This window comes from Felis catus, chromosome A1 (assembly GCF_018350175.1).
Source record: "Felis catus isolate Fca126 chromosome A1, F.catus_Fca126_mat1.0, whole genome shotgun sequence".
In the NCBI taxonomy this organism is placed as follows: domain Eukaryota; kingdom Metazoa; phylum Chordata; class Mammalia; order Carnivora; family Felidae; genus Felis; species Felis catus.
Window position 1 is genome coordinate 212,907,996 of NC_058368.1, and position 144,179 is coordinate 213,052,174.

Below are 144,179 nucleotides of genomic sequence, written 5' to 3' on the forward strand. Positions count from 1 at the left end.
ATTTGTATTCCCCCTAAAATTCATATGTTGAAGTTCAAATCCCCCAGTGTGGCTCTATTTGGAAATGAGGTCACAAGGGTGGGGGTCTGATCTAATAGGATTAGTGTCCTTATAAGAAGAGACACCAGAGAGGCGCCTGGGTGGCTCGGTCGGTTAAGCACCTGACTTCGGCTCAGGTTGTGATCTCATGGTTCGTGGGTTCGAGCCCCACATTGGGTTCTGTGCTAACAGCTCAGAGCCTGGAGCCTGTTTCAGATTCTGTGTCTCCCTCTCTCTCTGCCCCTCCCTCGCTCACACTCTGTCTCTGTCTCAAAAATAAATAAACATTAAAAAATAATTTAAAAAAGAAGAGACATGAGAGAGTCCCTCTCCCTCTCTACTTGTCTACCTCTCTCTCTATTTCTATTTCTATCATTGCATTACCTGCCCCACACACACCCATTTCTGGGATTGGTAAGTAATAAATGTGACTTTACTTCCTCTCTGTGAGTGTATTGAAACTGTGCCTTCAATCAAAATAACCCCAGGGTTCTTACTTCCCCAAAGTGCGAGCTCTGATGCTAAGGGAGCTAGCTGCCAACCCTGTGTAGGTGCCTTGTGCCTCCTCATTCATCAGATCAGATTCTGCATGTTGTCAATTCAGTACACTAGCTCCAGCTTCCCAACATTTCTATCTGCCTATCTCCCTGTGCACACATGCACCCAGGAAAGGACACGTGAGGATACGGCAAGAAGACGGCCATCTATAAGCCGAGAAGCCCTCGCCAGAAACCAAATTGGGAGACATCTTGATCTTGGCCTTGCAGCCTCCATAACTGTAATAAATTTGTTGGTTCAGACCCCCAGTCTTTGGTATTTTTGGTATGACAGCCTGAGTGGACTAAGACAGCCTGTGTTTCCTGGAGGTTTCCTGGCCCCACCCTTCATTTCTGGCTTGCCCTTCCACACCCTTCCCCCAGCCCCCACTCCAACCTCCAGCCCAGAATCAGCATCCGGCTCAGAATCCTCTCAAACACAAGCCCCCAGTATGAGTGGCATTCGTGGTTCTGTCAGGGGACTCCATGGCAGTGGTAGGAGCAGGAAGACCAGGGAAATCGCTATGTGGTGCTCTGGCTTAAAACAAACCATAAGTAATTTTCCAGGTAATGAAGCAGCTTTTTACAACCTTGAGGAAACTAGAGATGCTTAAATCTCATCAGTCTAATGAGTACACCAGAACCTGAAGAACTCTCTAGTGACAAAACTGACTTGGGACCTCTTCAAACTGGGCAATAGGAGTCAGTGAGGCCAACTGTGTAGCTGTGCAGTGTTCTCAAGCTGTAGAGATGCAGGTAATAGGATTTCTGAAGGGTTCTTCCCTTACCCTCCAATTCAAGGTTCACCACTCATTATAATATATTGTTTTCTTAGGGCACCTGGGTGGCTTAGTTGGTTGAGCATCCAACTCTTGATTTTGGCTTGGGTCATGATCCCTGTGTTGTGGGATCAAGCCCTGTGTCAGGCTGCACGCTGAGCATGGAGACTTCTTGGGACACTCTCTCCCTCTGCCCCTCTCCCCAACTCATGCTATCTCTCTTTCTATATATAATAAAATATAAAAAAGTAAAATAATAGTAATTTTTTTTTATTTCTATAAACTTCCCTTTGCTGGGCAGAAATTATTGAGTTCTTTCATGGGTACCACTCAAGCAGTACAATTCATCACATCTACTAATTGATCTTTACTTAAACTCCCCCTAGGAAAACAAAGTCCCCAGAGAATATGGATATGTGCAGTGTATGTTGGTTGAATTATAAGCAGGAAAAAGTTTCTGTGGGATGTATTTTTAATGAGAACACCATTGTTATAGTGTGAGCATGTGGCATTCTTGCTTAATAGAAACATTTACAAGAACATACATATTTATATCCAAACACCAAATGAAGTAGATACTTTAAATGACCAGTCTGCACCAGAAATAAAAATATATTATACAAAACAGGGGTTATATCCACAGTCATTAACTTTCATTTTCCACACAAAACAATAAATTAAATCACATTATATGCAGATAGTTCTACTTACATTAGAATAATAAATTGTATGTAGCTTGTGCAGCTCTTATTTTACTTTTCTACCATCCTCATGGTAGATTTATATTGGTTGGTAGTCCTATATTTAAGATAACAATGAGTAATAAATGGCCCAGAAGACAAAGGCTACAAAAGCAATCCTCCACAGTGTCTGTTCCATGTCCTCTTGGTTTCAACCATTCACCACACACAGGACACAATGCTCAGGTCCCAGGACCCAGCAAAAAGGTATGCAAACTCACAGCATCTGCATGTTATTGGGAGCGCCTTATCACTGTCTTATAAGTAAGACACACCACACTGAACTTTGTCAGATGTCGGCATTAAATAATAGAGTATCTGGTTTTGAAATCCAAATTTTCCTCTTTCTCAACATTTTCTGCCCAGTTATTGTATGACAGCTTTGTTCCCCTAGCAAACAAAATTTGGTAGTCTATGTTATTATTTACACCCTTGGTGGAAGGGCCCTTTATTCCTGTGCATAAAATTTAGATCTTTAAACACGTGAATCAAAGCAACAGCATCTCTGCTAACTCTTAATTTTGCTTGTTCAAATCTTTCCCCTAGAAATCATTCCACACCTGATACATCAAAGAGCTATTATAACATACAGATTTTTACTTCCGAGACTCAGCTCCCATTGAAACCCTTTCACCGTGTTTGAAGTAGTTTACAACATGAACATTAACAGCATCAGCTGGTTTAGAATTGCTTTCCCTTTGGTATGAATTAACGTTAGTGGTTAATGAAAAATTTGAACAAACTCCAATCCAGCACCCTTTGAAAGTCATTTTAATCCTAGAGTCTAGCTGTGGGATATGCCTGCAAGAGACATTTGTGAGATCTACATGCTGAAAACCAAAGCCAGGCTTGTTGGAATATACGCACATCACAGGCTTGAACTGCCCCGAGAGCATGTGTGGTCAAGTCAGCATAGGGTTCTGATCCAAAGCCAGCTACATTCTTATAGGCAGCACTGTTTTCTCTTCTTTCCCTCTGAGGAAGTGCAGAGGTCCTACTCAAGTCTCTACCTGCATGGGCAAGATGCCGATGCATCTTTGGAGCCATGATGGATGGTGGAGGGGTGGGCAGAGGGAGTAGGGGAGAAAGGGGTGGTAAAGACAGTGGCAGCTTGCAATGCCACCCTCTTCTGTTTCTTTCGGAGGATCAAACTCTTGACTTTTCTTGCTGGGTGTGTCCCAAGCTTCTTGCTGAGTCTGGCTATTGAAGATGAGCTAAACTACTGGGTATTCTGTAGTTTAAAGATCAACTGAAAAGGAAACAGATCCTTCTGAACAGCACCTTCTCATTTTCTATGCTTCTGCACTGCCCCCAAAACATATTCCATGTTTTCAGACAGTTTCAGTTTGTTCCAGTGAAGAAGAAATTCAGCCCATTTTCAGCTTCTCCATGAAGCACTAACCAACAGGGCATAACTAAACAAAACCCATGAAATACAGATCAAGAGGCCTGATTTTGGTTGGTGTTTGGCTTTATCCTGTATCCACTCAGGATCTGGGTTCTTTGTGTCCCAAGAAACATAGGTCCGCATTCCTTTCAATTTATAAACACCCCCTTAATACTGGTGGTATAATATTTTACTTGGCGTCCTAAACAGACTTCTACAAATAGCCCAGTATACTCACTCACAAGAAGGTGGTGATGCCACGGAAACGACTTTCTGAATTGTCACTGTATGAGGTCTATACAATAGCTTTAATTTCCCTGCCAATGGCATATCTTACACTTCCAAAATCAGTACCAACCAGAAGGAAAGTGGTAAATTAGGGAAAAAGGGGACACAGGTACCTGGAATAAGCTAACTCTAGAAGCCTGTGAGTAAAGTAAAAATCTGAATTTTAGAGAAGAGGAGAAAAGGGCATTATCTTTCCATGCCTTTCTCTTCTCTCTCCACTAAATATAGCATCTGAAATGTAAAAAATAATAATAATAATAATAACCAAACTATTTTAAAGCCTATGGAACCACGTATGTAGTTCAGGAAAGGGACAAGCTGACAGTTTGGAGAAATGTAATGCTGTAAGGGCTTCCTCATGGAATCTGTGATCAGCCTGGGGGAAAATATGCACTCTATACAGAAATTTCTTTCTGGATAGAAATGATCATCTGGAGAAGGCTTTTATTTTTGAGTCCAGGGGGGGAAAAATCCCTAAGAAGGTGACAATGATGACCATAAAACCTATACTTATTTCCAACACCATAAGTATATACAGAAAGTATATACTCATTCTGACCTATATAAACATCAGCTTGTTTGTCCAGATGAAAAATACTGATGAAGTTTCCCTTTTGAAATCTGAACACCCTAGATTTCAGGGTAAAAATTTATAGGGTGATTTAAGAACTAAAGCCTTACTCATTTTACTGTATGATATGTGGCTTCTGGTGGAGTATGAATGACTAGTTGTCAAAGGTGCTGTTTAGCACTTAGGAACTTAAATCCCAAATTATAATTTCCAGAGGTCTTAACCCAGGGTAAGTTTGGGCCAAACATCTATACTTTTAGCAAAGTTTTCCAACGTAATAGAGTTTTCAAAACTTAACAGAGTTTTGGTAACACATGGATGATTTCAAGGAGGAAAGAAGTGAAACCAGACATGTAAAGAAGCAATCAGAACTGCTTTAAGATTGGAAGAGAATGGCATGCACATACGAGAAACCTCAAGATTTGTTCCGCCACATTTAAAAGACTCAAAATCTCAATTCTACCAGTTTATCTGGGTGTAAAATATTAAGTTTAGAACTATTCTACTACTTGAAGTAGAAATAAAAGATATTTGCTTTAAAAATGTTAGAGTTAATGGGCCCCTATATAAATTCCAGAAAGGTTAGAAACATTTATACCCAAAGACTACAACCAGGTAGAGTGATTTTTCCCCTGTAATAAGCACATAGGCTTGAAATTTAATTTTTTTTATGAACACGAGATGGTATAAAATGAATATCTCTAAAATACATTGAAAATATCATTGAAAAATAAAAATTAGAGAGAAATAAGCTCTCAATTCACGAAAATAAGATAGACGCAAACCTTCCATTATGTTTTCACTTTAAGGAGTCCTGAGCTGTTAAATGTTTTGCTTTTCTAGATTATACCTCCCAAACTCTCTTCCTACATTGGAATTTCTGGAGCTTGCATTTCTTGCCTTCTTTTTCCATCTTTTTTTGAAGTCAGCACTTTTTCCTTCACATCCACTATGGAGAACTACAGTATAGTCATTTTGGTTGATCATAGCTCATTCTGTTATGTGCTCTCCAGCTGCCTGAATCCTATTTTTTAAACGTGGAGGGAAAATATGCCTTATACAGAAATAACTCATTCACTGAAATAATCCATTGGCCAGTTGAAGTAGGAGTGACAGAGGCAGACTCCTCCTGGGAAGCAACCTCAGGCCAGCTTCCAAGACACACAGCTTTCACTCTCTCCACCTCCACTATTACCTGTGTCAACTACGACCTCCATCACTACCAAGGAATTATTCTAACTCCTCTATTTTCCTCTCTATACATGGTCTTTTATAGTCATTAAGATAATTTTTAAAACTATTTTCCAGATGTTCAAAATGTTATTGAGGAAAGCCCCTAGTGACATAATTACAAGATGGTACACTAATCTGGCAACTTCCTATTCTTCTCTCACTGTTTTCTCCATAAATTATAAGCAAAAATGGCAACCTGAGTTTAAACCTCTGTGCAGAGTATTGGGTGCAAAGTAGGTATTCGGCAAATACCTATTCAACTCTGTTCAAATCCCTTACATATACACCCATAACCCACCATTACACGGGTTATTAGCGGATGACTATTAAGCTTTGTGGAATCAACTAAAAAGGAATATAAAAGCTATCTAGATTCCCTCTTTTAACCAAAACATCACTGAATTTTAGTAAAACGTCATGTGTGCATTTTTTAAATTTATCATCTTTGTGCTTACTGTTAAATTCTAATACTCTTTATAAAGTTGTTCTTGAGGGAAAAGGCTGCCTAAAACCATACTTAATTCCAATAAATTCCACCCTTTATCTTGAAACTCATCATTTGACCAGAACTGGAAGAGGTCCATCCTGAAAATAATTTGCATTTAAAACAGGTAAATTGTTGTTGTATGGAAACCAATTTGACAATAAATTTCATATTAAAAAAATAATAATAATAAAAAAATAAAACAGGTAAATTGTTATACTCCTGTAGAGTCTGTGATCTGAATACAATTCTAGGTCTCTGTAATTAAAGCAGCAATTGGCATTTGGCTATAACCAAGGGCAAGAGGGAAACAGAGAAAAAGAGAAGCATCTTTCATCATCGTTGTTTTGTGGTACACTTTACCCATGCTTTTAAAATATAAGTGAAATTCAATCTTCAAAATGAAAAAATAGACACATTTTCTAATAGCAAAATATAAGATTAAAAATACCTAAAAATAAAATGTTAGTGTGAAATAGGGTTTTTTTACATTAAAAAATGAAACATTTTAGATTTGCCTTTCTTATATAAATCCTCTTATCTTATTAATAGTTACAACTTTCCAGAATAGCTTTTATGAGACACTGAAGGAGACAGGCAGGAAATCCTTTTTCAAGATATGACATCAGGACCTGAATATATACATTGGACAGAGCATTCCTCAACCTCAAATCCATCCAGCAGCACTAGAAAAAGGAATGCTGTATTTCCAACTTTGAGATTTTTCATTACATTTTCTTCTTTTTGGATGTTAAATTCTTTCCAAGAATATTCTACTTTAAAAATGATTTTATTCTAGCTATAAAACATTTCATTTAAGAAAACCACACGTTGTAGCCTTATGTGAAATGTCCCCAAAAGCCATCAAGATATGGAGACATCGCATTTTCAAAACATAAATCTAATCATAGGCCCTGAAACAGTATGACTATTTAAACAGAGTGATGTTATATTCTCATATTTGCTTGTCATGAGATGAAAGGCCAGGAGGCATATGGTGATTAATAATAGTTCCTGAGCTTCTAAAGAAATTATACAACAAAATGACTAACTGCTTAAAAGAATGAGTTCTTCAAGAGCGCCCCTTCTGTTCCGTTGATGTCTTTCATCCCATCTATCTCCTTAAAGAATCTCAGGGCAAAAGAAAAGGCTTTCTTTTAAGCCACTGAAAAATGGGATCTGATGGAATCTTCCCGTAACTCTCGATGTTTTCCAACATTACTTTCTTCTTGCTGGCTTCTCCTCTCAATGGTTATTCTGTATTTCTTCCTGGGTAAAGGGAAAGTGAATGCAGTAATAAAACCTCAGTTGGCTACAAAATACTATGGTTTCTCTTACAAAGAATGCCCTCAAGGGACATCTGGGTTTGGGCTGATAAATGAGAAGTGACAGAATATGAAACCCTGGTCAGAGATTAAAGCTGTGTGCCCCAAGGCATTATGCACTTCTTCAAGGAGGAAAATTGGCATGCTTTCTGAAATGCCATAGAACAAACCTCCCCCTTTTTCCCTGGGTGCCTTGTGGGTTAAGTCTTGTCTGTTCTGCCACAGAAGCTCTCCCTAACTCCCAGGATGTGCCCTAGATAAAGATCAGACTAAGTATACTGTGACCAAAGGAACAGGAATACAATTGTTCCCACAAAGAATCACATACACCCGGAGTTAAATTTCCATACAGAAATGAAGAAATCTTGGTCTAATGACATGAGAATAAGCCACAAACTCAATCACCAAAGATTACAAAGGAATGAATCGCCCTCATCATTTGGGACTATCAGTATCTTGAACACACATAAATATTACAAGTTTACAAGCTTTGGGACTTAACCACAGTGATAATTGAGCACATGGATTCTCCAAACTGAGCACACACCAGCCCGAGAGTGTAGATTAAAGGCCACCTCCTCCTCTTCAGAAGGTGAACTCAGACACCTATTTCTGAATTGGAGGAAGCTTAAGAATAGGTAAGTTGTTTCTCCTTTGTCTACATTCCCTCTCTACTTACACATTTGGTGGGTAGTAGGAATTTGTGCCAGAATATTTGTGATCAAAGGATAGCAGTGGCTGTGGCTGACAGGGGGAATGCAACAGAAAGCCTGACCCGCTACCCAGTATGCTAACCCACTGGCCACCAAACCACCAGGGTCACAAAGACCATCACAGAACAACAGCTTAGTTCTTTTAACCACCATGCTTTGGGGGTAAGAGCAAGATATAGACAAGTCATAGGGAGGACTGTGCAAAGGCAAGTGACAAGGGCAATAAAGGAGAGTGAATTTTAAAACTTGATAAAAACAGTTCTCACCTGAAAAAGTAGAAGGCCATTAACAAACCAGCTCCTAGTAAGGCCCCCACAACAATTCCTGTCACTGCCGATTCTTCTAGACCACCTGCTTAAAAAATAAACATAGATAATCAGAGTTCATTTTGAGAAACAGAAATGTCTCAAGTTTCATTCACTGGAAGGTGTATCTCAATTTCCCACTTGAGGCAAATTTTCCCTTTTTTTAAGAAAGATTTTCTAGGGGATCCTGCACCTTCATTTGTTTGCTAAGCGCAAAGCTTCAGAAGCATTTAAGAAAGGACCAGATGGACGAACATACCACTCGAAGAGAGTGAGAACAATGAGAAAAAGCAGGTTCCAAAAGTATCTGAGGAGAACAAGGACTGAAGTTTTAGACACATCCACACTGAGTTCATAGTCAGAGAAGACAACTGGACAGACCATGGGACTGACCCAGCACATCTTACTTTCACAGATGGATGATGACACTTCAAAGTGCTAGAAGATTTGGTGAAAAATGCACTGGGTTAATATTCTGTTTTTAGATGTTCTCTCACCAGAGCCAGAGTTTCATGTCAAAATGTCCTATATAGCTTTGCAAAGATGGGAATAACAACTTGAAACAATCAAATTCAGTAGTGTCCCAGTTATTATATAAACATGACAAAAAGCTAGCTTTATATAAACAGTATAGTGTCAGCCTTTAATGCATTATCTCATTTAATCCTCAGAACAGCTCTAAGAGTTGGGTGCATTTTTTTCATTTTACATATGGGAACACTGAGGTTTAAAGAGGTAAAGGAATATTCCTAGGGTCACAAAACCAGTAAGTGACAAGGGTGGGATTTCAAACCCATGTCCAGTAACTCCAGAGAATGTTCTTAACACACTTCTGCCCTACTCCTCCCCATAATTATTGCATATACATAAATAACATGGTTTGAAGGCTGGACCCAAAATAATAAGCATAAATACATTAGCCTAAAGTGACCAACTGGCCTGAAAGATCAATATTCACTTGGTTCTCCCTCACTAGCTTATCAAAGGGTCTCTCTAAAGCAATGATTTCCAACAGTCTCCTATTTGTAAGCTCCTTATAAGAATGTCCACTTGTGGGGCGCCTGGGTGGCTCAGTCCATTAAGTGTCCGACTTCAGCTCAGGTCATGATCTCGCATTTCATGAGTTTAAGCCCTGCATCGGGCTCTGTGCTGACAGCTCAGAGCCGGGAGCCTGCTTTGGATTCTGTGTCTCCCCCTCTCTCTGCCCCTCCCCTGCTTGTGCTCTCTGTCTCTCAAAAAATGAATAAATGTTAAAAAATTAAAAAAAAAAAAAGAATGTCCATTTGCTGGGGCACCTGGGTGGCTCAGTCAGTTAAGCATCTGACTTTGGTTCAGGTCATGATCTCATGATTCATGGGTTCAAGCTCCACATCAGGCTCTGTGCTCTGTGTCTCCTCTCTCTGCCCTTCACCCACTCGTGCTCTCTCTCTCTCTCTCAAAAATAAATAAACACTAAAAATTTTTAATTAAAAATAAAAGAATGTCCACTTGCTTCTATATTTATGACAAGGCTTCTCATGAATAATATATTTTACACGTATTTGCTAATTTGCAAATTTGGGAGTGTTTAAGTCTGAGGGGTAGGAAGGTACCAACAAACTCTGAAGATCAGACTGAGACTTGCTACACATTTACTATTTGATCTTTTTATTTTCCCCAACTAGCAAGGCCAGATGCTAAGAGATGATACATAGTAAGAGATGGAGTAATAGGGAGAAGTCATCTAGCATTTTGGGAAAAGATGAAAGAGAAGAAAAACCTAGAAACCTCTGGTGAAGGTGGGGTGCCAGTTCGTGAACTGTTCCCCTGGGTTTTACCACATCGGAAAAAGAAAGCTGAACGTTCAGAACATGAGCTCCTAGAGAACATCTGTCTTTTAAACTTGCATAACACTGACATTAAAGATGGTGAAACACAGCACAAGTTAAGTCTCTAAACTTACATGATTTGCAAGGAGAGCTGTTTGTGTGCTCCACGATTCTGGTTTCGTCTATTCTCAGTTTTAAAGGTCCCCAAGGATATTTGACATTCGGCCGCATTTCAAAACGACCTTCTTTTCCAAAGTAATCACCGATAACCTACGTAAAAGCAGAAAACATGCAAACTGAAAGGTCGAAGTTATCTGTTTCCAAAGGAGGCATAGGGTGGGCTCCCCTGTGACACTGACTATAGTGATGTGTTTTTGAGGACTTTGTAAGTCAGGATTTGTGGTCACTGATGGTGCTTTCAAAGGAGGCATAATTGAGGGAGAACTGTGGCTCCCCATGGCAGGAAAGTGGTTACACAGAAAACAATAATCTTGGAACTCATGGCTCTTCCCTCACTCATCCGAGGAGGTGCTGCTTGACCCATCTGCCGTCTGCCACAGAGCAGCCCACACACAGGCAGCCCTTTGTAAGGCCCCAGTTACTTTTAGGGATGTGGGAGAGAGTCAGGCATCTCATACCCAGATTAAGCCAGTCCAGGTACATGGCCTCATACCACTCAATTAGCTGGGCACATAAAGGGTCAAAAGTATCTTTTAGGAACATCCTGTTTCACCCTCCTCTGTTTGGAAGATTATTCCCTGATTTCGAGAGTTACATTCTCCTCTCTGCTGAATTTATCCCATTTGCACCCCATTTCCAGACAACTTTTTTTTCACTTGGTTCAGTTTTCTTTGATGCTCACTTCAAGGTTCACCCACGGTTCCTGGTTCAAACAGATGTTCCATCAGCTACCTGGGCCCTGATCTAGCAGTACCTTCCCACCCAGGTTCTCAGGATCTGTTTCTCTTTTTTTCCTGGGCACCAGCACACTGCTCCTGAGTGGCCTGTGACATCTCCCCCTCTGTCTTCTGAAGGAGGGCCAGCAAGCTCTCCCAGGCTAGCTCATGTCATAGTAAAAAGAATTCTAGATAATCACGAAAATACAACAATCACTGGCATGTACGGAGCATGTCCCAAGTACTTTAACCTCACAGCGAGCCCATAATAGACTATTACTATCCTCCCTTTACAGAGGGAGAGACTAGAATGCACATGAGACTCAGGCCACTCCAAGGGTGAAAAATCATTCAGTACATGCAGCAAGTGTCAGGTCCAGCTGGCTCTGCTCCTCCCACAAAGGCCACATATATGTGTACTAAGAGAAAAGCAGCAAGCCCTTTAGGCCAGGGTCACATCAAGTGCTATGGAAACATCAACCCTGGATGAGAGCCATCAAAGAAGCACATTTGGCCACTGGAAACAGGATTTCCCCACTCAGGATAAACATGGAACCGTTTCTTGAAATCTTCCAGGATCCCCTCAACCAGAAGGGAGCCCTCTCTACTTGGAAACTCCTAGATTTCCAGCTCATTTTTATTTGGAGGCTGCTCTGGGGACAGCTATTTGGACACCAGAACAAATGCATTCCTTGGAACCTCAACAAGCAGAAGGAGCAGCCGAGGCAGAGTCTCATTCGCTCACCTCCTGGGTGCCCGCCTCTGGGTCTGTCATTGCAATCACAGAGAAGTCCCCGTACCGGTCTCCATTGGCATCTATGGACACCTGCCCGGCAATACCTAGAGGATGAGACGGGAAGAACTCCAAGTTAGTGACTTCAAAGGCCTCTGTCTGCCAACAAAAACAAGAAAATGAATTGACAGGATTTTTTAAACAAACTCATGCCACAGGGAAGCTCATCAGACTCTGAGCATTTTTGTTGGCATTTGGAAAGACATTGTAATTTCATCTGTGTCTGCATTCCTAAATTCTTAACATTTCTCCATTTAAAAATGAAAAGAAAAAGAAATAAATGACCCTCTTTGGGGAATATGTTTAGAAAAAAAAAAAAAAGATTAAGGCTAATCCTGAAAGCAGCATGCTTATCCCAGAGTCTTGTATGAATTAAAAACAAACAAAAACTGCAAAGAGAGAGAGGCTGGAGGTGTGGTGCACTCCTAGACCTGTTATGAGTTCGTGTTATCACTGGCCAAACATTATAGAAGTCATTCCAGGCCCAGGACTCAGTGAATGTGCATCACTATAGGCACACTCAATGTACAGGAGAGCAGAGGGCCATGGGAGCCAAGAGCTAAAGAAGAGCTAGTCTTCACCCTACTTGTGCTCATTAATTCATTTTTATTGTGTTTTGTTTTGGGGGTGTTTTCCCAGTTTTATTGAGCTATAATTGACATACCTCACTGTATGAGTTTCAAGCATCCAGCATAAAGGTCTGACTTGGGTATATTGTGAAATGATCACTACAGTAAGTTTAGTTGACATCTGTCATCTCATATAGATACATGAAGTCACTCGTTGTTTATCCACATGAGTTCTGGGTCGTTACTAGGTGCCGAACTGGACACATTCCCCACTCAAGACAGGGGCAGCCTGGACTAAGGATTTCACTTGTTCGCACTGGAATCTGACTGCATGTATTTTAATCCTAGCTTTCACATTTACTAGCTCTGTGACCCTGGGCAAGGACTTAGCCCTCTGGGTCTCCACCTTCAGGACTGTAAAAGAGGTATACTAGTACTTCTCAGCCAAGAGACTGTTGAGAAAATTAAATGAGCTACAACAGGTAAAACACTTCCACCACAAGTATAAAAGAAGTTAGTTGTTTTCTTCTACTGTTAGTGTGCCTGGAATACCACCACTACTGTGCCCGGAATCTGGGAGAGGGCATCTGACCATGCCCACACCACTCAGAAAAGGAGCTGGCACATCCAGTTGGAGACTCAAGGAGGATTCAGTAAAAGAGCAGATCTTTCACAGGAATACTAGTAAAATCCATAATTTAGACAAGCAGCCATCAGGAAGTAGCAGTATTCTAAGCAGAAAGGCCAGCCTTGTTCATATTTACAAAGTCATGGAAGCTGAAAGGAACCAGAGGGACCATGACGTTCTGGGGTAGGTGGCCCATGCGTGTGGAAGGAAGCAGTGAGACGTAAGGCTGGCATAGGATGGCCAGAGCATGGAAAGCCTGAGTGCCCACACAAAGGATTTCAATTTGCTTTGGCTAGCAACAGTGGCTTAGACAGCTAATCAGTAAAAGAGAATATGTATCATTAGTTGATATTAAATGTCTATACTGTAATTTTCATTAACTAAGCAAGAGAATGCATAGGTCAGCCACATTCTAATTAACTAAGGCAATTTGTTTTCTTTCATTTTAAACTGTGTTAAAGTTCAGTGTAATTCTTAGTGTTTCTATTGATTTGATTCTCTCTGGAAGTAAAATGAATGTCTGGGAAAAGGGATCCCAAGGGAAAGTTCCATCCTCTAGTGTGGTTTGGAGAGGGCAAGTATTTGGGTTTACTGTCCTTTTGGTTATGGTTTGAGGGCCCACTGATTTTTCCAGACTTCGGTCTACTTTGCCGCAAACAGAATGGAGCTACCATTCATCTTGATTTTTTTGTCTTTCTAATATATGCCGGTTACAGAGGATACACCTATCTTAAACTTGTTTATTCTTGACAGCCTATACAACGTTTAAGTCACATATGTCATTTTTAAACATCATATTTATCTTGGGGCACCTGGGTGGCTCACTCACTCAAGCATCCGACTTCGGCTCGGTCATGATCCCGCAGTTCATGGGCTCAAGCCCGAAATCAGGCTCTGTGCTGACAGCTTGGAGCCTGGAGCCTGCTTCAGATTCTGTGTCTCCCTCTCTCTCTGCCCCTCTCCTGCTCGTGCTCAGTCTCTCTCTCTCTCTCAAATGTAAATAAACATTTTTTAAAATCTTTTGAAAACATCATATTTATCTCCAAACATATTGTCTATCCAAAACCATTTGTTATCCTGTTCAGAGGTGTTTATAAAGAAAGATGTGTTCTGCTAAGGGTTTTGTAGAGTATTTTATAAGACAAGGTGGCCCTAGTAATCCAAGACCTCATTACACTTTAAGCTATTACAATTCTGCCAAGAAATGGGGTGAGAACCCTCAGGGTGGCCAATTAGCAAGTGAGACTTCACCTGAGAGTATTGTGTATAAGGTGAGATTGTCAAGGTGACAGCAGAATTTTCCTGTACATAAGTAATGAGACTTTCCACCCTCATTTCCATTGGCGTGTAGTGGACTTCAAGGTTTGAGCCACAGTCCTATTTACCTTGTCACTCTGACCTCTCCCACAGAGAGGAAATTCAGCTTCTTCCCAGGCCATTTATTGAGAGCCTTGAAAGACGGTCATTGGTTTCACAGTAATAAAATCCAAATTTGTCAAATAACATCCAGAGTATTTTTCCCTTAACAATTTAATGGTCACTTACAGAATGACCATTTCTCAGAGTTCTTTTGGGAGCTACCCTCAGACTGATCATTGTTTAGCAAATAAAATGGGTTTTCCAAATAATTCAAGCCCAAAACTTACATTGGCTTCAATTATCTTTATATCTGGACAAATAAGAGTCTAAGTTTAGACTCGACTATATAGTTGATTGTTTTAGGGCTCATTTCATATTGTCTGTGTAGACCTGGCCCTAGAATGGAAGCATCAGGATGACCTATGGGAAAATTTAGTCCATGCCCTCTATACAATGCTGAATTCCAACCCTTGTGGGCACCTGCCCTTCCCTTAACAACCTCCTTCAGAAGACCAAGAACAAATGACCACACCATGTAGTAAGGAACAGCTAAAAATGGGATGTGGCCTACCAAGGTTGTGTCCACACACACACTAGTTTCTCAGTGTATTGGGCACAACTTCTGGGAAATCTGACTCTGTCCTAACATGCCCCCTGAATTATCTGATTGGATTCCAGCTCCTCAACTGAAGCAGTCACAAGTTGAGCAAGACAATCCTGGAGGCTTATTTGTTTGTCATGTCCTACAATCTGTCTAAACGTAACGTAGATGCTACTCTAGTGTCAAGTAAGACGTGACATTCACTAAAACCACCACAGAGAAACTAAAGCCAATTGTCATCATATTTGCTGCCCAGACAACTGGAACTTGACCTCTCAGCACTGTCCTACCATTCCTAATAAACGAGGGCAGGATGAGGCAATGGAGTGCATTGAAGTCCCAAATGAATATGTGTGTGTGTGTGTGTGTGTGTGTGTGACCGTGCGCGCTCCAAATCTAGACTTGGCAGTACTTGTTCCCATCACTGAAAAATTTCATTAATTGAATTGCAAATAGATGTAAGCATAGCCCAGTGCATGAAAGGGCTCACAGGAAGAGTTAGTGCGATGTAGGACTGAAAGGGCTCTTGTCAGTCATCAGCTAGTCCAACTCCTTCATACAGGTGATAACAGAGAAGCCCAAAATACTGTGACAGTGGCTAGGATGCAGGTTCCCTGAACTCCTGGTCCAGCAATCTGTACTCCATATCAGTGGTTTTTAAATGATACCCATCAGTATACTATACTTTATTTTCCACATAGTCCCCATAAGGACTCCTTTTAAAGACTTCAGAAAGATCATGTCCCTCAAAACTTTCTGGTGGCTTTCTATCTCACTCTGGGTGGAAACTAAAGTCACCAGCACAGCTTCCAGATGCATGTGATTTGTCCCCCACTCCCTCTCTGACTGTGGCTCCTATCACACTGCCCTTCACGTGCTGTGCTTGAGCCCAACAGGCCTCTTTGCTCTTCAGGGGGGCCACTCAGCACTCTCTCGCCAGATACACTCAAGGTCTCTGTGTTCGCTGCTCTGTCTGGAATGTTCCCTCCTAAACATCTACATAATTTCTTTCACTTTACTCAGGTCTCTACTCAACTTCAACGTACCAGAGACCTTTCCCAGCCACTCTTTAAATTAGCAGTCCTCCCACCACCCCCTCCTGTCACTGTCTATCTCCCTACCCTGCTTTATTTTATTGCCCCTGAAATGGTGTATTTGTTTGTTTATCACCAGTTCCCTCCACTACCTGGAAAGCTCAACTGATTGCAGGGAGGGTCTTTAGCTCACTGCTGAATCCTCAACACTTTGAACAGTGCCTAGCATATAGCAGGTGCTCAAGAATATTTGATGAATGAATGGATGCAAGAATATAAAATTGACATCTGCAAGGCTCCAGCAGCTGGGTCATTCTCATTGAGTCCCATGTTAATCTTCTTTGAGACTATCAGTGAAGTGAAAAGAAACCAGAATTCTATACACTATTAGCATGAATTCAGACCAGGAGACCTTTGGGGAAGATATTTGGCAATATTTAATGCACCTTAAAAGGCACTAACATACTTTTGGACCCAGATATCTCATGACTAGAAATATTGAGTACATTGGATGTACTCACAAAAATTCATCAAGATGTGTAAGATACTTGAGATAGCATTTTGCATAACAGCAAAAACTGTAAACAACTGAAGTATCCGTCAATAGGAAACTGATTAAAGAAATCCTTGTACAACCATATAGTAGAAAAATATAGAACCATCATTTTAAACTGTGCTGAATCTATGAGTGCTCATATGGAAAAATTTTTTACTTGACATATAAGTTTTAAAAAAAGATGAGATGGAAGAGTGACATTCATTGTATGGTTCCTTTTGTATACATTTTTTTGATAAGATATATAAATGCATATGTGCTGGCAGAAGGCACAAAATATTTTTAGACTAAATCATAGGAAATTGTTAATAGTGGTTACATTAGGGAGAGGAGACTAGGGTGGGAAGGAAAACTTTCACTTTTCATTTTGTACATTTTTGTACTGTTTAAATTTTCCAGCCAAGAATAGTCTCATTCTTGTACAATTTTTAAATGTCAACAGAGGTTGCTTGAGTGATGAGATTATGGGCCATTTTTTTGCTGTGGTTCATATACTTCTCTGTTCTAAAGAAAGCCACAGCTGATATTCACCATTTTAGAAATAAAATAAAAACAGAGGGCTTGATTAGACTTGCTTATAATCTCAAACTATCCATGATTAAATTGATGAATGTGTATCTGGGATTATTTCATTTAAAACTGATCACAGAACTCTTCACAAACTAATTATTTGTTGTGAATAAGGCTTGTGACAAATTTAATTTGAAGAAGCATAGAGTTGTTATCTAACAATCAAAAGGAGACAAGGTACTTCCTGTTTCAGTGGGATTCTTTCAAAGCACTTTCACAAGCTTTATCTCATTTAACTTTCACAACAAGCCTGTGAGGTAGTTTGAACTCGACATATTATCCTTATTTTACAGCTGAGGAAAACAGGAAACTGACAAAGTCCCATAGGTGTAAGAAAGAAAAACAGAACCAGGGAAGAAGCAGCTTGATCATCTACAGAGTGTTATCATCTTATAGACTAAATCCTCACCTTCAAATGTTCTGTTCCAAGTCTGTTGGATAATTTTCCCTCCATCCTTCTTGCTATAACCAGCTCTGAGTACTTCATGTAAAGCCAGAACATAGAGGAGGATGGCATCGTGGAATCCTTCAACAAACATGTTAACCTGAAAAGGAAACCCCAGTTGGGTGAGCCCAAACACCAATGACTCAACGTTCATGAATAATGTAAGCAAATCAAATGGTTAACAAGTTAGACTCAAGGTTCACAAGCAATGGCAGAGATGGGCAAAGTGTAGCCAACAAGAATCATGCCATGATTTTCCTGGTACTGGCTTAGTGAGGAAAATCCTTCCCAGGTTTAGGAATTTGGAGAGCAGACAAGATATTACACAAGTCAAGGAAATTGTACCTGTTGACGAGGTTAAGTATTCCAGGTGCATCACACTTGCCCATAGTTCCCTCTATACGGGTGCCTTCTTTCTTCCTCGTGTCTACTCTCTACCTCAAGCCAACCTAAGTCCAACCTCCCCCTTTAGGTTTTCATCTCCATCAGTCACCATGATCTCTCCATGCTCTGAATATAAAACTGACTAAAAGAGCAGTAGGGATCCACTCATTCATGTTTGGATACTATTGAAAGCCTACTCTAGTGCTGGTGTTAAGGATTCAAAGAGGAGTGCTATTCCTACCTGCCTGGCATCTGTGGGCACTGCCATTCCTACCTGCCTGGCATCTGTGTCCTCTCTTCCATCAGCAATGGCATCTCAGTTTCTCTTTCCAGTTTGTGTTTGTACTGGTTCCTGTGGATCTGACCATCTCTACCCACCCTCTGGACTACCCCTCCCCACCCCAAGTTCTAAGGACAGGAATGGAAATATGCTGGGCCATTGGTTTATCCCAGCCAGGTCCTGGCTTAAGTAAGATAGCCCTTCCCCTCAAGAAACTTAAGCTCCATGTGAATTTGGGGAAGTCATTTAATTTCTTTGAGCATTGTTTCATTCAATAAGCATCATTTGAAAGTTCAGATACCATATTTAAACCCATTGAACATGAAATGAGAAAATACAATCTTGAAATTTAGTAGCTTACAAATTCTGTATAAAAGTACAAAAAAAAAAAAAAAAACACCACACGCACAAAAGCAAGTCTTTTTATTTCAGGAGAAATTGTCAAGAATGGAATGCCGTGGAGCAGAATGAATTCGGCATTCCACAGATGACCACCATAAGTCTTTGTGAGGAGGCATTCTATGCCTCATTCCTAGAAAAGGTTCCCATAGGAAGAGAGCCACAACTGACCTGCATCACCTAGTTCAAATACACAAACATCCATAGAAAACACAGCTCAATGTCCAGTGCTACTTGGCCTCATCTCATCCTTAAGGATGGTGAGTCCTGTTTTTTGTCATAGAAGCAAATGTTTTGCATTTGCCAAAGTCCAGTGCTGAGAGGCTGTTTAGAATAATGGCTAGAGCCTGGGCTCACTACCCAGAGCTGCCACTTCCTGGATGTGTTTCTCCACAACTCTGGGCCTCAGTTTTCCCTATCTGGAAAATGAGGAAAATAGTAGTACTTATCTCGTGGGGTTGCTCTTAGGTTTAAATGAACTAATAGATGTAAAAGACTTCCAACAGTGCCTAACAGAGTTGGCACTCACTGTTGGGTTTTATTGTTGTTATTGTCTACATATAGAGAATTATAAACCTAGGGATCCTGCTTAGCCTTTAATTCCTAACAGCAGTATTCAGAAAATAAGCATTCTACTTAAGGTATAACATATCTTATGGACCCATTTTACACTTAATGGAAACTAAGACTCCTTGTTCATGCTTTAACATGCCAAGCAGTGTTCTTACTTCCAGAATGTCACATCCTTAATTCTGCCCAAGCATAAGGTGTGCAGCCCGCACTGGTCAGTTCCACAGACCATCTGGGAGAAGAGAGGTGTCTGATCGCAGAAAAGCTCAGAATTAGTTGCAGGGCCCAAAGTCTAATCCTAGCCCTGACACATTACTTAATCTCCCTAATCTTAAATTTCCTCACTGGCTGAATGGGGGTTTAGTGCCTGCTCATCCCACAGAGCTCTTCAGGGGACTGAATTAGTGATTGCATATAAAACATCAGAAACAGTTTCTGGGACTAAGAAAGCAAATGGTAGACATTGGCTTTCACTCTTAACCATCAGCTTAAGTCTCAGAGAGTCATTATTTTCTTAGGCAAAGAAGAATGATGTACAAATAACATCTAGTCAAAGATGATTTTCTGCTGATTTGGCTATGCTAATTCAATTTTCCAAAGGAATATGAAATTTTCACTTAAGCCATGAAGTCATCATGGCTTAAGAAAGTGTGCATGCTGATGAGTTAATGAATTTTAATAAGTGGAATTTATTTTTTTTTAATTTTTTTTTCAACGTTTATTTATTTTTGGGACAGAGAGAGACAGAGCATGAACGGGGGAGGGGCAGAGAGAGAGGGAGACACAGAATCGGAAACAGGCTCCAGGCTCTGAGCCATCAGCCCAGAGCCTGACGCGGGCTCGAACTCATGGACCGCGAGATCATGACCTGGCTGAAGTCGGACGCTTAACCGACTGCGCCACCCAGGCGCCCCTAATAAGTGGACTTTAGGGGCACCTGGGTGACTCAATCAGTTAAGCGTCCTACTCTGGATTTTGGCTCCATTCTCACAGTTCATGAGATTGAGTCCTGAATTGGGCTCTGCACTGACAGCATGGAGCCTGCTTGGGATTTTCTCTCCCTCTCTCTCTGCCTCTCCCCTGCTTGCACTCTCTCTCTCATAATAAATAAATAAACTTAAAAAAAAAATAACATAGTGGTCTTTAGCATAATTTCTTAGGCCACGGTAAAAACATTTTTCAAAAAAATCTATCTTCCCTAGGATAATTATATAAAACTCATCCTGCTACACAGGGAAGTCATACAGCCCTGGACTATGGGAAATATAAAGTGGCTCAGAAAAACTCTGGTCTAATCCTCTCAGTACTCTGAGAACCAGAAGAGCATCACTCCCCATTAGTCTTTCTGCACTCTCTAATTGAAGGTTTTCCCTCTCCTTGTTCCTGGGGAGCCTAGTCTGAGCCCTGTTAAATTGTAAATTACCAGCCACTGGGTATCAGCTCTCCACTTATCTTCCTCCCCCTCCTGATTCCTGCTCAAAACCTAAGGCCACCATGCTGACATTGGGCACCCAAAGCACTGGACATGCGCCCCAGCATCAACCACCTTCTGGCCCCTCCTCTTCCTTCCTTCTTGCTGTGCCCTCTAAATTGCCCCTTCTACAATTGCAGATTATCTGGCTGAGAAACATGAATGTGGATTACCCTTTTCCTAACAGGTTTGATGGTAGAAGAGAATAGATAGGTTCTGAACACATGGCCAGGTCTGAAAACTCATTCTATCTTGATTTGCAAATGGATCGCAAAATTTACCTTCTTTCCTCTCAAAGTGGCTGAGTGTTTCCCTCTCCTGCCAAAATTAGCAGGAGAGCTGCTGACCTGCGCCGAGGCTCACTGGCACCCTGGGCTGCTGCGGAGGAGGTTTCATAACACCTACCTCATAGGACTTCAAGCCAGAAGCAAAACCCCAGAGACCGTCTTTTCTCGAGGAGAACATTCTCACATCCACATGTGTTTTTTAATGGGAGGAAAGCCCATCAGCACATTATAGACACTAAAAATCACAAGTGCAAACATTTTTTTTAATGAGGAAGAAAAAGAGCCAGAGTATTAAGTTGGCTTTGAAACATTTTTCACTCGACCTCCAGGCTGAAAGGAACAAGATCATCTGCTCTGTCCCCCTGCCTGTGGTCATAACAAAATTTGAACCTCGAAATCCATGATCCATGACAGATCATGCTATAGTTACTAATCAAAGAAAATAGGATACCCTTACCTGAGTATTCCAGTATTTAGCATCATTTCTAGCCAAAAAGCTCTTCCGTACCGTCATTAAGCATAAGTCTTAATTAAATTCCTAAATGCAGCCATTCCCCTGCTAGATACCGAACAGAGTTAAGAGAACAATGTAGTTCTTGAGGCGCCTGGGTGGCTCAGTTGGTTAGGTGACCGACTTTGGCTCAGGTCATGATCTTGCAGTTTGTGAGTTTGAGCCCCGCATCGGGCTCCGTGCTGACAGCTCAGAGCCTGGGGCCTGCTTCAGATTCTGTGTCTCCCCCTCTCTCTACCCCTCCCCTGCTCATGCTCTGTGTCTCTTTCTCAATAATAAGTGTTAAAAAAAATTTTTTTTAAAGAGAGAACAATGTAGTTCTTGAGCCCTGGGAGTTTACAATCTCAACCAAATAGCCCCACAGTTCCACAAAACACATAGATGAACTCCATACTAGAAAGTTATGAAGCAGCAAGTTATGAAGCAATGAGGGACAAGAGTCAGAGTAATAATTATTTGTGCTGGGTATCATCAAATAAAGTATCTATCATTTAAACAAGATGGAAGTCGTTCATCATCTTCCACTCACTCTGGGAAGTTTTCCAGAACAAGGTAGCATGCTGGCACTAACTCTCTCATCATTTCATCTCCATCCTCCTGATCTTGCCCTTTTAGTTGGCCAGCATCAGATATTCCAAGTGAAAGAAAGCCATTTTGCCACTGGCCTTCCTCTCTGATAGTGCCTGTCAGCCATGTCCATTAGTGTTTTTTAATTTTTTTTTAATCCTCTGTCATGGGGAAAGCTGAATAGAAATCTTGTTATATTTTAACTGAGCATATAGAGTTGCCATTCATAACATGGCTCTTATCTGTGACAGTGAGCAAAGTCTTTCTTATTTCTCTTTGGAGGGGCAAGTTGATAGACTGATAGATGAACTCTTCAATGCCTGAGTTCCAAACAAGTAAGCAAAGTATGCTGCATGCCTCAGCTGTTCTGTAAAGTGAGAATGAGTAACACAGCAGTAATCTAGCTCCTGGGATGTCTGGATATCTGAGAAAGACTCTAAAGCTCTCAGACCAAGGCTACTGGGAGAAAGCTACCAAAGTTAAATGCTAAGGCTAGGCTGCCCTGGGATTTTGCTTGTGGTATCCACATAACTCAAGCATATCACACAGTGGTTCTATCTTCCTTGCCACAAACCAATGGCTCGTAATGCAAATGAGGAAAGCTGAGGGTGTTGGGCAACATTTCTCAAAAGTCTTTTGAAAAAGACATGACCCTTAACCTCTCACTCAGTTGAAGGGGAGATGGAGGAAAGGGAAATTTTGATGGCTTTCTGAAAAGGTAAGAAGAGAGACGGGTCCAGGACACCCAGAGACGGGTCCATCATAGCAGGAACAATGGCAACTTGTCTAATTAGTAATAAGACCCTCAAATGAAACTTATCTAGCTGGGCCCCTGTTGATCATGGACGGGGGAAAGAAATTGCCTGGGCATGCTACATGGGTAGGCCAAAGGTTAGAGAACACTATACATTTGATGAACACTTTACAAGTGATCTACATGCAATAAAAACAGAGATACTATTTGTTTTAATTCAACTTTCTGTTGAATTAAAAAATTAAAAATCTATAATTTAGGGGGCACCTGGGTGGCCCAGTCAGTTAAGTCTCTGACTTCGGCTCAGGTCATGATCTCATGGTTCGGGAGTTCGATCTTCACATCGGGCTCTGTGCTGACAGCTCAGAGCCTGGAGCCTGCTTTGGATTCTGTGTCTCCTCTCTCTCTGCCCCTCCCTCACCTCTCAAATATAAACATAAAAATTTTTTTTTTACTCTATAATTTAGGATAACAGCAAGAACTTCCATAATCCAATGGACATCACAACCTCTTCAACACCAAAAGGCAGAGTTCTCATTCTTACTGGCAGACACTCCCAATGTCTGCTCTTCTGTACTGGGCCTGCCTTCATGGAATTCACACTTGGTCACTTGCTTATTTTAGCCTTGAGGAAAGTTAAGTTGAAAATCTAAATCCTTATCCTAGTTGAAATCTGAGGAAATGCAAAGGTCAAGTGGCTTATTAACAACAGTGAGGCAGCACATCAGGGAGAGAGCCAGAACCCAGTTATGTGCTAGGCCGAAGCATTGCCATAATATCTGACATATTTCTTTCTCCCTATGCTGGGGTTTGCCCTAAGTTTTTCAAATAACTATCTCTATCCTGGGCTCAGCTCCACCCCTATAGCAATACCTACTAGGATTAACTCAGATCTTATAGCCTAGAGTGTGGCTGCCGACAAACAGAGGTAGATTTTTTTCTCTCTCTCATCACCTAACACATAATGCATCATTAAACAAAAGCAGTCCTGAGAAGATTGTTAAGTCAACTTATGACCCCTCATTTGTCTTCCATACCACAGCAACTGACTGCCCTTTTAATGACTGCAGCAGCAGTGGAGGCTAAATGCAGGCACCACAGTGCTGATACATGGCACTCATTTATTTACACAAGCAAACCTCAGCAAGGAAGGCCATGTGGGGTCTGCTGGTGGGGAGCAACAAGGTAGAGGAGGACTCCATGGAATTGGCCTGTTGGAATTGGTGGCTATGGAGCACAAGCAAATGATAATGACTTAAAAACTCTCCCCTTGCTCATGCAGAGAATTCAGTCATCTGATATATCTACCCTCTGAATGTGTCACACACACGTCATATCCAGATGCTTCTCATCATCCTTACCCTTGATGGCTTAGTTGAGAAATACACATACATAATGACATAATTGTCCCTGGCTTTCAGATGATCAAGTGAGCAATGTCTGCCCTTGGCCTTGATTTCCACCAGTACCTGACCAGATGTACCTCTGGAAGGCTTGGTGACCAAACCCCCAAGACTACTCTGGACACTCTCTGGCCTCTCTTCCCAGGGGTCTGTGGTCCTGTCAGGCTCAATGTTGAAGTGGGTAAATGTGTATACCAAAATCCAATGAGAGAAGGGCTGGGGCATGCAGCAGATAGTGAGGTAGGCCCAAGCCAGTACAAGGGGTGACCAAGTCAAAGGGAGATGGAGACAAGGAAACATGAGAGGACAATTTCTGGCTTCATTATTTCCAAAAGGCCAAAATCAGAAAGCACATGTAAACTCTAATTTCTCCAACTTGATGACATCCTTTTAGACAACTGAGAACTTCAGATCACTTCTCCTGAATTTCTTGAGTCATCTATAGATACGATGGCAAGGAAGAGATGAGCAAAAATCCAAGCTTAGGTGGGTTTTTTTGGGGGGGGAGGGGTGGTAGTTACTTCTTTTCATTTCTGTCTTGTATCTTAAAATAAAACCAGTACCTTTTTCTTTAAACAATTTCAAGATATGGTAAGGACTGAGCTAAGATCCAGAACCCTAATTCCTAGTTCTAGCATTTTTGATTTATTCAATCACTGTGAACAGTCAGCAGCTTAATTTTGTTCAATTTTTAATTCAGAGTTTCCCAAGCTGTATTCCACAGAGGAAGAATTCTCTAAAATGTAATGTATGACTCTAGAAATAGCAGTAATGTGTCTAATAAGTTTACAAAATGATAGGTTGAATAAAGTCAAGCAGTTCTCTTTACTGCCAGATAATTATCATAACAGCTAACTTTTACTGAACATCTCCTACATGCTAAGAGATATGTAAACACTTAAGTTCTACTGCATTTAGTCCTGACAAAACTTTCATAGATAAGTCCTGTTATTATCCCCTGAAAGAGACTCTGACTAACCCTTTAACAGAATGGAGATATCTTGGTCAATTGATTAGGTCAAAATTCCAGAAAATGTTGGGGCGGACAAGCTCTTAGTAGGGGTCCAAACCAGAACTGCCTAGTTATGACATTTATCTTCTTGATATGTTCAGCCAACTAATCCTGGAAAAAAAGCTTTGTGCTCTACTTTGTGTTTTTAATTGACTTGGTAGCTCTACAATTTGAGTACATAGATTGCAAAGAGCAATGAGAGACTATGAATGAGAAGACTAAGACAATGTTCTTCAAGGTGATGGAGGAATAGAACCCACACCTAGAGAGGGAATGAGATGGCAGAAGATGAAAGAAGAAAGGAGGAGAAGGTACATGAGGCAACAAGCTAACTGTCCCTCGTTTCTTAATCCAGTCTTTAAGCCAGAGCTAATACAACATGACTCAGATCAAGTGGATCAGGAGTTCTGATAAGTCATTGACTCAGATAAAGTTAACTGTGTTCCAGCAATTAATAAAAAGGCCTGTTATGCCAAAGGAGCATCTAAACAAGCTGGATGTTAAGGATGAGGGTCCTACTTCAGAGACCAGTCCGTTCCAAGCACATCAGCAGCCAAACCATGTAATAAAAGATCTAATGTAATTTTTTTTAACTAGCACACAACATAAAATATGATGACTTTGATAAATAATAGTAGTAAATGTAGCAAAGCTTCATCTACCCAGTTTCATCAAATAAAAAAAAAGATGTCTCATATCAGCAAAGTTTCCAGGTTCTTAAACATTATTTCTCTAAGTATCAAAGTTTTTGAATAATATAAACACTTTTGATGAAAGTGCTTGTAAAATTAGCCACATACATTCCTGCCTTGGTAACATAAGTAAGCTGAATGTGATATTAACTTATTACGATTCTCCATATGTAAGGCTATGACAATAGCCAGTCCAGTAGGCTTCATTGGTATTGAAAAGTGTACTGGGGGGCACCTGGGTGGCTCAGTCGCTTAAGTGTCCAGCTCTTGATTTCAGCTCAGGTCATGATCTCATGGTCATGAGATCAAGTCCCTGAAGCAGGCTCTGCACAGAGTGTGAATCCTGCTTGGGATTCTCCCTCTCCCTCTGCCCTGTCCCCATGTGCACATGTGCACTCTCTCTCTCTAAAGGGAAGAGAAGAGAAGAGAAGAGAAGAGAAGAGAAGAGAAGAGAAGAGAAGAGAAGAGAAGAGAAGAGAAGAGAAGAGAAGAGAAGAGAAGAGGAAAAGAAAAGAAAAGAAAAGAAAAGAAAAGAAAAGAAAAGAAAAGAAAAGAAAAGAAAAGAAAAGAAAAGAAAAAAGAAAAGGAAAGTGTATTGGGCTCTTTACACAATGCTGACACCAGACTTCTATGTTTCTAGATATTCTCACTTCTTCCATTCTGATAGAACATGAGCTGGGACCCACTTCCTTTTCTGAAATGCTTCCTTCCCTTGGCTACTGATTGTTCTGCATCTCCTTATCTAGCCATTCCTGTTGGTGACTCCAGGGTTCTCAACAGCTAAAGAACTAAGTCTAAATGTTCCAGGGTGGTGAAAAACACTCCTTATTATTAGCCACACTCCCAAAAGAACTTTATGCCTTACTCTTTACAAAATCTCTTAGATTCTCTGAGCATGCCATGAAGTACCTTTATGCATTAGCCCCTGGGCTTGGAATGCCCTCCACATGAGTCTCGTCTCATCCAAAGCAAACTCCTACTCAACTTTACTTGACATTCTCAGATTACCCTCTCCAGATCCACCTTCTACCCTTCTTCAACCAGCTCTGTGCCCTGTGAGGCTGGCATATATGGACAACATCAACTGGGTCCCCTTGCCCTCTGGTTTCTGGTTGGTTCAGCAGATGAGAGGGTAGAAGGAGATAATGGTCAGGATGTGAGAGGCTGCACTCCTCCACCAGATGCCACAGGTGGTTCTCCCCAACAGCCACAGACCTCATGGGTGCTAGAAACCTCTCCCTCCTCTTGCCTCTTCTAGTCTAGGGGCTGTAACAGCTTCCCACATTTGCAGGCCATGAGGTTCTTTGCCATTGTTTGTTGATTTTCCTTAATTCCACACTTACCTTTGTAATAGTCCCTTTACTGAGTTCTCTTTCATTTCCTTTCAGTGTGTCTTTTATTTCCTCCCAGGATCCTAATGGACACATTAACTTTCTGTGAGCCACTCAAACTTGTTCTTGCTGCATCCTTCCCTGAACCACCCAACTCCTCCTTTCTTCCACAAGTACACTTAGTGCACATATTATCTCACTCACCAGTCTATTTTACTCTTTTTCATGCCTCCATACCCTGACATTCCACAAGCCCCTTAATGCACAAACCATATGTTAGGTACCTTAGTTTTCCTAGAATCTAGCCCTGCATCTAACACAGAGACTGTACTCACTTGAGTTGACTCCACTGTCACCTGTCACTACCTGTTACTTTCACTGTGCCTACTTCTAGATGCCATCTTCTTCTCTCAGACTTACTACTATTAATGTTCTGTAAGCTGGAGAAAGAAATCACAAAGCTCATTATAACTGTACTTAAAATGGGGGTAAACAGTTTCTGAGTGAGGATTTGAGAGATTCTCCTATAATAAAATTAATAAATTAGATGTTTGCTTTAGCTGCTCAAAAGCCTTTTTCACATACTCTTTGCTTTTGACTGGGTCTAATGTAGTTGAGATTGCCATAAAATTGATTCAGCAGGTACTTCTAAGAGAAAGACTTCCAGATTTTGACACCCAATACAGGATTCTCATGCTGAAACTAACAAATAATTCTCAGCTAGTAAATGAATGAACCTTTTTTTTCTTTTTTTTATGTTTATCTATTTTTCAGAGAGAGAGCATGAGCAGGAGGGGCAGAAAGAGAGTGAAACAGAGAATCCAAAGCAGGCTCCACACTGTCAGAACAGAGCCTGACGCAGGGCTTGAACTCATGAACTGTGAGATCATGATGTAAGCCAAAATCAAGAGTTGGACACTGCCGAACATTTTTTCTTTTAATAAATTTTTTGCCATCAAGTTTGCTAAACACACACACAGACACACACACACACAATAAAACTAAATATTATCTCCCCTACAAGAAGCTTAATTCCCTACACATTTTGAACACTGTTTATTAAAGGAAATTAAGGAATTATTGGAAGATTTCAGGTGTGGTAATAGTATTATAGCTGTGTTTTTAAAAAGAGTTCCAGTACTGGCAGAGTAATTTGTATTAGATTAATTTTTCAAAAAGAAATTAAACTCTCTAAACAAAACGTTTTAAAAAGAACTAATTGAAGACAATGGGAAGTGACTAAAAAAAAGGCCAAAAATAGAGGAAATTTGATCCTTGAAAAAATGGACCACATTTCATAAAAACTAAATGTATATGGTTTTCTTCTAAGGGTACTCCTTGTCTTGGGGTATCTAGGACTCAAGCAGAAAGTCACAGCCTTCTTGGCTTTAGAGGTCAGAGGGTGTAGTTCAGAGCTGATATTGAGGACATACAATGAGGGAGTAAATCCTGGGCAGAAGAGAGCCACAGAGAAGGGAGCATTCCAACCTGTTTCATAAACTTCTGTCCTTAGTTGATTTTTTTAATGTTTATTTATTTTGAAATTGGAAGAGAGAGAGAGAAAGCAAGCCGAGGAGGGAGAGAGAGAGATGGAGGGAGAGAATCCCAAGCAGGACCTATGCAGTTAGCACAGAGCCTGACGTGGGGCTCGAACTCACAAACTGTGAGATCATGACCTGAGCCAAAATCAAGAGTCAGATGCTCAACTGACTGAGCCACCCAGGCCCCCCGAGTCCTTAATTGATTTCTAAACTGCACATATACAAGAAAGACACCAAGGTATCCAGTAGAAAGCAACAGCTGGAAAGCTGAAGAAGCTAAGGAACATTTAAATTGCTGCCTTCTAGAGTTTGTAACTTGAGAAATATCTCAGGCTTTCTGGTAAAACCCCATATGGGCCACACCTTAGAAGTAAAGTCTATACCAAGAGACTAAGGATTCATCCTAAAACTGAAAGTAACCCAAAACAGAATCACTTTAATAAAAAATAAAACCAAGCTTCCAAAAGTTCAAAGTGGGTGGTCAGTAATTTAACTGCCTGCTGGAACAAAAATCACTCTTCAGGGGAACATAACTGAATACACTCTCTATAATATCATCCACAACATCTATTACAAACTCAAAAAAAGTAGACATTCAGGGGCAGGAGAGATCATCTATAGTCAAGAAAATAGTGAGTAAAAAGTGACCCTGAAATGATCCAAATGTTGAAATCAGCAGATAAGAACTTTAAAGCAGATTTATATATGTTCAAAGACTTAAAGAAAAAGATGACCAAAAAGAAGGACCAAATGAGAAATCAGCGGAGAAATGTAAGGTTTAAAAAAGAACAAGTGGATATTCTAGAACTAAAAAGTACAATATTGAAAAAAGAAATATTCACTGGATAAGTTTAAAAGCAAATTGAGTTCATGATCTTAAAGATATCAATAGTGGGGCTCCTGGGTGACTCAGTCAGTTAAGCGGCCAACTTTGGCTCAGGTCATGATCTCATAGTTTGTGAGTTTAAGCCCTGCTTCAGGCTCTGTGCTGACAGCTCAGAGCCTGGAGCTTGCTTCGGGTCCTGTGTCTCCCTCTCTCTCTGTACCCCTCTCCTTGTGCTCTCTCTCTGTCTCTCAAAAATGAATAAATGTTAAAAAAATTAAAAATTAAAATAAGCAAATAAATAAAAATTAATTAATTTTTAAAAAGATATATCAATAGTAAATATCTCAATCTAAAGAACAGAAACTATACAAAGTGAACATACAAACCCCAACTGTACTTTCTGTATATTCTACTGTATATTCTACCAACAAAAAACTGAAGATGAATTTTTTTATTCTACTTACAACAGTATCAGAAGACATAAAATTATTAGCAATAAATTTAACCAAAGACATGCAAAACCGCCACACAGAAAACTACAAACATTATTGAGAGAAATTAAAGATGACTCAAATAAATGGAAAGATATATGTTCACAGATTGGAAGATTTAGTGTTTTTAAGATGTCAGTTTTTCCCCAAATTGGTCTACAGATCAATACAATCCAAATCAAAAATCCCAGCAAGTTTTTTTTTTTAGAAATTGACAAGTTGATTCTAAAATTTATACAGAAAAAAGAAAGAACTTAGGACATGCAAAACTTCCCTGAAAAAGAAAAGCAAATTAGAGGACTTGTGCTATCAGATTTCAAGATTTACTGTAAAGCCACAGTATTCAAGACAGTATAGAATTGGTATATATACAAATAAATAGATTAAAGGAACAGAATAGAATCCAAAATCCACACTAATATCGTTATCTGAGTTTTGACCAAGGCATTTAATTCACAGTGGGAAAAACAGAATTTTTTTAACACACGGTAATGGGACAAATTTATTTTTAAAATATGGGAAAAAACTAAAACTTGATTCCTATCTCTCAGCATATACAAAAATTCATTTGATAAGGATCACAGACCTAAACATAAAAGCTAAAACTATAGGGGTGCCTGGGTGGCTCAGTCAGTTAAGTGTCCGACTTCAGCTCAGGTCATGATCTCACAATTCGTGAGTTTCAGCCCCACATCAGGCTCTGTGCTGACAGCTCAGAGCCTGGATCCTGCTTTGGATTCTGTGTCTCCCTCTATCTCTGCCCCTCCCATGCTCACGCTCTGTCTTTCTTTGTCTCAAAAATAAATAAACATTAAAAAAAATTTTTTAAGCTATATAAAGCTGTGAAAGAAAACAGGATATCTTTTTATCTTTGGGATTAGCAAGTTTTATTAAAGAGAATACAAAAAAGCAACACACATTAAAAAAGACTTCATCAATATAAAAAAAAAAACTCTGCCATCAAAAAGTATCATTAAAAATACCAAGAAGTGAAAAGTTGAAAGAAAATGTTCATTATACATATTTCTGATTTACATTCAGAATATTTAAAAAGGAACTTTTAAATTCAATAACAAAAGTAATAAATAACCCAATTTAAACTGGGCAAAACACTTCATCAAACAAGTTACAAAAGTAAAGTAAGCCAACAAGCACATGTAAAGAGGCTCAAAATCACTAGTCACCACGGGAATACAGTTTAAAAACCACAATGAGGTACCATCCTACACCCATCAGAATAGCTAAAAGTAAAAAGTTGACAACCCCAAACGTAGATGAGATTTTAAAACAACTGTAATTCTCATACATTGCTAGTGGGGATTTAAAACAATATTACTTTGGCAGATTTTTAGAAAGTTAAACATAGACCTATGCTGTGACCCAGCAATTTCTTTCTTACATATTTACCCGATGAAAATGAAAGCATATGTCCATAAAAAGACTTGTACAAGAATGCTCACTGCAGCCTTAGTCATAATAGTCCCAACCTGAAAAAAAGGGTCCATCAACAGGAGAATAGGTTGTAAAATTATGGCATATTTATATAATAAAATATTACTCAGCACTTTTAAAAAGAGAAAAGTGAATGCATAAAACATGAAAAATCTCCAAAGTGGCATATTAGTGAAAGAAGCCAGGCACAGAGTATACACTGTATGATTCCATTCATATAGTATGTGCTATATGAGTTTAAGAGCAGGTAAAACAAATTTATGATAATAGAAATAAGAGTATTTGCATCAAAAACAATAAACTACTTAGGAATGAATAAATTTAACCAAGGAACTGAAATATCTGTGCACTGAACACTTTAAAAGATTGATAAAAAGAAGCTGAAGAAGACACAAATAAATGGAAAATATCCTGTCCATTCATGGTTAGGAAGAAAGAATATTGTTAAAATGCCCATACTGCCCAAAGCAAGCTATGGATTCAATGCAATGTCTACTAAAATTCCAATGGCAATGTTCATAGAAATAAAAAAAATATCCTAAAATTTGTATAGAACCAGAAAAGATCACAAACAGCAAAAGCAGTCTTCAGAAAAAGGAACAAAGCAAGAAGCATCATACTTCCTGATTTCAAACCATATTACAAAAATATAGCAATCAAAACAGTATGGTATTAGCATAAAAATAGACACAGAAGTCAATACAATAGAATCAAGAGCCTAAAAATAAACCCACACATATATGATCAACTAATCTTTGGCAAAGGAACCAAGAATACACAATGGAGAAAGGATAGTCTCTTTAATAAATGGTGTTGGGAAAACCAGATATCCACATGTAAAAAAATGAAATTGGTTTCTATCTTACAACACTCACAAAAATTAACTCAAAATAGATTAACTCAAAATGTGAGGCTGAAACCATAAAACTACCAGATGAAAACATAGGAGAAAGGTTTGTAGACATTAGTCCTGGCAATGTTTTTTTGGATATGACAATAATATCAAAAGCCCAAGCAGCAAAAGCAAAAACAAACAAGTGAGACTATATCACATCAAAAAGCTTCCGCACAGCAAAGGAAACAGCGACAAAATGAAAAGGCAACATATGGAATTGGAGAAAATATTTGCAAACCATTTTTCTGTTAAGGGGTTAATATTCAAAATACATAAGGAACTCATACAAGTCAACAGAGAATAATAATAATAATCTAATTTAGAAACGAGCAAAGGACCCAAATAGACATTTTTCCCAAACAGTTCATACAGATGGCCAACAGGTACAATGAAAAGGTACTCAACATCACTAATCATCAGGGAAATGTAAATCAAAACCACAATGAGATATTACTTCACAATTCTTAGAATGGTTATTATTTAAAAAACAAGGGGTGTCTCCATGGCTCAGTGGATTAAGCATCTGACTCTTGATTTTGGCTCAGGTCATGATCTCATGGTTCATGAGATCAAGCCCCACTTCAGGCTCTGTGCTGACAGCATGGGGTCTGCTTGGGATTCTCTGCCCCTCCCCTGCTTGAGCTCTCTCTCTCTCCCTCTCTCTCTCTCTCTCTCTCAAAATAAATAAACATTTAAAAAATAAAAACTAAATGGGGCACCTGGGTGGCTCAGTCAGTTGAGTGTCCGACTTCAGCTCAGGTCATGATCTCACCGCTTGTGGATTTGGGCCCTGCATCGGGCTCTGTGCTGACAGCTTGGAGCCTGGAGCCTGCTTTGGATTCTGTGTCCCTCTCTCACTCTGCCCCTCTTCTGCTCTCTGTCTCTCTCTCTCTCTCTCTCAAGAATAAATTTAAAATTTTTTTTTAATTTTTTAATAAAAAGTAAAAAAATGAAACAAAAATCAAGAGATAACAAATATTGTCAAGGATGTGGAGAAAAGGGAACACTTGTGCACTGTATGTGGGATTGTAGATTAGTACAGTCATTATGGGAAACAGTATGGAAATTCCTCAAAAATTAAAACTATGACTACCATATGATCCAGAAATCTCACTTCTTGGGTATATGTCTGAAGGAATATCTTGAAGAGACATCTGCCAACCCATGTTCATTGCAGCATTATTCACAATAGCCAAGACACAAAAAACACCTAAGTATCCATTGATGAATGAATAAAGAAACTGGTAGATATACAATGAAATATTATCCAATCATAAAGAAGAAGGAAATCCTGCCATTTGTGACAATATAGGTGAACCTAGAGGGCATTATGCTAGCAAAATAAGTCAGAGAAAGACAAATGCTCTGTGATCTCACCTCTAAGTGGAATCTAAGAAAGTCAAATTCATCGAAACTGAGTTGAATGGTGATTGCCAGGGGCTGAGTATGGGAGAAATGGATGGGGAGATGTTGGTCAAAAGGTACAAACTTTCAGTTATAAGATGAATATGTTCTGGGGATCTAATATATAGCATGGTGACTACAGTTACCAATACTATATTGTATACTTGTATAAAATAACAAAGAGTCTTATATTTAGATACAAACTAAAATATTTACAGATGAAATAGAGGACACCTTGGATTTGCTTCAAAATTATCAGGAGTTGGGGATGAAGGTGGAGGAAAGTTTATAGATTAAATTACACTGAGTTGTTGAAGCTGAGTGATGGGGGCATGGAGCTTCACTACATCGTGCTCCCTCTTTTTATATATATTTTAAATTTCCCACATAAAAAGTTTTCTTTATTGGGGTGCCTGGGTGTCTCAGCTGGTTGAGCATCTGACTCTTAATTTTGACTCAGGTCATGATCCCAGCATCACGGGGTTGAGCCCTGTGTCAGGCTCCACACTGATGGGGCTTGCTTAAGATCCTCTCTCCCTCCCTCCCTCTCTCTCTCTTAAAAAAAAGTTTTCTTTACTAATCAGTTCCCTAAATGAACAACTCCAGCCTGGAAAATAATGGAAATTTTCCACAGTTGGTGCGATTAGAACGTATGAAAATACTAACAACCAGGTCAACATTCATGTTTTGTTCAGTCTAGTTCTTTGTCTTCTATCATCAATCAAAATTTTTTTTAATTTTAAATCAATAATTTTTTTAAAGACATTTATAGATCTTAAATATCATGCTAAAAGAATAGGGCAACATACCAAATGATCACCACACTCTCAGTCCCATTTGGAATCCATCATAATGAACTTATCTGAATCATTCTGGAACATATTTTAATACAGCCTTTGAAAACTATGCAAATAATGAGTTTCATATGCTTACTAACTACCAGGAAAAATAGTCATTCCTTGTAATTATCCTGAAAGTATGCCTTCAGGTCTACAGTTTGAGAATTCAGTTAAGTCTTCAAATTTCAAGAAATGCCCATAGTTTTCACAAGGTTGGATCATGCTACATATTATTATACATTTTGAAGAGACTGGTCTTTTTAAGTCTATCTCATTAAGAAAATTTTTTTATCCCCTTGAGCAATTAAAAGATACTCCATTTCTTTCTTAAAATCTGTAGAGCTAACATACACTCTGCTAATGTGAGGAGACTCATTACTCTTAAGAAAGTTACCAAAACAGTGACAGTATTCTAGATGCAGATGTGTCATGATTTTGAATCATGGCGGTAGTTCCAATATTTTAAAAGGTAGAATAAGACTGAGCTCAATAAACATATTGGCCACAAAAGAAGAAATTCCTGGTATAGCCCAAAAGAATTACAGAATTACAAAATTCCACAACATGAGGGAATTTAGAGCTCCTTCAGTCCAACCAGCGTATTATGTAAATGAGAAACTGAAGCCCACAACTGTTGCCTGATTCACTTGAAGTCACGCAGATATCAGGAGCTACAACCAGAACTAAAGACTCCAGACTCCAAACCAGCACCATCATCAGTGTTAACTTGCTTATCAAGCAAGGCACCTCCCTAAGGACCGAATTCACACGCAGGGATAGAACACCAAGGATATCAGCCTCTTTCAAAGACTAACATGACTTCTCTAACATAAGATTTCCAAGACCTTATCTGCATATCAGGAGGAAGAAAAAAAAGAACGCAAAAGTTTATCCTAGCAAACACGTTTTTAATTGTCAGGGAAATAGGATCAAGGCGGGGGGGGGGGGGGGGCAATAATATTGGATACCAGATTCTTCAATTGTTAAAGAGAGCTCTAGGGCTGCTAAAAAAATAAAAATAAATTTTAAAATTTTTAAAAAAGAAGAAGAAAAAGAAAAGACAAATTGTAAATTGAAATAAGCTAGAAAAAAAAGGGCTTAGCCTCATTAAGTCCACTGCTCATAAAGCCAATTCATCATCATTTAAGAACCTGCTATGTTATTTTAAGAGCTGAGACAGGGAACTTAAAGGGGGAAAGTCCTAATTAGAGACTGTGTTCTCAAAGAACTGAGATGTCAAAAATTCTCTGTCAAATATCACTGTCATCTGATGCAAGGACCCTCCCCCACTCCCCGGGCATAATGAATGCATTAAGGAGGTTGGCAGTCAGCTCACATTCTTCCTCTCCACCCACGTTCTTGCATTCATACTGGGAGATTTCAATGTCCCTGTGCATTATTCATTCATCCAACACCATAGCCTCTTGGTTCCCTGACTGCCATTATCTGACAAATTTCATCTGCACTCAATTTCAACTCACTCTCATGCACATGCCCTAGACCAATGCTTCTCAGACTTTAATGTGCATACAATTCACCTAGGAATCTTGTTCAAATGCAGATTCTGATTCAGTAGGTTTGAGGAATGGGGCACCAACATTCCTCATTTCTACAATCTCCTAGTTGATACTAATGCAGCTACTCCATGACCACTGTTTGAGGAGTAAGACCCTAGACCTTGTCATCACCTGGAGCTGCTCTACTTTCAAAATCCTTGAAAATCTCTTATTGACTATAGTCTCCTACTTCCTACTTCCTTCTGGGGGTAGAACAAGTTCATTGAATTCAAATTTCCATCCTCACTCACCCCCTTTATGCTTATTCCAGTGAAGTGCTGAAATGGAGCAATTCCCAAAAAAAGGATGAGGCAGGCAGATACCGTGTTATCCAGGTGGAGGAGCCAGTGGGAAACTGGAAGCGGGGCCTGCCACTCAGGAGAGAGGTTGCAATTGGAGATACAAATTTAGGTGCTATCCACAGAGATGAACATCTCACCCAGACAAGTGGATGTGCTGCCCAGAAGTGGTGTTTAGAGAGAAAAGGGCCAAGGGAAGAACCCTGGGAAACATCAGTATTTGTGGAGCAAGTGGAAAAGAGGATTCATGAAAGGACACTAGGGGGGACCCCAGTGGGCAGAGAACTTGGAGACGGTGGTGTCTTGGAAGCCAAGGGAGGGGCAAATTTCAAAACAGAAGGAGACCTTTCCAAACTACTCCCCTGTGAAATCCTTCCGGTCAAGCCAGGTTATTTTGCTCACTATTCCCTAAATGTGTCTAATGGCATTCCAACTTCTAAGCTTGGAGTCACTTAGCTTCACTTAGGAGGCTCATCTGTCCCCATCTCTTCTTAACTATCCTTCCAGAGACACCCACACAGACACTAAATTGTCCTCATTGGACCCAGCACAATGCCTTGACCAAAGGAAGGCCTCGATAAATGCTTGAAGGTATCCACACAGATTCAAACAATAACCATCTTCAGGCTTAACTATACACATGGTGATAAACTGGGTCAAGTGGTCAATAAAAATACATGTGCACCTAGACAGCATATGAACTACACCTGAAATCTGTTCTACCCAAGAAATTCTTGGACATAGGGTTGACATAAATACATGTCACTGCTGAGCAGAGAGAAGAAAAACTGTCCTAAAATTGAAATGCATGTAACTTGTATGGCAACACTGGGCAAATCTGACACAGGGCCATTTGCTAATGAAATCAAATCTTCAAGATCTTTATGACAGGATAGAAACACAGCCATCTGACTTCGGTGAGTGGGTAATTATCTCACCCAGAGATAACAGGAAAAGGATAGAATAAAGGAAATAATTAATAAAGATCTCCAAATTTAGACCAATTGTCAAATTGTTTATTATACCAAAAAAAAAAAAAAAAAAGATATCCCCTGTTCATCTCCTCCCTGCCTCCAATCACAGCCCGTGGGAGCAAGATTTTTTTTTAGAAATTTACGAAATGAAGCAAATTCACTCCAGGGGGGAAAGAATCAGAAAATAAATACTAATCCAAAATAATTTCTTACAGCTTGAGCTACTTACAAATTTCACAACTGGGAAGAGGACTGAGTCCCTAGCAATATATTATTCTAGTTCCTCTCTTTTAACAATTGGCTGGGCCCCAGGAAGGGTGTCATTTAAAACTGCTACTGCCTGCTGCTTGCAGGGCTATGGGATCTTCTGCTCTCAGCTACTGGGGCTATTTTCTTTGGACACTATCACTCAAAGCGCTTAAGCTTATAAAACCCCTTTACAATCATTTTTCATAACTCCCAAGAGCAACTCAGTGCGGTTTTCTCCATTTCACAGATTAAAGTCTCTGGCACAGAAGGTGGCATGCCCCAAGGTCACCAATTGTTTTAATGCCCATTAATTAATATTTATTGAACCACTACCTTGGGCTCCTCCACCACATCCACCCACACGGGCAGCAGCATCAATGGCCAGGCCTCATGAACCAGAAATCTACCCTTGGACTTTAAAAACCTGTGGCTGCTGTCAGCATCGAACACCAGAGTCCTGTGTTAGCGCAGTGGCCAACAAAGCTGGCCAGGCCCTGTCTGCCTCCCTTCTCCCAAGCTGGAAGGCGGAACACACGGGCATTCTCTTCTGGCTCCTGTCAAATTATGTGAGATGCAGAGTCCTTTCGCTGCTTGCTCTACTCATGAAATAGAGCAAGGTTTCGTGTAAGGGAGTTGAAGTTTCTGAAATCACTGTGTTGCTCTAGCCGTGGGGTGATCTGACTAAAGCAATGTCTCCTGAGCAGAGCTCTCCGAGAAAGAATGAATCCTGACATATGGGAGGTTCTTTCACCTGAGGCTCTTTCATATGTCAGGCTCCTCCTGACAGCAAAATACCACCTTTAGGTTCATTTATGTGAGTCTTCCTTTTCTAGATCCTTCCTTTAAATGTGATATCCTGGTAAGGCCCATCTGCTGAACCCCAGTATCTTTGTGTAAATGAGTTCTTCACCAAGTAGAAAAAGACAGATGTTGAGACCCTGAGCGCCCAGGAGAACCAGGGGAGAAAGCAAAAAAAAAAAAGAAAAATCAGAGCTTTCATCCTCTACAATTTTGCCATGTGCTCCTTCACTTATGCTAAGGAGTATAATTGTAGGAGCTAATGCATGTTCTTTCTGCAAGCTAGACTGGTCATGTATCCACAGTCCATATTTTATGTGATCTGATAATTCTAAAAAGAAGTTAAGGGGCGCCTGGGTGGCTCAGTCTGGTAAGCATCCAACTTCAGCTCAGGTCATGATCTCACAGTTCGCGGGTTCGAGCCCCGCGTCAGGCTCTGTGCTAACAGCTCAGAGTCTGGAGTCTGCTTCAGATTCTGTGTCTCCCTCTTCTCTCTGCCCTCCTCTGCTTGTTCTCTCTCTCTCTCTCTCTCTCTCTCTCTCTCTCTCTCTCTCTCTCAAAAATAAATAAACACCAAAAAAAAAAAAGAAGTTAAGTTGTGTTTTCATTGTGAAGAATTTGGCCAAATGTACTAAAATGCCCTCTACTCCATTAAGTGACAATAGATGTGAAAAAAAGTAAAACAGCTTAGCCTTTCAATTGTGAAATACATTTCCACACTGCATTGCTATTTTAGTCATGCATATTTGAGTATATTGTCACCCTTACTGCAAAATATCTTTCTAACTGAAATTACATCACTGTACACAATGGAAATGGAAAAAACAATAATTGTCTTTCAAAAGGTCAAAATGAAACCTACTGCCTGGAAAAGTCCTTTCTCATAGGTACTGTGGCTCTTCTTTAAACATTTTCAGATTGCACCTATTCTGCAAAAAAATAGTATTTTTTGCAATTAAGCAATCCACACCTGCCAACATGTGAAAATCACAAGCAAATGGACAATTATTTACAATCAAACAAAAAAGTACTTTAACCGGGAGATTCCCAATTTTTTAAAACATTCTAATTTGGCACAACTAATTGAGTTAAAAGTTGTAAGAATAATCTATTTCAAAGGATTCTTCCTCTGTATTTCAAGAAAAGGGAAGTAACTATATTTTAGATTTCAGTACATCTTCATTTAAATGTGTTCTGAAAGCCAATTGGTATTTCTTTAGCTGGAAAAAAGAATGGCTTTTAATAAGCCATTCCTCTTGCAGTGCCACTGTCTGCTGATTACATTTTCCTAATAAAACTAATCTTATTAATATGTTGGCATGTGAACTCATTATTTTTCTGCTGTTAAAAGCCAACTTGTGGTTTGCTTTTACTCTTTCAAATACAATTAGCAAAGCTCTCCAGTGCCTGAAAGGGTCTTTTCATTCGGACAAATTATTCCCGGGCTGGCTTTAAAGAAAGGGGGTGAGGACAAAAAGGGGTGATGGCTGGTGCACGGGGCAGAGTCTCCTCCATTCTGACGTATCTCTGGAAGACACGAAAACTTGCCTGTGCACAGTCTCACCAGAAGAGGGGCCAACAGGGCTTGCACCCATCAGCTGCGGGTTTTTTCTTACATTACTTTCACCGAAGAGCTAATTTTTAAAAATCTCAATCAGAGTGCACAGAGTCAATTAAATGATACTATTTTAAGACAAGAGGGGGTGAAATGTCTGGCAAAGATTTTATTGATGATCTGATAACTTTTCAACTGATGTCACTTCCCACACTGTTCCTGTGCAAAACCAGTGTCAAAATACAAGCTGGTTTAGACAGCTTTACTGCTAGGCCGTCCCCTCATTGAAGGAATTGAGAGTTGTTTTTCAACATTTCGGACTTTCCAAAATGTAATGTCTGCCTATCTAAACAATGATTTATTAAACTTGTCTCTGTTCAAATACCTTGGCTAGATACATCAGCTGCTCTCCGGCTTCCCTTTTCATTTTTGAGTGTCAGAGGGAAACCTGGAAGAGAGGAAATGCCCAAATACATATCCCACCTCCCTAACAATACCGTTGTGCACCAAACACTGCCGGAATATTTGTTTAATTAGTTAAATTTTCAACTTTTAAATAAGGAGAAAAAACAAGCTATGGGTGGCCCGTAACCTCAAACGAGCAAATATTCAAGGTTATAAAATCACCCCCTGCTCAGAATACCTGGTTAGAAATAAAAACAGCAGTTACCAAATTCTACCCCAAGTCAAGAACAGAGGTGGCATTAAGAAGCATGAAACTGAATTTGAAAGCCAAAACACTAAGGATGAAGCATTATTTCATAGAAAAAAGACTCTACATATTCTTTATAACTAGAACACCTTTCTTTAACAACAACAAAAAGCCATTTCTGAAATTAACTGGAGAAATACTAAAAAACAGTTCTGATCCATTCTTAAAAACTACGCTGTAATTTTGTGCTTGCAAAAGTACACTTGCAGCTGTATCTTTGCTAATGCAAACTGAAGACAGAACACTACAATTACTGAATTCATGTATACAAAGGTGAATTATGCATATATAAACAGTTACACATCATAGAATAGTGACCAGTTCAAAGCTGAAGAAAAGTTGGTCCTTTGTTTTTTTAAAGCTGGAGTAATGAAAATTTCCAAGAGACTTTCCTGATGTAATATTACAAGCAGCAGAATAGTACATTGTCATAAAAGTCTCCTAAAAATGGGGGTGGGGGGTTGGGGAGCACTTGTGATGATTGTTACACTGTGATTTTTCAGTAAGGGATATGTACATTCCATACCCAGAGAAGGACAGTTCTAAATTAGAAAAACACTTTCCACATGTTAATAACAGAAACCCGGAAATGGGAAAGCCTCTCGAGGTGGTGGCCCAAATATCTGGTTTTACAACAGAGGAAGCCCCAAGAGGTAAAGGGACCTGGCCAAAGGCTTTCTCGGCCCAAGTTCACTGCCCTAGTTCACAGTCAGGAACTCTGCCTTCTCTTCTATAGCTCTTTCCCAGCTGGGCTGCCTTTGGCTCTAGAGTAATGCTGTCTGCAACCCCAGAGATAACTAAGGGTTGGATCACATTCAGAGGAGACAGTCCCTGCATAGGAAGGTAACTGAGCCCCACATTGGGGCCCTCTTAACATGTTTTACATCTTCAAATGTCTTTTAACTTTTTTTCTGAAATATTTTGTTTTACAATAAAAGAGTCCTAGCAGATTCTAGAAAGGGTTTTAAATTGCTACCACTGCACTGTGATAAATTACAAATAACCTATCAAGACACAAATAGCTCCCATTATTTTTATTTAAATAACCCATCTTCAAACTTTTAACTGAGTCGACTTGGCTTTTTAAAAAATCTACTTTAAAACCTAAACTTCTACTTATACTGGCAACAGGATCCCTAGATGATGTTCCTGTATATATACAAAGGAATCACTTACAAGTGAAGCTGGTCCATAAGCTGTATTAGAGGAGTTTAGCCCTAGACATAAAATAGAAAAAGGTCTTCATACACCAGTATGACAAACCTGTAAAAGACAACCGTTTTCTTAGTATTACTGTCAATGTATGTCACTTGTATATAATTGCTTTTAAAGAATCACAGAAGGCAGGTATGTCTGTGAGGGGGAGAGAGTGAGCACTAAGTTGGTAAATCAAGAAAAAGTAGCCACTAGAAGGGAAACTATAACTGAATAGGAATTTCTAAAGGAGCTACAGCATTTGAGGCCAAAAGAAACATGATAGATCCCTCTCTCCAACACACACACTCTCTTTCTTCCTTGCTTTGAATGTAAGATTACCCTCCTACCCCTGCACTAACAAACAAACAAACAAACAAACAACAACAAAAAAAAAACCAAGATGCCATCACCATCTCTGAACATTTACACGGTACTGAGAGTCAACAATCCAGGGTGACTTCTGGTAAACCACTCTGGTAAAACGCACATTCCCTCCAAAATCCCTACCAAAACAACAATAAAAATATCTTTTAAGGTATAAACTTGTAAGTGGAAAGAGTACAGGAAGGAAATAGATGAGAAATATCAACAAAATTTTGGAAGCTGGAAAGGGGTAACCAATTCAACAGACCTGAAAAACTAAAACCAGAGTGTGCACAGGAACAGGGCAGGCAGCTCCAGTAAGAAACAAAGAATTCCTGTACAGAGGTTCTAGAATTGGAAACACTAGTTACCTCTGGAGGTAGGGATGCCCTGCAGATGAAAATGGCGGGATTCACTGAAAGTCTAATAATGGATCACTTCAACTCAAGTGCACCCCACCTTCCAGCCATCACCAAACCTTACCCAGAAAAAAAATTGCCCCTTCCCAACCAGGCAGAAAAAAAGGAGGTTTATTGGCTGAAGGTGTTGACACAAAAAAAGATCTGAACAGGAAGGTACCAGGCACATCTAGAGCTCAGGTGAAGCATAAAACTGAAAATCAGGTTTAAGTGGAAAGTCTGCAATCCTAAAGGTGAAGCTTCCCCACCATGGGCTCCCAGAATGTAGGAAAGGCTTATGATTCTCAAGAAGAGATTTGGAGAATTCTTTTTTCTTATATACAAAAAAATTTTAAGTTTATTTATTTATTTATTTTGAGAGAGAGAGAGAGAGAGAGAGAGTATGTGTGCAAGTGGGAGAGGGGCAGAGAGGGAGAAAGAGAGAGAGAGAGAGAGAGAGAGAGAGAGAGAGAGAGAGAGAATCCCAGGCAGGTTCCACACTGTAAGTGCAGAGCTGGGCTCTGCAGGGCTCAAACAAACAAACCACGAGATCATGTCCTGAGCCGAAGTCAGATCCTTAACCGAATGAGCCACCCAGGTGCCCCGTTGGAGGAGAATTCTTTAATGAAACTGATAAGCCTAGGAGATACAACCTCCAGCTAATCATATTTGGGATAACCCTTTGAAAAAGCTAGCTCAACATGTTATTACCCTACAATAAATTCTACTTCTAGACACATTCCCATGCACACAGAGCTTCTAGATAGCCTCTTTCATGGCTCACCCTTAAATATAAACAGACAGCTAAGGATTACCAACAGTTTAAGAAAACCTTGTAATATGAAAGAAATCACAATATTTTTATAAGGAATCTGATGTAAGTAAAATGCAATGTAAGTTAAAGAAAACTTACAAAAAACACCTTGTGTCAGCAAAAGTAAGATACCAGAATTATAAAAAGCACCTTTGTTTTATGTTCCCTTAGAAAAAAATTCTACTTACTAAATTATGACAGTCTACCAGTTATGAAATGGATCCCAACTTCAGGTAAGTTAAATGTGTTCTAGAACTGATGAAAGGATATATGCAGAAAGATAAGACATTGAATCCAGGAAACAATGTCAGGGTACTATTTTTTAGAAAGAGAGGCACTCAGAGAACAAAAGAGAACTCTTAGAAATTTAACATATGATAGCAGAAATTAAAAACTCCAAATATCTTTGGAAGATAAAGGTGAGGCAATCTCTCAGAAAGGAAAAGAAAAATGCAGAGTTGGAAAATGGGAGAAAAAATTAGAGAATTGACTGACAAGAGCCGACATCCAACTTTAAAATTTCTGGAAAGAGCAAGCAAAGTGACCAGCACAAAAATTTTAAAAGACACACACCAAGGTGAAATCATTGTGAAACATCAGAGCACCAGTGAGCCACTTGTCTGCCTTATGGTCTCCAATTCATTTCCCTCCCTACACCTGCTTTGCTTTGCTCTAAATCATAGGAAGACGATTCTTCCAGGCTGCATTTCCCTGTCAGTTGACTTCTGGTTGGTTCAGCCAAAAGAAGCACTGGTGGAAGAGTCAGGAAGTAAGAGGAAAGCCAGGATATGTCTTCCTCTCTCTCACCTCGCCTTAGGTACCATCTCTGGGAGAGGTTGTATTTCTTCCATGCTGCTAGCTCCTACGAGCAGCTCTAAGTCTTTGGTCCCGTAAAACTCTTTCTTCCCTGGTCTTTCTAGCTCTGGAGGTGGTAATGGCTTTTTGCTGTTGCTAATTTCTGGCTTGCCTTACTATTCTATTTGGTGTTTTGGCTCTTTCTACACTTTAAAGTTAGTTTCTCCAATTAAATTCCTTCTGTTGAAGTATTTAATTTTTCCAGACTAGACTCTGATTAAGCAATCACCATTATGTAAAGAAAATATTAAAGTCTTTGGGATAGAGAAAAAGAAAATAACATGAAAAAGATAAATAATCAGAATGGTAACACCAAAAGCTGCAAAACAATAAAGCAATGTCATCAAAATTTGAGGGAAAATTAATCTTCAAACTAAAATTTTATACCCAGCTAAATAACTGACTATATATAAAAATAAAACAAAATGTTTTCTGATATTCAAAGTCTCAAAAGATTTTCTACTCATATCATCTTGTTCTTCAAAACTAAGGTGAAATTCAACTAAGAAGGAGATTTAATATCCACTAAAAAGGGAAACTGATATAGGAGAAAACTGAAGGCATTTCCAGGTTTATACTAAAGGAAGTAATTACTCTAAACAGGAGCAGGAAAACAAAGGGCTGAAAAAAATCACTAACATCATTCTAGGGAATGAGAATGAAACAGAACTACATGGAAGCAATTTTTAAAAAGGAAGGAAATTATTAACTTCAGAGAAAAAAAGCTACACAGGAAAGGAAATGTAATCATAGAACACTACACGGTTCTGCTACATGGTTCAATATATATGGTCATAATAATAATAGCTCTTAATAAGGGGGGATAGCTATTATTCAAATTTTATTTTATGAATGTACCTGTAAGTAAAAACTATGCTACAAAATATTAGGAGGATGGGAGGAAAAGTACAGATTTGTAGAGGAAGTGTGCAAAGGAGCTAAATCTTTTTCCATTTTAGGAAATGATGAGCTATATCAAATTTCTCATATCAAAAACAGCAATATCAAGAAGCTATTTTAGAAATACAGAGGGCAACACTAGAAAAAGCCAATAGAAACATTAAGGATTATTGCCTCTAAGGAATGGAAGTCAGGAATAGAGAGGAACAGGACACTCCTGTTTGTCTACAACTCATACAGTACCATAAATTTATTTTTAATTCATTCTGTTTCTTTTTTTCACTTGTTATAGTCAATCTAGAATGGCATATATTATTTTGATTTAAACAACAACAACATCAGGGAAAGAAGGTGAGCTTCACCCAAAGGCAGAGCCAACAGCTCGTGAAGCCAGCCAGTGAATGGGCTTCAGAAGTGCCAAACACAATAGGGAGAAAGGGGCAAGGCCAAGAGTGGGATTTACACGACTGAGAAGTCAGACAGGCTGCCAGAGGGGAAGAGATGTCTCCAACACTGGCTCAGCCTAAACTGAGAAATAGTAGCAAGGACAAATTTGAGTCTACCTCTTAAAGACAGTGTGAAAACACTAGGAATTGGAAAGACTAGACTGACTCCCTAGCCCAGAATGAAGGAAGGAAGGAATGACTTGGCATCTCTTTCATCTCACCAATAAAACTAATGTTTTTCAAATTTAAGATTAGTAAATATTCAAGCATTTAAGTGTTTCTTCATTTTCTTCCAGGGGAGTGATTTCTCAGTGCAGCAGTGCATACACCATGTTGTGCCCTATCCATGAGAATAAAAGGGGCTTCAGACAATAATTGGGCAAATGGCATGCTGACTAGCCATCATCTAGTTCAATGATTCTTGCTTTTTTGTGACACTGACCCCATTAAGAATCAAGTGGGGGGTACTGGCCCCTCTCTCTAGAAATACGCACATGTTCACTTACACACAAAAGTTTGTACATAAGTATAGAGTTAATGCACACTAAGTCAAGAGATCATTATCCACTTAAAGAGGTCATGGAAACTTGGATGAATTTGGAAGGAACTTCTCACTAAAGAACTAAATGAACCCACTCCACTGTGTTTAATGTCATTTCTCTAGAAACATGGATATTTTCACATATGCACCACATATGGTCTGCTACACGATAAATGGTCCACATCTCTGTGAGTACCGTCAGTGTATGAGAATGCTTTACACTGAGGCGCGTAATGTTTAATATCCATCCTGGCATAGAAATGCAGATCTTGGGGGCTTCCAGAGCTCGTGGCCATGGATATTTATATACCTGCTTAAGAATTTGTAGGTGATGAGGATCTCACCCCAGATGGGACCACCGCATGGTCACAGATCAAGCTCACAGCCATGTTCTCTGGAGCACTCAGTAAACAACATCTCATGATCTAAGAAATAATGATTTACACTCCAGAAGAAAACAGGAAATACAGGTTGCTGCTGATGAAGAAGAGACAGAGTCCCAGCAGATTTTGTGAAGTGTGTGAAAGAGTAAGGAGAAATTGGTATTTTAAAAGTGTATATTTGGGGAGGCAGTGTGCAAGAAAAGAAGAGAAGTCCTTCAGCCTGTGTTGCCTGCCAGACTCACTTGTCGGGCTTGAGACACTTAATCTTCAAGTCACGGGTTCACTCCCCATAGTGGGCATGTTGTTAATAAAAGGGTCAGACTGATGTAGTGGAAAAAGAAAGTCACTGAACCAGGATTCAGGGGATGCAACTAATCTTGGCTTGGCCACCACACAGTGCATTCTAAAACCAAATACCAGTGCCCTAGAATTGGAACCACTCACATGGCAAAGGCCAAACACCCATTAAGATATCCTTGAGTCAGAGCCACTGCCCATGTGGGCAACACAATAAAACCACTAGAGAAAGCCAGGCAGGCACTCTGCAAACACTTGTCTGAGCCATGCTGGGAGCCCCTTTGCTACTTGAGGGCCTCTCCAGCAGAGCTTTACTTCTAACTTTAGATTTCTAATGACTGCTAGAGGGTCTTCAGAATCCCCATTGTGAAAACCCATTACTGTCTCCCAATACCATCTCCCACAGGACAAGTGAAACTGAACTCCTGGTTTTGTGGACCTAACAAGGTCTAGGCATAGGATTTATTCAACACTCACCATTGCTATATTGATTGCAGCATACAGGTTACATTTGGAAAGGCCACCTCACCTGACTGGACCTCAGTTTCTACCTTTCCGTCACCATGCAAGGAGTAGGTTGAATTTGATGTCCTTCTGGTTTAATAATAACTAAACTAATAAGCATAATAATAAAAGCTTAAGTGTATTGGCTGCTTCCTTTGTGCCAAGCATACAGCAAAAGGATGCAAGAATAAACAGAAACAGACATAGTTTCTGCTCTCACAGAGGTGACAGTCTGGTAGAAGAGGCAAGATTTAATTATAAAATCCCACACATAGCTGATGGGGCGCCTGGGTGGCTCAGTCGGTTGGTTAGGTGTCCGACTTCGGTTCAGGTCATGATCTCACGGTTTGTGGGTCCGAGCCCCACACTGGGCTCTGTGCTGACAGCTCAGAGCCTGGAGCCCGCTTTCTGTGTCTCCCTTTCTCTCTGCTCCTCCTCTGCTTACGCTCTGTCTCTCTCTCTCCTTCAAAAATAAATAAACATTCCAAAAAATTTTTAAAAAGAAAATTCCCCACCTAGCTGAGAGGCTATGATGGTAAGGATCAGAGTGCCATAAGATAGTTTGGAGTGTCAGGAAAGACACATACGGAGATGATGGTATCTGAGCTGAGATCTGAAGGTTAAGTACAAGTACTAGTTACGGTAAGCATGCAGGAGCATCATACACTTTGGTCTGGAGTATAAGAAACAAGAGTAAGAGAAATAATAGCTATCATCCATTGAATATTTACTAAATGCCTGACATTGTGTTAAGTAATATTTATATACAATCCTTGAGTTCTTTCAACAGCCTTGTCAGTTAAAAATTATTATCCCCATTTTAGAGTAAGTAAACTAATGCACAGAGTTTCAGAAATGTGCCCAAGATAAGAACTGTAAGAGACAGAGCCAGGTCTATGACACCCCCAGCCTGCATATTTAACCATCAGGTTACACCATCTCCAGTGGTGCCCGTGGGCCCTACTAAAACATGATGTATCAGAATGGAACAGGTCTCCAGTAGGTTCAATAGTAAGAAAACAAATATACTTTTAAAAATATTTTTATATTACCTATAGGAATGGTAGAAATATCATCATAAGACACTTGTACTAATGACCATTACAGTACATGCAACACCCACAGCCCCAATGATAGAAGAGCCCTAAGTAATCTGATTTTCTTTTTTTTAAATAATCCTCTTTTTTAACTTTTTAAATGTTTTTATTTATTTTTGAGAGAGAGAAAGACAGAGCACGAGCCAGGGAAGAGCCGAGAGAAAGGGAGACATAGATTTTGAAGCAAGCTCCAGGGTCTGAGCTGTCAGCACAGAGTCTGATGCGGAGCTTGAACTCACGAACCAAGAGATCATGACCTGAGCCAAAGCTGGACACAACTGACCAAGCCACCCAGGTGCCCCAGCAATCTGATTTTCTATACACCACACACATGCACCCACCAAACCACCCACCAAAGACAAGGGAAACAAGAGTAGATATTTGACCCAGAAATGCTAATGTACAGGCAGCAAAGAGCCTCTTATTCTCCACTATACGACCTGGGCAGTAGAAAAGCTCAAAGTCTTGAAGTGTAGAGCGACCAGAGTTATGCCAGGAGTGCAGACATTATTAAAATTAGAAAAATCTAGTAATGCAGGTCATTAAAAGGTACAAAAATTTGCAGTTATAGGAAAAATAAGTTCTGGGAATCTAATGTACAGTATGATAACTATAGTTAGCAATCCTGTATTGTATATTTGAAAGTTACAAAGATACTAGACCCTAAAACTCATCGCAAGAGGGGCGCCTAAGTGGCTCAGTCTTAAGCGTCCAACTTTGGCTTAGGTCATGATCTCGCCATTCCCGAGTTCAGATTCTGTGTCTCCCTCTCTTTCTGCCCCTCCCCCGCTAGTGCTTGCTCTCTCTCTCTCTCTCTCTCTCTCTCTCAAAAATAAACATTAAAAAAAATTTTTTTAAACACATCACAAGAAAAAGTTTGTAACTATGCAAGGTGATGGATATTAACTAAACTTACTGTGGTAAGCATTTTGCAGTATGTGCATATATCAAACATTGAATTTATACAATGTTATATATCAATTATAGCTCAATAAAACTGGAAAAGAGGAAAATTTAGTAATGTAACTCATTACATTATAATAGAATAAAGAGGAAACCATCTGATTATCTCAGCAGATAAGAAAAGGCATTTGATAAAATTCAAACACCCCCAACCTACACAGGTGATAAAACTGCATAGAACTTAATATGCATATACTATGTTACACACACACACACACACACACACACACACACACAGGAGTACAAATAAAACTGAGGAAAGCTGAGTAAGGTGAGTGTCAATATCTGTATTGTGATCGTATATATATAATCTTCCAAAATGTTACCAATGGAGGAAATTGGGCAATGTATACAAGTGATCTCTCTGTATTGCATCTTAAAACTGCATGTACCTCTGCAATTATCTCAATAACAACTCAAATTTAAAAAGAGAGGACAAAGGATGAAAATGGAGGGGAAAAGGGAGAGAGGAAGAGAAAGGAGATCAATTTTTTGGAAACAAAATTACATTAATCCATCAAAATTTGTTAAGTTAAAAATATAGGATAGTAATTTTACTTAAAAAATCATAGCCATTCCAACCTCCCAATGTTTTAGTATAGACTTATAAAAATTTAAAGTTTCAAATTTTTGCATTTTTCTCATTTTTTTAATGTTTATTTATTTTTGAGAGAGACAGAGAGAAAGCCAGTGGGGGAGGGACAAAGAGCGAGACTCAAAATCTGAAGCAGGCTCCAGGCTCTGAGCTGTCAGCACAGAGCCTGACACAATGCTTAAACTTACAAACCTGTAAGATCGTGACCTGACCTGAAATCGAATGTTCAACTGACTGAGCCACTCAGGCACCCCTCAAATTTTTGCATTTTGAGAATATCACGACCTTTCCAGGGATGCTAAATATGATGAATACAATACTAACATATATGACATAATGTCAACGATATATTACAATTTACAGTGCCTACAATAAAAACTGTGTCTGGGGGTGCCAGTGGCTGTCAGTTAAGTGTCTGACTCTTGATTTCGGCTCAGGTCATGATCTCACAGTTTGTGAGATCCAGCCTCACATCGGGCTCTGCACTGACAGCGTGCAGCCTGCTTGGGATTCTGTTTCCCTCTCTCTGCCCCTCCCCTGCTTGCTCTCTCTCTCTCTCTCAAAATAAATAAACATTAAAAAAAATTTTTTTTAACCTGTGTCCAAAGCCTTTCCCCTAACCTATATTATATAAACTTAAACCTACATTATATAAACTTCGATGCTTGCTATGCTATTTTCGTTTCAGTTATTCCAACAAAATATGTAATTCTTTCAAAACAAAACAAAACTTCACCAACAAAGAATAGAAGGGAACTTCCATAATCTAAGGACGCTCCCAAAAACTTCACACTCAACACTATGTTTAAACAGTGATATGAACAGATATGAAATGTGTTATATGTTCTTTGTAGTAAAGTTAAGAACAAGGCAGGGATGTCCACTATCACTGCTTATATTCAATTCTGTACTGGAATCCTAGCCAGTGCCATTAAAAGTTTTAATAAAATATACTTAATTTAATATGCTTAATTTAATGAAGTATACCTTCAATCAAGCATACTTAGGAGAAGAATTGAAAAGAAAGAAAATTATCTCTATCCACAAGCCATGTGATTGTTCAAAGAATAAGTGGTAAATTTTAGAACTAATAAGAGATTCCACCAAAGTTGCTGGATTTGAAATCGATAGCAGAGGCCGAAGAGCCCATGATGAGTGTCATGAACTGAAATTCTAAGTAAAGAGATAAGACAAGCCATTAGTACAAAGAAGAGAAGCAGAATGACCTAGAAAGGAGCTGAGCCCTAGAATGAAGACCACTAAGTCTTTCTAGTTGTGCTAAACATCTCCTGCTGCATTAAAGCAAAGTCTCACACCTGTGAGTCCCAGCTGCACCAGCTCCTGGGTCTTTGGCTCCCACAGCTCCCTCTCCCACAATAGCCCCCACAACCTCCTGTCTACACTAACCTGATGAACTCAAAAGAGCCCAACTAAAACACACATAAATATGAAAAGTAGACATATTTTCAGAACTGGAATAAATTACTATAACGAGCTCTAATTTCTACTCATAATTTTTATTTATTTATTTATAAAGTCAGTTTTAATGATCCCATCATCAGAGGGAAGCGCTATTAAAATCCACAACCACAGCTAATCTCTAAAGCACTGACACATGGTTTGGAATATGTTATGGATCTTTGTAGCAGGTACAAAGATACATACTTCTTTTGCCCAAGAAGTATCATTATGTTGGACAGCCTCTACTGTAATACTTTAACTTCAACAGCCTCAGGTAGGAGGCCAAACAAAATGTGCTCAGTGCCCTTTACATTCTTTCCTATTTCTGAGGCAAAGGATTTGGATAATGACAATACTATCATAGGTTTCCTTCAACTTGGTCTCTATTGCAAAAGTTCTACTTTCATTATTCAGAACCCACTCTCCAATGTGGTAGCCACTAGTCACATGACTACTGAGCATTTGAACTGAATTTAGATATGCTATTAGGGTAAAACACACACTGAATTTCAAAGACTTTATATAATAAAAAAGAATATATAATCTCATCCATAATTTTTATATTGATTAAATGTTGAAAGAACATTTTATATGTGAGTTAAATAAAATGTATTATTCAAATTAATTTGACCTGGTTATTTTAACTTTTTAAAAATGTAGCTACTAGTTTTGAAGGGGAACATGCATCCCAATGTTTATAGCAGCACTATCAACAATAGCCAAATTATAGAAAGAGCCCAAATGTCCATCAACTGATGAATGGATAGAGAAGATGCAGTATATATTTACAATGAAATATTACTCAGTGATCAAAAAGAATGAAATCTTGCTATTTGCAACAACACAGATGGAACTAGAGTGTATTAATGCTAAGCAAAATAAATCAGAGAAAGACAAATATCACATGATTTCACTTCTATGTGGAATTTAAAATACAAAACAGATGAACATAAGGGAAGGGAAGCAAAAATAATATAAAAACAGAGAGGGAGACAAACCATAAGAGACTCTTAAATGCAGAGACCAAACTGCCAGTTGCTGGAGGAATGTTGGGTGGGGGGATGTGCTAAATGGGCAAGAAGCATTAAAAGGAGGGCACTTGTTGGGATGAGCACTGGCTGTTATATGTAAGTGATAAATCACTAAATCCTATTCCTGAAATCATTTAAAAAATGTAGCTACTAGAAATTTTAAATTACATACATGGCTCACATTTGCATATACACACACCTTTTGGCTTTCTAAACCAGAACCATCCAGTATGTATGCATATGTATATATTTTAAATGATATGTATATTATACACATATATAACATTTAAGCCATGAATAAATATATTTATGAGAACTTTTGTACATTATTTGATAGCAAATCATTCTTACAAAGACAGGTATGATATAATAATAGCATAAAAGAGGCCTCATTTATTGAGCTCCAACTTTGTGATGTGGATAGCACTAAAAGCTTCAGATAGATTATCTGTAATCCTTCCAACAGGGAGCAGTAGTTTGGACAAAGACTGTGCGATTTGCCCCAGATCACACTGCTAAAAAGTGTTCAACTCAAGCTCTGAATGTAGGTCTGTCTGAGGACAATGTCTGCACCCTGTACTCCTTCAAATAAGGAAATCGAGAGAGGCCCTGTTTGGAAGTGACCAAATGAAGCTCGTCTTACGAAGATGGTCATTATCCACTTTGGGCAAGGACTATCCAAAGCCATATATCTATCATTAAGAAGGTGCTCCTTTTCCACTTTGGACTCTGTGGAATGAACAGTTTTGAAAACCGGCACACACACAACCCCCCAACCAGCCTGAGGAGTGCACTGCTCACCCTGCTCTGAGAAAGAATTTGCTGGAAGGACACAGAGTTTGAGGGCCCACATAGCAAAGTACGCCAGAAGCAACAAAACAATGGCACCAAGTGAGGTGTGGCCGGCTGTCTTTGGTGCCACCTCTCAGATGAGTTCTCTGCTCAATCCTTAGTGTGGCCAAAACTTCTGACCCTAGTCCACCCTTGGAAAATGCATCAGTAAAACACCACTAATGGAGTGGGAAGCTCGAGAATACCCAAGGGGAAGTGACGCTACCACAGGAGAGAAAAGCAGAGTCGCCAAAAAGATGGCCGAAAGAAAGAGCCTTCTAAAACCCAAAATATCTTATGCCATCAAGCTTTGGAAAAATTAGGCATGCAAAACTTTGGCATTCCTTCGTCCATCTTCTCCCCCACCATGCTCCCAGTCGAAAAAGCCTTGGAAGTGTATAGACATCTGCTCAGCATGGCCACAAGTACCCACAAAAAGCAATTCTCCTTCCTGCAGCAGTTGGAAAAGTGGGGTGACGGACATGGAGGAGGGGGGAACTGGTCAGAAAAAAAAAAGACAAAAAGTTCAGTGACATTCAGACGTGAACCTAGGGATTTTTGAATGGTTCAGAATAGGACACTGTCACCTCTGATTTAATTAGAAGACTGTTTTCGGGATGCTGAAGGTCTCGGCTCATAATCAAGCACTTACATAATCCTCCTCATTGAGTCCTTGTTTCTCAACAGAACTTTTCACCTCCATGGAAAACTTCTCAAACTCAGGTTTCACTGTCCTCAGTAGAGTGATTGTTTGGAGGGATGAGTATGCTTGCTTAGCTTCAAAGTCATGCTTGTCTCCTCTCTTCCACGAGCCATCTCCTACAGAGAAAGAAAAATATTTATAATTCCAAGGCAGTCACCATAAAGGGACCATTCTCCCTCTTCAGCTGCAGCGTGTCACTACATGTTACTTTTGGCAGCTGGGGCAAGCGGTATTGTCACAGTTCTGCACTTGGATATAACATGACCACATCAAGATCCTCAAAGGAGAAGAAGGCCTTTTGGACACGTGTTCCTTTGAAATGGGAGAGGAACATAAAAGCACTGTGGACTTCACTGCCTCAACCACATAACTGTAATTTTCAGCACCTGAGAATCCAGCACTGGAGGAGTAAGAAGTAAATTTGTCTTCCTTTCCATTCACATTTTTTTAATACCTACAATCAACCGTGGAGGTCAACCGAGTTGTTACTACTGTGCAACAAACCTGATGTTATGTAGATGTGGAATGACAGGGAAGTCTGTGTGTGACAACACAAGTCTTGTGCACAAGACTTATGCACAAGTATGATAAAGCTGGCACCATTCACAGGGAAAAGTTTGACATTATTGATATTCTTTGAAATATTTCTGGAATCTCTTCAGAATAAAAGCAGCTCAGGTGAACACGAGGGTTTATATCTCTGTAGTGTCGGGAGCACCATAACAATTATTTTTTGGACAATATTCGTCAGTGCATCAATAGTAACAAAATTAAAATTGCTAACATTTATTGGACATATATAACAATAAAAGCTCTGTTTATTGAGCACTTTATACATATAAACTCATTGAATCTTTACAAGACTCTCTGTGATTCGGGCACATTATCCTATGTTACAGATGAGGAAACTGAGGCATTGAGAAACTGGGTCCTCCCTGCTTCACAGCACTCCCTCTCACAAAAGCAAAGGCAGATTACACGGATAAGAATCATTACTCTTCTCGTTATGATTTCATTTTTGAGGAAATATGTGGCCTGCAGGACCCCAAAGGGAAACATGGGCTTCCAACATGTGGCAATAAACTGTTGTTTCTATGAATTACCATTATGACCCCTACAGATCTCTGGAAGTAAAACAAGGAATTCAGCCCGCTAGAGTTCAACATCAAAGTCAGTTGTTCACACCAAGCCCCTAGTCCACAGTGGACACGTGGAGCCCAGCAGCTAAGCAGTGAGGATGCCTGGGGAGTGTGCAGCCAGGGCTCGGGGCACTCACTCTGCTCTTATAGACAAAGCTCCATAAAGAGTCGGTGGCTCTGGAACTTCTACCACAGCTTAAATCAGACAAACATTAACTAACTGTATACCACACACAAGGTTCTGTGATAGCCAGCACAGGACACGTCATGAATGTCTTGAACAGTCTCCACCACCATCACAGAGGGGTTTAGAGGGGCACCTGGGTGGCTCAGTCAGCTGGGCATCTGACTCTTGGTTTCGGCTCAGGTCATGATCTCACAGCTATAAGATTAAGCCCCCCGTTAAGCTCCCCGTTAAGCACCTGCTTGGGATCCTCTCTCCCCTTCTCTCTCTCTCTCTCTCTCTCTCTCTCTCAAAAAAAAAAAAAAAGAGGGATTCAGAAATAGACACGTAAATAACTGAAGTTATTACAGGGTAACAGTTAGCTTACTATAGCAGGAGGCGGGGGGAATACAAAGAAACAATGCAGAGGTTAGAGGAAGAGGCAAGAGGCTCCCACACTCCTAAGGGGGATGGTTTCGAGGGAGGTGGAGGAGCAGGTATCGGCTGGTCCTAAATGTGTGAATAGGATTTTAATAGAAGGAGAGCAGGATGGAAAGGCGTGCTTGGCAGAGCCTGTGGCACAGGCAAAGGTGCAAATGTGTATGACATCAAGTAGGCAGCTGGGAGCCTCAGTCTAGAGCATGAGAAAAGGCAGAGGCAAAGAATTTATTTGTGGGGGCATCTGTATAACCATAATCCTATTAATAGCAACCATTTATTAATTGCTTACTCTGTGCCAGGGAGCTGTTAAAAGATAAATAAGACAGAGCTGAGGACAGAATTCATTAAGGACTAGATCCGCTCTCAATGAGCACAGATTAAATTTCAAGCCACCAAACAAAACTTGACAAAGTCCTCCTCCTTCATATGAAACCTCCCAAACACCAAGGAAGCTGCAACATGCACGGCAGCTGTGCCCGTAGTGAGTGAGTTACAGCCACTGCCACCAGCCAGGGGACCCAGCGGGGTGCTCAAGGCCCAGGCAACACAGTCTCTGTTAAGGAGCCAGGTCCATTTGCCAGGAAGACCCCCAATTCTAAGAATGTCCAGAACATTCTTCATCCCAAGGAGGAACCCATTTCTTATAAGCATGCAATCAATACTTATTGATTCATTTATAATTGATTTGAGATACCAAGACTCAAAAGGAATGGTATTTTGTAGGCAAAGAGGGTCAGAGTTTCTAAGTTCCGGGAAAGAGTATTCTCCAGACACAGAAGAAAGAAAATACTTAACCCTAAAGGGTTTTAGTCTGTGGAATTAGAAAATACATATACAACTGGAAACAGTAACTATCTCTGTTATGAAATAGGAAAACACTCTTTTCTGAAAGAAGTGAAATACAATGTAATAAATCTGTCTACCACAATCCAAAGAGGAATAACTGTAGAGTTTTGTCTTCTAGAAAAAAAAAATGGAAACAATAATGCTTAAATAAATCTGAGCCAAACTAAATAGTTCCCTTGTCACAACCATAATCGATACTGTAACTTCTCACTTTTGTGGGCATTTCTTATTGTAATATGTCAGTAACATTTCCCATACACAGGGTGTTGAACACTGGAAAAGCAGAGTTAGCTTGGCATGATGCCCCATCAGCGAGGACAAATTTAATTCAGTAGACAACTGGGTGCCTCTAGAGATTTACGAGTGTAACAGAAGAATGACATGATCAGAATCATGCCTTGGGAAATAGCAATGGATTAGAATGGGGAGACACGGAGGGTTCACAGCCACAGTAATCCAGGCAAGAGGTTACAAGAGGCTCTAATGGGAAGTCACACACCAAAAAACTAAACATGGCTCTTTGGGTAGTTAGAATTACAGGAAAATTTTCTTTTCTTTTCTTTTTTTTTTTTTTTTGCATTTTTCTGAATCTAGTAAATTATAAGTACAAAATATTTACTGCTTTTACAATCGTAAGAGGGAGAGTCCTTGAGAATAAAAGCAGAGGACAGTGCAAGAGGAATCTCAAGACTCTGAAGAGTTAGGGAGTGAGGGACAACAAAAAGAGAGGCACATTGCTGATGACGCCAAAGAGGAAAGGAAAATGGGATGTTATTAAAGGAAAGCGCAGAGCCAGATGGCGGAAGAGGGATATGAGGTGGAAATGGTAATGACTTCAGTTAGGGTCACGGTCAACCCAAGGTGACTAACTACAGAATGCCCAAGTGACAACACCAGGCTAGAGTTGGAAACAGCAGTCTGACGCCAGAAAAAAGAGTGAGCACTAGAGAGTATTGGATGCCATTTCCAAATGGCTTCAAGTGAAACCAGGGAGTGACCACATTGGATAAGAAAGAGAAGGAGAAGGGTTGAGCACAGACACCTTGTGGATGCTGTTTCTAGTGGGCAGGAGGAGGAAGAGGAGACAGAAAGGAGCTAACAGAGAACCAAAGAATGCTGTGCCACCAAAACCAAGAAAAACAGGGTTAGGGAGTGGGGAAGAGGAGAAGGTGGGTGATGGGCATTGAAGAGGGCACTTGTTGGGATGAGCACTGGGTGTTGTATGGAAACCAATTTGACAATAAATTATATTTAAAAAGAAAGAAAGAAAGAAAGAAAGAAAGAAAGAAAGAAAGAAAGAAAGAAAGAAAGAAAGAAAGAAAGAAAGAAAAAACAGGATTTCCAGAAACAAATGGGTGGAAACAATACAGAATTCTCTAGAGCTGTGCTGCCTAATAGAGCAGCCACCAGCCACATGTGTGACCATTTACATTTAAATTAATTAAAATTAAATAAAATTTTAAATTTGGTTCCTCGGTCACACTTGGCCACATTTCAGGTGCTCAATGGCTCCGTATGGCTAGTAGCCACCATACTGGGCAACCTAGAACAGAACAGAGGCAGCGTCACAGAGAGTTTCACTGGACAGCACTGCTTTAGAGGCACAGAGGCTTGTTCTGAGGTAGGCCAATGGCTTTGGTAGTGAGGTCATAGGTGACCTTGATGATGGCACTTTCAGAGTGGTGAGCACTAATGTCATATTCTTTCAATGCTCCTGAGCAAGGGATCAAGAAGATGAAAAAGAAGTCTGCTAGTGAAAAGTAGGGCAGGGAAGGTGATTCTTTGAAGTTGGTTCAGGAGTGAGGAAAGTGTTGCTTTGTTTTGTTTTAAACATCACGGAGTCCCAAGCTAGCATTTAGAGTAAGGGCACAGAATATTTGTGAAAGAGGAAGTAACCTGCTCACCATCAAGCCCTCCTGTGGCCAGGGAGCTGGAACTGGCAAAAGGTACCCACACTGGGATACCAAGCTAAAACATCACAGAATACATCCAAGAAATGAATGCCTGGAGTTTACCTGGACTGACCTTGCCTCACTCTACCCTCTCCGAATGTCTAGGTGTTAAATGCTTGTCATGAGCTAGGCTGGTCCAGTCTTCCTCCCATCAGTAATAACAGCACCACTTACTGCGTGATTCCATTGTGAATGGCATTTCCTATAGCATTTCATTCTTTATTCCTCATAAAAACTCCACGAAGAAGATCTAAGTATGATTGCCACCTTCCAGACAAGGAAACTGCGGCTCAAGGAAATTAATGTGCCCCAAGCCACTTAGCTAATAAACAACAGTGGCAGGATTCAAATGCAAGCCAGACTCAAACACTGGTGCCATGCCATACCTGCTCTACCTTCATTTCATCAGAGTTTGGGGTGTTCCAAGTTTTAAAACTGAACAACGCAATGGGATGACAAAAATGTTAAAAACAAAGTAACACAGAAAGAAAGATCAGAGGAGGAAGCGTCTAAATGTTACAGTTCAAAGATTGTATGAAAGTTCTTTTTCTTTTCTCATGGTCACAAACTGACTTTAATGGGCATATACTATTTTTATAGCAAAACATAATAAATCTAATCTCTCCTCAATGTTTCTATTTTTCCACTTTTAGCAAGTCAATTTATGTGCATCACCTAGCTCTACTTCACTTTCATCTTCACCTTAATTAGTGCTGAGTTAATCAGGAAGTCAAGAAAGCTCTACAGTAATCTTACAGTCCTGGACAGGATCACCTAAATAACCTGCCACCTAACTTACATCCAAAGACAATAATGCCAATGAATAAGAATGCCAAGAGGTGCTATTAAAAACTCTACAAGTAGGGGCGCCTGGGTGGCGCAGTTGGTTAAGCGTCCGACTTCAGCCAGGTCACGATCTCGCGGTCCGTGAGTTCGAGCCCCACGTCAGGCTCTGGGCTGATGGCTCGGAGCCTGGAGCCTGTTTCCGATTCTGTGTCTCCCTCTCTCTCTGCCCCTCCCCCGTTCATGCTCTGTCTCTCTCTGTCCCAAAAATAAATAAACGTTGAAAAAAAAAATTAAAAAAAAAAAAACTCTACAAGGCAATATATATCATCTTCTCTCTAGATTTTGTTAAACCTATCCTTTCAGTCTTATTTTCCATCGTTTGAATCCCCTACCCCCCATAGTATATTCTGAATTCCTGTAACAATATAATTTGGGCAAATCTGATAATTTTTTTGAGTACTCATCAAGACCAAACAATCCAGTAATCAGTAAATATGAACACAGTGTCCATATGTTTTTTTAATCCAATGGCAAGTTAAGTATTAATTAAAAGAGGGCCTTTTCCTAGAACTTGTATGGAGGAAGCACAGGGAGAGGAGGATGTTGAAAAACTTTTTCTGAACATATATCCGATTCTTCAGGCACAAAATCTCAGAGAGGACCCTTTACTGATAATGGACACCAGAATCTTGGTCCAGGTCCCCCTGCCTGCCATAACATTCTGTCTACTGCTTCTACTCTGAGGAGGAAAGGGCTTCAGGGCCTATGGCAAACATGGACATTTGTTTCCCATCATCCATTCTTCTTTCTCCATTAGTAACAGATTCCTAAATTGATTTGGGACAACAATGAGTCCAGCTGAAAGCGCACATTTACTGCCCTCCCTCACAACTAGGGGTAGCAAATGATATGTAAGAAGTTAATGAGAGAGGCTTCCAGAGAGCCTTCAAACAGAACTGAGTCAACGGAGATGGTCTCTTTCCCCCTTCATCTTGCCTAGATTGAAGACACAATCCCTGGAGTCCTAGCCACCATCTTGTGATCTTGAGGATGGACACCGTTCACTAAGATTAAAGGTGCCAAAAAACAGAAGAAGTTTGCATCCTTGATGACATTATGGAACGACCACCTCTGCTCTCAACTGCCCACCTCTGTAAAGGATAAACCTCTACATTTGTTTAAATCACTATAGGTGGGAGTTTTGCATGCAGATGTAATTCTTAATGCACCTACATCCATTCCTAGGCTGTATTAGATAAAGTTGGTTAATTTGTTAATGGAATGTATGGCCTGAACTTATCTATAAAACTATACCAAGAAGAGTTTATGAACTTACCATTTTTTGAGTACTATATATAATCATCAAAGCAAACTAACACTAATAATAAAGCTAATACTTGTTAAACACTCATTATGTTTCAAGAAGTTTTCTATGTATCTCACATACATTATCTCATTTATTACTCAGCCTGATATGAAGAAGTAAGTACTATTATTATCATTAGAAGAAACTAAGACTTGCGGGGGAGGGCAGGGTTGCATCAATTTGCCAAGAGCACAGCCCCTCAGAGAGACTGATGCCAGAGCCCAAAACCTGACAACCATCAGGTGAAAAAGAAAGGGTACCTAATCAGAAACACCAAGGATACTTTGTAGGTTATATAGAGTACACTGTGTAACTCTTCAATTAAATTTTCAAGAAGCAGAAAAACTGAATTCATGGAAAAAATATGTTTTAAAAAGTTGACCCAAAATTACACTGATTATACACTAATATAATGCAATGAGAAGGACACAGCATCGCTTTTGTAGTACTCTTGCCAAGTAAGTTTAAACTCAATCTTACCATGTGAAAACAACAGATAAATCCAAACTGGGAGACATTCTACAAAATAACAAACTCATCAGAAGTGTCAGGTCATAAGTGACAAAGATTAAGAAAATATCACAGATTGGTAAAGATTAAGGAGATACAACAACTAAATGGTTTGGATCCTGGAACAGAAAAAGATCATTAGGAGGAAAGGTAGTAAATTTCAAATAAGACTTGTAGTTTAGTTAGTAGTATTGTACCAATGTTAATATTCTTATTTTGATAATTGTACTATGGTTATTTAAGTTGTTAACATTAGAGGAATCTGGGTAAAAGATATACATGAACTCTCTATATTATTTTTGCAGATTTTCTTTAAGTCTAAAATTATTTCAAAACTATTTTTTTAAGTTTTTCAAAAATTACCTCTAAAAAGAAGTTAGGTCCAGATACAGAGTTGAATTGTTTCCATCTTTCAAGGAATATTCTTATGGTATATAAACTGTTCTAGAGCACAAAAACAATGGAAAGTGTCCCGATTAATTTTATAAAGCTAATATAAACCTGATATTAAAATTGGCAGTACCACCTCAAGCAAGAAAACTACTGTCCAATCTCACTCATGAATATAGACTCAAAAATCCTAAATAAGATTCTAAAAACATAAAATCAGCAGTGCATCTAAAAAAGTCATCATGACAAAATGTACTTAATTCCAAGAATACTACAAGGGCTCAATATTAGGAAATTTATTAAAAGTATATGTCAAGTGCATTTGATAACATTCACTGCTCATTTCCAATTTTTAAAACCACACTTAAGAAACTAGAAATAAAAGGATACCTTAACATGTACTTCAGTTCAAGAAGTCAAAAATTAATATATATATCGTGTATATATATATATATATATATAATATATATAATATAATATTATTCTGGAGGTTCTTGCCAATGCAATAAGAAAAGAAAAATATATATTCAACTTCAAAATGAAGGAAAAACTCTTGTTCTTATATGAAAATGATATAAAAACTACTGGAACAGAGGATTTAATATGTGGAATTCTTGCAAAATAAATAAATAAAAATTCATAGCTTATCTACATAACAACTACAATTATAAAATGTAATGGGGGAGCGCCTGGGTGGCGCAGTCGGTTAAGCGTCCGACTTCAGCCAGGTCACGATCTCGCGGTCCATGAGTTCGAGCCCCGCGTCAGGCTCTGGGCTGATGGCTCGGAGCCTGGAGCCTGTTTCCGATTCTGTGTCTCCCTCTCTCTCTGCCCCTCCCCCGTTCATGCTCTGTCTCTCTCTGTCCCAAAAATAAATAAACGTTGAAAAAAAAATTTTAAATAAAAAATAAAATGTAATGGGAAATGATCACCATCATAGTAACAACCGGAAAACATAACCTCTAAGAATGAACTCAACAAGAATGGTACAGAATATAAATAAAGAAACTGAAAAACTTAGCTTATGGACATAAAAAGAAGTTCAAATATATAAAATAATTTAAAAGTTAGATGATGTAAGGATGCAGAAAAACAGACAATCTCATAGCTTGTTGCAAAAGCATAAAGTGGTAAACCTCTTTAGAGGTCAACTTGGCAATATCTATCAAAACTTAAAACTTTTGACCCAGAAATTCTACTTCAAGAAACTTATCCTACAGATAATATGTATGTATAACTATGTGTATGTGCATGTGTGCACGCACATACAAAGCCACTCAATATAGGACTGTTCTTAATAGTAAAAAGCTGAGAACAGCATAAATATTGAAAAATGACAGACTATTTACATAAAGATGGCATATCAGCATTACAAAATACTATGTAGCCACACTTGAAACAGTATCAACACTTTATTAAAAAATATTTTCGTAAATATTTTTTTTATAAAATAAGCAAGACGTACATACTTCTACATATTATCAATATACTTTTAGCTGGGTGGCAGAATTATAGTAACTTACTTTCTGCCCTGTGATTTTCTATTTCTCTCAAATTTTCTTAATACTCATGTATTATAATTAGCAAGGAAAAGTAATACAAGCTTTACCTGCAGATGCAAGAAATGCTTGCATTGCCCTGGCCCATTTATACTGTGCATTCACATCATTTTCTCCAAATAAATACTATGTTTGCATTACCAACTTACAAAACTCAGGATAAATGTTTTTCATTTTTCACCAGTCTCTACTACTATCTCAGTGAACTCAATGCTATAGCCAATAACATAATTACATTCTGATCTGTGGTCAAAAAGTGAAAGCAGCACTTTGCTTATGCAAAGAGAAGGGGAAAGACAACCATGGCAGCAAGGAGGAAAAACATGGTGTTTACCCTACAAGCCTCAAATCTCCAATCTTATCCACTACAGGAAGCAGTAGCTACTTGTGTTTCATCAACTTTTGTTTATCCCTGTGAGAACTGTGTTTTATTATCTGTTTATGCACAATGCTCTATTGCTTGGGTTGCTTGAATAAGCCAGGGTATCAGAGCAGGAAACTGAGGTGGATGCTTCGATGTTTAGATCCTGTCTAACCATATCTCAACAGCAAGAACTGGGAAGTCGAGCTCAGCATAAACAAGCCATTTGCGATAAGCACACTTATGATTCCCTATAACTGCTCAGCTTTGAGCAGTCAAGATGCAGTATTTAAGAAAATGTGCCATTACTCTATACTGTCTCCTTCAGAGAGAGCCCTAATCACATATGGAGAAAATGTTTTGTATCTGTGATCTTCATGGCCTTCTTAAACACCCTCCATCACAGGAACACTGGGAACTTCCCCAGATCCATTTTAAGAAATTATATTCTTTCAATCATATGTGTTGGTGGATCTCAAACTTCTACAAAGGAGAAGCTTAATGGGCAGTAATCTGGAAGGAAGAGGGGCTGGGAGCAGTAGCTTTTAAAAGGTTTTACCTCAATTTACAGTAATAGTTGTTTTACTTTCACACTATAACCCATTACAAACACATGTGTAACATGCATAAATACATACACACATACAATTATATTTCCAAAATAAAAGTTTTATGAAATAATACACATGCAATGTGTAATACACTTTGGCATGTTCTATTATGTTGATATATTCTAGTCTATTCTATTAAAAATTATGCCCGGGGCTCCTGGGTGGCGCAGTCGGTTAAGCGTCCGACTTCAGCCAGGTCACGATCTCGCGGTCCGTGAGTTCGAGCCCCGCGTCAGGCTCTGGGCTGATGGCTCGGAGCCTGGAGCCTGTTTCCGATTCTGTGTCTCCCTCTCTCTCTGCCCCTCCCCCGTTCATGCTCTGTCTCTCTCTGTCTCAAAAATAAATAAACGTTAAAAAAATTAAAAAAAAAAATTATGCCCAAATCTCACTAACATTCTTCCAGTAGTCAATCATGGTGGCAACCTGCAGTTGGAAACACACTGAGGAGGGGTCTTTAGGGCCTGGATTTACAACCATCTGGAGGACTGGAGAGAGCTATGCTCACTCCCAAACAAGTCTGTTGCCATCACCAGTATGAGGTACCTGCTTGCTGAGTTCTCAGAGAAGAAAAGCGTGAGAACTTACAAGAAGTCCCCAGAGTGTTCAATATCACAGATTTCTAAAACCCTTTTTATGGAACCAGATCTATTGAGGTAATTCAAATTACTGGCTTTCTCATGACCTCGTTTTGACACCTTCGAGGGAGGGGAGACTGGAAGCAGTATAAGCATTTACCGTAGGAAGAGCTGTTGAAGAGCTCGATGTTGAAGAAGGCGTAGTCTCCACTGGTCATCCCGTGCTTGTGCGCTGCCAGCATGATGCCCCGGACCGTGTCACTGCTTGCACACATGATCACCACTGGGGAAGGAGGAACAAACAACATGCATGAAACACCCCTTCCCAGAGGATAGTGGGAACACGGAAACCAGGGGAGGGAGACAGGGTACTAATATAGCCCTTAAAGCATCTCCTCACTCATTACTTACTAATTACAGAGGGAGTGAACAGTAACTTTACAGTGGAGAAAGCAAGCGGTCACCGGCATAACCAAGTGATGGAAGCCAATATCATCAACCATGGGAACACATTCATGAGCCTATACCCAGGATCCAAATGTCAGATGGGCAACATAAATCTAATCAGGAGAGAGGCCAAAAACTCAACTTGGGGGACAGTCTATAGAATAGTTGTCCTCTGCTCATGAAAACGATCAGTTTCATGAAAACAAAGACAGCCTGACGAAATGTTCCAAACTAAAAAGACTTTTAGGAGCAGAAAATTAAATACCGTGTGTGATTCTGGATCCTAAAAAAAATAATAAAAAAGTGTTGCTATAAAGGGCATTATTGAGACAACCGGAGAAATCTGAATAAGTCTGTAAATTAGATAGCAGTGTTGCATCTGTGTTCAAGTTTTTGCTTTTCATATTTATACTGTGGTTACGTAAGTGAATGCCCTTGTTCTTAGGAAACACAGACTTAAGTATTTAGGGGTAAGGGAACATGATGGCCCTACTTCTCAAGTGGTCCATAAAAAGATCATTGTGTGTGTGTGTGTGTGTAAGAGAGAGAGAGAGAGAGAGAGAGAGAGAGAGAGAGAGTGTGTGTGTGTGTGTGTGTGTGTGTGTGTGTGTGTGTGTGTGTGTGTTTGAAGAGGAGTAGGAGAAGGAGGAGGGGAGAGATTTGGAATGAAAGCATATGTGGCAAAATGTTAATAATTGGTAACAATCTGGGTGAAGGCTGTGCAAAGGTTCTTTATACTTTCTTACATCTTTTCCAAAAGTGTAAAATTACTTCAAAATAAAGTTCTTTAAAAATACCTCAAATGTTCCATCAGATTTACCCAATATAAGCCAGTCAAGTGTGTCAACTGCTTTTAATACTTAACAGCATGGAAAATACATTTTCCTGAAGAAGCAAACTGAATGGTTTGAGGGAGAACAGTCATTTGGCAAATCAGGATTCAGTGAGGGGTATAAGCTTTCTGCTGTCTGAATTTTGAAACATTTTTCTCAAGCTGTCTCAACGTATATAGGAAATAGTTAACAGAATTCCAGGCCCCACCTCATGTTCTCTCAGCTTATACCCACACTTGTCAAACTTGAGAAGCTTTAAACAGCTCCAGAACATTGTTGCCCGCCACATAAGAGCTACATCAGCCAACAGTGAAGTGGGTACCTGGCCGTTATCTAGTTAATTTGATCATTGTTGATGGCCCTGGTCCATCAAAACACAGACCACTGTGTTTTGCTGCATACATGGAAACAGAAGCCCTGGAGAGGTCTGGGGGGGCTATAGCCATATTATCACCATGAGTGCAGCCCTCCGCGATGTACACGTTCTTTGAAAAAGCATGGGTGCTGAAAGACGTAAAACAAACCTACGTGAAGGTTTACGCACTTGATATTCTGTTTACTGTGCATGTTAATTCAAAGTGTTCAATCATGACTCTGACATTTCTTACCACAAAAGGGCTCTGTGTGCAGGGTAAAAGCTCTGAAAAACAAGTTTTAACAATACAAAACTCCTAAAGGTCTATAACTGTGGGGATAGGTGTTATCTGTGCCTGGAAATATTGTTATATATTTGGAATGAATAGTCAAATTCCAAGGTGCCTTAGCAAGGAAGCTTTCAAAGAAACTCTTCATCGCTTATTATGACCTAGACCCTTGTTTTAGCTCTGATTCAATTCTCGACCCTGGAATGACAAAAGAGCCATAGAGTCCTACAGAGCAGCCAATAAGGACAAGGCTGAGGCTGGACAAGTTTGAAAAGCACAGATTCCAAGAGTGGGCATCTGCAGAAGGCCCTGGGAGGCTCTGGCTGACTGTCCACAGCCCTTATCAGCTTTTGATCAACTGATCATAGTCTGGAGCTTGGCTCTAAACCCCTGGATATAGAACCTGATTCTGTCAGCACATAAAAAATAGAGTCATTGCTTAGAGGCAGAATCCCAATAACCTAACTCAGATGTTTTGGGTTTTTTTTTTTTAATGGTTATTCATTTTTGAGAGAGAGAGAGAGAGAGAGAGACAGAGCGTTGAGCAGGGGCAGGAGCAGGGAGAGAGGGGGACACAGAATCTGAAGCAGGCTTCAGGCTCCGGGCTGTCAGCACAGAGCCCGATGCAGGGCTTGAACCCACGAGCCATGAGATCATGACCTGAGCCGAAGTCAGACGCTTAACTGACTGAGCCACCCAGGCACCCCCTAACTCAGATGTGTTTAGGTACCCTGAGACGCAGATTACTTGATTTCAATGATAACCAGAGTGGTCACGAACACATTTGTGTCAGCATATACCTGGGCATGCCAACTGATAAGCCAAATTGTAAGGTAGTAGAATGTTAGTGAGGATGAAATCAGACTCAGGGACGTCAGTTGGAGGATTCAGGCACCCAAAGGCACCAGGCCATACAAGTGCTATACCTGGCCCAGGACCGAGCAGGCTGTGTCCTTAGGCCAGAGCACAAGCTTCCCCAAGTCCTGGACAGGCTATGCCCAACACCTGCCCCTCTATCACTTCTTTGTCTATTTTTACAGTCCTGCCCCATCTCCTCCCTATTCCTATCACCACCAAGACCAAACCTTCTGACAGACATATTCTTTCTTTAAAATGTCAGTACCTGCTTGGGCTGGGCAAGAGTGACCCACAGCAGCAGTGTGTCTATGTAAGCAGACTTTGATTTTTTTTTTTAAGGTTTATTTATTTTTGAGAGAGAGAGAGAGAGCGCACAAGCGGGGGAGGGGCAGAAAGAGACAGAGACAGAGGATCCCAAGAAGGCTCTGCACTGACAGCAATGAGCCCGATGTGGGGCTTGAACCCACAGACGGTGAGATCATGACCTGAGCCAAAGTCAGATGCTCAACCGACTGAGCCACCTAAGTGCCCCGATTTTGATTATTTTATACCTCATCCACTTTGTGTTGACCATGTAGTTAAACTCTCAAAAAGGAAATCTTAATTTCCAAGTCCATGGACAGGATATTGTTTTTTTCTTGCATAAAACAAACCCATAATGTACATTATCATCCAGTTTAAGTTGGAACAAGTACTCACAGACACCAGCAGAGCAGAGAGAATGCAGAATCCTTCTCGATCTGTAGGCTGTTCCCTAATCTCTTACGGCTATTTCATTCACGCCTAACTCCACAGCAACTATTTTTAACAACTTGCCTTTATACAATCTGTCGGAAGGTTTAAAATAGTTTTCACTAAAATAGCTTTCTCTTCCTACTTATGTTTCATCAGTTTATATAATAACTAATTAAATTACATACTTACGATAATAAGTACAAGTGTTATAAACACATTTGGCAACAACTCTTGGAAAGGACACGGACAAGCGTGAGAAGAGTGTGGGCATACTCAGGAGAAGTATACAACTACCAGCATTCACCAACAGTCAATAAAGTGTACAGAGAAAAAGAAACCTTCAGCTAATCCTACAGGCTGCTTAAATGAAGGTCAATTAAGACAATTTGTGTTGTATTTAAGTATAGTTAAATATATAAATACTAAGTTTTTTGGTCAAATTGTTAAATTTCTAAAAGAGGGGATGATAGTGTGATCCTAAGTTTCTGGGTGTTCTTCATTCTGCTCTATTTTTCTCTTTGCCAAAGAACTTGTGATGTTCCATGGCATCCTCCACCATCTGATTCCCAGTGTCTTCTGTAAGTGACTTCTCACGATCACAATATGTTCTTGCAATCACTCTAAGAAGGGCAGAGAGAGAAGTGCAGAGGAGTGACTACAGAGGTCAATTCAGAGAACCAGAAACAGAGCAGGTAGCATAACTGAGTTAGGAGGCTATCTTTTCCCCCGGCTCAAGTTTCCATCTGGAGCAACCTCTGAGAGAGTGACACTCCTCCACTCTCAATGGACCTCCATTTATCCCTCTCCCCCCACCCACCCCAGAGGAAAAGGACTAAATTGTTGGATTGGTGAGTCTAAAACCAAAAATGGCATGCTGGACCCAGCCTTTTCTTCCTTCCTTTTTTGGGACATGTCTGCTTGTGGAGGGCACATATTAGGGGGGAAATAATAGCAAATAGGCCCTCTTGGCAACAAAACTAAATCCATATTTTCTAATACATTTTATCAGCAGTAAAAACATATTTTCAGAGCACCTGGGTGGCTCATTCGGTTAAGCATCTGAATCTTGGTTTCGGCTCAGGTCATGATCTCATGGATCATGAGTTTGAGCCCCGCATTGGGCTCTGTGCTGCCAGCGCAGAGCCTGCTTGGGACTCTATCTTTCTCCCTCTCTCTATGCTCTTCCCCTGCTCACTCGCTCTCAAAATTAATAAACTTTTTTTAAAAAAAGGAAAAGAGATGTTATGTCATGAAAGTGAAGCAAGATATGCCATGTGCTGAAAACCAAAAATATGATAGCAGAAATTAGAAACCAAAACTTAATAGAAATCTGGGGCATAGTCAGAGGAATATCTAAATAAGAGGAATTTCTTTTTAAAAGACAGGTGGTACTGTCAGAATGGCTAAAATTAAATCAGGAAACAACAGAGACTGGCAAAGTGTGGAAAAAGGGGAACCCTTTTGCACTGTTGGTGGGAATGCAAACTTGTGCAGTCACTCTGGAAGTTCCTCAAAAAATTAAAAACAGAACTACCCTACGACCCAGCAATTGCACTACTAGGAATTTATTCAAAGGATACAAAAATGCTAATTCGAGGGACACCTGGGTAGCTCAGTCAGTTAAGTGTCCAACTTTGGCTCAGGTCATGATCTCACAGCTTGTGGGTTCAAGCTCCACAGGTTGGAGCCTGCTTCAGATTCTGAGCCTCCATCTCCCTCTGCCCCTCCCCACTCGCACACTGTCCCCCCCCTAAAAATAAACATTAAAAAAAATTTTAATGCTGATTCCAAGAGGCACATACACCCCAATGTTTACAGCAGCACTATCAACAATAGCCAAATTATGGAAAAAGCCCAAATGTCAAAGACTAATGAATGGATTAACAATATGTGGAATACTACTCGGTGATGAAAAAGAATGAAATCTTGCCATTTGCAACAACGTGGATGGAACTAGAGTGTATTATACTAAGCGAAATTAGTCAGAGAAAGACAGATATCATATGATTTCACTTACATGTGGAATTCGAGAAACTCAACAGATGAACACAGGGGAAGGGAAGGAAAAATATGATAAAAACAGAGAGGGAGGCAAACCATAGAAGACCCTTAAATACAGAGAACAAACTGAGGACTGCTGGAGGGGAGGTGGGTGGGGAGATGGATTAAATGGGCAATGGGTGATGGGCGTTAGAGGGCACTCTTTGGGATGAGCACTGGGTGTCATATTTAAGAAATGAATCACTGGGTTCTACCCCTGAAGCCAAGACTACCCTTTATGTTAACTAACTTCAATTTAAATAATAAATAAATAAATAAATAAATAAATAAATAAATAAATAAAAGACAGGTGGCAAATAGGAGAAAAAGAGTAAGAAAAGTAACGTTTTGATCCAGGAAGCCTAGATTGAACATCAAAATAATACAATTCTAGGGAGCGCCTGGGTGGCTCAGTTGGCTAAGTGTCCGACTTCGGCTCAGGTCATGATCTCATGGTTCATGAGATGGAGCCCCGTATCGGGCTCTGTGCTGACAGCTCGGAGCCTGGAGCCTGCTTTGGATTCTGTGCCTCCCTCTCTCTCTGCCCCTCCCCTGCTTGTGCTCTGTCTCTCTCTCTCTCTCTCACTCTCTCAAAAATAAATAAACATTAACAGTTTTTTTAAATAAAATAATTTTTAAAAATGTTAAAATATTGGGAGCAAAAGGAAAATTCTAAAATTTTTCAGGAAAAAAAATAACAGATAACAAACAACAGGTCAAGAATCCAAATCAATTCAGCTTCCTAGTAGCAGCAGCGGAATTTAGAAGACAATCCTTCAAATCTTGAGGGAAAACGATTTCCAACCTAGAATTCCATAATAACGTATAAGGGAAGAATGAAGACATTTTCAGTCATGAAAGGTACCAAGCTTTAGCTCTCATCCACCCTTTCTGAGAAACTCCTGGAGGATGTGCTCACCAAAACAAGAGCATAAGCCAAGAAAGACGAACACATAGAGATCTAGACAGAGAGAGATAGGGAGGCAATGGGAGATACAGGGGGGTGTTGGGGAAAGAATCCAGATTGACAGCTGCGCAAACTGCTTAGATAATAACCAAACCGGAAAATTTCAGGGGGCTTAAAATAGAGTTGATAGATGATTTAGTTATAAGCTCGTAGGACACTAAGCAAACAATCAAAAACAGACTTTTTTTAGCCCAAGGAAAACTAGAGCAATAAAGGAAATATCATTGTAATAGCCTATATGGGCCAACTACAAATAGCATTTAGAAGGCAATAATGATATAGACACTGAATGCAAGCTAACCAAAAATATTCACACAGCCATTGAAAGAATGGCTGCAAGGAAAACCTTGAGTGTGTGGTGAACACGCAGCAGAAGAGAACCAAACTAACATCTTCCACTGGGATGGCAAGAGAGAAAAACAAAAACTGAAATAATCAAAGTAACCTGTTTTCTGGAGGTCTGAAGCCAAATACCAACAGAAATAGCTGCAAGGGTTGAAAATACTTTCCTCTGGATAAAACACCTCGGAATAAATCTAACCAAAGAGGTGAAAAATCTATACACTGAAAACTATAGAAAGCTTATGAAAGAAGTTGAAGAAGACACAACAAAATGATAAAATATCCCATGCTCCTGGATAAGAAGAATAAATATTGTTAAAATGTCAATACTAACCAAAGCAATCTACATCAATGCAATCCCTATCAAAATAACACCAGCATGTTCACAGAGCTAGAAGAAACAATCCTAAAATGTGTATGGAACCAGGAAAGACCCCGAATAGCCAAAGCGATTTTGCAAAAGAAAACCAAAGCAGGAGGCATCACAATCCCAGACTTCAAGCTGTATTACAAAGCTATAATCATCAAAACAGTATGGTACTGGCACAAAAACAGACACTCAGATCAATGGAACAGAATAGAGAACCCAGAAATGGACCCACAAACATATGGCCAACTAATCTCTGATAAAGCAGGAAAGAATATGCAATGGAATAAAGATGGTCTCTTCAGCAAGTGGTGCTGGGAAAACTGGACAGAGACATGCAAAAGAATGAACCTGGACCACTTTCTTACATCATACACAAAAACAAACTCAAAATGGATGAAAGACCTAAATGTAAGACAGGAAGCCATCAAAATCCTCGAGGAGAAAGCAGGCAAAAACCTCTTTGACCTCGGCCGCACCAACTTCTTACTCAACACGTCTCCAGAAGCAAGGGAAACAAAAGCAAAAATGAACCAAAATGAAAACCTTCTGCACAACGAAGGAAACAATCAGCAAAACTAAAAGGCAACCAACAGAATGGGAGAAGATATTTGCAAACGACATATTAGATAAAGGGTTAGTATCCAAAATCTATAAAGCACTTCTCAAATTCAACACCCAAAAACCAAGTAATCCAGTGAAGAAATGGGCGAAAGACATGGATACTCCTCCAAAGGGGACATCCAGATGGCCAAGAGACACATGAAAAAATGCTCAACATCACTCAGCATCAGGGAAATACAAATCAAAACCACAGTGAGATACCACCTCACACCTGTCAGAATGGCTAACATTAACAACTCGGGCAACAACAGATGTTGGCGAGGATGCGGAAAAGAGGATCTCTTTCACACTGGCTGGTGCAGCCACTCTGGAAAACAGTAGGGAGGTTCCTCAAAAAATTAAAAATAGAACAACCCCATGACTCAGCATTTGCACTACTAGGTATTTATCCACGGGATACAGGTGTGCTGTTTCAAAGGGACACATGCACCCCAAAGTTTATTGTAGCACTATCTACAATATCCAAAGTATGGAAAGAGCCCAAATGTCCATCAATGGATGAATGGATAAAGAAGATGTGGTACATATATACAATGGAGTATTACTCGGCAATCAAAAAGAATGAAATCTTGCCATTTGCAACTACATGGATGGAACTAGAGGGTATTATGCTAAGAGAAATTAGTCAGACAAAGACATAGGACTTCATTCATATGAGAACTTTAAGATACAAAACAGATGAACATAAGGGAAGGGAAGCAAAAATAATATAAAAACAGGGAGGGGGACAAAACATAAGAGACTTAAATATGAAGAACAAAGGGTTACTGGAGGGGTTGTGGGAGGGGATGGGCTAAATGAGTAAGGGGCATTAAGGAATCTACTCCTGAAATCATTGTTGCACTATATGCTAACTAACTTGGATATAAATTTTAAAAAATAAATTAAATTAAAAATAAATAAATAAAGTGTGTGTGTGTGTGTGTGTGTGTGTGTGTGTGTGTGTGTAGACTGAGGAAGGTTACATAAATAAATTCACAGGTAACATCTGTAAAAAATATGAAATTAAAAATTCACTAGTATGGGAAGTTATGGCTAATATTTCTTTTGAAATTAGCATCATGGAAGGCAACCACTTGTTTCTTTTCTCAGGGAAAGAATTTGGGGATAGAAAAAGCTGCTGATTTGATCAAATACTGTTTTTGCTTCAACCAATATACTTGCCAGCAACAAAAAAAAAAGGAAAAGAAAAAAAAAAAAGCTTTCCTCTGGGAAGTGAGAAATGGGAAATACAAGATAGGAAATTCTTGTTCCTAATAAGGCTTGTGTAATCTTACATTTTTTTAAGTTTATTTATTTATTTTGAGAGAGAGAGAGAGAGAAGTGCAGAGAGAGGGAAGGAGAGAGAATCCCAAGCAGGCTCTGCACTGTCAGCATGGAGCCGGATGCAAGGCTCAAGCTCACAAACTGTGAGATCATGACCTGAGCCAAAGTCAGACGCTTAACCCACTGAGCCACCCAAACGTCCAATCTTCTGACTTTTTAAACTACGTAACTGTGTAACTAACTCCCATAAGATTAATATTTTTTAAAAATACTTCTTTCTGGCTGTTCCTACGCTATACAACAACGGGTTTCATTTCCAAAACAGAGATTGCACTTTTATTTTTGTTGTTCACAAAGTTCCATGTACTCCAAAGGCTTTCAGAATTTCAACACTACAACTTACAATGCTTCTTTCTTCCCCTGCTGTGTGTTAGTTATTTTACACTTAACATGCATTCTTTGCTCAAAAATTCTGCTGACCCACCACTTGGTCATTTACCCCAGGCTAATTCTAAAAATAAATGGCTCTTGTACTGATTAAATACTGTTATCTCTACAGTTGTTATGCAGCCCCAGAGTAATGACATATTAATAACTAAAAGGATAAAACTATAGTTCTTCACACAAAAATGTGTGTGTGTAAGACTTCTCGTTCTGCATCTCATAACATGTATAGACAAAACAACTGCTAGCCTCTATTGCTTGAAAAAATCTTTATTTTTAAACTAGCCTTTTTGAAACTAAATCTATTGCTGAGTATAGAATACTGAGGGCAGTAGTAGGCGTTAGAATTGAATCAGTTTTAAATAAAGATCATTATTTTTTATGAATATATACTCAGGTGTGTGTATTTTGGTGATGATATATGTTGGTTAAAGATAAAAGAGGGGGGAAATTTTTAACTATTGATTTCAATGCTAAGTCCCTAAAAGGAATGATTAATGTCCCTTCATTTTACAGTACAGCACATGACCAAATGAAATTTTAGTCATATTATTATTTGAGATGGTGGCATTATCAGTTTTTACCCATTAATAAATTCAGACATCTGTGATATGATCTTAAAGATGACTTAAGATCAGGGGCGCCTGGGTGGCTCAGTCGGTTAAACCTGACTTCAACTCAGGTCATGACCTCATGGTCCATGAGTTCAAGCCCTGCATCTGGCTTTGTACTGACAGCTCAGAGCCTGGAGCCTGCTTCAGATTCTGTGTCTCCGTCTCTCTCTGCCCCTCTCACGCTCATGTTCTCTCTCGAAAGTAAATAAGCATTAAAAAAAATAATAAAGATTAATTTAAGATCAAAAAAACTGCCAAAAATGTTACCTCCAAAAGAGGGGAGAAATGGGAGACTCTCTAGTTCTCTGAGGTTTAACATGGAGTTTTCAAGGACAAAAATGTGGTCCGTCATATGTTTCATACCTGAATGAGCACAAATCCAAACCCAGGATCAGTGTGAAGAGGCCTGATTCTCATCCAACCTCACCATTTCGGGGAGGAAATTCCACCTCAGAGAAAGTCAGTGCCATGCCTGGCCACACAGCAGCTGAGTGGAGATGCCAAAGCCAGAGCACCTGCTTCTCCTTCCAGGGTTCTTTCCCCACAGCAGGGCCTCACCCCTGCAAGGGCGATTATCATCACATACATAAAATAGTAATAACTGTAATAAAACCTCGCATTTACTGAGCATTCAGTGTGTGTCTGGCACTGCTTCAGCACATCCCGTGTGTTAGCTCATTTAGCCCTCTCAGCATGCCCAAGATGGGGTGCCCCAACCACCCCTACTTGACCTGAGGAGCCTGAGGTACCGAGGTTTAGCAGCAGCCCACCTGTTTTGCCAGTGAATGCCTGAGCCAGAGCAGGTGCTCTGGGAGAAGTAAGAGTGATTAGTACTTTAACCACTTATGGAGAAGTAAGAGTGATTAGTAAAATGTCCCCAGAAAGGGGCACCCAGGTAGCTCAGTCAGTTGAGCAGTCCAGCCCATGATTTTGGCTCAAGCCATGAACTCTCAGTCTGTGGGTCAAGCCCTGAGTTGGGCTCTGTACTGATGGCTCGAAGCCTGCTTGGGAATTCTCCTCCTCACCTCTCTGCCCCTCCCCCACTTGCTCTCTCTCTGTCTCAAAATAAATAAATAACCATTCTGGGGGCACCTGGGTGGCTCAGTCAGTTAAGCTTCCAACTTGTGCTCAGGTCATGACCTCAGGGCTTGTGAGTTCAAGCCCCCCACCATGCTCTGTGCTGACAGCTCAGAGCCTGGAGCCTGCTTCAGGTTCTGTGTCTCCCCCTCTCTCTGCCCCTGCCCTGCTCACACTCTGTCTCTCTCTCAAAAATAAACATTTTTTTAATTAAATAAACAAAATTTTTTTTTTAATTTTTTAAAAAGGTGCCCAAAGAGAGCTTTGTTATCAAGCAACTTTCTCTCCTGAGGGTACAGAAATGGGGGGGTGGGAGTGAAGGCTTAGGAGAGAAACTTTGGTTGTATATTTCTGAATATTTATATTTCCACCAGGTCACTGCTGGAAATGTATTTCAGAGTAAGCATGGTGGCCTTATCACCTGTAAAGCATACAGTTCAGCCCAGCAAACTTCCACTACTAAATTCAAACGTGGAACAAAAACATAGAAGCAGCAGCAAAAAGACCTGGGAACAGCTCTGAGGCTCCGGGATTTAAAATAATCGGCAGCACCAGACTGTAGCCCAAGGCCTCTGAGCCCCCAGGCCTACCAGGGCACTGGTTCCTCTCTACCCCTCGCCTCAGCCACACCATTGTGAGGCTGAGGGGCCTGTCCTTCTCTGGGCTGACCGCTCCGCTAGGCCAGGAATCGCAGGCCATGTGTACATGGCTCACCACCACCAGCATTTAGACCTTCAGGGCTTTGGCAGCATAGACGCCTAGGCGGATCGCGGCCCGCGCCCTCAGGGTAACACGCCCCCGATTCCCAGCCCTTCCTGGCCTCGAAAGCCAGGCCCTGGAAACGCCTGGCCCTCGAAAGTCAAGAGCTGAAAAACCAGGTTCCGAAGAACAGAGGAACCCGAGGTCTGCAGGGGTCTGCGGTAACCTGGGGACAGGGAGAGGGGAAAGAAGTAAACGTGGGTTTCTCCGCCGGGCGTGGCAAGTCCGCAGCGGTTGGACATAAGTGCCCTTTTTCATAATCAGCGAAACCGGCGCCCCGCCTGCTTGTCTGGCAGGGATTCGGCGCAGACAGACTGGAGTTCAACGCTCAAAACTTGGCGGTGCATCCCCACTGTCAACACCTCCCATCTCCTCCCTCTAAAGAGAGCGTTCACTCCGGAGTCGAGTCCGAGTGGCCAACCTGGGAAAAAGGGATTGCCACAGCGCCATCCTCCGTGGAGCCTCTGCCCACTCTCACCTGTTCCTCAGGCCCCCAGCTTCCGGTTGCGCTGTGTCCCACGGCCAGCGTCCAGGCGCCTGGCCTTGCCAAATCGTGGGCTAGCCCTGTGTTTGGCTCAGCCCTTCTCACCTTTAGCTTCCCCGCGTGGGGTCGTGGGGTCGTGGGGTTGTGGGGTCGTGGGCAGCTTTGCCCGGACTGCACCACTGACAATCCAGGCGCGTGCGCGCCGAGGGGGAGCAGAGGTGGGATTCCCTGAGCACCGTGCACCCCAAACCTGACACCCGGAAGGAGGGAACCGCACTTTACTGGGACCTCAGCCCACCTTCACGCAGCCTACGCTGCTGTAAAAGGGGCCTTATTGGGGGCATCTGCAATTAGGTATCCGCGACCACCCGTTTCTCCACCCGCTCGCTGTAGCCATAGCCGCCATCCTCAACCTTGAGCTTTGTTCAGTTAGGTGGCTGTTCAAACCTCCACAGACCCAGGGAGAAAACTTGGGGGGGTACACTTGGAAGAGCAGCACAGCGCCCGCTTCTCCAGCGCTCTCTCGCGCAAAGCCTCAGTCAGGACGCTTTAGAGACCGCGGTTTCGAACGCACCGGGGGTGGGGGTGTTAAGTGAACCTGAGTCCAGACACAACGAGGCATTCTTGGTGGAAACCGCAGGAGCTCGTTTATAAGGGGCACAGAAGAAATGAGAAGGGCGAAACAATGACCCTTTAAAAGGAAGCTGGGATTTGTGGAAGGAGCAGCCAGGAAAACCGGACAACCAAGCTAGCCAAATAGCGGCGAGCCAGCAGTGAGTCCGCATACGCTTCCGCACTAGTGGGGGGCGACAAGTCGGTAAACGACTGGGCAACAAGTTCTTTCGGCCTTGAGACGTTTTCAGACCATGTTTGGAGCAGGGCATCGGAGTGCGCCCCCAATCACTAGACTGGCGCTGGTGAAGGGGGAGGGAGGAAGAAAAGCCCAAGCGGTTCGACAGCACCTGTCGGACCTGGTCAAGCGGGAGCTGCAGGCTCAGACGCCCCTCCCCCAGGCCCTCTACATTCACCCCGAGACCTGGAAGGGCGATAGTCAAAGGCTGTCGCAGCCAAACAGCGCACGCCCCGGCGAATCCCCGTGTGCGCGATCTCCCCCTGTCCTCTGTGCAGCAGTGGGTAGTGGACTCCGCAGAGGAGCGGACGGGTACGTAGGGAGAGCCGCCGAGAGCGGTAGGGTTAGGGCCGGAAGCCCGGGGCGCGCTCCTGCTCACCTCGCTCACTGGCCTGGATGTAGCGCACGATGTCGTCCAGATCCAAGTCTTTGGTCTCATCGAAATTGTAGGCAGACGTATGCAAGCCCTCCTCCTGGAAGACTTCGTGGACCCCTTCGAGGGTGAAGTAGCAGTTCCGCTCCAGCTTGTCATCGCTGTAGACCAGCGCGGCGCGGCTCCACTGGTGGTGGCGAAATAGGGCGAGCATCATCTCACCCATCTTAGCGTATGCGGGTGCCACGCGCGTGAGGTGCGAGTATTCCGTGTCCTTATGCTGGAAGCCGGCGGCTAGTGCCCCTGCCGACAGCATAGGCAGGTCCCAGTGCGACGCAAGCCGGGCCACCGGCGCTGCCGCGTACTCGCACACCGGCCCCAAGATGAGATCCGGCTTGGCGCCGCGTGCCGCCGCCACGCGGTCCACCAGGCTGAAAAGTGCGCGGTTGCCGCAGTCCGAGTCTTCGTAAGCCACATGGAAGCGAGTGCCGGGTGGCAGAAGCCGCCTCTCGGTCCCGTTGCCCTCCACGCTGCGCAACGCGTATTCGATGGCCGGCCGCACCCGGGCCAGGGAGAACAGGTAGGAGTCGTCCTGGGGTAACAATACCAGCACCTCGATCTTCTGCGGCGGCAGCGCCTCTCTCTCCTGGCGCCCTCCGCCGGGGCTGGCGCCCTCGCCGCCACCGCCACCGGTGCTGCCGACCAGCAACGCCCAGACAAGCAAGACGCACTCGGAGAAAGTGAGCACCAGCAGGGACGGCATCGTGCCGCAGGAAAGCGCTTGCCCTCGCTGCCGACTCGCCCTCTGCCCCCCACCCACCCTTCCTCTTTCCTCCCCACTCTTCTCTGCGAGGTCCCTGCGCCCCCTTGGGCGCTCTAAGAAAATAGAATATCCCTTTCACTAACTTAACAAAAGACAGAGAGGAAGAGTCCTTTGCAATGTCACTCGTTTAAAAAAGGGAGAGAGAGAGAGAAGGAAGAAAAAGTTCACCGCGTGTAAACCTGTACGCCTGTAATATATATATATACTTATAAATAAATATATATATATTTGCCCTCCCTTTATATATACTATTTTACTTAGAGGTGGCTTCTTATTTGGGCGTTGCTAAGATTGCTTTTGAAAGCGTATTTGTAAAAAACAAAACAAAACAAAACAAAAAAAGGAAAGAAAAGAAAAAAAAAGTTAGACTTGTCCAAGTGCTTGTAATTGACGGTGCATCTCCCCCGCATTTGATCTCATTGATTAGCGCCGGTTCCTGGATCCATAGTCCGCGTTTAAATAGCGTGGCAGCGGCGGAGCGTGTTACCACACAAGGCGCTCCGAGGCTGGGCTTGTATTTCCAGCGGGTGGGGTGGGTGGGGGTGGGGAGTGATGGGGGCTGGGCTGGGGGAGCCTCTCATTAACATTCTTACATCAGGGCTCCTCCCCGCACCCCTACCTTCCCACCCTTCCCGGGTCCCTAACCCCAACAGCTCCCAGCTACCCCTCGGCCTTGGCCTTAAAGCCGCAGTCGCCCTCGTCCGCACCGGCGGGAGCCCCCACCACACCGCACCACCCCTGGGGTTCCCCGCCTTACCCTGGCCGCGCACGCGGCAGCGCTTTCCCCAGCTCCAGGCTTTACACAGGGAAATGTGTTTGATAGTAAAGAAGTGCGCACAGGCACACACACACCATGCAAAAAATAACTGGATTAGAGGAAAGGGGTGGTCCTAGAAATTTGTAGTTTCGTTGCAGAACTCCGTAGGTCCCGCTCGCTCTCACCTCTTTCTCACTCCGGCCAAATTCCCTCCTGACGCGCCAACTCGGGGCGGGCACCGACCTTCCTGGTCCCTTGGCGCAAGGTCAGGGAACAGGGACCAAGGTCCCAGGGCAGACGGCTCGGTCGAGGACCCAGAACTCCCAGCTAGCCGAGGCGTTATTTACACCCCTCCCTACCCCGCTTTCCCCTGCTACGCGCCCGCGTCCTCCCCCTGGGCCACGCGGGTTCGCGCTGGAGTCGTAGCGTTTCCAGGATTCCAGTGTCCCCGCGCAAAGCCCCTCAGCCGGCGCGCTGCAAGCAGAAAAGCGAAACTTGTTGCTCCCAAAGGCGAGCGAAGAATTCCGCTTCTCGAAGTGGCGAATAGTTTGAAGAGCATCTCCGAAGCGTCCTCAGGGTTTTGTTTGCCAAACCAGGTAGCTAAAGAGACCTCCCTAAATCGTCACTCGAGGGTCCCCTGGGTGCAGCAGCACCACCCTCCGCTCTAACCGCTTCTCCTCGCCAGCGCGCGACACACTGTGCTCCGGGTTCTGCACTGCCGAGAGAGGTTCCTGTGTCGGAGACCTAGGCTTGCCACTGGTCACAGCCACAACGGCAGTGGGGACAAGGATGGAAACGGCGGTGAAGTCAGCGGCCAGAGGAGCCTCGCGGAAGTCCGCCGCGCTTCAGGGCAGGTCCAAATGGAACTTGACCCAATGAAAGTGACAACACGCCGAGGTCATTTGCAGTGTGAACGTGCTACATTGGACTGGGGAATTCTGATACTTAAAGGCCACAAATTAAAATAAGGTGAAAATGATTTTAAATGGGCTTTCATTAGACTGGGTGTCTGTGTCCACGAATTTCTATTAGTCTTAGACCAACGCCCTCTTTCGGCAGAAACTTGCAGCCGACTGACTGCTATCGCCGGTGCCACCGTCCCAGGCGCTGCATTTGGTTGGTTTGTTGTTGGTTGTTCTTTTCTTTTCTTTGTCCTTTCTTTCTTTTTTTTTTTCTTTTAAACACGGAGGCCCCAAACAGCAATCGCTCTTATTTGTGACGGTGAAAAGGCAAACTGGGATTTAAGGAGACGTGGCGACTTCAAGTAACAGCGCTTGTTGCCATTTAAAGCACCTCCTTAACGCTCTTTCTGGCACCGGAAGTGTGATTATGGATAACATTTCACTCTCTGGGTCATTTAGATTTCAGATTATGCACCATGATCCCTAAAACTTCCAAGTAGGACCTTCCAACCCCTGCATGAACTCTCATTTATTTAATCAGAGCTGCAAATCAGCAGCAAAAGAGGCATCTGTATAAAATTTTAATTCCACAAAGAGGTAATTCGCACATACTGGAAATTAGATTTAGCACTTCACAGCAATTAAATCCTCCCTGAACTCCTGGGAAGAAAGAGGATGGAAGGAAGAGGGAGGGAGGGAGGGAAGGAAGGAAGGAAGGAAGGAAGGAAGGAAGGAAGGAAGGAAGGAAGGAAGGAAAAGAAAGAAAGAAAGAAAGAAAGAAAGAAAGAAAGAAAGAAAGAAAGAAAGAAAGAAAGAAAGAAAGAAAGAAAGAAAGAAAGAAAGAAAGAAAAGGGAAAGAAAGAAAGAAAAAAGAGAACACGACTATATCACGAATTCCTTGGGTCTTAAATGGATTTTGAAACTGGTTGCCAGGAGACGTGAAGGAACCAAGGTTTCCTATTACTGCTTTCTGTGCCCTGCGTCTGGGGAACACCAGCCAATGGCGATATGATTCTGCACACTATGTGGTGTGGGTTTATTAGGAGAGTCTGGGGTTTCAGTGGCACCGGGCGTGAAGGCCTCTGCCCCACCGGCACCGAGGGTCACGCCCAGGGCAGTACGTTTGCGTTTGGGTATCATAGTCTCCCAGTGGCCTTTGGATCAGAGCTCTCAACTTCCAGCCTGTTACTCAAGGACACCGAGAAACCAACCTGTGGAAAGGAAGAGCCCCCAAACTAGACAGCAGAACCGGAAAAACCAGCATTACTGCCCATGCTGGTGTTCAAAGCACCCCTTAAAATTTTTCAATGAGCAGAAATTAGGATTTTTTTTAATTGAGGTATAATTAATACATAACATTATATTAGTCTTGTAATATGTATTATGTTGTATAATTTATATACAACATGATTCCATATTTTTATATAATGGGAAATGGTCACCACAATAAGTCTAGTTAACTTTCATCACCATGCATAGTTGCAAAAATGTTTTTCTTGTAATGAGAACTTTTAAGATCTCTTTGCATCTTTCAAATATGCAATGCAGTCTTAACTGTAGTCAACATTGCTATACATTACCTCCCCAGGACTTATTTATTTTATAGAAATTATGATTTTTATTTTTTTTAATGTTTATTTACTCTTGAGAGATGAAGAGAGATGGCATGAGCGGGGGAGGAACAGAGAAAGAGGGAGACACAGAATCTGAAGCAGGCTCCAGGCTCCAAGCTGTCAGCACAGAGCCTGACGGGGGGTTCAAACCCATGAACCACTAGATCATGACCTGAGCCAAAGTCAGATACAACTGAATGAACCACCCAGGCACCCCCTTGAAATTAGGATTTTTGAAGAAAAATCTTTAATTGAAAATATGCACATCATAGGAAACCCCATCAAGTAATTTAAGTATATGAATTGTAATATTACAAGTTTACTTTCCATCAAATTAAAATTTTTCCAAATAGCTGGAAGTCTGTGTGAATATCTTGACTATCATGAAGTTCTCCAATCTTAGGACTAGAAAAGATTTTAGAAGTCACGCAGCCTGACACCTTTCATTCATTAAGGCCAAAGAATAGAAAATACATACTTAAATATATCTTCATCCCTGAGATTGAATTAGAAATAAGCATTACCACCTATTATACCATCTAAAAAAGGTTTGGAAACAAAGCTATTTTTCATTAAATAATAACAGTCTTTGTATAAAGATTTTATTTTATATGTGGCTAAGTTTTGAGGATATACAGCACACTAAGATAATTATTAATAGGTTATAATAGAATTTTTTGCAGCATTATAATCATAAAAGTGAATCAAACCAAGAAGAGAGGGGAAAAGAAAACAAATAGAAATAACTCATCCTTCAGACTCAGTTTTTAAATACTGTTCCTTTTAATTCTGTAAAACACTGATATGGGCGGGGGAGGAAGATTGCTAACCTTTTCACTTAGTACATTATGGCTACAATTGCTGAATGAAAACAAAAGAAAGTTACAGGGAAGTCCTGGAAAATAAAAGAAAATTACCCAAATGAAAGGCAATGTTAGCTCTAAACATGATTATTACAGAAACTAATAGACTTTTTATAGGATTTAGAAATGTTTTCATCCATATCCACAAACTATATTTTTTTAACTTTAAAGTGGCCAGTTTTCTATATTCAATTGTTTGGTTGCCAGCTCTTTGAAATGAAAGCAGTGTCTATATGTTAATTCCTCTACCACCAGGAAAGACAGCATTATCTAAGGAACCTCAACATGTAATTCTTTGAAATGTGTTAGAAATGCTATAAGGAAATTTTCTCCACCAGTTTTAATCGTCTGTATGATCTTCTCCCTCACAATCCCCACGGCAATCTCTAAAGCAAGAGCCCTTCCAGATTTTCGCAGAGAACATCTCTCTTGTGAAGCCAGCCCTGAGGTCACATTAAAGAATATTCCTGTGAAGCCTTCAGCCCACGAAGAAAATACCTTCTGGGGACAGAATTGTTGAAAACACACTTCCCCCTAGAGGCAGAAAAGATGAAAGAATATTACACACAATTCACAACATTTCTGTAATTTAATGAGTATTGTATTGAGGTTTTATTTTTAACATATATTTGATGTTTTAGAGGGAACCATTCAAGACATGGGAGGGAAATCGGTGAATGCCAAAAACTTAAATTAAAACTTTGCCTCTGGGTTTTAGCTTTCTTTAGCAGGGACCCTATTCATTGATTGACCCTTTTTCTTCTATTATACAAATCTAGGATTTTTTCCAGCACTATAAATAATAGCAATTACATATTTTTTCTATTTAAATTTATGATTCAATTTCATCAGAAACTGCAGTGAAAGGTGGCCTTGAGGGATTCTTTTGAAAACACAGCTCTAACAGATTTTCTTCCTTATGGTCAGATTTGTTTCTAAATTACTGTCAGGTTTCCATTAACTACAGGTTTCCATTAACTACATTCTGTTTTCACTTCTTTGAAGATGTTCTGAGACAAAGTGACGTTAGAAAGACTTCTGAAAAACATACAACTGGTCTGATTTAACCTGAGTATTGACATGTTTCCTAGGATTTGCAAGCCACATGAAGAATTCTCCTATCATTGATTTAGAGGTAAGTTATTTAATGTAGAGTATCTCATTCACAAAAAACAGTGTATATGCCTCAGCTTCATGCATACCAATACTGACTATATTCTGTTGGTATAATTACTTGTACATTGCATTGAATTATTCCAGAAAGGATTTTTAAAAGCACATAAAAATATAAAGTGGAAATTTGGAAAAATGTCCTTAGGGCAAAATCCACAGCCATTGGGTCCTCCTCTCTTGGATTGTGCTATTCCTTTAAGCCTTTACTAACAGCCACAAACCTCAGCAACATCCACCTCTCCCTTCTGAGCTTCCACCGTGCTCCTCAGGGTTATGAGCAAACTCAGTTTTACTTCCATTTCCAGGGAGGCACATCAGGGCTGGGATCCAGGCTTCAGAGTGGCGTCCTGGGAAGCCAGCACATGCGTAGAACCCTCACAGCACGTCAGTAGGCTATCACCTCACCTCCTTGGCCAGTTTCCCCACTTGCCTCAATTTTCTTGCTTCTAAAATGGAGAAAATAATATTGTTCTGGTGTTGGGGTCCCTGGGTGGCTCAGTCCATTAACCATTGGACTCTTGATTTCAGCTCAGGTCATGATCTCAAGATAGTGAGATCGAGCCCCACCTCAGGCTCTGTGCTGACAGTGCGGAGCCTGCTTGGGAGTCTCTTGCCCCCTTTCTCTCTGTCCCTCCCCCCCAAAATAAATAAATAAACATTAATATATATATATTAAAAAATAAATAATAAAATAATAAAATAAAATAAAAATATATGTATTGTAGTATATATACTGTAAATATATATGTATTTATATATATTTATAAACATATTATATTTTTATATATAAACAATATATCTATAGGTAGATAGATAGATAGATAGAGTTGTAGAAGTAAGGATCAGAAAAAATAGATGCAGTCCTTTGTATGCAGGAGGAAATTAATAAATGGCAGCTCTCATTATTAAATTCCTTTCAATGCCTGGTAAAAAGTACTACACCAAGTAAGTGTTCAATAAATGTTTATGGAATGAAGGAATTAATTCAAAACCCCAAATGGTGTGGCTTATGTGTAACTTGCTTAGAACTATCTATTGCCTCATCACAACAGACCTCACTTAATAATGTTTATTTGGTGACAGTGGCTTCCCTAGGGGGAAACGCTTTTGGCAATCACTGTGATATTGGCCCTGGATGTCCAACCTCAGATATTTCCTGGTAAGCTCGAGACAAGAGCTAGTTCAATATTCTTCCTTCTGCACAGTGGAGCAAAGAGAGCAGGCACTGATGTTTGCCACCCACAGCTGCCCTTAACATCTAAAAGCCTCCAGAAATCCAGGCTGCCTCCAACCTCAGAGAACTAACAGGAACAAGGGAGACAGGGATACATCACAGAGTGATTTCTTTAAAAAGAGAAAAAAATAGAAGCAGCTGCTCAAAGGGGCAGGACTTTGAGGATGGGGAAGCAATAGAAAGATTATATGGAAGTACAAAGAGCATTGTGCTGCAAGGAACGTATTTATAGATTGTGTACATTATAATAAATAATGAGAAAAGAATAGAATGGTATCCTGATGTACTAAAAACCCAGGTAATAAAAGTATCAGGCCCAGGGCTTAATGCTCTTGTCCAATTCAGCAAACCTTTCAAAATCCCTAGAGTGTATCAAGGATAATGGTGTTCTATAGCTTAAACCTATCATATCAGACAGTCATTTGTTTTATTTGGGGATATGATTTGACCCAAGTTATACTTAAATCTATGCACTAGCAATCACATTATAATGGCCGAATATGCTATGTTTAGGAGAAACGTTATAAGGACAAAATTATATCAAATTTCGAAAACATAAATATAATTTTCCTGGTGTTATTACATTACAGTATCGAACAGTTTGTACTCTAAATTAACAAACATTAACCTATTAGAATATAAACTGCATGAGGGCTGCGATTTTTTTCTTTAATCCTGCACCATTGATAAATCCAAAGAATACAAATTTCCCATAAAACAGAATTTAGAAGAGAAATAGTAATGAAAGGAAAAAAGAGATAATTCAAAGAGAAATTCGCTCATAGATACAAACTCACATATATATAAACTTCTAAATTCATAATTTTCAGAACATTCAGATATGACCATATTGGATTTCTGAGTATACAAATAATCTTATAAACTAAAAATCCTAAATATCAATTTTAAGAGGTCTCAACACACTGATACACCAGCATCTCATCACTCGTGCTCAATTCTTGATTATTTTCTTGCCAGTGAGAAAAATGCAGTACCCTAAAAGAAATCAGCTCATTATCTTTTGTAATGCTATGAACTGGAATTTAAGGTCGATGAGGAACATTTCTGTCACACTAATGCGCAATGCCGTGAGATGCAATTTTTTATTTCTTTCCAGCAAGTACATTCCACTAGGTATTAAATCTTGGATAGCTGATACATAAGACTAAAATAGAATAGAATGCCATGAGGAAAACATCAGGAAAATTCTTGACATTTGCCCTCTCATACTTTTGGTGATCATGTTGTGACATCAAATTTCGCCCTGACACTAGTGGAGAAAATTGTTTCTTCAAGCTGACATTGTTACTTTTCAATTGTTGACAACTCCTTTGGCATTAAATGTTCTTCTTTCCTCTTCATCCATCCTACAAAAATGTTCTCTTGTCAGCCCATATTCTCTTTTTCCTTTACTAACTGCCTGGGGGAAATAGTAAAGATTATTTTAAACAGAATCCATTGTGTTGCAGACTCTTGGAAGTCTCAAAGTATGACATGGAGAAGACTTCCTACGTGGGCCACTTTCTCATATTCAAGTGTATATTACATGTATGAGTTGTCTCAAATTGCAAATCATTCATGTTGTAATAAATCATTATGGGGTTTTTTGAACCTCAGGTACAAATTTTTTAATTAATCACAACCTCAATTCCTGGCACATTCAATCTGGCACATATCGATCTGAAAGTTTCTTAATTTCTCTCCTTCATTGCTCTCTTCACATTCCTTTTACTCCATGGGATCATCTTTCTGTGTTTAATATATGCATTGATACATCTATATTCTTGAAAAAGAGTGTTTCTCATGCATGCATGTGTTATTCCAAAATAGAAATTGTATTGTCCTATTTCTCATTTTCACAGAGAATGACATGGATAGATCTTAACTATTAGGTGAAAATTTTACATCCTTAATTTGTTTAATTTTGTTTAATTTTTAAAACTGGTGATCTCTTTTTTTCCTAACTTTATTGAGGAATAATTCACAAACATAAGTGTACTTATTCACATTGTACAACGCCATGATGAGATAGATGTATATATTGTGGAATAGTTACCAAGGTCAAGGTAATTAGTACATACATCACCTCATATAGTTAACTCTTTTTGTGTGTTTGGTGAGAATGCTTAAAATCTACTCTCAGCAAGTGCTCAAGTATACAGTACTCTATTATTTTTTTTAAGTTTATTTATTTTGAAAGAGAGAGATATATGGTTTACAAATATTTTCCCCCTTCCATAGGCTGCCTTTTCAATTTCCTGATGGTTTCTTCGGCTGTATAGAAGTTCTTTAGTTTAATGTGCCCCACTTGTTTCTTTCAGCTTTTGTCACCTGTGCTTTTGGTGTCTTATCCAAGGAATCATTACCAAGACCAATGTCAAAGAGCTTCTTCCCTGATTTTGTCTATAATTTTTATGATTTCAGGTCTTACATGTAAGTCTTTAATTCATTTCAACTTAATTTTTTGTGAGTGGTGTAAGATACAGGTTCAATTTCATTCCTTCGCATGTAGATATGCAGTTTTCCCAATATCATATTAAAGAGAGTACCCTTTCCCCATTGTGCATTCTTGTTGCCCTTGTCAAAGATTAGTTGACTATATATGCGTGGGTCTTCTGAGCTCTCAGCTCTGACCACTGGTTTGTGTGCCTGTTCTTATACCAAAACCATACTGTTTTGACTATAGTTTTGTAATATAGTTTGAAATCAGGAAGTGTGATACTTCAGCTTTGTTCTTCTTTCTCAGTATTGTTTTGGCTACTTGGGGTCTTTTAGGGTTCCATAAACAGTTTAGGATAGTATTTGTTCTTTGAAAAATTCCATTGGAATTTTTTTTAATTTTTTTTTAATGTTTATTTATTTTTGAGACTTGGAGAGACAGAGCATGTACGGGGGAGGGTCAGAGAGAGAGGGAGACACAGAATCGGAAGCAGGCTTCAGGCTCTGAGCTGTCAGCACAGAGCCCGACGCGGGGCTCGAACTCACGGACCGCGAGATCATGACCTGAGCCGAAGTCGGACGCTTAACCGACTGAGCCACCCAGGCGCCCCTCCATTGGAATTTTAATACAGATGGCATTGAATCTGTAGATTGCTTTCAGTAGTGTGAACATTTTAACAATATTCGTATAATCCAAGTGCATGGGGTATCTTTTCCATTTATTTGTGTCTTCTTCAATTTGTCTTATAGTTTTCAGTGCACAGGTCTTTCACTTGCCTGGTTAACTTTATTCCTAAGTATTTTATTGTTCTTTATGCCACCATAAGTGGGATTCCTTTCTTTCTCTTTCAGATACTTCATTGTTAGCGTATAGATACCTATAACTGATTTTTATATGTTGATTACATATCCTGCAACTTTACTGAATTCATTTGTTAGTTCTAATAGTTTTTTAGTGGAGTTCTCAGGGTTTTCTTTATATAGGATCATCTGATCTGCAAAACAGATACTATTACTTCTTCCTTTCCAATTTAGATGTCTTTCATTTCTTTTCCTTGCCTAATTTCCATGGCTAGGACTTCCAATATTATGGTAAATAGAAGTGGTGAGAGTGGACATCCTTTTACCTTTCCTAATCTTAAAGGAAAGGCTTTTCACTTTGCACCATTGAGTATAATATTAGCTGTGGGTTTGTCATATAATAGCCCTTATTATGTCAGTGCAGTGACAGCTCCAGCCATGGGGAAGTAGCATAGCAGTGGGGACCAGTGGGGAGTCTGGGCAGCTCCATCAGATGGTTTCTCAATAGCAAAGGCTGCAAGGGCAGTGAGGCTTACTAGGGTTCTGCTCTCTTTTTCCTCCATGGGGTAAAATCCCTCCAAGGGGATCCTTCTTGGAGCTGAGTTGTTTTGGACAGGGGGAGGGGATGACACAGGTAAAATGTTTCCTACTCTTTTCTATGCAGCCATCCTCGGTTTCTTAGCTCTGCAGAGTTCTGCTGCTCCTTCATTGTAGTCCAGAGCTTCCCCAGAGCTGTTTTCACCAGTTTGTAGTTGTTTACTTACTGGGATTTTTGTTTGTTTTTGTGGGGGAGATGAGTGCCAAGATCTTCCAACCAGCCATGGTGCTGAACTACATTATGACTTTTGAATGTTGCATAGTACTCCATAATATTTCACTTATTCATCCTCCTAGCTTTCAACTAGTGTTAATTCTCTGCTGCCAGAAACTGCTCTGATGAAGATGGTCATCTGTGTCCCCTAGAGAGTTTCCCTAGGGCATTTGGGTCAGAGGTGTATGTGTTTGTATTTATTATGGCCAGATTACTCTGCAGTATGGCAGCATCAGTTTACATCCCCACAAGCTCTACACGAGGGTTTCCTTTAGGAACGTCTTTAGAGCAAAACTTCCTAATGCCTGTTTAGTGTGTCTTCATTACCAAAAAAGAGGGCTGAACCAGTTTCCTCAGACCCTACATAACGGCAGAGTCTGTCTTCTAGATGAAAAGAGAATTTGAACAAATCCTAAACCTGACTTTTAATTGTCTGAATTAGATCACCTACCTCTTCCTGTCCAAACACCGTGGCCAAAGCAATCACATGTGAGAACTGAATAACTGACGGCCCCAAGTAAAACCCCAGTATTGTTACCAAAAGAGGGAGAAAGGATGTTGAATGATGAGAACAAGTGCTTACTAGAGCATATGTTCCTGAAACCACAGCCTTGTGGTTAGCAGGTATGACCCATCCACAACCCTAGCCCAAGCCACAACATCTCTGAGCAATATCCAAGATGGCTCAGGTTTCTCTCTGCATAAAAGACCACCTCAAAACTTAATGGCTTAAAATGGCACCCATTTATTTACTCATGATCCTGTACGTGAGCTCAACCGGGTGGTTCTTCTGGTATTTTGTTTAGAATTACTCACGTGACTATAATCATCTGGCAGCTTATCTGGGGCTGGAAGATCCAAGAGGGCCTCACTCACATGCCTGGAGATCAACTGGGGCTGCCAGCTGGAATGTCTCCATTCTTATCCATGCAGCCTCTCTGACAAGATGGCCTGCATTTCTTACACAGAGCTGATAAAAGTAGGCAAGCCTCAGTGCAAGAGCACATATCAGGTCTCTGGCTTGACATTTGTTGATGTCTCACTGACCAAAGTGTGTCACATGGCCAAATCCAAAATCAACGTGGAAAGGCATCACATAGGGGGTGAGTACCAGATCCATGCTTTATTGGGAGCCATTAAAATTACAGCCTACTATCCTAGAGGACAGTTCCACAACATATTACACTAAACTTGTGTTTTCCTGAGAGTCACCTAGAAAGAGGTGGGACTCACTGGCCAAAAACTGAAACCAAGAAAGACAAACCTAGAGAAATATTTGGCTCTTCTGGGGTGAGCCAGCCCAGGAGATTGAGGAGATGCTGACATAATGGGTTCTAAGACAACACCCCTACATGGAGACTGGGGAGAAGTTCAAAGTACAAAAGAGACAATGTGACTTCGAGCTTTGTAGCACAAGGACATCTTCTGAACAGAGATTCTCAGCCATAGAAGCAATGTGTGGTAGAGAGGGCTAATTGTCCACCCAATACCCATTCTTCCCTTTGTGCTTATTAGCATAACCCCATTTTATTCAAGGCAACGATCTTCTCTAATGAAAAACTATATTGATCAGCCTCCCTCGAAACTAAGTATGGCAGTGTGAAACTAAATATGGCCAATCACACTCTGGAAAACAGTATGGCGTTTCCTCAAAAAGATAAAAATAGAACTACCCTACTATCCAGCAGTTGCACTATTAAGTATTCACCCAAAGGATACAAAAATACTGATTTGGAACGATACATGCACCCCAATGTTTATAGCAGCATTATCTACAATAGCCAAATTATGGAAAGAGCCCAAATGCCCATCGACTGAAGAATGGATTGAGAAGATGTGGTACATATAATGGAATATTACTCAGCCATCAAAAAGAATGAAATCTTGCCATTTGCAACAATGTGGATGGAGCTAGAGAGCATTATGTTAAGTGATATAAGTCAGTCAGAGAAAGACAAATACCATATCATTTCACTCATATGTGGAATTTAAGTAACAAAACATATGAACATAGGGGAAAGAAAAAAGACGCAAACCAGAAAACAGACTTTTTTTTAAATGTTTTTATTTATTTTTGAGACAGAGAGAGACAGAGCATGAGCAGGGGAGGGGTAGAGAGAGAGGGAGACACAGAATCTGAAGCAGGCTCCAGGCTCTGAGCTGTCAGCACAGAGCCGGACGCGGGGCTCGAACTCATGGACTGTGAGATCATGACCTGAGCTGAAGTTGGACGCTTAACTGACTGAGCCACCCAGGCTCCCCAAAAACAGACTTTTAACTACAGAGAGCAAACTGAGAGTTACTGGAGGGGAGGTGGACAGATGGATGGACTAAATGGGTAATGAATATTAAGGAAGGCACTTGTGATGAGCCCTGAGTGTTTTATTAAATGATGGATGAATCACTAAATTCTACACCTGAAACTAAGATTACACTGTAGGTTAATAAACTGTAATTTAAATAAAAACTTGAGGAGCGCCTGGGTGGCTGTTGGTTGAGCATCTGAATTTGCCTAGGGTCATAATCTCACAGTTCGTGAGTTCGAGCCACACGTTGGGCTCACTGCTGTCAGTGCAGAACCGGCTTCCAATCCTCTGTCGCCATCTCTCTATACCCTTCCCCCATTCATGGTCTCTCTCTGTCTCTCGCTCTCTCTCTCTATCTCAAAAAATAAATAAGCATTTTTTAAAGATAAAATCAAAAACCCAAAAGGATAAAAAATAATAAAATAATAATAAATATGACTAATCAAATGTAAGTGGAAATTAATTGTTGGGTAAAATTTCCAGGAAGACTCTTAAAGGGGGGGCGTACTGAGCTCCTTGGTCTTTTCCCTTCTTCCTCCCTGGAATATGTACATGATGGCTGGAGTTCCAGCAGTAATATTAGACTGTGAAATGACCTTGGGAATGGAGTCCTTGTGCCAACGATGGTGGAGTAGAAAAATCAGTATCTGCACTCGCTTTGGCAGCACATATACTAAAATTTGAATGATACAAAGAAGATTAGTGTGGTCCCTGCACAAGGATGACACACAAATTTGTGAGCATTCCACATTTTTAGGTGATGTGGAGTACACTTGTGATGAGCACCGGGTTATTAAAATGAAAAATTTAAAAAAAAAAAAAGATTTTAACAATGGTGGCTAGATATATGTCAATAAATGTTTAGGGGTGCCTGGGTGGCTCAGTTGATTGGGTGTCCGACTTCGGCCCAGGTCATGATCTCCCGGTTCGTGGGTTCGAGCCCCACATTGGGCTCTGCGCTGACAGCTCAGAGCCTGGAACCTGCTTTGAATTCTGTGTCTCCCTCTCTTTCTGCCCCTTCCCTACTCACACTCTGTCTCTCTCTGTCTCTCAAAAATAAATAGACATTGAAAAAAAATTTTTTTAATAAAATAAATGTTTATAGTGATGACTGAAAAAAGAAAAGAAAAATCAATATCTGAGTCCCCAGTGACAGACTGGTAGGCTTCTTTTACAAGAATGAACAAACTATATTATTAAGCCATTCTTTGTTTGAGTTTTTGGCCAATACATCTGAACTTAATCCTAACTAGTACTACTCAAGGTAGATTGAGTAATTTATATTTTGTAAATTGGGCTATTTGTGGCTTCGTGAAATTTGGTGTTTATTTTCATTTTATTCTGTTTTACAGAAAGTCTTTAGAAGTTCTGTTCTTGTTCCAGTTGTACCCAGGAGCACAAGGCAAGAGAATTTTGCCCAGACAGAGACTGTGCACAGGTGGGTGGTGGTAATAACAAAATGAGAAGACACATAAAGGTCATAATTAGAACTACAAATTGGCTTCCCTTCACCACTTTTACACATTGATAAACTTAAACAGTAGAGGTTCTGAATTACTAAGAGAAGAGAATTATTCTTCATACATCCTAGAGAGCCATCAGATAAACCTTGAACATTCTTTAAAAGATAGAAAATATTTGGACACAGAAAAGAGAAGACAATGGACATTCCAAACAAGAGTAGTCTCATAAGCATGAACTCTGAGTGACAGTGTTCTGGATGGACTCAGAGGAATGGACTTGTTAGGGTGAAGGGTTCATCTGGAAAAATCATAGGACTAGGTTTGGAAAAAGAATAGAGAAAGGTTTTAATAACATTATAGAGCCTGATTATTTCTCCCGAAATCATCAAGCAGAGCCTGAGGATTTTCTAGGTAGGGGGATAATATGATGAAACTAAAAATTTTAAAAGGTCAGTCTGGTCATGATATTAAAGATGGGTTTGGAACTGAAGGGAGTCTAGAGGTTAGAAGAGCCTTTGAGTGTTCTTATAATAATCCAGAGGTGAAACAGTCTTTTCCTGGATGGACTAAATTGATAGCAACAGGAATGGAAAGGAAGAGGAAGAGGTCAGTAAAGGCATATCGAAGGAAGTCATCAGGACAAGAGGACTTAAAAGTTTTAAGTAGCACTATCATGGTTATTAGGGAGCTTGTTTCTCTGAAAAACTAAGAAACTAAAAAAAAGTGTTACTGGGGCGCCTGGATGGCTCAGTCGGTTGAGCGTCCGACTTCAGCTCAGGTCACGATCTCGCGGTCCGTGAGTTCGAGCCCCGCGTCGGGCTCTGGGCTGATGGCTCGGAGCCTGGAGCCTGCTTCCGATTCTGTGTCTCCCTCTCTCTCTGCCCCTCCCCCGTTCATGCTTTGTCTCTCTCTGTCTCAAAAATAAATAAACGTTAAAAAAAATTTTTTTTTTAAATAAAAAAAAGTGTTACTGAGACCTATTACAAAAAGCATTAAGGAAAAGTTTCTGGGTTTTTAGGTCAGATACCAAAGTCAAAGTATATCTGAAAATCAGAACAGTCAAACATATTCAAAGAAAACAAAAATGTTCAACCTGAACAGTCCCATTATTAAGCTGTGTCACCCAGACCCATAGAACAATTATGGAACTGTATACCTTTTGGTAGATTTATAAACTTCTCTATAGGGCAATCCAAGTGAAATGGTTAAATCCATAAGCTTTTTTTATTATAATTTTTTATTAATGTTTATTTATTTTTGAGACAGACAGAGAACATGAGCAGGGGAGGGGCAGAGAGAGGGAGACAGAGGATCTGAAGATGGCTCTGTGCTGACAGCAGAGAGTTTGATGCAGGGCTCGAACTCACAAACTGTGAGATCATGACCTGAGCTGAAGTCGGACGTTCAACTGACTGAGCCACCCAGGTACCACAAAACTATAAGCTTTGCTAAATGCAGTTTGGTATTTTGGACTGGATCCTGAGATACAAAAAGGACATTAGTGGGAAAACTGGTGAAATCTAAACAAAGTCTAGAGCTTAGTAAGTAGTAATGTACCAATATTAAACTCATAGTTTGAGCAAATGTACCATAGTTACATAAGATGTTATTATTAGGGGAAACTGAGTATGTTAGCCCATTCAGGCTGCTGTAACAAAAATACCATAGACTGGGTGGCTTGAACAAAAACGTTTATTTCTCACAGTTCTGGAGGCTTGGAAGTCCAAGATTAAGGTGCTGGAAGATTCAGCGTCTGGTGATGGCCCACTTCCTGTTTCGTAGAGAGCCGATCTCTCACTGTGTTCTCAGATTGTGGAAGCGGTGAGGGAGCTCTCTGGGTTCTCTTTTACAAGGGCACTCATCCCATGCATTAGGGGTCCACCCTCATCACCTAATCACCTCCCAAGGGTCACACCTCCCAATATCATCATACTGGGGTTCAACGTATGAACTCTGGGACAGAACATTCAGTCCATAGCACTGGGAATACAGGAACTCTCTGTATATCTTTGTAACTTTTCTGTAAATCTAAAACTGTTCTAAAATAAAAAGCCAGAAACTTGAAGCCAATCAGACCTAGACTGAACTCCAGCTGAATGAATTTAGGCAATTTCCCTAAACCTCACTTTCCTCACAAATGAAAGAGGGCAACAATAGTACTGATCTCATGGTAAATAAGGACACAATACAGGTAAAATCCAAAGTGCCCTGCCTAGTACCCAGTAACACTGTTTTATTTGTTGTGGTATTGGTGAACTCTTTATTCAAAAGTGTTCCCAAATAACTCACAAAGTAATGGAAAGATCTAAAAACTTGCTGGTCAAAAAACAATTCAACCACAACACACCTACCAGAATGACCAAAATCTGAAACACTAACAACACCAAATACTGGTGAGGATGTGAAAAAACAGGAACGCTCGTTCATTGCTGATGGGAATGATTTATTCCTAGGTATTTTATGCTTCTTGGTGCAATTGTGAATGGGATCAGTTTCTTTATTTGTCTTTCTGTTGCTTCATTGTTAGTGTATAAGAATGCTACTGATTTCTGTACATTGATTTTGTATCCTGCAACTTTGCTGAATTCCTGTATCAGTTCTAGCAGACTTTTGGTGGAGTCTATCGGATTTTCCATGTATAATATCATGTCGTCTGCAAAAAGCGAAAGCTTAACTTCATCTTTGCCAATTTTGATGCCTTTGATTTCCTTTTGTTGTCTGATTGCTGATGCTAGAACTTCCAGCACTATGTTAAACAGCAGCGGTGAGAGTGGGCATCCTTGTCGTGTTCCTGATCTCAGGGAAAAAGCTCTCAGTTTTTCCCTGTTGAGGATGATGTTAGCTGTGGGCTTTTCATGAAAAATGGTGCAGTAGTTTGGCTGTTTCTTACAAAACTAAACATACTCTTACTATATGATCCAGCAGTCATGTTCCTTGGTTTTTACCCAAAGAAATTTAAAACTTATACCCATACAAAACATGCACATGGATGTTTATAGAAGCTTTATTCATAATTGCCAAAACTTGGACGCAATGAAGATGTCCTTCAGTAGGTAAATGGATCAATCAACTGTGGCACATCAGACAATGGAATATTATTCAGCACTAAAATAAATGAGTTGTCAAGCCATGAAAAGACATGAAGGAACCTTAAATGCATATTACTAAGTGAAAGAAATCAATCTGCAAAGGCTGCATTCTGTACGATTCCAACTATATGACATTCTGGAAAGACAAAGCTATGGAAATAGTAAAAGATCACTGGTTACCAGAGTTTGGGGAGTGGACAGAGATGAATACAAAGAACACAGAGTATGTTTAAGGCAGTGAAAATCATCTTTTTGATACCATAATGATGGATATGTGTCATTATACATTTGTCCAAACCCATAGAATGTACACCATGAATGAATCCTAATGTCAACCATAGGCTTTCAGTGATTATGATGTGTCAATGCAGGTTCAACATTTGTAACAAATGTACCATTCTGGTGTCAGCTATTGATAATTAGGAGGAAATTATACACATATGAAGGCAGAAGAATATGGGAAACCTCTATACCTTCCTCTTAATTTTGCTATGAACTTAAAACTGCCCTTAAAAAGGAAGTCTTTTTTTTTTTTTTTAATCTCTTGGATAAATACCTAGTAGTGCCATTGCTGGGTCGTATGGTAATTCTATTTTTAACTTTTTGAGGAACCTCCATACTATTTTCCAGAGTCACTGCACCAGTTTGCATTCCCACCAACAGTGTAAGACCGTTCCCCTTTCTCCACATCCTCGCCAACATCTGTTGTTTTCTGTGTTAATTTTAGTCATTCTGACCGGTGTGAGGTGCTATCTTATTGTGGTTTTGATTTGTATTTCCCTGATGATGAGTGACGTTGAGCCTCTTTTCATGTGTCTCTTGGCCATCTGGATGTCTTCTTTGGAAAAATGTCTGTTTATATCTTCTGCCCATTTCTTAACTGCCCATTTCTTTTTATTTTTTTATTTTTTTTAAGTGTATTTGTTTTGAGAAAGAGAGAGAGAGCACATGCAGGGAGCATAAGAGAGAAGTAGAGACAGAATCCCAAGCAGGCTCCACAACATCAGCTCAGAGCCCCACGTGGGGCTTAAACTCACAAACCGTGAGATCGTGACCTGAGCCAAGATCAAGAGTCGGACGCTTAACTGACTGTGCTACTCAGGTACCCCTTAACTGCCCATTTCTTAACTGCATTATTATTTTGGGTGTTGAGTTTTATAACTTATAACTTATATTTTGGATTCCAACTCTTTGTCAGATATATCACTTGCAAATAATCTTCTCCCATTCCATAGGTTGCCTTTTAGTTTTGTTGATTGTTTCATTGGCTCTGAAGAAACTTATTATTTTGATGAAGTTCCAATAGTTTATTTTTGCTTTTGTTTCCCTTGCCTCAGGAGACACATTTAGTAAGCAGTGTTGCTATGGCCGATGTCAAAGAAGTATGGAAGTGTCGAATCATTAAATTCTATACCTGAAACTAATATTATACTATATGTTAACTAACTGGAATTTAAATAAAAACGTAAGAAAAAAATGAAGTATTTCTTTAAAGAAATGAAAAACATTCATATTTGATTTTTTATCGAGGTATAAATGACATACAATGTATTATTTCCAGGTGTCCAACATAATGATTAGATATTTGCATACCCTGGGAAATGATCACCACCGTTAAGTGTAGATTACATCTGTCACCAAACATAGCTACAGAATTTTTTTCTTGTGATGAGAACTTTACTCTCTTAGCAACTTTCAAAAATGCAATAAAGTTATATTCACTATAGTCACCATGCTATACATTACAAGATTTGATTTTTTAATGAGATTGGATTTAATGTTATAGGTACTGTGATGGTCACTTTTATGCATCAACTTGGTTGAGCTGCAGTCCTGCATTTATTTAATCAAACACTAATCTAGGCGTTTCTAGGTATTTTGTAGATATAATTAAAGTCCACAATCCTGTTGACTTTAACTGAAGGAAACTATAGATAACGTGGATAGGCCTGATTAAATCAGTTGAAACGCTTTTAAGAGTAGAACTGAGTCTTTCATGAGGAAGAAATTCCACCCGTGGATAGCAGATAAGGCTCTTACTCAAGAAATCTGACCTGCCTTTCCTGCAAACCTGCCTTATAAATTTTGGACTTGCCCTGCCACCCCCACAATCACCTAAGCCAATTCTGTGGAATAAATCTTTTAATATGTATCTCCCATTGGTTCTGTTTCTCTGGTTGAACCTAGACTGATACAGGTAACTTCACCTAAGATTCTGGATTCACGGTATGCCACCTCAGGCAGCTTGGGTTTCTCCAATATTAACCTAAGGTGACCAATGTTAAACAAAGTTGAGGTGACAGAAATCCATTAATATAATGCAGAGGAGTGCATTCTAGGTGGGTTTATCATGTTTCCCTCTTTCAGCTCACACCCAAAGCAGTATGGAGTAGAGCCCCCTTCTGACCAACTGATGAAGGAGCACAGGGCTGAAAATAGACTGCTGCCATGCTGTAGTCAATTCAGGGGCAGCCCTGAAACACGGCAGTGAAGGGAAGTATTCACAAGGAGCAGAGCTTTGGGCCGAACACTTAGTCATCCACCTCATGTGGAAAGAGCAGGGGCTCGAGGTAAGAGCATTCACAGACCATAAATGTATACCATTGTCCACCTCTGGTGAAATACAAACTGTTCTAATCCTCCTTTCGGGAATGGAAAGGAACACATTCATCAGTGTTCTTCAGTGTTCATTCACATCAGTGTTCATTAACCACTATCTGTGTGCCTAAGGCTTTGTGTACATGCCCAAATCTGGCACAACAGCTGCAGTTCAAGATATTACCTGGTTGAGTGGTGGTAATCTTCTGTAGTCCTCCGTGATCAGTCTAGATTTTGTAGGGGCCGAATCTGTGAATTAAACAGGGATGCATGAGGGCCACTACCCCCTACATCACTTAGGGTAACATGAGCCTGTGCTATTTCCCATGAGGATGTAATATTAACTGGGCTGGGGCAGTGGGCAGGGGATAAGGAGCTTCAGGGATTCCCACTGTGGTGCTCTTATCTTTCAGGCCCAGGAGCAAATGTAGAGGTTCTGCCATATACCAATTTAGGGACCAGGGAAATGGCCACTGCTCAGTCTATAGACCCAGCTAACCCGCTAGGAAATAGACCTGGGTCAAGACTCTATTACCTGGCCTCCCACTTGCCCCCACTGTAACAGTGATCCATAAAACTGCTTTGGGTTCTCAGATAGCAATGTCAACTTGTCCCCTATGTCCAACAGTTTTTGAAATGTTTGGTTATTCCTTCCCCACCCCCCACCCCCCACCCCCCACCCCCCCCCCCCCCCCCCCCCCCCCGTGGTTGGTTATATAAGCAAATGGCCACAGGTCTCTCTGGGAAAGGACTAGAGGAAACATTACTATATCTACTTGTCATATTGTTGCAGTATCTTTCCTTCTGGAGACATAGCTCCTAAATTCAGGGTATCGGAGTCTTAAAACAGCTCATGTCTGAAAACTGAGCAAAGGATTATGACTTTTAGGTCTGGCTGCATTCAACCCTTTTATCATCCATCCTTGATTTCTCTCAATAGTTTAAATTAAGCAATACCTTTGTTGCCTGCCCATCTGTCTTTCTCCCGGGGAGCACATCTATTAACCAATTCTGTAGGCTTCTTAGACATCAGATCCACCCACCCCCATGACCCTTCAATTTTGTAGCCTCATTGCTTCTGATGATTAAACACCTGCTGGTCTTTATTATTTTGGAGTTCTTTTATCCCCTTCTTATCAGGAAACCCAGTTCTATCGTCAGCCCTGTACTACAGGGACAACAACCAAAGAGTGAATCTGGTGCCCTCTCACCAGAGCATTCTTTAATATGTTGATAAATGGACTGTTCTCTGGGCCCCTCCCCAGAATGGGCTTTCTGGCCTTCGATTATATGTCCATTCCAGCATGCACTCCTCTCTGAGCTTTCTGACCTACTTTTCCACCATCTGCCACAGCAGTTCTGGAATTTCTACTTCACTTGGTGTGGGCCTTGCCTTTCTTCAAACTTTCAAGAACTATCATTTCCCAGGGTCATTGCCAAAGGTGTTAAGTCACATATCATGGAAGAATGCTCCCGTGATCAACTCTTATTTCATTAAGCTCTAATCGCCCTTCAGTTGGCACCCTCAGGATCCAGTTCCATCTCTATCCTCCCGGCTGCTGCTAGCGCATGTCAGTGCGTTCCCTCATACAGCCTCTATCCTCCCTAGCAGGTTGGCACTTCCCCAGCCGAGTTTTACTGTGATTTAACCCTGCTTTTTGGCCTGATAGCCAGGTCAGGAGATGGGTGTAGATCCTGAGGGGGCTTCATATTAGTTACATGAAGAATAATTCATCATGTTAGGCAGGTGATTTTCTTGTTTGGCTGCATGGTGTGGGGATGCCAATGAAGGTGAAAATTGAGATGCCGAAGTGATCTCTGCAGTGCATATTCATCAGGGTTTTTCCCCCACGGCCTCCCCAACCCCCACTCCTCCCAATTTTAGGACAATCTAGGTGGGATTCGGTGCTCTGCCTCCCACTGTGGAAATCAGGTCAAGGAGAGCCTTTCCTCTTTCCACTCCCTACCAGCCAGCACACAGCTGCCTGGCCTCTTTTTGCCGAGGTCCAGTCATCTGGAAGGAGGGGCGCCTGGGGGGCTGAGACTATTAGGAAGACGTGGATGTGTCAGAGAGGCAGGTGACCTTGGCATTACTGACCCGGGAGTGGCCGGCGTGGCTGCAGCCTTGCTTCTGGCATGCGTCAGTCCTGGTTCTGATTCTCATGCAACTGGGACTGGCTGTTCTCAGCACCTCACCTATATCCCCTCTGTGTGCTGCAGCCCGGAGTCAACCGCCACTGGCTGCATCTCTAACTGGAGGCTTTCCCCAGAGCAGGAGAAGCCTGCCCTCCCTGTGCTAAGGGCAGCTGGAACGGTGGGACAGTGAGCAGCCCCAGAGCGGTCCCCAGGCTAGGACTAACAGAAGTCAGTGCATAACCATCCCAATGCCCGCGATCCCAATGCCCGTCCCACGTAAGCAAGCTAACTCAAAGATCCATGTTTCCACAGGTTCAAAGAGTTCCTTCCGCTGGGGGGTCATTTCAGGGGCCCACAGTGGTAGCTGTGATTATACACCCTGTATCAGCTGCCTCCCTTCCCATCTCACTTCACCACCCTCCTAACCAATGTTTCTGCCACCCCCCAAATAAGCTACTTGCTTTCAAAGTCTTTCCTCAGAGTCTGCTTCTGGGGCACCAAACAGGTTTTCTTCAGCAAAAAAGGGATTTCACTGGGAAGCCACTGGAGGCAATGCAAAGCTCACAACCAAGCCGTAAAATAGATAATCCACAGAACTCAGCAGGGGTAGGCCCAGCAAGAGCCTAGCCCACATGCTTCCATATCTCTGAGAGGAGCCAGAGTCTGAGAGACGGTCCAGTCTGCAGACCTCAGTTCCAGGGCTAGCCCTGGCTGTGTGTGCGGGTTGGAAAGGAGAAAATGTTCCCTTTGGCTTCTGACATGGAAGGTGGGTGTCTCCTCCCATCAAGACTTGTAACATGAGCTGGGTGCTCTTACAAAAAAAGTTGAACTCTTAAAAGACGGGGGGAAAAAGGCAAATGTCTACTCCAAGCAGAAAAAAACTTAGTGGCCTTGAATGTATTTCAGTCTCCAGGGTGATGAAGAAGATGTGAAGCCACTGGTTGTTTTCTGCTATTACCACCCAAGTAGTAATCATACCCTTTGCCATCTGCTTATCAAAATGTCTGTGGTATGAAAGCTTTATGACAGTCAAAATGTCATGTTCCTTCCCAGGGCGCCTGGGTTGCTTAGTGGGTTGGGCATCTGACTTTGGCTCAGGTCATGATCTCACGGTTTGGTTCGTGGGTTTTGAGCCCTGCATCGGGCTCTGTGCTGACAGCTCAGAGCCTGGAGCCTGCTTCAGATTCTGTGTCTCCCTCTCTCTGCCCCTCCCCCTGCTGGTGTGCGCTCTCTCTCTCTCTCAAAAATAAATAAACTTTTTTAAAAAAATGTCATGTTCCTTCCCAATCTGATACTGAAATTTTTTAATCTGTCATTTCTTAATTTCCCTTTGTAAACTCTATTAGGATCTACTCTCTATATTTGCAAAACAATTCATCTTTCTCTTATACTAGATGTTCCATTCCCCCCAGCTTCCTTTATATTATTATAAATCATATCTCATTTTTTCTTTTTTTTTTCCTAATCTCACAAGATCATAAGGGCACAGAACTGAGATCTGAGAAGGCAATATAGCATAATAAGAGGAACTCCTTTTTTTTATTTTATTTTTTATTTTTTAAAATTTACATCCAAATTAGTTAGCATATAGTGTAACAATGATTTCAGGAGTAGATTCCTTACTGCCCCTTACCCATTTAGCCCATCTCCCCTCCCACAACCCCTCCAGCAACCCTCAGTTTTTTCTCCATATTTATGAGTCTCTTCTGTTTTGTCCCCCTCCCTGTTTTTATATTATTTTTGTTTCCCTTCACTTATGTTCATCTGTTTTGTCTCTTAAAGTCCTCATATGAGTGAAGTCATATGATTTTTGTCTTTCTCTGACTGACTAATTTCACTTAGCATAATACCCTCCAATTCCATCCACGTAGTTGCAGATGGCAAGATTTCATTCTTTTTGATTGTCGAGTAATACTCCATTGTGTATATATGTCACATCTTCTTTATCCATTCATCCATCCATGGACATTTGGGCTGTTTCCATACTTTGGCTATTGTTGATAGTGCTGCTATAAACATGGGGGTGCATGTGTCCCTTCGAAACAGCACACCTGTATCCCGTGGATAACTGCCTAGTAGTGCAATTGTTGGGTCGGAGGGTAGTTCTGTTTTTAGTTTTTTGAAGAACTGTAAGAGGAACTCCTTTTTGAGTGCTCACTCCACAAGAACAAAGCACAGTTGAGTGCTCTACATACATTATCTCATTGAAACCTCACAGTAACTCTCCAAAGTAGGCATTTCAGCTCCATTTCAGAGATGATGAAACTGCCTTCAAAAAAATGGAATGATTTGTCTGCAGTAGCACAGGTAGTATGTGACAGGGCTGGGATCCGAACCCAGTTATTTAATTTGAAAGCCCATATTCCTAAGGAGTATTCCACAAGCAAAATAAGGGGTTTAGATTCAACCAGAACTAGGATCGAACTTGCCAGTGTCAACTGTCACTCTCATAGTGAAGAGCGATTCAGAGCCTACCAACGTGGTGGGCTTCCGGACTCCATAGCTGTGCTGAACACCATCTACCCTCCTTGCTTCGAGAAATCATTGTCAAAGAGTTTTCCATTTTAGCCATTAATCTTTTTTTTTCATTTCTTTATTATAAATTATAAATGCATGCATCTATATTTTGACATATATCAGAAGTGTTTGGTCCTGCTAATAAATTAAGAGGAAAGGTCTCTACCAGAGGGTTTTCTAATTTGAAGATCTAAAGATGGGCTTGGAATTGTCACAGAAAGAGTCTCAAGTAAATTATTAATATGTCAGAATTTTAGAACTGGAAGAATTCAGCCAGTCCAATTCTTTGATTTCACGGATGGAGGAGGGCCTGGAAAGTGAAGGGAATACCTTATTGCCACCAACTGAAGACAAGCCAAGAATTAAGGCGTGGTGACTCTATCGTTCCTTGGTACGACAGGTTTTATTGTATTACCACACATTATGTTATTAAGAACTTTTGCAATTTTTGTCCTGAGGCTGCAGTGTGTAAACGTGCTACTCAGTGAGCATTTAATGTTTGAGTTAATTTTCTACATTTTCTCAATTCAGCATCAAGTAAGTCGTTTTTTTAAAAAAGCTATCTACCAAGCTTATTTTTCAGAGGGGAAAAAAAGTCTTTTTTAATATGTACATAAGCCCTCAGGTTCTATTTCTGTTTGATTTATACTTTCCTATTGAATCACAGGTTTTCCTAGAAGCGCCTGTGTTTCCTCATCTCATTGTTTGCCGGCACTTTTCTGTTTCTCAGCAGGAGTTATTTTTAAGCTGCCAGAGCTATGGAGATCAAATGGAGGCTTTGGTTAACATCTTTTACAAGCCCATTACTGGGCTTTGGGGAAAGAATCGCACTGGGTAAAATTTCCGTTTGCTATAGATAAATTTTTGTCATTTAAAATCCAGGGGCCCTCTTGTTTCATGCAGCTATTCAAAGATTATGAAGCAAAATAATGGATTTTCTTCTTTTGAACAAGGAAAGACCATGAAGATCCAGTTAAAAGTAAAAAACAAAAACCCAGATTGTAATACCCAAAGGGCATTCTGTATTATGGGGGGAACCACTTTGTCCACACAGTGTATAGAACTTCAGGGTTTGGGCATTCCTAAAACCTCAGATGCCCACCAGCCCTGCATGGATGTTGCCATAAACCAGGAAAGGCTAAGGGATTGGGACCCCAGGCAGCTTTAGAATGTTTATGGTTAAGGAGAAAAGGTAGGTGTTCCAAGATGTACTAGGGATTTGTTTTAGTCAAATATGGTGGTGACAGAGAGACAATTGCCTTTGAAAGAAGAGTTTATTCCTTACATTTCCCAAGGTGGGGGCGTGGATGCGGCCACCACACCACACAGGGCCAGGGCCCCAAGGGAAAGCCAGGAGGCAGAAGCAGCAAAGGAGAAAGGATGACCCAGAGTCTTTATTGTGGTTCCTGGGGGAAGAGAGGGGTGAGGCAGGATTGACAGATTTGAGCAAGTTTAAGATTGAGTAGTTTGAATAATTTTGCAGGGCTCTAAGCTAGAGGGGTGGTCTCCAGTTGCCCAGTACCTGATTTAGGGCAGGGGAAACATTGGTTTGGCGTGTGAGTGAAATAAAGGAAGTAGCTGGCGAGTCAGACTTTGGAGAGTCAGACTTTGGATGGGTTAATGTGCGTATGAAAATGACACTCACCAGGGAGCTGTTGGGGCTCCAGGAACCAGCCAGCCCTGGGAGGGGCAGTCTCTCCCCAGCCAGGGCCTCCCAAGATGTCAAACGTCATAAAATATGGAAAATAGAAATCATGATTAATACAGGCCCCTATTAGGCAAGTCGTTCTTAGGCGGAATTAACCAAAACCGAAATGTCATGTAGAAGTGCTATTTGATATTTATCAGCTCTTATGGAAAAAAAAAAGGGAAATGTATACAAACTGTGGCTTTGACACATAATTCTGTACCAGACATTACTCCAAGCGGTAGGATATGGAGCTAAACTAATCACCTAAATCACAAAAGCATTACCTTCAGTAAGTTTTACATTGTTGCAAGGACACATGCATGCTTTACCCTCCTCCTCCCCAATTTAAAATGCATGTATATTATTTCCACATAAATTTTTTTTATTTAAAGAAATATTACTTTTCAGGTCATAGCTTTCTTTCTTTTATAGGTTGTGGTTTTAGTTTAACAGAATAAAATTTTTAAATTTTTTTTTTCAACGTTTATTTATTTTTGGGACAGAGAGAGACAGAGCATGAACGGGGAAGGGGCAGAGAGAGAGGGAGACACAGAATCGGAAACAGGCTCCAGGCTCTGAGCCATCAGCCCAGAGCCCGACGCGGGGCTCGAACTCACGGACTGCGAGATCGTGACCTGGCTGAAGTCGGACGCTTAACCGACTGCGCCACCCAGGCGCCCCCAGAATAAAATTTTTAATGTGTTGATCAGCGAAACCTGTCATAACAGCTAAAGATTGAAAACAATCTAACTATCCACAGCTAAGAAATTAAGTAAATTATGAGCTATCCATACAACGAACCATGAAACAGGTATTTAAAATAATGTTTAGAGGAGCCTGGGTGGCTCAGTGGGTTGAGCCTCTGACTTCGGCTCAGGTCATGATCTCACAGCTCTGTGAGTTTGAGCCCCGCGTCGGGCTCTGCTGACAGCTCGGAGCCTGGAGCCTGCTTCAGATTCTGTGTCTCCCTCTCTCTCTGCCCCTAACCCACTCTCATTCTGTCTCTGTCTCTCTCAAAAATAAATAAGCATTAAAAAAATTTTTAAATGTTTAAAGAGTTTTTAACTGAAGAATAAAGAAGTGCTTTTAACATACTTAATGGAATAAGTTATAAAATTCTGTGTCCTATATAATTAGCTCTTCTGAAGAAAAAGACATTTATATGCATTTAAAAAACAACAGCAACAAAAAAAAACACTGAGAGGAGATGCACCAAAATAGAATCCACAGTTATATGGGTTGTGGGGTTATAGTTTACTTCTTTTCTTCTTTTTTCTTGTATTCTTAACATTTTCGTAAGAAGCAGGGCAGGGGGAGCGCTTGGGTGGCTCAGTTGGTTAAGCATCTGGCTTTGCATGACCTAACAGTTTGTGAGTTCGAGCCGTGCATCAGGCTCTGTGCTGACAGCCTGGAGCCTGTCTCGGATTCTGTGTCTCCCTCTCTCTCTGTCCCTCCCCCACTTACAATCTCTCTCTCTCTCTTTCTTTTTTTTTTCTTTTTTTTTTTAAATTTTTTAATGTTTTATTTATTTTTGAGACAGAGAGAGAGCATGAGCAGGGGAGGGTCAGAGAGAGAGGGAGACACAGAATCTGAAGCAGGCTCCAGGCTCCAAGCTGTCAGCACAGAGCCTGACGTGGGGCTCGAACCCACGAACCGCGAGATCATGACCTGAGCTGAAGTCGGACGCTTAACCGACTGAGCCACCCAGGCACCCCTCTCTTTCTAAATAAACATTTTAAAATTTTTTAATTTTTTCCTAAGAAGCATGTATTATTTTATAAAAATGAGAAAATAAAAATTTTATTTTTATTATATTGGAGTTTCTTTTCCCAAAGAAATTTTCTCCTACTGCCGGTTTGGCTGGTCATAAGGTTCAAGGGGCAGGGCAGCTGGGATCTCAGCCAGACTTACCGCACAATCATTTCTTATTCCAGACCCTATTTGTCCTAAGGCATACTTGTTTCTTGGTAAGACATCAAAGGGGTTTGCTACCTCCTGACCACCAGGTCCCATTAGCCTAATTCCATCCTCTACGGGATATCGAAATGACCATTGTCCTCCAAACTATACTGTGATAGCAAGAGAACTGACTTAGCCTAGGGCTAAGCATATTAGATGGGATATATATTCCAAAAGCTTCGGAAAATACAATCTGTCACAACATGGCCGCTGAGTGCAGGTTTTGGTTAGCCAATTTAACGCACTAAAGTCAATCCGCTAAATGTAGAATCCCTGAAGAGCACTCCAATGTTAATAATTCAGACCAAAAGAGCCTTAAATAGTGTCCCTTTTTGTCTAACACTTTTACAGCCTGCTCTCATAGTTGCTCCCCAGACTCTTGTCAATACAGATCAGTGACATCTTGTGGCTTTGTATAAACTCTCTCTTCCCAGACCAGCTTTTGTGCCTCTCTATCAGGGCTCTCTAGGCTTTAACTCTTGTTATGGGCCTGGAGGCAATGAGTGATGACATTAGTTTGGGAGACAATTGCCAGGTATAAAAGACTTTTTTAGAAGAGGAAGGCTTGTTCCCTCGAAGAGGGGTGGGGTTTCCTCAGTTGGCAAGGGAGTTCAGGGGAATTTTCAGACTGAAAGTTCTCAGCCTTGTCCATGTCTGCCCAAATGTCTTCAAACCAACCGCATCTCATGTCCCGCTCCAGGCCCACCACTGCCCTTACCCCAGGTAAGCCTAGCAGGTATATGCATTTGATCGTTTTCGTACCTCTTCACCCTTTATCCCTCAGCCATATCAACCCTGCAGTCACAAAGAAGGAAGGATTCCCTCAAAGCTGTCATGGAGGCCTTCGGGCTCCCTGTGTGTATTCTTAAGTTTATCTTTAAAGCTTTTCATTTCTCTTGGACTGTCTAGGGTTCTCAGAAGGAGCCAGGTGACTCCATGATCCTTACAAACACTACTATCGCTATAGCAATTAAGTCCCACAGCCACTTGATCTCTCCACGCTGTGCCCTTCACCTGCACTTCACTTCTTGCTGTCAGGCAGTGATAATTTGGGTAGGCATGATGCCACTGCATGCCATGAATGATCTATGTCTCTTTCTCCCCTACCAAGTAAGTGATCTCTGTGCTTCTTGAATATATACACAACCCAATCCCAAAATCCCATTTCAAGGGTCTGTTTTTGGAGTATAATATAAATTATAGGCTGGGTGCCATCCCTTAGTTCCATAATCCCATAGAGAACTCCAGAAATAAACCACAGATAACAAGTGTCCCCTAACTTCACACAGGCTGCGTCATATTACATCACTTTTTACTCTAAAATCTCCGATCTGTCATTCTTTGGCTAATTTCTCTTCCCGTCCTCACTTGACTTTTAATTAAGCATTTCCCTGGAGATGCTTAATTCCTTGCTTTGCACTTGAAGCAGATTATCAATGTTCTTCTTCAAAGTCAATGTTTTTTCCGAGAAAAATATGGGTGGATTTAATTTCTTTTCTCTTACTACTTTTGTGCCCCCAGCACGTAGTTCAATGACTGTCTCATAATACATATCAAAACTGTAATAATAGCACCTTATATTATAAGTATTTACTGTAAGTTTTATGTATCTTGTCTCATTTAATCTTCACAACAATACCATGTGGTTTATACTATTACTATCTGCAACTTACCTCTGAGGAAACAGGCCTGGAGAGTTAAAGTAGCATGCTCAAGGTCACACACAGCTGGTAAGTCAGAGAACCAGCTCTATTTGATGCTAAAGCCGCTAAGCTCCACAGTTTCTTTCAGTAGTGTTTATAGAATGAATAGCCAGATGAGGAGCCCCAGTAAATGCTATCCATATGACTTTATTTCCACATTATTTTGTTGACTCCAGACAAAACTTCCTAGCATTATCGCTAACCCTTTCTACCAAACTTTACCCTTATGGCCCCATCAATGGTTGTGTATATATAACAAACCAACTCTGGCTAACCTTATCAAAAATAGAGGGATTCATTGAAAGGTAAGGTTAGCCTACAGAATTAAAGTAATGGCTGATCAGCAACTTTGGGAAGGGGCAGAATCTAGGCAAACCCAGGGAATAAAGTAGCAGGAATTAATAAGCAGGAGGCTGTTTGGGGCCTCCACCATTGGAATGAATCAGCGTCAACTATTTTCAGTCCTTGTGTCACTGTGCTTCAAGCCTCAGATTCCAGGGAGAGTCTGCCTGACATCATCTGGATCCCCTGTCCAGCCCCAGGCCAGGGAATGGGAGTGGAGGCGGGAGGGGGCACTGTGACTGGCAGTTCCACCAAGACTGCATTCCAGAAAGGAAAATCAAGGGGCAGTAACCAGAGGTTGGCTTCATGGGTGCTGGGCAGGCAACAAAATGTCTGCTGCAATGACCTTAACACATCCAAGACCAGAGGAGAAAGACGTGGACTACTGAAAATATCCAAAGAAATGCACGACAAAAGCTATTCCTAGAGAAAAGTTTCAAAATGTTTAGAGCACCATGTATCAAAAGGACCGCTTTTAACAAAATTAAAAAAAAAGATTTTTTATTTTTTTTTTTATTTTTGAGAGAGAGAGAGAGAGAGAGCAGGGGAGAGGGGCAGAGGGAGAGAGAATCCCAAGCAGGCTCCACACTTAGCACGGAGGCCCGATGCAGGGCTCGGTCCCACGACCCTAGGATCATGACTTGAGTTGAAATCAAGAGTCAGACACTCAACCAATTGAGCCATCCAGATGCCCCAAAATAAATAAAAGATTTTATGGACCATCTAATGTTGTCTTAAGTTACTTTTTACTGCAATGTTACTTGGATGTGTACAAATATCAAAACAGGAGTAAAAATCCTTGGATTTGTAGCACTTATGAAATTATAAAGCACAACAAATTTTATTTATTTATTTTTTTTAATGTTTGTTTATTTTTGAGAAAGAGAGACCAGATCCTAAGCAGGCTCTGCACTCCTGAGTTGAAGTCCAGGCTTAACCACTGAGCCACCCTGGTGTCCCCCTGGTGTTTTTTATTTTATTTTTTTTCAATATATGAAATTTATTGTCAAATTGGTTTCCATACAACACCCAGTGCTCATCCCAAAAGGTGCCCTCCTCAATACCATCATCCACCCTCTCCTCCCTCCCACCCCCCATCAACCCTCAGTTTGTTCTCAGTTTTTATTTTTTTTTAATTTTTTTTTAAATGTTTATTTACTTTTGAGACAGAGACAGAGCATGAACAGGGGAGGGGCAGAGAGAGAGGGAGACACAGAATCTGAAACAGGCTCCAGGCTCTGAGCGGTCAGCACAGAGCCCGACGCGGGGCTTGAACTCACGGACCGTGAGATCATGACCTGAGCCGAAGTCGGATGCTTAACCGACCGAGCCACCCAGGCGCCCCTGTTCTCAGTTTTTAAAAGTCTCTTATGCTTTGGCTTTCTCCCACTCTAACCTCTTTTTTTTTTTTTTTCCTTCCCCTCCCCCATGGGTTTCTGTTAAGTTTCTCAGGATCCATATAAGAATGAAAACATATGGTATCTGTCTTTCTCTGTATGGCTCATTTCACTTAGCATAACACTCTCCAGTTCCATCCACGTTGCTACAAAGGGCCATATTTCGTTCTTTCTCATTGCCATGTAGTACTCCATTGTGTATATAAACCACAATTTCTTTATCCATTCGTCAGTTGATGGACATTTAGGCTCTTTCCATAATTTGGCTATTGTTGAGAGAAGCACAACAAATTTTAAAATTCAATGCAAACAAAAATGACAAAACCACTATCATTCAAGTTACTTACATAAGTTGAACTTGACAAAGGACATTTTTCTGAACCTGAGCTGCTCTGCTCCCGATGTGCAGGTGGTAGTGACAGCTATACTGCAGGCATTTTGGAGTTCAGCACTGCTGTGCTATCGCATGCCTGCTGATGACTCAATTCTCCCGCCACTTTATCCCTTCAATCCACAGGGAAACCTCGGGACAGCATGGCCAGGTCCTTACTTGGCCTTCATTTGGCATGAAAATATCTGTGCTTTTTTCTTATTAACCCAGGATACAGTACTGTTCTCTGATGTGAACGAGTCAGAAACACAAACGCACGTAGAGGCACAAAAATTCCTGGCAGTGCTGTTATGAGATGGTCGCTCAGGTGATCCATAACATGCTGATACTAAAAGTTTTTAGAGTACCTTAGACACATAAATGCAACTTTTAAACTTTCTTATGGAGAACTCATGGATATCTGAGACTGCATCCTTTGGCACCCAGGGATCGTGAACCCCAGTTTGAGAAACAGTGTTTAGAGCCATGGCATCATCCTTAGAATAAATGTGTGATGAACCCTTTGAAAAGGGTACTACAGGGGCGCCTGGGTGGCTCGGTCGGTTAAGCATCCGACTTCGGCTCAGGTCATGATCTTGGGGTCCGTGGGTTCGAGCCCTGCGTCGGGCTCTGTGCTGACAGCTCAGAGCCTGGAGCCTGTTTCAGATTCAATGTCTCCCTCTCTCTGACCCTCCCCTGTTCATGCTCTGTCTCTCCCTGTCTCAAAAAAAAAAAAAAAAAAGTTAAAAAAAAAAAAGAAAAGGGTATTACAATGATTTGCTGCTATAAATTCCTAGATATGTATTTGTATAAAATTTCCATATGCCTTCTGATAGTTCTTATGCCCTTGATATTCTGCATACTGTATATAAAGAGAAAAAAATACTTAACAGCCTCTTGATAATCTCTATGGAGTGGGCGAAAACTCCAATTTCTAAGAATACAGTAATACATGTCTGTCAAATTGCATAAAAAATCATGTTAATTGAGCAGAGGTTGAGATTCTGACCATTCCTCTAGTTATGAAATGGCTAATAATTATCTAGCTATTTTGAGTAAATGCACATGTGGAGAATTTTGCTTTCCAGTGATTGTGAAACACAGCACTTTATTTTAAAATGTTTCTGATCCAGTAAGGCTGAACGACATTCTGCTCTATTTAAAAAGATCAACTCAACCAAATTTTGCAAGCATTGACTTTCTAAATACATTTTTTTAATTATTCTAAATTATATGGCTGAGTTAGACTCAGAATTACAGCCCCCTAATAAGGAACAAAGCACTGATAGCTAAAAGGAAATGCTTTCATATGTAAGATAGAGTCCTCCAAGAATGTTTGAATTTTGCATTTACATTTATAAAATAATCTCAGAAAGCTTAATATCAGCATGTTATGATTATCTGGGTGACCATCTACAACAATGAGAAGGATTTAATTATCACCGGTGGCATAGGTCTCTTTAATTTATAATTATGCCTTGCTTTACAAGTGTCTTGGAAACATGAACAAATAGCACTGAGAATATTTCAGTAAAGAATAGCTCTCATATTGTCCATATAGGAAAAAAGTAATCTCATGTGTGCCAGTTCCAAATGCCAAATCATCTGAATGATTCTGATTACATAGATCAACAGAACTAGTTAATGGGCTAGGTTTATGAAGAGAGGCTATACAGAAACATGTTCTTAATATTTAGTTTCATTTTACACAAAATATACTATATAATCTCTAATCTCCACAGTTAGAAATCCAAAGAATTTGCTTTTAATAGTAATACATTAATAGCAGCATGTTTTATCGACATTTTACATCTATCTGTATGAAAACTCCCATGATAAAATTGGTCACATTGAAAGAATGCAGGGTTGAGCAAGTTTAATTATTTGCACAATTCAAAGTGAGTTGATTGTTGAGAAATAACAAAAAAAAAAAATTTAGAGATTTTTGCATCATCTGTCACTTTAAAATGTCACCTTTTACAGTATGTTTTATAAGAAAAATTAGAACACTTTAGAAATATCAGAAAAATCTAGGATTCTCCCTGTATTAGTTGTGAGTTGGGGGAGGAGGAACTATCCTGCAGAAAGTGACAATCATGCTAGAGTCTTCATTTTCAAACTGGATGTGAACTAGCTTATGAGCATCGCATGATAAAGTGTAATGGGTGGGCTTTGAAACTAGACTTTGAATCTGGGTCTGACTACAGGCTTTGCCATTTATGAATTGTGTGATCCAAAGCATGCCCTTAACCACTCTGAACTTTCGTTTCATAATTTGAGGTGAAGAGGGTGATAAGACTTACCTGGAGGAGTGAGAGGACTTGGTTTCTTTCCTGGCTCTCTAATTCACGCTGTCATTTGGACAGTCACATGACCAGTCCAGCCTCCTATCTTCTAAGAAATGAATGTTTTAGTGGTTCTCAACAGGAAAGGTTACTTTCCTCTCCACAGGGGCATTTGGAAATGTGTGGAGTGGTTTCTGGTTGTCCCCAAAATTAAGGGAATCAAGAATGCTGAATACCCTGTAGTGGGGATGACAGTCCCATACAACAAAGAATTGTTCCATCAGGAAATCAACATAGCCCTTTGGTGAAACTAACTAGATCATCCCTGACCTTTTCACTTTGACATTTTAGCTTTTATTTTAGTTTCATTGTTTCTTTACAATCACGCTGGATGAGCCAGATAATTAAATGCTGTCAGCCACCATGATACACATGAGCATGTTGATCAAAATGAAGACTTGTGGGGTAAAGAATGGGCTTTGTTTTTGTTTTTGTTTTTGTTTTGTTTCTTAGTTGGAATGAAGTGCTCAAAGCAAGCCTAAGAGCATGTGAAATAAAAGCTTTCCTGGAAATCATTCCCAAAGCACTCCAGGCTAACCAACCTTAGGCCTTAGACAAAAGAAGAGTTCTTCTCTGCCTCTGCAAAGACCCACCCCTTATGCTCCCACCTCCTTCCTCAAGACAGACCTCTTTCCAGGACGACTGATGGTGGTTTCACAGGAAACTCCCAGCCTCCACTCCCAGGACTGTACTATTGTTCTTTAGCCCCAAAAGACATCAGAATGCATTTCTATATCAACACGTTTCCCAAATGCGGTATTCAATCTTTAATAACACCACGTGGGGTCAGCCAAATCCCACCCGTGTCCCTTTGCTCCAAGCAAAGTTTCTTGGCACAGCTTCTCCTCCAGCATAAGAGAAGACTGGGGACTGCGTGTGTTCCCAGACTCTTCAGGGTCTCTGCTTCTGATATGGGAGCAAGAATACACATTGCACCAATATTTGGAGCACTAACATACAAAACATCATGGCCTGGATCCGCACCTAGAAAAACCCCACTAATACAAAAATAATGGATAGCAAGGCGGCTCTGCCCCTGTGGGTCCCTGTGCACATAGACAAGTCATTTAGCTAATACCTGTCAGTTCCAAAAGAAGGCCTTTGCGTCTCCTTTCATTACTAAAGGCCTGTCTTGACTAGTTTCCCCAGAACAAGAGGACAGCTGCCCAAATAAATGAAAAGTCAGGAGTTTCCCCAGCTTCGGCTCATCAAGTGTTCAAACACTGTGGGGTACATATCAGTCAGGATCCCTTGTTACAATCCAACAAACATGCAATGATTGCCTCTTGGGTGTCAGGTGCAATGCCAAGTCTTAAAAACACAAACAAACCAAAGAAGAAAAACAGCTCTAGACTCAGGAATAAACATGTATAGAAATTCAGTGACCAGTTCCTGATAAACCAATTCTAGCAAAAAACCTACTGCTATACATCTCTTTGGCAAGCCTGAGAACTCTGAAGCCAGCAAACCCAAGTCGCCCCTGATGGGCATTTCTAGAAAAGAAAGAATGGAAGTGGAAATAGAATGCCTGAAAATAGAAAATGAAGGTAAACCACAGAGCATTTCTCCAATGAAAACTCAGGAAGATAAAGGAAACTGAGAGAAGCCTACTTCCTTGGGATTGTACTCTGGGACTGTACAGAAGGAAGGAACTAAGACATAGATAAGAGGACTTGACAGCCAGGGCCGAGCAGAGACATGGGGTGCCCCGGGAAGGCCAACAATTTGGCACATCTTCGGATCAACGCTATTTTTTTTAATGGTTCAACATTTATTTAGTGAGGTTAAGGTTAGGGTCCTTTCATTCTTAAAAAGTGCGTCTAACTCCTCCTCCTTCTGCTTTCCTCTTTCCTTCTCAAACCATTCAGTCCTAAAGCTACCAGATGAGGCAGGAAAAGGGAGGAAGAGGGAAGAGGCCACAGTGGCCCAGAACAGGATGTCAGCCAAGCAGGGAGAGTGCAGCGTCCGTCTGCACACTGGGGTGCCCCGGTGGGGTTTGTCAGAGCTCTGCACAAGAGGAGTGTGTCCTTACCTGGGAGGTACCAGGTGGGGGTGCTGGGGTAAGCTGGAGAAGGGTGTCTCTGTGGAGGGGAGAGGGGCAAAGGGCACCAGCACTCTGGAGTGAAGAGAGCACCTGGGCAGGGCAAGGGTTGGCAGCGGAGACGGAAGATTGGGTGATCAAAGAAGTAAACTATGGTTGTCCTCCTTTATCCGCAGAGGATACATTCCAAGACCCCCCAGTGGAGGCCTGAAACCACAGAGAGTACCAATCCTATATGTACCATATTTTCTCCTGGACATGCGTATCTATGATAAACTTTAATTTATAAATTGCGCACAGTAAGAGATTAACAACAATAATAATAAAGTAGGACAATTATGGGGCGCCTGGGTGGCGCAGTCAGTTAAGCGTCCGACTTTGGCTCAGGTCATGATCTCGCGGTCTGTGAGTTCGAGCCCCACGTCGGGCTCTGTGCTGACAGCTCAGAGCCTGGAGCCTGCTTCAGATTCTGTGTCTCCCTCTCTCTCTGACCCTCTCCCATTCATGCTCTGTCTCTCTCTGTCTCAAAAATAAATAAACATTAAAAAAAAATTTTTTTAATAAAATAGGACAATTATAACAATATACTGTAATAATAGCTGTATGCATGTGGTCTCTCTCTCAAAAGATCTTACTGGACTCACGCTTCTATTTCTTGTAATGACGTGAGATGATACAATGCCTATGTGATGAGAGGAAGTGAGGTGAATGACAGAGGTGTGGTGACCTAGCATTAGGCTACTAGTGACCAGACAATAGGTTAGAAGGAAGGTCGTCTACTTCTGGACTGAAACCAAGGAAAACGAAAACTCTCAAAAGAGGGGACAACTGTAAAGCTAATGGAGCCAGGTTTCTCACGCAGAAGAGAGGTACAAATATAGAAAGGAAGGAAAGAACTTTCATGGTGATGGATTCAGACTGAAGGCATTGGCATGAGGTCAAGAGCTTCAATAAATAGCCGATACAGAACTTACTATAAACTTAAGTGTGTGTTTCTGTACATGGATATATCAAGAGAGAAGAGAGACAGAGAAAGAATCCACCTACTAAAAGGGCCTGGAAGCAACAGTGTTCTGATAACAGTGAATACACCCAGCACCCAGATTTGAATCCTAAACACCACTGGCCATTAAAAGGAACCAGGGCTCCCTGAGGAAATGGCTGACCCGCCCCAGGCTGGGGCAGCGAAAGTAGAAGATGGACCCGGAGAATCTTATGCCAGAAAGCAAGAAGCGCTCAAAGAATGAGGGGACATGCCAAAAAGGACACAAGCCAGCCTGTGCAGGGGCCAAAACGGGGACAGTTTATCAAGATAAATTACAGTCGTCACAGATTATTACCCAAACACGTGAACCCATATTCATATTGGAAAAGCAATCAATGAATTGTCAGTTTAATGAGGTACAGGATGTGTATACAGTTTTAGAGGCTCTCCCCACAAAATACTTACTAATTACAAAGAGGAATAGAGAAGTCTCAGAGGTAAAAATGTTCTGTGTTGTACTTGCAACTTTCCTGTGTCATTGGTCAAAATAATATATTTTAAAAGTATATGAGAAATGCTAATTTGATTCTGATTGAAACAGAGTCAGTGGTCTGAAAAAAAGTCAACAGAACATTTCCAGCTTTTCTGTAGTTCTTTCCTTTTGGAATTTTCTAATCCTAGCCAGTTATCGGGAGGTATACTAAATAATAAAAGAAATCCATCATTTCTTCCATCCACACAAAGTTCCCTGTGCCATGCGTTCCTCGGTTTCAGAATTCCAGTTGCTTGGGACTGCTCACTTTTAACTGACTGGATGGGACTGCGTGTGGGCATCGCAAAAACAGGAGACCGAGCTTGGCACTCAAGTTATTTTATTTCTCCTCATAGGTACCGTGTGTCTGAAACAACTTACCTTTGCATTACTGCATTCCAGATACCTGCTCCCACCACCCGCCCTGGGCTCTGCTGGGGTCATCACATTTGGAACCACAGTGAGTGTGGGAAATGACTCAACAGCCCGACTTGCTGACTATTTGGGATGGACACACAGAGGCAGAGGAAGAAAAATGTTTCTTATTGCTTACGTGCCATCTCAGCAAAGATTATCTGCATGCATATTGCTTCAAGTACAGAAGAAAGACCCTATAAAGTTTCTGTCAAGACTGAGCCTGGGTGGCTCAGCCAGTTAAGCATCAGACTCTTGATTTCAGCTCAGGTCATGATCTCATGGTTCTGTCCTGAGAGCATGGAGCCTGCTTGGGATTCTCTCTCTGCCTCTCTCCCTCTCTCGAAATAAATTAAGTAAACTTAAAGAAAAAAAGTTTCTATCAAGCACGTTTAAATTATTTGTAGCATATCCATATGACTATTTTAAGATGTGTAAAATGCTATGGATAATCCCTCTCAGAGCTGCCACGTATGGTTGGTCAAGTTGTGCACAAGGGCACCTGGCTGATTAAGGCTGTGTCCATCCAGAAAAAGAGATGCATTTTAAGTTTTGCACAGAGGAACTGTATGGCCTAGCAGCATCCATGAATGTATTATTTTTACTTCTCTAACTTAGTGAACAACAACAAAAAATGGTGTAAAAACTTTTATATGTTCACTTCTGACTCCACTACCTCAACTCCTTAAAATCTTATTTTTCAACTATAAATTCTCCTTCATTACAGAGTGTCAGGAACCTCTCCTTGCAATTTGAGAAAACTGGAGAAATAGGACAACATGGTACTTGCAGAGGAAAGACTGTACAAAGTACTAGGTGAGTGAAAAAGAATGGCCACAGGAGGATTGCAGCAGATTTCTAAATAGTGGTCACTTTTAAACTCACCTGTAACATTCGTATAAGGCAGAAATGTAGAACTGGTAAAGTGGCCTTCTTACATTTGGATGATGTCATATTCAATATTCAATATGATCATGGTGAAGAGATAATCCTGTGTTCATTATAAAATATTTACCTAGCACATAGTTCCATAGAGAAAACTCATGTCTACTGCCTAAGTCCCTGGGGGGGGGGGGGGGGGGGGGGGGAATCTGGAACATTAATTTTACCCTGCTAAAGCAAGTTCATGCTGAAATTACCATACTGGAGAGGTTTTTTAGCAAGAATTAGTGTTAGAAAACACACACACACACACACACACACACACACACACACCTTATCCCCTTTTCAAGTGGGATTTTGCATAAGAGTAAAACAAGAGGATACACTCTCACTGGCCATGCTATTTAGACAGACAAGCAGATTACTAGCTGTATTATAATTAAAGAACTGCAGCTCAAGTCCTAAGTCAGGGTACAGGGTTGAAAATCTACACATCATTCACTGGCTTAGTATGTAGTTTGACCCCATAATGGAACTAGTTCAAATTTCTTTTTAACATTATATTATAGGTTTTTAAATGTTGCTTTTGGGGCGCCTGGGTGGCTCAGTCAGTTAAGCATCCGACTTCAGCTCAGGTCATGATCTCACTGTTTGTGGGTTTGAGCCCCGTGTCAGGCTCTGTGCTGTCAGCTCAGAGCCTGGAGCCTGCTTCGGATTCTGTGTCTCCCTCTCTCTGCCCCTACCCCTCTCGCGCTGTATCTCAAATATAAATAAGCATTAAAAACAAAAAGAAAATTGTTGCTTAAAAAAAAAAAGATTGCTTTAAAAAATAAAATCTAACTCTGTTATGTCTCATGCTTAGATTTTTTTATTAATTATTATTTTATTATTAAATATTTCAAAATACACAAGGGAGTATAGAGAATGATACAATAAACACATGGTCCCTACCACTTAGCTATAACAAATATTTTTGCCTTGCCATATTCACTTCCCATTTTTTTGTTAAAGACATGAACCCCACCCGTGAGGTTGCTGCTGCCTATGTAGCCCTTACCGATGTCGTTCCCTCCCTCCTGCCTGGAGGAGCCCACTACTCTGAAGCCAAAGTGTTTCTATCCCAAGCATATTTTTAAACTTTAACCTCCTAAGTATATAATTCTATAACCTGGGTTTTTTCACTTAACACTAGATTTTTAATATTTCTTCCATGTTAATACACATACTTCTAAGTCATTTGTGCTGGTTACTGTAGGTTGTATCAGTAGTTTATGTATCCATTCTGCTACTGAAGGAAATCTGAGTTGTTTGCAGTTTTTCACCATTACAAACAAGACTCTGATGAATAGTCTCATGCATTTTTCCTGGAGCACAGGCATGAGAGTTTTTCCAGAGGCCTATCCATTCCATTTGCTTTTCCATAAAGGTTGCTTAAATATAGCAGATTTATATGGCTGCAGCTAGCTACAGGTTGCCAAGAAATTCTTCCCTTCGCAGAGGAAAACATAATGGCCAGGGAGGGCTCTCTGGGTGACCTGGGCCTCTACCATATACAATGGCTCTTACAGAAGCCCCCTCCCTCGGCGAACAGCAGGAACCTTCCCGCCTCACCCTCCTCCATGGGGAGAGCTAATAATACATCAGGACATGCAGCTTTCCTCCTGAAGGTACCCAGGCTAGTGCTTATAAAACCTGGAACAGACCAATGGAAGCACTGTGGAAATGATGTATGTATGTGGCAAACACCCAAAGCTGTTTGGAGGTTTAACAGTGAACATGACAGCTGTGGTGGGCAGATTAATGGCACCGCCCCCTCCCCCCACCAAAGATTTCCACATCTAATCCCTGAAACCTGTGAATATGTTTCCGCACCTGGCAGAAGGGACTGTGCAGGTATGAGTAAGTTAAGGACCTTGAGAAGAGGTGACTGTCCTGGATTATCTGGAAGGAAATGGGGTCCAATGTAATCACAAGGGTCCTTAAGGAGGAAGACACAAGGGTCAGAGTTGGACGCTGGAAGATGCTAAGCCTTTGAAGATGGAGGAGGGGCCACCAACCAAGGAATGTGGCAGCCTCTAGAAGCTGGAAAGGGCAAGGAAAGGGATCCTCCCTTAGAGCCTCCAGAAGGAACACAGCCTTCCCAGCACCTTGATTTTAACCCAGTGATCTTGGCCCAGCTTTTACGTCTGGCCTCCAGAAATGTGAGGTAATACATTTGTGTTGTTTTAAGTCGCCGGGTTTGTGGTAATTTATTACAGCAGTGGCATGAAATGAACAACAGCAAAGGTGGAGGAGGACCCACCTTGTGGATCCTCACAGAAAAGGAGGCACACCTCACCCTACCCATCCGAGAGAACAGAGCCGCCAGTGCAAAGGCTAACTTGAAGAAGACCGTCATCCTTTAGGACTGCAGCCATTGGCAGGCAACACAAGAGCTCCGTGCATATCCCCATTGGGACTTGGGATTTGGCAGCCCATCCCTGCAAGTAGCCAGTGATGGCCTCCGCAATTTAGCGGATGCGGTGGGTTGCAGTAAATCAGTGTGTTGTTTGTGTGATCTTTCCCTCCAGGATCTGGAGGAAACTCCCTGGTATCACTTGCTTCCTAGTCAACCCCTGATTTTGGAATCTGAAGCCTTGTCTGTCTGTTCTAGGTCTGAGGGCTGCTCCCTGACCTCCCCCCTCCCCCCACCCATCTGGGATCCTACACTCTGACCTCACTTTGAGCTGGACCTCCTGCCTGGCTGGACTCCTGCCTGCACCCTCTCACTTAGATGGGAAACCTCCAGATGTTGACTCCTGACCTGTCCCATCCGAGCATGTCTGTGCTCTGTGACAAATCTGGATCTTGTTGTGTGTCCTTCCCTGGACTTGTGACCTGGTTTTGTTTGTCCTCCAGGTTGGCCTGACCTCTGAGGCCCAGATCTTGACCTGACTAACTGTGATTTTTTTTTTTAATTTTTTTTTCAACGTTTATTTATTTTTGGGACAGAGAGAGACAGAGCATGAACAGGGGAGGGGCAGAGAGAGAGGGAGACAGAATCGGAAGCAGGCTCCAGGCTCTGAGCCATCAGCCCAGAGCCTGACGCAGGGCTCGAACTCACGGACCGCAAGATCGTGACCTGGCTGAAGTCGGACGCTTAAGCGACTGCGCCACCCAGGTGCCCCTGTGATTTTTATTCAAAGCACACTTCCCAGCTAGTTCTGCCTCTCCTTAGTTTAGTGTCCCTGTTAAAACAAGGGTCTTTCTCTCCTGCAACCTGAATAGAAGAGTAGCCACAAGAAACTGACAACCTATTTCAGTGCCAGGAACTGTGCTGGCATCTCTATATACGTATTCCATTCGATCCTAAAAGATCCCAGGGTGTGTCAGAGTTCAGAATACCAATGCCCCAAGCCTTTTCTTCTGGAAAACACAGCTTCCTCCTTTCAGAGACCGGCTCCCCATCATGCTATCATGAAGACCATGTTGATCTAATGGAGGTGGCTAATCGTGTTCTCCACTCTGCCAGCCACGGTAGCAGTCAATGAGCTGAGCTCATTAGCACACGTCACCCTCCTGCCCATCAAGACTGGAAGTGTGACCTCAAGTCGGGCTAATCAAAGCCCTTCTCCAGAATGTTTTCAATAGAGCATTACATGGGAGGATCCCTTTCCTGGGAAACAGGTGAGGCACAAGCTAAGAGGTGAGAGCCAGGTCACCAATCTCATGGGGAAAGCTGGTTGAAGAGAATGAAACAGACCCAAGGACACAAGAATCACACGGAGAAAATAAACTTTGACAGCATTTAAGTCTCTGGAGATGCACAACACACAGTGTTTCCAAGTGTGGGCTCAGAGTCAGACTGCCTGGGTAACCTTGGGAAAGAACCTCTCTGAACCTGAGTTTCACTTTTGCAAAAAGATAATAATAGTATTTAACTCATGGGGCTGTTGTGAGGATTGAATGAATTAATGCATGTGAAGCATGTTGAACAGTGTTTGGTTTGGCACATGGCCCTCCCACAATAAATATTAACTATTATAAGCTACTCCAGCTGCCCATGACACTATTGCCACCCTCGTCCTGCCATTGGTTTGGTTACTTAAGCAAATATTGCAGCTGGTGTTTGGTCCCTATAATTTGCAACCTGAAGAGTCCTGAGATATGTAGTCCTGATTTTTCTAAATTCATGGATTCCATGAGATGCTCTAAGAGAACAAGTTTCCATAGCTAAGTTTGGGCAACCCTTGGATACCCATTGTGTTTTCATGTATACAGCTCCCCTCTTTGATAGTCTGGTTTTGTGTTAATATAGTAAAGGCTCTGAGTGACCCTACGACTAAAAAGCCAGTTGAACTTCATTCAACCTAGGCCTTCCCAAACTTAATTTTTAACTTCGGTTTCTTTTCTTCTTTCCTAAGATCCTTGTTTTCTATTCTATAAAACCAGCATTGTACAGGGTACACTTTGGTGTGATGAATAGAACATAAAGCTGAGGAAGACGAGGAATATGCTGATGGATGAGTTGAACCCAGATCTATTTGAAACTAAAACGTACGCTCTTTCCACAGTTTCGTACACATCACAAACACATTAAGTGTCATCATAAGTGTTAGACATACTGGTTTTGAGTTTGCTTTTCTGTTCTAAGTGTTACTTTGCCAGGGAATGAAGTTTTAAGTGTTTGCTCTTGCAGATTCATATATACTATGCAAAATTAAGTAGAAATGAAATTTTAAGACAATTTTGAATAAAAATTATCTCGGACATGCAACAGCCTCTTCTTTGAAAAATTATAAGAAAGATGGCTTTTCTTTTTGGGTCGCCAGAGCCAATTTTGGAAGAAACATTAGCTTGGGAGATGTTTTCATTCTAATCCACACTGTCAGATACCTTTGTCTTCATTTGCAGGAGGGCCAAATGATTGCACAACCTCTCACATGTCCTTCTGGCCCAAACTCTAGCTTCTGATTATCCAAAGCCATGTTATCGAATCTAGGCAACGAAGATTATTATTGTTGTTGTTGTGGGTTGGTATTGATTGTTGGGCCCTAAGAATTGTCAGAGGGGACTTTTGGACCAAACAAGAGACCTGACTCCTTCTGGCAGACTTACAATCAAAATTAGACTGAGTTGTATAATGGTTTTAGGCATCTGATATAGGACTTGCCAAATTTCATGGCTTCAGGCACACGGAATGCACATCCCTGTTCCAGGGAGGCTAAATATTTTTCCAAATCAGTAGATAAAACAAACTCCCTGACCTCAACTTACTTCCTGGCGCCTGGAGTCCTGAGTAGCTGATGAAGAGTGTCTGTCTGCTATCAAGTGACAGGACACATTCAGACTGGCTCCTATGCTCAGGACCATGTGGTACCTGATCCTGTCTCCATCTTCAGAGCTAAGATTTTGGCCACAACTTAAAGATCTAAGTCCAGAGGGCAATGGGCCAGGGTTAGATACCATTAAATGCCATTGAATCAGCCTTGAAGGGCAACTGTGGCTTCTTAGAGCATGAGGCAATGTGCTGTGGCTGGAGGCCGGTGACAGCCTGTGATCACAGACCCCAGGCACACCAAGTCTCAAACGTCATATCTGAAATGGAGAGATGGCTACATCACTCTCTTAAGTAAATACTATGCTCAGATTTTAGACCTTACAGAGCCAACCAAGTAGGGAGTAAATCCATCAAAGGGAACCTGAAGCTTCTGACCTAAGGGCTTGGTTGGGTAGACACCTTAACTATTTGACAGTGACATCTACTGACTGTGTTAGACACTGCCACCTTACAGATAAAATAGGAATTAGCTAAGCTTTGAAGGCTCAGAGGAAGGCAAAATGAGGGGTGGCGGGGAATTCCCATGGATGGTCTAGAGCGAGATTAATAGAGAAGGAAGAGCACACATATTAAAAAGCATCGTAGAGGGTTACAGACAATGAAAATGAATTTCTAACTATCACAAAGTCCTTTGAGTCTTTTCCAGGAGAGCTGCTGCAAACATGTTGATCACCGTCCTAACGCCCTCTGCATCCATCAGCTCATCCCCATGCCATTTACCTGGGGTTCTCTGGTCAGTCAATTGCACTTGCCCGTTAGACTCTTCAGCATTTGCACTGCTGCACGTAGGCATGTTTTCTCCCCACTTTCTCCTCTCCCTGCCCATCCTCCTGCAAATAAGCTGTATTTAACCAAAAGCCTGGTTCCTATCTTTTCGCTTTATTGAGTCATCTACATAACTTTTTCTGACATCTGCTGAGCCCAGGGAGCCAGGCAGCCACAGTCTCCCCTCACGTCCTACTGTATATGTGGAAAGACACATGACTCCATTTTGTTCCAAACTGCCCTAAACCTCCCAGTCACTCTTCTTCCCACAAACGCCACCAAGCTGCTTGTGCTACTGAGTGGCCTGCTTGAGGGGACCGCTCACCCCGCTGTGGGTCCTGACTATATACCCTTGAAAGCAAGGAGAGTGTCACATCCCACTTGGGCACCCCTCAGACCTACCTGATGGCCTTTAACAAATGCTTACTGTATGAATGAATGATTGGGAGACCTGTTTTAATTCAGGGTCATCAGTGGATTGAAAAGGTCCTGTTGACGGCTATCATCCTGCCCAAATACTCAAAATTGGAAACATGGAAATTAAACATTCTCAAAGAAAAATTGAGTCTGGCTTCCTGGTCATTTCTATCATTGTCTATTTTTTTCTTATTAAAATAAATTTTTAAAAAAGGAACTCCTTTTGGGGCATCTGGGTGGCTCAGTTGGTTAAGCATCCAACTTCAGTCCAGGTCATGATCTCACGGTTCATGGGTTCAAGCCCTGCATCGGGGTCTGTACTGACAACTCAGAGCCTGGAGCCTGCTGCTTCGGATTCTGTCTCCCTCTCTCTCTGCCCCTCCCCCGCTCATATTTTCTCTCTCTCTCTCTCTCTCCCTCTCTCTCTTTCTCTCTCTCTCTCTCTCAAAAATAAATAAACATGTTTAAAATTTTTAAAGGAAAAGGGAAATCCTTTCGAACATTTGTCTCAACTAAGATCACAACACAGTGCTCTAAGTTTCTTTAATATTGTCTTTAAGGAAGTAGGTTTAGTTCTTCAAGAGAATGCTCAAAGAGGAATACTGTGCACTGAGAGTCAGGAGCTGATTTGGGAACTGGCATTGCCTCCCAGACCTTAGACTGGGGGCCTGCTTTGAAGAATGACAGCAGAAGGCTGAGAATTATAGCTTCGATTGATTTAGGAAAATAACGTTGGTTTTTACTGCTAATTTACTACATGAAAGCATTTGCCATCAATTTTTACTTGGTAGATAAAATGCATGTATGGGAAACAGTATTTTTTAAATGTCACAAACATGAGATGCTCAGAATGTCTAGATGTAAATATGTTGCTTTAGTCCTTTCATTATTTCTGTGCAACTATGGGCCAGCCTATGGAGATTTTCGGGTGGATTTTCATATTGTCTGAGCTTGTTGAGTAATTATGAAAATTAAACTCTGCCATCAAGATTCAGTAGAATTATTTGTTCTCATCCCATTTGACTCCTTTTTGCGGGGGCACTGGACGTCTGTCATTTGGAAGGAAGAAAGCTGCAAGGGTGAATAGGTGGGATGAAATAGAGATCTAGCACCCCAACAGAAAGATGTTATGTGAGCAATTTATTCCACCAAGGGTGCCCAGCACAGCTCGGTGCTTAAGTTGGAACACTAGAAAGATAAAGATGACTCATCATTTAGCCACAAGCATGGATACAAAGGGCTGACCTGTTACAAAATGCTGAGAGGCACACTGGCACGGTTATGGTGTCGGGGTTCTGCCTTCATGACTTCTCCTGGAGAAGGGTGGTCACTGCTGGAGTAACCAGCTAGCGGGGAAAATGGGAAATTAAAAAAAAAAAAAGTTGCTTAGGAATTGTCTCTTGGGATAGAATTTGGAAGGTTGGGTATCTTTAATACCCCAGGAACTAGGATGCAAGACAGCTCACTCCAGTGGACCCCAGAGAACGCTTGGCCAAAGGGATGATTCTGCTTCCTGTTGGCAGTCAGTAATTCTCTGCCTTTTGTCACTTCCTAGCTCTTCAGAAAGCTCTCTTAAGTGACATAATCTCGTAATCTCGGCTCAGCTGTGCTGTAGTCATGCATGGGAAGGCCATGCTTCCCTGGTTAGGCCAGTTTTGTTAAAAGGGAAATGATGCTGGCTACTCTCACCACTACCCCCAGCCAGCATGGAGCTGGTGGCTGGGGTGCATAAGACATACCCCCTGCAGGTCAGTGGAACTTGGGAGACAAACAGGGCTGTGGGATCTAGCCATTCCTCCTCTCCGGGAGATTCTCTTTCCAGGGTTAACCTCGAAGGACCTGGTTGTTATTTATTTATTTATTTATTTATAATAAAATTGGGGTGGGGGTCATTACTTTCAGGCACTACTGTTTCCTACATGAAATGATCTGATATCTAAAACGAAAGAAGTTGTTATGGGCTTAATTTCTATCCCCCCAAAATTCGTATGTTAAAACCCTCACCCCATTTTGACTGTATTTGGAAAGAGTCCCTTTAAAAAGGTAATTATAATCAAATGAAGTCATAAGGGTGGGACCCTAATCCTATAGGAAGGACTGGTGTCATTATAAGAAGAGGAAGAGGGGTGCCTGGGTGGCTCAGTCGGTTGAGTCCGACTCTTGATTTTGACTCAGGTCACGATCTCACAGTTCGTGGGTTGGAGCCCTGTGTTGGGCTCTGTGCTGACAGTGTGGAGCCTGCTTGGGATTCTCCTTCACTCCCTCTCTCTGTCTGCCCCTCCCCTGCTCTTTCTCTTTCTCTCTCAAAATAAATAAATAAACTTAAGAACAAGAAGAACAAGAAGGAGAAGAAACACCAGAGATCTGTCTCCAGTGAGCCCACACTGGTGGCGGTCTACAAGCCAGAGAGAGAGGATTCACCAGAAACCAACCCCATCAGCACCTCACCTTGGACTTCTAGTCTCCAGAACTGTGGGGACAAAAAAAATCTGTTGCTTAAGCCACCGGGTCTATGGTATTTGGCCATGGCAGCCTAAGAAGACAAATAGAGAAGGCAAGGCCCCTAGCTCCCAGAACAGTTTTGTCCTTTGCTGAAGTGCCTGTCAAAATACTGTATTCATGGCTGCAAGTTCTCTGAGGACTTTGCCTCCAGGGAAAGAGGTTATCTCAACAAACTTGTTAAGGGCTTCAGTAAAGTACAAGGTCCAAGGCTCCAAGGAGAAAATGACTCCATGATCTGAAGGCAATAACCTCTTTGTCACTTAATAGCATTTCCTTTTCCAGAAACATCCACATCCTGAGAGAGAATTTAATTCTTGTATCTGTAAACACCTTGATGGTATTTTACATTACTCAGTAAGTTCCTTATTCCTGTTTGTATCATGTAGTGACTCAAATGCTTAGCATGTTGCCTGGAATACCTTAAGCCTTCAGTCGTCATTGGTCAACTTCCATTGAATTTCAGAAGAAGATATCAATGACTGCATTTCTTTTTCTTTTTTTAATGTTTATTTATTTATTTTGAGAGAGAGAGAGAGAGAGTGTGTGTGTGCTTGTGAGAGAGAGAGGGGCAGAGAGAGAGGGAGAGAGAGAATCCCAAGCAGGCTCCACACTCAGTGCAGGGCCCAAGGCCAGGCTCAATCTCACAAATTGTGAGATCATGACCTGAGCCAAAATCAAGAGTTGGATGCTTAACCTACTGAGCCACCCAGGTGCCCCTCAATGACTGCATTTCTGAATTTCAAATTTGCTAAGGGCAAGAATGAAAGTGTTGAATTTATCCTTATATCCCAACCCTAGAGCACTTAAGAGAGGGTATACAATAGTCACTCAAGGGGTGCCTGGGTGCCTCAGTGGGTTAAGCACCCAACTTCAGCTCAGGTCATGATCTCACAGTTCGTGAGTTCAAGCCCCGTGTTGAGCTCTGGGCTGAGAGCTCAGAGCCTGGAACCTGCTTCAGATTCTGTGTCTCCCTCTCTCTCTGCCCCTCCCCATCTTGCACTCTGTCTCTCTCTCTCTCTCTCAAAAAATAAAGAAACATTAAAAAAAAATTAGTCACTCAATAAATGTTGGCTACAGTGAAATTTAACAAAACAAAACTCAGCCATTTTTTTAAGTTTATTTATTTATTTTGAGAGAGAGAGTAAGAGAGGAGCAGAGAGAGATGGAGAGAGACAATACCAAGCAGGTTCCACATCATCAGCACAGAGCCCCACACAGGACTCGAACCCACAAACTGTAAGATCATGACCTGAGCCAAAACCAAGAACAGGGCACTCAACTGACTGAGCCACCCAGCCACCACCAAACGCAGCCATTTTAAATAGCTGCTTGAAAACTGCTAGTTCTACTTCCGTTTGGATGAAGTTTGTTCATGTTTGCCTCAGTTTGACTCAGGTTTCTCAATCTGGTTTTTGCAACATTCCTGGCATCATGTCAGAAGAGCATGATAAAACAGCAGTGTTAATACAATCAGCAGAACATTTGAGTCATAACTAAGACATAATCCAGGAATTTGAAATGCAAATAAACCATTTTTCTTGAAGTATCTGAACCAAAATGCATGGGAAATACAATCTAGTAAAATAGGTGGTTGAAGAGACTGGAACTTTAAGAGACAGCAATTTTTTTGCAGTGTTGAATTTGTAAAACAGACGCTTTCTGTATTATACTCTTTACTTTTGATAATTTGAAAGCTATCTCTAACCCTTATAAGTTAAAACAACTGATTGAATTGAATATGGATAGCATTCATCACAGAGCAGGACAATTATTCATTAATTGACATCTCTATAACTAATAAATATTCCCCCCACCCCACCGTCTATTCCTTTTACTGAAATGTTAGTATTGTTGTTTTGAGATGCTTTCCTGTACTATGACTTTGGAGCCCTACGATGAAGATTTGGGGGCAATTAAACAGCTGTGTGCACTGAGGCACAGAAACACTTTTCTCCTCCCTGCCTGTGAATGAGCCGCAGCACGCTGATGTGGGGAACACTATGATCACTGGGGGGAATCACAGCCTCTTATTAGAGATCCTTCATCACTGGATGCCAACCCCTAGCATTCTTCTCTCCCAGCCTGTGACATATTGGAAGCTTCTCTGACTTTTGACCTTTAAAAAAAATCAGGGCACCTGGGTGGCTCAGTTGATTAAGCATCAGACTTCGGCTCAGGTCACGAGCTCGAGGTTCGTGAGTTCGAGCCCCACATCAGGCTCTCTGCTGTTAGCACAGAGTCTGCTTTGGATCTTCTGTTTCCCTCTCTCTCTGCTCCTACTCCGCTCTCTCTCTCTCAGAAATAACAAGTAAACATTAAAATTTTTAAAATATAAATAAATAAATAAATAAATAAATAATAAAAAGGGGCTCCTGGGCTGGGTGGCTCAGTCGGTTAAGCATCTGACTCTTTCTTTCAGCTCAGGTCATGTTCTCTCGGTTCCTGAGATCAAGTCCCATGTGGGGCTCTGCACTGACAGCACAGAGCCTGCTTGGGATTGTCTCTTTCCCTCTCTCTCTGCCCCTCCCCTGTGCACACATTCTCTCTCTCTCTCTCTCTCTCAATCTCTCAAAACAAATAAATAAACTTTAAAAAAAAAAAACCAGCTTGTGTTTTGTTTTTTGTTTTCTTTTTACTCCTGGCACAATTTCCTTCCTTTAGTCTGCCCATTTCTAGAAGCTCACAGCCGAGTTCTGGCCTCCCACAGCCAACAGCCCCACAGTGTTGTCTCTCTACATGAAGCTGCCTCCACGGAAGCTGCTTCGGGTACAGGGGTTTGATCCATCTGTAGAACTGGAGATTGATGGCTCATGGACTGTGTCAAGGCTCCAATGTGATTAGGTTTTGGCTTTTGGGATTTTTTGTTTTTAACCTGAATAATGTTGAATTTTTAAAAATCATTATTTTCCATGTCAAAAAGAAAAAAGGAAGATGTGGCACCCCTGGGCCCACATCCCCAAACGGCAACAATTAGCCCGAGCCGAGTAACAGCTGCTGTCAGGGCAGGGCACACGCACACTCTTCAGTTTGGCCTGGCGCCCACCGCTGCCACCCCTCACCCACCCGCCACTCTCGCTTTCTTTACCCGCTGGGCTCCTGAGGGTCTCTGAGTCTCTGGTCTCTTCTCTGCATCAGGACATCAACCAGCAGCTCAACAGCAATGCCCATCCCACCCCCACAGGGCTGCTGGTCAGAACCTGCGCTCCCAAAATGGTAGCCACTAGCCATGTGTGGCTACTGAACACCTGAAATGTGGCTCATGTGGCCACAAAACAGACTTCAAATTTTTCTTTAATTTAATTTTTCATAATTGTTTAAAATAATAGCATAAAGTTCAACTGGACAGTGCTGGTCTAGACCAAGAGAGATGAGAAGACTGAAAGATCCTGTCACTCACAGAGAAATGTGGCTCCATGCCTTTCCTTGGGGTCAGAGCTGGCATCTTCATCCTGGGTGCTCTTGCCTTAGCGCCTCTCTCACAAGCGCTCCCCTTTCTGAGCAGAGAAGCCAAGCAGGCCCAGTGTGCCCAAGCCCCCAAGCCCTTGCCCTGTCTCTCCTGCTCCCCCTGAGCAACACACAGAAAGTCACGAAGATGCCCTTCACATGTTGAATGTAAAACAAGCAGACCAAAGTGCCCCATCTTCGGGGCCTTCTTCCGCTACTTGTTGGCCCCCTTGCTTTCAAATCGCCCAGACCAGAGGGGACATCTGTCAGGAAACATGGAAGGTAATTAGTACATGATGCAGTGTCCCCTCCTCACTTACTGAGCTGAACTGCACTCAGATGTATTCAGGAGCAGCTTAGAAAACACACTAAACCCTTGAAAGAAAGGGCCAAATGATATTCCTAAGAGGGGGGCGATAGGTTGATCTCAAGGCTTTTCCCAAGAGAGTCCAGGGCCTAATTAGGATGCTGTGGATGACGGGACCCCTCAGGGAGCCATGGCAGTAGAGGCGACAGCCGCTAGGCAGAGAGAGGTCCTTAGAGAGGAAAAACGACAAAGGCAGGCCTACTTTTCCTCCACCTGAGCAGCCGCGGTCTTCTGAAGGCTGTGGTCCTTGGGCTCCAGCAAAATGCTTACAACCAGAGCTCTTTCCTACCGCCTCCTTCTGCTCCTAAAATAGGACAGTCTCCTCTCCAACCCTTCTGGGCAGTTATAAGACAATCTGCAACCAACATGGACTAAGAGGAGTGGGTTGTGAAGGCTGGTACGCGTGTGAGTACGGCTGGTTGCATCACACAATGAGCTAGTCTGATGAGCCACTTGTCTTGTCCTAAACTCCCAGAGGAGAAAAGCAAGAATAAACCCTTATGCAGTGTTTACTATGCATGCCCATATATGATAAAATATTCATTTCACTCCAACAATACTATTGCTAATATTATCCCCTTTCACAGATGAGAAAATTGAGGCTCTGAAAAATTAAGCAACTTAATAAAGGTCCAAATGCTAACAAATCTTTCCAGATCTAAGACTGTAATCCACATCGCCTGACTCCAACATCTATGTTAATACCACGGTGAGGACATTATAAGGAAGACAATCAAACAAGGATCCAAGCAAACAAGGATCATCTTCTTGCAAAACATGGAGCCATTTCTGAAAGTAAACACCACTGAAGCTATCTGGATGGATTACAAGGCATTCTAGTACACGCTAGTATTTTGAAAGGCAGGTTTGGCCCACATGATGCACTGAGGTCAACACGTGACTTGTGCACTAACCAGTGAGCACTCATACTTCGCCCTAAGTCCCTGCAGGTCAAGTGTCCCCATCGCAGATGCCAGGGAGCCCCTGCAACTCTGGGGCAGAGCACATGCAGAAACTTGAGTTTGGGTTTCAGAGGTTTTCATCCTTCCCTGAAAACATTTCCAGTTTCCGAGTTGAGAATTCACATGTAAGAAGTTCACAGATGCAGAGAAGCACCCTTTAATTCTTGGCTCTGGTCACGGCCCACATCCTCATATGTTAAGGAAACCTTGCCATATGCATGGCTCAGAAGTGCACCATGGATTATAACTTCTTTTCTGAGTCTGAGACTTGTGAGACGTTGGAAATTGCCAGAAGAGTCTGGAATTTTGTTTGGTGGAAATAAAATTACAGAATCTTAACACCTTGGGCTCTTTTTTTCTCAGAACCCCAGATAATTAAAGCATCTCCACACCTGAGGGGAAAAGTTCATGTCATATAAGGTTTTAGGTAACAGGGTTAGCCTCTGAAAATCTTAAAGACTTAAAATTTTCTCTTTCAGTCTGTTAAAAACTAGTAAGACACTAGCACAACTATAATCAACGCAGAGTCCTTATTTTTCTCGGTCACCATAATTTCTGTAGCATCTACAACAATGCCTGGCATATGGTAGACTCAGTGAAGAATAAAGAATGAGTGAAGGAGTGAATGAGTGAATGAATGAATGAATGAATGAATGAACAAGCGAACTGGAAGATTCACTAGGTAGGCAACAATGGAAAGAAAATGAAGAAATGTTGAAAATAACTTGAACAGGGTAGAAAAAAAGCAAGGAAAGTGTTTGGTTCTTCTCATCATTGTTTACTTCAATTTTCATAAACTAATCATGAGAATCTCAATAGAGAACATTTTAACCATCAGATCTTAGTCTCTTTCCCAACATTTCCCTGTTGGAGAATGTATGGAATAATGTAACTTGACACCAAATGGGATACCATTGTGAAAATTCATAGCATGTTGTGAACTTTATTAGTTTACCGTTTTCATTTCCAGTCTCTTAATTCAGTAGCAAATACTAGGGAGAGGGTAGGAATTTAGTTGGATAGAGACTTTTGACTCTTAAAGAATTTTTCATAATCATTTATTTCTTCACACTTAAGAGGTAAGAATTGTGTTTATTTTGTAGACTTTTTTCTTCTAATAATACCTAACTCCGGTAGCAGGATTATAAGATAAAAATTACATATTAAATAAGCAGGTGCCACTTTCTCATTTTCCTAGTTTGTTCCCGTTTTTTGTGTTCATTTGTCTTGGCTTGCTTTTCACTGAGTATTGAAATTTTTTACCCAAGGTCTGATTGTAACTTTGCTACCACCTTCTGGCAAAATAACGAACATCTTAAATCTTTGTCTAGATGAGTTTCCACTATTTTATTTACTTCACGTTGTATACTTATTTCCCCTGCATCCATCCATTGAGGTTAAAAACAGAAGCAGAAAGTGTAGCTATAGCTTGTCCAGGGCAATAGGTTGAGTCAGGGGACCGGGCTTATGCCCACCGGGGTGGGACACACCAATGGCTGTGTGAAATGAGCCTGGACAGAACATTTTAATGGCTCAGAAGAGAATGAAAGACCAGGATTCCAACTAATGGCTGCACTTGGTCCCAAAAGAGCCGACCTTGCCCTCCACACTCTGCCCTCCACAAGGAACACATATTGTTGGCGTACAGAAAAAGGGAAAGGGAAAAGAATACCCAGCCATTAAACTGTCATTCAAAGGAAGCAAGATAAAAAGGTCCTCAACAACATGGGCAACCGTCAAGGAAGATTTGCCCACACTGTACACATAAGGAAAGAGTTTTAGACAGAATCATCCACGTGAAACATAAACACTGTGCAGAGAAATGGCACACAGAAGAGCAACACAATGGAAGTGAGAAATCTGTAACCATGCATCCCAACATGAATGAATCTCACAAGCCAAATGCTGAGGGAAAGATGTGTGATGTGAGAGGATGCATACTATATAATGCTGTTTACATTATATATTTTATTTTATTTTATTTAAATTTTTATTTAAATATTTAATTTAAATATTTAAATAAATTTTAATTTTAAATATTTAAATATTTATTTATTTATATATTTTACTATATATATATTACTATATATATATATTACTATATATATATATATATGTATATATATATTATAAAACCACACAGGCAAAACCAAACTCTACTGTGAGAAGTCAGAGCAATGACTGCCCTGTAGGGAGAAGGCACATCTGTCCCTGCTGAACAGGACACACTCCTCCCCCCACCCTGCCCCTCCTGACATTTTCACCCAAAGTTTTGTGCCCTTCTATTAACATTAAAATAAATGTATATATTTATAAATGCCATATTATATATAAATATTTTTTATATTTATACTATATATGATACACATATATACATTCTTGGTGTATGTGTATCGATTCTGTAGCAAAATCTTTACCTACTGAAAATAATATAATATGAAATCATACCATTCCTTATTCACTCACTATAAAAAAGACCTCATTGTGCAGCCTAAATAGTACTGATCCTTCAGAAAGTCATTTGTGGGGACAGCTATAGTAGTTGTATTAGCTCCGAGTTGTATTAGACCGGATGGCTTAAGCAACAGACATAGTCCCGGAGGCTGGAAAGCCCAAGATCAAGGTGTTAGTAAGTAGGTTTCATTTCTAGACTTCTTCTCTTTGCTTGTATATCTCTCTGTATGCTCATATAACCTCTTCTCTGTGTGAGAGAGAGACAGGGAGAGAGAGAGAGATCGTGAGAGGAAGCTCTGGTGCCTCTTATAAGGACACTAATCCTATTGGATCTGGGTCCCATCCTGATGACCTCATTTAACCTTACTTACTTCCTTAGAGGTCCCATCTTCACATACAGTCAGCTGGGGGTTAGGGCTTCAACATCTGGATATTGGGGGGGACACAAACATTCAGCCCATGACAGTAGTGAAGTCAGCTCATGGGTGTAGTCTCATAGTCTCCGGTCCGAATTGCCTGGATCCCATCTTTCAATTCTCCTGGTCTGTGGTCCCATTAGGAGAAAACTCATGAAGCTGGACACACTGCAGGTGGCCTCCTCTTTCACCTCACCATGGAGCACCGCTTGGTTGCACCCACTTTGAGAGAAGAGGTAGACTGGTCAAGCTTCTAGTGGCAGGCCACAGAACCTAGCCCAGCTGGTTTAGGTAGAAAGAGGTCTGTTTGTGGGTATGAATCTCAGAATCACCGCGAGGGCTAAAGAAACAGATTCCAGGTGGAGCTGCCATGAACGACAGTCGGAAAGGGGCCACTGCTGTGGGCCAGGGACGGCAGGTGGCTTGCCACCCCAGTGCTGGACTCGCGGGAGGGGGTGCAGGCTGTTGACATTAGCAATCCCAGTGACACGGATGCGGATGAAAGTGTTTGCTCCCCTTTCTCTGAGACAGTGCTCTCTGAACTTGGAGATGTTTACAAACCACTGGGACATCTTGTGAAAACTGTAGATTCTGCTTCGCAGTGTCTGAAGTTGGGCCCGAATTCCACATTTCCAATGGGCTCTCAGGTCACTTGGCCATGACCCTAAGCCCACCCAGCCCCACAAGCCTTTTCACCTTGGCCACCAGCCACAGGCCAAGCCCCCAGGCCTCCTGTCCTCACGGCCTCTTCCCGCCAGGTGGCTCTGCACTTCCCTCCTCTCACCCAATCTCCCTTCCTTCCCTGTGACTTCTGGAATCAGCTTCCATCAGCAGCAAATCCTTTAGCATTTCCAGCCTCTCAGAATGTTCCCCACATGCCCATTTTAGCAGAAACGTGGCACCCTCTGAGGACCCTGCCCTGCAGCCCTCTTCACTGATACTGGGGCTTCCCTCACTCGCCTGGTGGCTCAGAGGCAGAGGCAGAGGAGAGGTCCTCCTTGCTCCTTAAAGTGGGCTCCTCATCAGACCCACATTATTTGTCCTCCCCCTTGGGAAACTCCACGGGAGACATCTAACAGATATCCCCTTAACCAAACTGTCAAAGTTGTCACCAGTAATGGGACAAATAACCATCGTGTACCCCCTGATAAGATGTACTAAAAAGGCTACATCCTTGTCAAAAATGCAGAGCCTGAGTGTAATCAGCAGCGCACGTCAGAAAACCCAAATTGAGAGACATCCTACGAAATAACTGGCCAGTATGTTTCCAGAGTATCAAGGTCAAGAAGGATTGAGTAAGTGCTTCAAGTTAGAGGAAACAAAGAAGACATGATGAGAAAATGCAGTTTGTGATCCTGAACTGGAACCAGGACTAAAAGTAAGGACATTGGTGGGACAAGGTGAAATTCTAACGTCCGTAAGACTACGTATTGTGTTGATGTTCACTTCCCAATTGTGACAATCTTACTGTGGTTATATAAGATAATAACAAGTAAGAATGCAAGTGAGTGCTTATAGCAATCCTCTGGGCTGTTTTTGTTACTTTTTGAAGTCTGAAATTATTTCAGAAACAAGTAAGAAAACAAGTTCATTTACCACATTAAAAATTTTTGTACACAGCAAATATTGGTACATCTTTATACCAAATATTTGATATAAAACTTAAATATTGATACATAACTGTATCAAATATTTGGTACAAAATTTAAATACTATGGCATTTGTTCAAAACTGCATTTATGGGGCGCCTGGGTGGCTCAGTCAGTTAAGCATCTGACTTCAGCTCATGATCTCATGGTTCATGAGTTCGAGCCCCACAATGGGCTCTGTGCTGACAGCTCAGAGCCTGAAGCCTGCTTCAGATTCTGTGTCTCCCTCTCTCCCTGCCCCTCCCACGCTCATACTCTTTCTCAAAAAAAAAAAAAAAAAAAACATTAAAAAAATACTTAAAAAAAAACTGCGTTTAGGCATTTAACATGGGAAGATAGCTTTTTCACCCTAACATCTTGTTTAGTTTTGTTTACATTTGCAATGAACAATGTGTAGTTTTAATTTTCTTTTTGTTCTGATATTTATTAAAATTTTGTTTTGTTGAATCTAATAATTAAAAATTGTGACTTGTATTTTGTGTGTATTTTTATATAACTTTTGCGATAATTTTTTGTTGTATTTTACAAAAGTATTGGTCCACAATCAATTGGAAATGACAACCATTTGAGCAGATAATTTGGGCAGCACTCCTGTCCCCGACAGTCCCTAAATGGCCACTAGATGGCATCCAAGGATCTTCTCACTGCTTGTGCGACCTCCGGAATGGCAGCTCCAATTGAGAATAGGCACTTTGTATGCTACCAACTTTTCCAGTGTAGTCTGGCAGAATTGTCAGACCTTTCCCACTTGTCAAGCTCACAGAGAAGGCAAGTTAGTCTCCTTCTCCTTTGTATGGGACATTTGTAAAAGTTGAGATTGGCTGATACAAATGAAAATACGTATTTTCGTATAAATACATTTTGTTAATTGTTGCTGATAGCTTCCTGCATGAAGTGAAGCATATCTATACACCAAAGCTGTTAGTTAGAACAACTGTTATCAAGAAGATTCCATTTGAGATTTCTTTGTCCAATAGTAACAAGGGGAGCCAATTACTTCCAGGTCAAATTACAAAGGAAGTCTATAAAGCCTTTTCACTGTGCATAGCACCCAGAATCAGCAGGGCAGTGGAAGAGCGGGAGAGAATTCTAAAAAATAACTGGCTGAAGTCAGTCCATAGAACAGACTCACGAGGCCAGATGCCTTGCACATAGCTCTTGCAAATGTGAGACCCAGAGCCAACAGAAAGACAACCTCTCCACATTAATAGATGGCCCATGACACCTGCTGTTCCCTCAAGAGCCACTCACAACAGAATATTCCTATATTTAAAAGATGTGCTGGATTCTATTAAAAACACAAATGAAATATGCAAAGCTTTCCATTCACACGTATGGAAATCCAACCCTGATGAGCCCGGCCATACCCCATGACCTACGCCAAAGTTCACCAAAGCAACCCATTTCTCCAGCCACACTGGAAGGGTAATAACAACAACCTATCACCAACTTTTTTTTTTTTTTTTAATGTTTATTTCTGAGACAGAGAGAGACAAAGCATGAGTGGGGGAGGGACAGAGAGAGAGGGAGACACAGAATCAGAAGCAGGCTCCAGGCTCTGAGCTGTCAGCACAGAGCCTGACGCAGGGCTCGAACTCACAAACCGTGAGATCATGACCTGAGCCGAAGTTGGTCGCTCAACTGACTGAGCCACCCAGGCGCCCCACCAACGCTTTTATAAATTGCCAAGTCCCTTAGCTTTCAATACATTCCTTCCCTGTAAAACGACTTGAGCCAGTGGGGAAGACAGCAAGGTCACCACACTATAACTGGTAACAATGGAGGGAACTGTTACCATCCATAGCCAAAATGTGAGGGGAAAGAGCAGTTACTGGAATCCAAAAGAAGAAACTCACAGAGAAGTCACCTTGAGAGGGGTGCTTAGGGAGCTCAGTAGGTTGAGCTTCTGGCTCAGGTCATGATCTCACAGTTCATGGGTTCGAGACCCACATTGAGATCTGTGCTGACAGCTCAGAGCCTCGAGCCTGCTTCGGATTCTGTGTCTCCCTCTCTCTGCCCCTCCCCTGCTCATGTTCTGTCTCTCTCTGTCTCTCTCTCTCAAAAATAAACAACAACAACAAAAAAATGTTTTTCATTTAAAAAAAAAAAAGTCACCTTGAGAGGAGCAGTGATGAGAAACACAGCCAGCCTGAAGTGAACCATTCCACCTCCCTCTCCTTTTCATGATGGACTAAGCCCAACCAGAAACTAGACAGGATGACCTGTTGTGATCCACACATATAGCCTCCCAGGACACAGACCAAGGTACAATGGATCTGGAGGAATTGATGGAATATATATATAGTACGTGTGTGTGTGTGCACATGCACACACATACACAGAACCACTCAAGACTTTTCGCCTTTATCATCCTCTCTGGTCCTTCATCTGGGTGGGAAGATTAAGCCCCCATCACAGGGTAGGCATGAAGTTCTATCAACTACCATGTCATTGCAAGTTGATATTGATTTTCCTCATACTCCCAACTAAACCTAAAACTTTAGCCAATATTGGTGTTATCCCTATTAACTTCTTTCAGAGAAAAGTCCTGAAACTAATATTATACTGTATGCTAACTAACTGGAATTTAAATAAAAGCTTAAAACTAAAAAAGAAAGAAAGAGAGGCGCCTGGGTGGCTCAGTTGGTTAAGCATCCGACTTTGGCTCAGGTCATGATCTTGCCATTCGTGAGTTCGAGCCCCTCGTCAGTCTCTGGGCTGACAGCCCAGAGCCTAGAGCCAGCTTCAGATCCTGTCTCCCTCTCTCTCTGACCCTCCCCAGCTTGCACTCTGTCTCTTTCTCTCGCTATCAAAAGTAAATATTTAAAAAAATTTTTTTAAATGGAAAGGGAGACAAGAAACAACTAAATTACGAATGTTTATAGCAGCGACATATCAACAATCACCACACTATGAAGACAGCCCAAATGTCCACTGACTGATGAATAAAGATGTGATGTGTATACACGATGGAATATTATTCAGCCATTAAAAAGAATGAAATCTTGCCATTTGCAACAATGTGGAGGGACCTGGTATTATGCTAAACGAACTAAGTCAGAGAAAGACAAATATATGATTTCACTCATATGTGGAATTAAGAAACAAAACAGATGAACATAGGAAAGGAAGGAAAATAAGATACAAATAGAGAGGGAGGCGAACCGTAACAGACTCTTAACTATAGAGAACAAACTGAGAGTTGCTGGAGAGGAGGTGGGAGGGGGTAGGCTACGTGAGTGATGGGTACTAAGGAGGGCACTTGTTGGTATGAGCACTGGGTGTTATATGTAAGTGATGAATCACTAAATTCTACTCCTAAAACCAACACTACACTATATATTAACTAACTTGAATTTAAATTAAAAAAAAAGAAAAGAAAACTAAGTTACATAAAACACTGTTCAATACTGACTTCTGTTGGTCCATTGTACCTACCTCCTCCCACTGTACTCCATGTGCCTGCCCCTTAAGCCCTCCCAGCATTGTGGCTGCACCAGGGTTCAAACTCTACATTGCTATAGTGTCTGAGACATTGGCACTATTTTCTTTACGGGTTGTTGCAGTTTGTCACTCACCAGGACAGCTGGTCAAGGGGGTATAAATGGTTACCACTAACTTTCCTGGTTTCCATAGCTCTCCACAGCCCAGTTTCCAGTGACAGTCCACTGGTTCAATCATGATATGTCCAGGATGGCCAAGGGCAGTCTCCCACCAATTCACTGGAACCATTCTTCCCTTCCACACTAAGTCCCCCAAACCTACATGGTTTTCAAGGAATTAAAAGGGTTGGGGAAGGTATCTTTAAAATGAAAGATCTGACAATTACCTTAACTAACCTAGTGATTTGAGTGAAGCAACCCAGCCTGATGGGCCTTAGGGTGTGTTGTAATAAGTACAGAACCTCACGTAGGTAGTATTCTTGCAAAAGACATTTCACCTGAATTAAGCCATGAGGAAGTAACAAGTCCAGAACGTGGGACATGCTACAAGACTCTTTAAAAATTTTTTTAACGTTTATTTATTTTTGAGAAAGAGGGAAAGCACAAGCAGGGAAGGGGTAGGGACAGAAAGGGAGACACAGAATCCGAAGCAGGGTCCAGGCTCTGAGCTGTCAGCCCAGAGCCCGAAGAGGGGCTCGAACCCACGATCCACGAAATCATGACCTGAGCCGAAGTCAGACGCTTAACCGACTGAGCCATCCAGACACCCCAGGTTGGACTCTTTTTAAAAAGTCAGTGTTATGGAAAACAGAAACAGTATGTAATTATTCTAGATTAAAAGAGACCGATAATTCAAGGGCACAAACCTTGACCAGACACTGTATCAGGGAAAGAAACAAACAACGTTTTGGGGAACAATTGGAGAAAATTAAATATAAACTGAACATTAGGTAAAACCGGTGAATTTTTCTAAGTTGTGATAATAGAGAAGCTAGGTAGAAGAATGTTTTTATTCTTAGGAGACACATGTTGAAGTTCAATAGCTGTCTCAAGGAAAAGCATAAACATGACCGTTTGGATTATGAACTAAAACCCATGCTTTCGTCCATGGAGCACCATTTTCACTTGCAAGAATGACTGCCGAACAGGATTATCCAGACTCGTGGGTCCGGCAGGCATTTCTCAAATATGAAGAACCTGAGCCTCTCACTTCAAGGAAAACAACTGGCTGGAGTTGTTGCCAATGGTGCAACTAACCCTTAAGAAACTACCACTTGCCATGTTTTGGGATGGTCATCAAAGATTATCTACGGTATCTGAGAAGCTATTAAAATACTCCTCTTTTTTCCAACTACACGTTTCTGTGAGGCTAAACTTGCTTCTCATACTTCCGCCCAAACAACATATCACAAATTATCTGCAGAGGCAGGAAGGAGAATCCAGCTATCTTGTCTTAAAGAGAGCGGTAACAGGTAAAATAATGGGATTCTTCTCATTTTCTGCTTTGGAAAACATGGCTGTTTTTCTTTTAAAACCATTATTTGTGTTTAGCTTGCCTTTATTCCTAAGAAATGCATACTGAAGTGCTGAAATAATATGATATATACAGTTCACTTCAGGCAGTCCACCCAAAAAGATTTGTATATTATGTATATGTTTGTATCCAAACATATTTACATATGTATCTGCAATTTACTTTCAAAGAGTTCAGCAAAAAAAGAGAGAATGTTACAAAATAATAGGTGAAGGATAAAAGGATGTTCTTTTTACTATTCCTTCAGCTTTACTATAGGTTTGAAAATTCCCAAAATAAAAATGTGTTTGCGGGTGGATCAAGTCCGAGGTCACTGGGATGGAACACAAACACTCTTCTAGCAGTTACTGGATGTGAGAGGCAGAGAACCCACTCCCATCTAGGACCCCTTTGGTCTAACATGCTTAGGAGCTCCTCCCACAAATGCTAAGCCCCTTCACTAGATTAGAGAAGTCTTAAAATTCCTTCGTTGGTCTATGGGCTCTCCTCCTGGAGTAGGCCCTGCAGCTCTAACAGGGCCACAACAGGATCTTGCTCTGGTCGTGGAGCTGGGGCAGTAGGGGGTGGTGTGGCTGCTTCTGGAGTAGGTCCAGGGAAATTTGGAGGCTCAAATGCCATCTCCTTTCCCAACCAGGAAGCACCCTGAAGAGATCTAGCAAGACTGAGCATCTAATGGGTGCCACAACCGTGGAGCCCTTACAACCAATCCTGGGCTCATCCCGCAACTGCCCTGTGACCCCAGATGAGGCCCCTCGCAACTGCCATGGAGCCTCTGGAGCACTCGAAGCGTCTTTGTTCTACTTTTTCTTTCCCTATGTACCTTCTCGGGACTGTCGTAAGTAAGGGGTCTGCAAGATCTTTATAGTCCCACTTGCCCTAATGATGAAGTGTCACAGCCCTTTGGTCTATGGCAGTCTTGCCCTCCAACGGTATACTGCCCTCCTACTACCACACTGACTCAGCAGTCGTGGCCTCCCCATATACCACGATTTACTCATGTCTCATTGCCGCCACACTGACATTCCCTCTGTCCTCTCCAGATAGATGTGCCTCCTCAACAATTTAGAAGGTATTTCCTGGGGCCATTTCCGGTACCTATTCCTGTAGCACAGTGCCAACAGGAAGCAGGTGGCACACTCATCACATGAGGAGGATTTAAGAGAGACCATTTACAAATATGAGTCAAATATCAGAAAACCACAGGGAGAGTTAACACATTAGGCCCAAAGGAACAAGATAAGGGGTAACTACCGGAAATCAAAAGAATTAGGTAAACGTCCCCTTGAGACGTCACCTTTGGTTGAGGGACACCGCCGGCCCACGGTGACCTGGGAGGGAGGAGGGCAGCCGAGGAATAGTTATCTGACCTCTGTTCTCCCTCTCTCCAGTCTCCCAGTGAGGCTCTGTGCTGGCCAAACCCAGCCAGGAGCTGGAGAGCAGGGAACGCTGTTTCTGTGTCCACCCGGGCCAGCCTGCAGGGCCGGAGTACGGAGTGGATCTCGGAGCACCAGAAGACACCCCACCTACGGTGGGCTAGAGAGCCTCCAGGTCCAATTTCTCTAGGCCCACTGAAACACTGGGTGGAGGGAAGAGTAAGGCCAAATCTCATACAATCCCCTTCTTTCCCCCAGTACTGTCGTTACTAAGTGTTTCCTATACTATCGCAAGGCCCAGGGTGCCTGGAAGCAGTAGAGACCAGGCCAAAAGGAAATTGTAGTCCGTATTACTCAAGAATAATTCAACACAGGGCCCCCCGCTGGCTCAGTTGATGGAGCGTGCAACTCTTGATCTCGGGATTGTGAGTTCAAGCCCCACGTTAGGTATAGAGATACTTAAAAATAAAATCTTAAGGGGCACCTGGATGGCTCAGTCAGTTGAGCATCCAACTTTGGCTCAGGTCATGATCTCAAGGTTCATGAGTTCGAGACCCTCATCAGGCCTGCTACTGTCAGCCCAGAGCCCACTTCAGATCTTCTGTCCCCCTCTCTCTATCCCTCCCCCATGCACA

At 41.3% G+C, this 144,179-nt stretch overlaps 1 protein-coding gene, 1 long non-coding RNA gene and 1 other non-coding gene across 4 annotated transcripts; 2 read left to right on the top strand and 1 right to left on the bottom strand.

The window, feature by feature from the left end:
- Nucleotides 1–1,808: 1,808 nt before the first annotated feature.
- On the bottom strand, nt 1,809–80,425 carry NPR3 (natriuretic peptide receptor 3). 2 transcript variants are annotated; one of them, XM_006928064.5, is made up of 9 exons: nt 80,294–80,425; nt 78,720–79,830; nt 65,150–65,272; nt 54,240–54,406; nt 17,624–17,759; nt 11,850–11,944; nt 10,343–10,478; nt 8,362–8,449; nt 1,809–7,326 (listed from the first exon to the last, which is right to left on the bottom strand). In XM_006928064.5, exons 2-9 carry the CDS (start codon nt 79,474–79,476, stop codon nt 7,215–7,217), a joined length of 1,614 nt encoding a protein of 537 aa, XP_006928126.1. In that variant the 5' UTR covers nt 79,477–79,830; nt 80,294–80,425; the 3' UTR covers nt 1,809–7,214. The 2 variants fall into 2 exon arrangements, with proteins under 2 accessions (XP_006928126.1, XP_003981522.1); XM_003981473.6 differs by lacking the exon at nt 80,294–80,425 and having other exon boundaries at nt 8,362–8,446; nt 78,720–80,097.
- A 46-nt stretch (nt 80,426–80,471) lies between these two features.
- On the top strand, nt 80,472–81,272 carry LOC123380350. The gene is made up of 2 exons (XR_006585972.1): nt 80,472–80,889; nt 80,979–81,272. It is a non-coding gene; the product is annotated as an uncharacterized LOC123380350 (long non-coding RNA).
- Nucleotides 81,273–93,084: 11,812 nt separating this feature from the next.
- On the top strand, nt 93,085–93,190 carry LOC111556755. Its single transcript, XR_002736488.1, has one exon. It is a non-coding gene; the product is annotated as a U6 spliceosomal RNA (small nuclear RNA).
- Nucleotides 93,191–144,179: the final 50,989 nt, after the last annotated feature.

Excerpts from the sequence above, each read along its gene's own strand:
- NPR3 (XM_006928064.5), bottom strand. The coding sequence starts at position 79,476 with ATGCCGTCCCTGCTGGTGCTCACTTTCTCCGAGTGCGTCTTGCTTGTC. Across the intron at positions 11,945-17,623 it reads TTGGAACAGAACATTTGAAG|GTATTGCCGGGCAGGTGTCC; the intron begins GTGAGGATTTAG and ends CTCATCCTCTAG. Across the intron at positions 8,450-10,342 it reads CAGCTCTCCTTGCAAATCAT|CAGGTGGTCTAGAAGAATCG; the intron begins GTAAGTTTAGAG and ends TTATTTTTTAAG.